This window comes from Ceratotherium simum, chromosome 22 (genome assembly GCF_057802395.1).
Source record: "Ceratotherium simum simum isolate JZ-2026a chromosome 22, ASM5780239v1, whole genome shotgun sequence".
NCBI classification, from domain to species: Eukaryota; Metazoa; Chordata; class Mammalia; order Perissodactyla; family Rhinocerotidae; genus Ceratotherium; species Ceratotherium simum.
The window spans coordinates 38,047,744-38,185,123 of NC_141921.1; the positions used below are offsets into that span (position 1 = coordinate 38,047,744).

The following is a 137,380-nucleotide window of genomic DNA, read 5'->3' on the forward strand; positions in this document are numbered from 1 at the left end:
TTAACACAGGGCTGGGCAGACAAGTAGCAGTGGGTGGCTTTGGGTCCTGGAGTGGGCACTTCCCCTCTCCTGGGCACTTAACGAGAGTCCATCTAGGCCTGCCCCTGCTGTGCCTTGTCCTGTGGGGAGGCTGCACCTGCAGACCCCAGAGAGCAGAGCCTCCGCCCGCCAAAGCCAGTCGCCCACAAGGCACGGTACCACTCTCTTGGACTGGCCTCCAGTGCTCCTGCCAGGCCTAAGGGGGAGCCCTCTCCCTTCCCCCCGCCTGGAGTCTGTCACATTCGGTTCCAGAGTCCAGACCCTGCTTGTCTGAGATGCTTCAGCTAGAGAAGAATTTGAATAATCTGAGTTCACCCACTTCCTACTACAGACAAAGACGTTAGGGATGAGGAAGGGACAGCAAATCAATGTTAGCCTGGTCCCTCCCCCGACAAGTGGGACAGCCTGACCACAGGTGTCCCAGCAGCTCAGCTTTTTATCCTTAGATGTGCCCACCCCGTCTCCAAAACAAGGAAACCGCTGCCAAAATGCATTCAGAACAGCTTGAGCTTTAATGGAAGCCACTTCTCAGCTGAAGACAGCTTTCCACGGGCTTCAGGATGGCAGCGTTTCCACCCCTCGATGTAGAGGTCATAAACAGGTAAGGAAGGGGGGTGTTGGGCCTTGACTCTCCAGCCCCCCAACAAGGCAAGGAACCGGGATGCTGTTGAATGGTAACAGTGGGCCCTTCATGCTGGGGTAGGGCTGGCAGCCCTAGGCCTGGGCCTAAGGCACCATCCTCCACCATTTGAAGGCGAAGGGCACCCGGCGGATGTTGGCACAGGCGCAGAAGTCGCCAATCTCAGTCAGGTAGCAGTCAAAGTCGTCAATGAAGGTGCAGTGGCAGCCCAAGGGCTCCAGCAGCTGGCGGATCTTCTCTTCCAGGCAGCAGGTCCCCTTGACCCGGGGCCCAAAAGGCTTGGGGATGCCCAGGTTCTTGCCCATCACTATTGTTTGCAGCTGTCAGAGACAGGGTGGGCAAGGCAAGGTCAGAGCCATAGAAGAAAGCCCCCCTGCCCCTCCCCTAGGTAAGGAGTGCCACTGGGTTCCTTGTAAGGGAAAACCCAGCTGCCTTTGTGTGATTGGGCTAGACCAGAAATAGCAAGCACAGGGCAACATTCTCCAGGGCTGTGCCCATGCAGGCATCACTAATCAATCTCAGAGCAAACCCAACTCCTGCTTAACCCTCCAATGGTCCCCCAGTGTGTTTCTCAATAACAAAACCAAAATCCTGCCTGGCCAAGGTCTGGCTTTGCCAGCTTCCCTGGTTTCTTTCTCCATTGCATTTCTTATTCTGGCCTGTTAGTCTCGGTTGATCACACTCTTGCCTACCTCTATTGGAATGCTCTCCCCACCTCCAGCTCTGTCAGTTGACTTCTGTCTGTTTTTCATATCAACTTGAGCATCTTAGCCTCAAAGGAACTTCTCCCACCACTACCCACACCTACGGCCAGGGCGGGCTCCTGTTCCATGCCCAGAGGGCCACAGTGGGTCTCGTAAAATTAAAAGATAACCTTGTGTGATGGATGAATGCAGGGCCTGTGTCCCTAGGGCTCAGAACAGGTCTGCACGTGTTCAAGGAACTGAGCTCAAATGTGTCAGAATTCATTCTAAGTGCCTGCAAGATGGGTCACAGTTGTACGTGAGAAAGGTCAGAGGTAGGCCATAGTTGGAACAGGCTTGGCATAGCAGGGGTCTCCTGTAAACACACACACCCAATTTCTCACCTATTCTAAATAGAATAGAATATTACTTTAAGTATTTGAGCACCTCCATCCAGCACCTTCTGGATGCTGCTGCCTTGGACACAGGATGGGTGGACAGGAAGACCCCATCTCAGGGAGCTTGCACACAGTCTCAGCCAGCAGATGGGCCAGCACCCTCAACCGGTGGTAGCACAGTACCCGCTCTGGGAGGTGGGCCTTGTAGCGTCTACCCCTTAAGGTTGGGAATTAGCAAGTGGTTGGCCATTAGCCCAGGGCCTGGCCCACAGTAACTGGTGAGTCACCCAGCCTGCTCACCTGTTCCCTGAAAGGGTCTTCCCTCACTGAGGAGGAAGAGAAGGGCTTCCACTTACTTCCTCTCAGGCACAGTGGTCTGGGGTGTCCCCACCTCCGTGGTCCAGCCCCATGTATGCCAAGGGACCAGCCAGAGTTGGCCGAACGCCCCACCTTGGGGACACCCAGCCTGGCTGGGGCTGCCCTGGCTAACGCCCCTCACCAGGTTGGGGAAGAACGGCCTCGCGAAGAGTTTCCCAGTCTGCTGGTCGGAGGGGGCGTTAGTCAGCTGCTCCAAGCAGAAGAGCTGCGGGATGTCGATAATGTCCCTCTCCACCAGGCCCAGCTCCTTCTTCAGGATGTCCCGGTTCAGGTTAATGCACTTCTGTGGGGCGAGAAGGGACCGCAGAGGAGTGGGTTCATCGGGAATGAGAAGCCCGTCTCCTTCCACGCAGGATGGGGAGTGGCCTGGAGCAGCTACCGTCTTCTCATCACTGTGTGCCAGGAGCCTTTGTGGCATCCCAGCCCTCTGATAAAGCGGGCACAGTTCCCTTTTTCTGAGAAGTTTGGGCTCAGAGCAAAGGCCTGGTCTGAGAGGCCAGGGTCCCACAGCCAGTCAGCCCTAGGGCAGCTACTCGTCCTGGTTCTACTGTAGTGTGTGGGCCTTGGGCCTCAATCCTGGCCCAAGTAGGGGACCTGGGCAAGGGCAGGGGGCTGGAAGGGGCAAGAATAAGTTCTCAGACCAGTCACTCTGCTTCCTTTAGGAAGGGACATGAGCAGTGGCACCTCGGGCACTTCCTTGCTCAGAACAGCTAACGCCCAACACCCAAGCATTTCCCGGGTCTTGACAGGGCTCACGACCACCACACCCAGGACACGTGCCCCCAGGCTCAGAGATGCTGTTTTGGCCCCATACCTGGCCGGTACCCACCCTCCCATACCAGGAGGCCTTCCCTATTTTTGCAAAGGTCAGGGCATCAGTGCACTGTGGTACAGAACACGCCTTGGCTAGGAGTGCTAAGGACCCGGTGGGCAAAGCGGTTTTACAGTGTGTGACCCTGGCCAAGTCATTGCCCTTCTCCAGGCCTCGGCTCCCCCCACCAGAAGTTGTGTAGTCTCTTCTAGGAACACCTCACAGCCAGCGATTCACATTTTAAGAGATATGAGGTAAGAGATTCTGAACACTGAGCTGATGGGCCCCTTTGTCCAGGAAGCATTGAGAAGGCCCTGGTCTGTTTCTAAGTCTGGTGCTCAGAGCTTCTTAGAGAAGTCGGGGGTGAGGATCCTCGGCCAGGAGGATGCTGAGCTATAGCCCTGTGTTCTGACAGCACAGTGAGGCAGGCATGAACTTGGAGTCACTAGGGTTCAACCCCGGCTCCCCAACTCATCAGCTTGGGCTGTGACTTTACTCTCTGCCTCACCATCCTCGCATACAAGACAGGTTTTACTTCACAGGGTTATTTCGAGGGTTATAGTAAGGTGTCTTGCATGAGGCTTGGGCCATAGTAGTTGCTCAATTAGGAACTTGTCTAGATCATCAGTGCCTTTCCTACTTTTTGGAGAAGCTTCCCCACATCCTTGGCCCCTACTTGCACATAGTCGTTCTGCTTTCTCATGTCTTCATCAGCCAGAAGTTGGTGGATGGTCTTGGCCTCCCTCGCTGTGGGAAGAAGGAGAGAGCTGGCAGGTCCGCAGTCCAGGAAGTGGGCAATATTGTCCAGGGCTGGGCAGACTTCCACCCCAGGCACGGCCAACTGGGTGTATTCTTGGGCCAGTGACTACGGTGGGTGGCCTGACTAGTCTCCAAGGACCCACCTGGGTCAAATGTTACTCCTGGGGACTGACCAGAGTCCATGAAAGCCCAGGGAGGACGTTCACTGCCACTGGTCACTCTGTCCCTGGTTGGAGGGGAGGCAGCCTAGAACAGGCTAGTGGGTGACTTCAGCCCCCCTCACCTCTCACCTGGGCACCCCCGTGCATTATATGACCTGTACAACCTGGCTACCTTCTACCTATGATCTGGACCAGGGTGTGTAACTTTGTTCCTCAGTGGCCTCCTCTCTAGGACAGGGATGCCCAGTTCAGTCATCAGCCGAGGTGACACAGAGTCTTTGGCATGTGCTATATGATACGTGGTTCATGCTCAGTAAGTGTCACCTTCCATAAGTGCTTCTAGGACATAAGATGCCTGGGCACCCCCCACCCCCAGGTTGGTTCAGGAGGTCTAGAGTGGGGCCGAAATTCTGCATTATAACAAGCCGCCAGGTGATGCTGCCGCTGCTGGTCCTCAGACCACACAGAGCGTCGAGGGTCTGGAGAACGTCCCAACCCCCCTCCCTTCCGGGGTTCCCACCACGTTTGGAACAGAACTACTGTGGCACCAGCTACACAATTTCTGCTTGTCTACTTATGTCTTCCTTAAGGGTGACCAGGAGACCCCTGAAGTCCCAATTCACAGGTAATTAACCTAACATTTCCCGAATAAATCCAGACTCTGGTGGTGTTAACATCTGGCTCCCCGCCACAGAGGGAGCCATCCATGTGCTCATTCAATCCCCTTTGCACACATTCTAGCAGCCTCTCAGCCATCCCAGAACTTCTGGCTGGTCTGCCTGCACTGCCCCAGCACCACCAGAATAGCCCCGAAATAGAACAAGATGTTCTAATATGGTGCATGTTATGCTTTTATGCTTCCCTGGGCTCCTTTGTACCAGGAAGAATGAAGTAAAAATGACTCTCTAGAAAGAACATCCGGGGAAGGAGCGACTGGCCTCTGCTCTATTGCAGGGGGATCCCTTACCGTTAGAAAGGAGCTGATCCGTTCTAACCTCTTCAAACAGGGGCATGTCTCCATAGCCCTCCTTCTGTTTCTCCTGGAACAGTTGGTAGCAGGAGCTGGGGCTGGCCAGGAGCAGCAGGAAGCCCTGGGAAACAAAGAACTAAGGTCAGATGCTAGCTTCCCTTCCAGAAGCTTCCCAAGTTCTTCACAAGAAGGTGAGAAAGACCCTCTCCAGCCCCCGACACAGACCTTGTCACCCTCACGCTTGTCCTGTGTGGGGATGAAGCACATGAACTCATCTATGTGGCCGATCATCAGCCAGTCTGAGAAGAGTTCCACCGGGGCCTGGACCTGCTGGGCGTAGAGGAAGCCCCGGAGGGCCTTACTCATGTTCCGGCCCTCCTTGCTAAAGAGAGGATGGAAGGAACAGGCCTTGAGCCAGCATGGCCCAGGTTGGCTGCCAACTCGTCAGTGTCAGGCTACCTTCAGGTGACTGGCTGCTCTAATCACTGGGCTCAAGTGGCCGGTCCACTGGGGGGTGGTTGTTGGGAATCCCTTACTCTGGCCCAACTCAGGACTGAGCCAAGTGATTCTAGATAAAGACCGAACCCTGGGACACAAGTATTTCCTGGCTTTAGATTAATGGCTACCAACAAGTCTAGCCACACATCTTGTGGACATGCCATCCTGCTGGGTCAATAGGCCAGCTGAATTGAGCATGCTTCAATTTAAACTGTGGAATCACCACTCAAAGAATGAATAGTGTGTCTGCTTTTTCTACCTTTCTACGTGAATCAAAGACTCAAACATCCTTCCTCGACAGTTTAAGGAATGGTTCAGAGCAGATGACCTGCCGAGTCATATGGGAGTCAGGTGGAGCCAGGGGAACTACCAGAGTCCCTTCTTTAGTTTTAAGACATCTGGCCACCACCTGGCCTCTTGCCTCACCTGGGGTAAAAGCTGCTGCCAATGAGGATCCTGCCTAGGGGGTACTCTTTCCCTCCGACCTTGACAGGTGGGGACACCATCAGGTTCCCAATGGAATCCATGCTGGCCACCCTATGGTCCTTGGTGCACTGGATCACGTAGCCAACCCCAGGGCTCTGGAAGGAGACCCAGCGAGGGCAGAGGTGTTAGGAGGGATGAGCTTTAAGCCTCTGTCTTACTCCTACTCCAGACTCAGGTAGACTCCCTCATCCCCTTCCCCCAGAGGCCACCTGGGCCCTTCTCCCTTGGCGCCCCATCACTTCCAGGCAGGCACCAGGCCTGACAGGTTGGACCGAGTTCCGATCAGCCAAACCGAGTGCCACACCAGTGAGTATTTCATGGGGAAATCTTCGAGCTTGAGGACCCGAGGGGTGTCGAGAACCAAGGAAATAGTCTTGTGGGGAGCCTGGGTGTAGCAGAAGGCCATCTCATCCTGGAGGAGACAGGAAAACAAGTTGTGAAGTCTTCTCGCTCCATCAGCTGCTCTCCTGCCTACATCCGTCTTGCCAGCCATGACGATCCCTGTACATGGGCCACCTCCAGAGAGGGGGTGCAGTAAGAACCCCCTTCTTTCTGCCAACTCCTGCTCAGGCTTCAAAACTTAGCTCACACATCACCCCCTCCTGGCGGCTCTCCCTGACCTGTTCTATTTTTCATGTTTAGAACTTCATTCACCTAGATTCTTGTCTCACCTTCTGCACCCAATCCAGGAACTAGCCTTGTTGGCTTTATGTCCAAAATATGTTCCAAGTGAACCCACCCCTGGTACCATTCAGGGGGGCCATCACAGTCTCTTCCATGAGCTACTGCAACACCCTCCAACCATTTCTCTTCTCTTCCTGCCCCTCCTAAGACCCGTTCTGTATATTTCTCAGCCTGAGGGTCTTCAAAACCTAAATCAGAACACTCACACCCCTGATTCACGCTGTCCCACGTTATCCCCTCTGGCCACGGATTCGTTTCTATTCCCTACCTTGGCTTAAAAGGTCCCTGATACACAACCTGGCTCCCACCTACCTCTGACCCTTGTTCACCCTGATCCAGCCACACCAGCTCTTCTGTTCATGTCCTCCAAGAACAGCCCACATCATGATCTTCCTACTTCTAATCCACCCCCTCAACCCCGTCCTTTGCCCGGCCAGCTCCTTGTTTCCCTAATCTGAAGATTTTCCTGACCACCCAAGCTGCCTAGTTTGCTCTAGTAACTCACTATATCATCTGGCTTTCTTGCTTTCCCAGCACTCAGCGTTCTCTCATTGCCAAAGCAGGACCAGTCTAGGCCCCACTCTCTTTAATCTTGAGTGCTTAGAATGATGCCAGGCACATGGTAATCACTCAGCTATTTGTGGAGCAGAATGGAGCACCAGACCTCCAGGCGAGGCTGGGCTGGAGACTTCCTGCTCTGCTAGGGTCGGGCTGCACCCTGGAGCGGTGCCCTGGCTCTGACAGCCTGTAGCTGTAGGCATCAGACCCTTCAGACACCCGGGGCATAGGGTTAGGTCTTCTGTGGCCTTGAGCACGTGCATCATGTAATGGGAGGAAGTTGGACTCTAAGCTTTACCCCTTAGTGGCCAAGACTTAGGCAAGTCATTTTGCTGATTCTACAACTAAAGTCCTCAAGACAAAGACCCTTCCATCGAGGCTTGGCTTTGCCGGGAAGGTTGAACAGAAGCCTGTGAAGTTCGCTGTATGTGCCACAGGCCGAGTCCCCCTGCCCCTCCCCCACAGGCAGGCTGCCCCAGGTGGGGCATTACCTGGAGCCACCTGCCCAGGCGGTTGGGGTCCTCGTAGACAGACGCCACCTGGCTGTCACTCCTCTCGCTCAGCTCCATCACTGTGTTCACAAAACCCTGGACCTGCAGCTCTCTGCAGGGGGAGAAAAGCCGGCGCTGGGGACGGCTTCAAGGCTCCCGCATGGGTCATGACCTTGCTGTCCAGGGGAGGGGGACACCGCCTTCTGGTCAAAAAAGAGCATGCCCTCGCCCATGAGGCAGGCAGAGCAGCTGTCCCCCCACCTCATGGGGCACAGGCTGGAAGCTCAGAGTGTGTCTTGCCCAGCATCGCCCGGCTTAGCTCACGACAGCATCAGGTCAAGAATTCCCTGCATCAATCTCTGCTCTGTCACTACCCTGCAGTCACACTCCACATGCATCTTCTACCCCCTGCCCCAGGCCATTTGGGAACTACCCCAGGACCTCCCGCCTCGGCCTACCCAAGAGGGCTGACTCTTCTCTCCCAGAGGGGCTGTATTTTTCTCCCAAGAAGCCAACCAGCTGGGCACGCCCTTGAGATGGCCAACAAGGTTGTTATATTCGTGTGGGTGGCAGGGGGTGGGGTCTTGAACCCTGGGATCTTAGAGCCGTCATGCACAGCAGGCTTACGGGGCCACAATGTACATCTGTTCCTTGTTGGAGAGAAACAGTAATGTTTTGAGGCTAATATTAAGACCACCCATTTTACACACAGATCCTTGTGAGTCGAATGCCAGCAAGGTCACACTGATGGGAAATGTCAAAATTGGCATTCTAGTTTAGTTCTAGGTCTAAAACTTGCACTGTTATTCTATGCTACTGTTCCAAAGAACCTATTTCCCAGGTCTACACAGACAAGGCTACAGGGAGTTGACCAGCCCAGCAAGGTCTGGAACAGTCTGAGGCTGTGTGCTGGTGGAAAGGGTGTGTAGCCCGTCTCGTGGGCCATCTGTGACTAAGCTGGGTCAAGCCGTGCCTGAATACTACTCCCATGGGAGAGTCTTAGAAGACCAGGATTTCAGCAGGTGCCTCCTGTGAGTGAACTTGTCTTCAGATACAAAAGACAAAGAAGAAAGATCTGGTGTTTGAGTATCTTATCAGCAAAATTCCTTGAACTCTTTCCTTTCACCTTCTCATTCTGAAACCTGGCATTCCTCTGAGGACCCCACTCCCCAGCAGCCCGCCCACGGAAGAGATGTCGTTCTTCTACAACCCACGGGGCCTGGCGGAGGGGTGGAGGTCCTCCTTGCCACCTGTTGCTGCATCCAGGCCATCATGGTCTCTCTAGATCCTTGACTTGACAAGGTCTTATTCTCTATTCTATCTCAGCCTCCCATCCCAACAGTCACACTGACTCCCAGATCCTGATCTAACATCTGGTCCATCACCTCCATCTCCTGTTCGCCCTGTCTAGTCCCTGGGCCGGCAGCTTGATGTCATTGGGACCTCTGACCCTTGGCTGCTTTTATTCCCATCACCCTGTTTCTTTGCTTTTCTCCTTACCTAGCTTTGAGTCTACAATGCATCATCATAATTATACCCTTGTGCCTCCACCTTGGGCTTATTCGCCTGGCAAGACCTCAACCCTGGTTAGACCCAGTTCTACATTTATTCTTCCCTAGAACTCAAGTCACTGAAAATAGTCGCAGAAAAGCCCAAGGTGACTGGTCTCTCTTGCAGTCAACCTCAATGGGTCCTTAGCATGGGACAGCTAACCCACTAACGTTTCCCCAGTAGATGGGACCTCCAGGTGAGCTGCCCTTGTACCTATCAAGGCCGATTTGACCTGGATCCCCATCATATGCCCATCCTACCAGCTCGGTCACTGCAGTCGCCTTTTTTCTCCTAGCAGATTTTCCCTTCTCTGCTGGATCATTCCATTAGCATTATTCTTTGCTTCCTGTCTTAAAAAACAGCCTTCCCTCGGCCCCATAGCTCCTTCTAGCTTCTCCAGTTCAGACCATCTCTTTGGAGTTTTGCAAAGTACTCCCTTCCTGTTCTCCCTTCAGCTCCACTCCATCCTGCTTTCAAACTCACCATTCGCGACTTCCTTCTGCACAGCGACCTCCATCTTGCCAAGCCCAAGGGGCATCTTATTCTCGTCCTCTCGGGGCTTCGCTCAAGTGGGCCCTTACCAGTATCACTCTCCCTTAACCTCTGGGTCTCCGGCTCCTGGTTTTGATCCTAACTTCCTCCTCCTTCTCAGTCTCCTTTGCTGGATTCTTGTCCAGAGCTCAGGGTGAGGTCACTCCAGGGCTCACTTCTCAGGCCTCTTCCCCGTATATGCTCACTCCTCAGACGAGCTCAGCTAGGCCCATGGCTCTGAACAGCCTCCAAGCGCCAGGGGCACCCAGACTTGCCTCCAGCTCCCAGACTTTCCCCTGGGCTCCAGAAGCCTAGAGCCCCAGTGGAGGTGTTCAGCTTTAAGTCACCAGAACCACAGCACCGGCTCTCCCCGCTCCGCGGTGGCACCACCATTCACCAGGGGCTACCCTTGTTTCTTTGCACCGGATGCATCAGCCAACCTGGTGTGAGGTCCACCTTCTAAGCAATCTGACTCTGACCACTGTGCTCCCACCACCTGCCCGGGCCACTGCTGGGTCTGGCTGCACTGTGGCAACCCGGCTGACCTGGTTCCTGCCTTGTTTGCACCCCTGGTTTTCCATGTGGCTGGGGTCATCGTGCAGACAAAACCTGATGCTTCCCCATAGGTTTTACCCACCAGGGTCCTCTCTCCCCTCCTCCCTAGGGACATGGCCACCTAGTTAAGAGACCATTCACGGCCACCCTGCAGTCAGGTGTGGCCCTGTGCCCCTTTGGGCCATTGGCACGTGAGAGGAAGTAGTTCAGGAGACTTCCAGACCCCAGCAGTGACGAATGGGCAGCTTTGTCTTGACTTTGGCTCTTTCCCTTCGGTGAAGGTACTGCCCTGGGGAAAGCATTGTCACAAGACCGAAAGGAACCAGGGCGCCTAAGTGACAGTAGGAGAACAGTGCCACCTTCCCACCTGTGGGCATCTAGGTCAGAGAAAGTTGACTTTAAACCACTGTATTTGGGGTCTCTTACAACCCCAGAGGCTATGCCCATGAAGCCTTGCTCACCCTGGCCCCACCCTCCCATCCTCCTCCTCGCTCCTGCTCTCTTCCGGCCCCACAGCCTCCTCACTATCCCTGGACATGCTCTTGTCCTTGCCTCTCCTTCCTTTCACCCCGCCTTAGAGCACCTGATGCTCCCTGAAGACATGCTGTTTGTCTGTCTCCCCATGAGAACAGGGGAGGGACCTAGAGTTGTAAATATTCACACACGTATTGGATGACTGGGGACCAGGCAGCTCAGGTAGAAGGATTTCACTTTCCCGGTGAGAAGTCTAGCCAGCTTTACCCACTCACCATGCAGACAGACAGAAGACAGTACCAGCGATGGAGACGACCTGAGAAGCAGCCTGTGGGGTTCTTACCTGCACAGGTAAACCTCTAGAGGCATCTGGGTGCTGGGAATAAAGATGCAAGGAGCCACCCGGAACACTACCGTGTCTTTGTACACCAGGGCCTCTGGAATTGACTGCGATTTAAGACAAGGTCCTGTTGGTGACCTAGTTCTACATCTACCCCCTCACTCCTCCCCTCAGGCCTTCAGCTGCTCAGCCCAGCACACCCCTGGTCCCTCATCTGTCCTCCGCAGCTCTGTCTCCCAGAGGTGGCCTGAAACCCTAGCTCCACCCACCACGCCTCGTATTCCCCTGCCCTCCCAGCTGTGAGACGTTTCCTTCCCACACAGTCTGTGCTCCAAGAGCCTCTTGTCGACTTGGGGACATACTGGGTCTTGAGACTCTTCCACCAGGGAGACAGAGTAGGAGACCAGGCCCGGGAAGCTGGTGGACGGGAACTCTATAGCTTCGACATAGAAGGTTTCCTTCAAGTGGTTCTCGAGGCGGGGAAAGGTGTAGGTGTGCCGGCCAGGCCCCACCACCAACTCGAAGGTGCTGCAGCTGTCTTCTAGAAGGAGAGAAGGAACCGATCAGGTGAAGTAGCCTGGTGCCAGTCACCACACCTGAGGGTCAAGCCACATCTGATGGCTCATCCCAACATCAGAAGCCAGGCTGGGACCTCCAGGAGGACAGGAGCCAAGCTGGCTTTTCTGTCCCTACATTTCAGGTGTTTAGGGTTTAGTGGAACACCAGAAACTTGTTCACCGATGAGGGCCAGTTGTTCATCAACATACTTCAAAGATCTATTACACGTCAGGAGTTGGGACTCGGATAAAAACACTGGCCTTCTAGGGGTTCAATGAAGGCTCGTAGTCAGTGGATCTATGCTTTGGCTAACTTTTGGGAGAATGTCGTAAAAAACCTTAAAGGTAAGAAACTGTGCAAAGGTGGGCTTGGCAGCCTCATCTGAGAAGTCGGACACAAGCCTGGACACTGCTGTGGTTCACTGGCCTCTTGCCCTGGTTGGCGGCACAGTGATGCCCTGAGTGGGGGCTGTGGTTCTCCAGATGGGCTGTAGCTACTGGCGGTTCTGCAGGAAAACCTCCTCACCGGTGCTGGGGCTGCTGGCAGCAGTCCTCTTGCTTCTGCTGCTGGCCGTATGTGTCCCAACTGGACAGCCCCAGCTGGGAATGCATCATTGTAGACTCCTGCTTCGAGTCTGCCTTTGATGGCCCCGAACCAGGCCTCCAGGAGGCAAAACAGGACAAGGTGGGGTCTTCCACCAGCATGCCCGTCCCTGCAGTTCCCCAGCAGAGGGGCATGCACCTCTTGACTCACTGCACAGGTTTGCAGCTGGCATGACTGATGAGCTGTGGGGTTCCCAACTACACGGACCGGTTTGTGGCTGGCCACCACTCAGCCCCTCCAGAGCTGCTACAGGCACAGCACCTTCAACTGTGCCAGGGTTCTGGGCTCCCCATGGCCGCTCCACCTGAAGGTGGTTTCCCACGGGGCGGTGGGGGCAAGCAGGTCCCAAGTCTGCCTGCAGCAAGCCACTCAGCAGCCCTCTCAGTCCTGCGGTTGACCCTTTGGGGGCATTCTCTCTTATCTACTTGCTTGTTTTTAAGCATGGCTAACATTTCAGTGTGGTCTCACTATATCCCAGGAACTGTGATGGAGGCTCATGGACTCATTTGCCTCCTCACCACCCTCTGAGGCAGGTGCTGTAATTATCATCCCCATTATACAGTAAAGGAGGGATAAAGGGGACCAGAAGCTTATGACTCAGGCACAACACAGTTACCTTTATCTAGAAGGCCTTTCCTGCCCTTGTCCTCGCAGGGCTGGCCCTGCTCCCACTAGTTCTCAGCTCAGCCCCCTCTGAACTCTCCCCACCTCCACCCCCCAAGCTCCTGCTTAGTCCTTGGCTGTTGTCTGTCCATCTGTCTGTCCAAGTGCCCTAGGCTTTGAGAGCAGGTAATGTGTTTATCCTCCCAGAGCTGGAGCCCTGGGCACGGGGTGAACACTGATTTGAACTGTCTTCCTTTTTCCTACATACCATGTACCACTGGGCCTGGAGGTGGGGCAGCTGCCCTCGGTCTTCACTGGCACTTCCAGACCATTTCTTCATTCCTCATGAGTCCTAGTCCCTTTGAAGGCTATGCTGTCAGATAATGCCACTGCCCCCTTCCTTGTTGCACCTGACTACCCTCCTCACCGTGGATGGTTCTAGTGCTAGCCTCTCTCCACTCTTGTTGTCATTGCTGTTTACACCCTAGACCAGACTATCTGCTCTCTTCTTTGACCTTATGTCAATGAAGTGGAGTTCTGCACCATCTTAGATGCAGATTTCAATGCTCCTCTCTCTAGATTTCACCAGACTTCACCTCTAGAACAGATTTGACATCTTCCAGTCTTTCAAGCTCATCTCCACTCGCGTCTCAGCGATTCTTCAGCCCAGCCCCAAACGTTTCCCCTGCAGATCCCCACCCTCCCTCGTGCTCTTCTTTTCATTCTCCTCACATCCCAGGACCCATCACTATACCCACTGCCCGCACACGCTGTCAGCTCCCACACCAAGACCTCAGCTCCGGTCAAACTGAGTCCGGAAGACTCTTGCCTCCGAGCCCCAGGCTGAAAGACCTCATTTTAGGATATGACCAAACCTCAGAGCGAGGCCCCAGCACGATTCAGAAACACTACTATTTGGGTCCTTACGTCCCGCACTCTCTTCTGAGTATTATGTACTCATTCCTACAGTTTTCTCCTCCTAGATCCGTCTCCCCACCTCCACTGGATCAGTCCTATCTGCACACAGATGTGCTGTGTCCTACCTTCTTCAGGTACTGTCCCCCGTGACAGCCCCCCCGCCCCATTATTACCTCCACACATTTCCCTTTATGGAAAATTCCTTCCATGGTCAGTGTTCACTGTGCCCGCCCACTTCAGTCTGCCTTTTACCCTCACTGTTCTTATCAGACTCACTAATGACCATTATTTTGAAAACCAAGACTTCACCATTTATTTAGCATCTTAGTCTGTCAACAGCATTGGCCATGGCCACCCACTGCCTTTGTGAAAGGCGTCCTTTCCTCTGTTTCTAGAACCTTAAGCTCTGGCTTTCTATTTCTCTAGAAATTTCTTCTCAGGTTCCTTTGCTCTATCTTTTTGATTAGTGGTTCTCAAACTTGGGCTCACTTCAGAATCATCTAGAGGGCTTGTTAAAATACAGTGTGGCATATATCCCTGCCCTAGAGTCTTGAATACGTTTAAATAACAAACAGGTAGCCTGATACGCGTAATGAAGAGCGGCACTTTTGGCTGGCTACCCGACTCGCTGGCCTCCTGGGTGGGCTCCAAGGACTGCCTGGCCCACCTCAGAGTTGTCTGTACTTGGTGAGCCTCACGGGGCCAGAGCAGCCATCACGGCGTGAACCAGGCCTAGACCCGTGGGTTCTAAGGGTCACTCCTAGCCCATGTATAGAAGGACCACACCCAACCTGCGCTGTCTTTTATGGCTATTTCCAGGTCATTTCCAAGTCCAGCTGTGACCTATGGTCTGCAGAAGAGCTGGAATGGGAGACTGAGCTCAGGTCCCTGAGCACGGGGGAGGAAGCAGCGAGGTGTGCTCTCCAATGCTGAGACAGAAACATTGACCGTTATAAACCACAGGGTTCCCCAACTGCCCAGCGGAAGCTAAACCTGGCTTTTCAAAGAAGGCAGCATACTGGCCTGCACCTCCAGAAACAAAGAGTTAACACTCAATTTGAGGAATTCAGAGGCACTGAATACTGAACCAGTTAAGGGACATCAAAAGACTTGTTTGTTCAAGGATATTTTGCTGGAATTGAACACTTTTTAAACCAATAGCCCTTATGCCTTTATCTATAGAATAGTGATATGCCACCTGCCTGCCAAGTTGATAAGGGCTGAAGATGGGCGGGTGTGGTGCCTGGCAGGGATGTACTAGCATAGCTGCCTCTCTGGCTTCCTGGCCTCTGAATTCTGGAAACTCAATATAGTGGGGTCTTGGTTAAGAAGTGAAGATGGATCCTTTTGGCAGGAGTAATTGGGAGAAGACATTATCTGTACCAGGCAAAGCTGCCATTTCAGCTAATATGTATTTTCTTCTCTTCCAACTATGAAAATCCTGTGGGACAGGCACCATCATCTCCTCTGCTGGGGACAGTGGCTTGGAGGTACAATGACCCACCTACATGCATAGACTTAGCCTACGGTGAGGCAGCCAGAGAATTCCAAGGACACCAGTCCAGCCACAATAGACCCTGACCTGCAGGTCTAGGGCCCCAGCAGGCTTCTGACGGGGACCCTGCCGGGAGCCGGTGTGGCCACACCGCCCTGGCACATTGAGAGAGTAGACAAAGCCGGAGCTGGCACAAGAACACTCACCTTGGGGCCGGTAGACCCTCGCCTTCTCTGCCTCTTCCTTGGAGGTGTGGAGAACCAGCCGGTATTTCTTTAAAATGCAGCTGGGCCCTTGAACGTTCAGTGTCATCTGGGACAGATTCTTTATCTCTGGGCAAAAGACGAGGCAAAGGTCAGGCACTTCCGGAGACCAGTGCTCCGGGGAGGCGGGAGGAGCAGCAGGGGCTGGGGCCGGGGGCTTATATATTGGAGCACCGAGGACCCTCTGTCTCCCGCTCTGGCCCAGGCCTGCATCTTGTCTGTGCCACTTGCTCCCTATGTGGCCACAGGCAACTAGCCAACCCCAGGGTCCACTCTGAGTGAGGCTGGCGTCTACCCCGTACGGTTGTAAGGAATACACGGTCCCCACAAACACCTAGCACAGGGCCTGGCATGGCCAGTTCAGCGAGTGTTCCCCTCCAGCCTTGTGTGGACCGGGACATCCTGTTCTGCTGCTAAGGCCTAGAACCTAGGCCCCAACCACAAGTCAGGACCAGAGCCAAGACTGCTTTTGCCTGACGTAGTCAGGGTTCCTGCCCCCAGCTACGAGAAGATTCTTAGGAAGAGTCTCGCATATGCTTTTTTGTGTCTTTTAATCTTCTCAACCACCTTGTGTGGCCAACTGTATCATCCCCATTTTACAGATGACAAAACAAGACCAGGGAAGTGAACGCGCTCGAGTTCATAGCCAGGAAGTAACAGTTTGTTATCTGACATCAGAGCTCATGCTCTTCCTATGGGGCCACGTGGCCTTTTCTTCCCAGTTATAAGCCATGGCAAGAGACTTGATTGGCCCAGAGCAGGGACATCAGCCTGTTTGCTGTTTTGCTCCGTGTTTGCTGAGGGGTAGGGCAGTGAAGCCCCAGGAGAGGCCAGAGCCCAGGGAGGAAAGGTGGTGACAGTCCCAGATCAGTGGCCAGTTCTCTCCTACCCTCTGAGAAGAACGTCTTCGTGGTCTTCCTGTCCACGAGCTGGCCCATGTCAGCCGGGCTGCAGTTCACAAGCAGGATGGCACCCCAACCGCTGGGGCCCCAGACCCAGTTTTTCTGCAAAGAAGACAGGAATGTTGGTTCCGGAGGAAGCCAGGTAAATCCTGCTTCCCAGATGCTGCCCCACATCAGGGGCAGAGCCACACCGTTCTCCAGGGCCACAGGGACCTCCATCAGAATTTGCCAACCCAAGTGCTTCTGGGACCAGGAAGGTAACATCAGATAAGTGGGCCGAGAGGAAGGGAAAAAAGCTAGATGTGGGTTACTGCCTTTCTACCTCATGTCAGTGTCAGGGGAAGCAGGGACTGAGGCAAACCAGAGGGGACATGTCCCATCTGAAGGGGGCAGCTACCTCTCCACTCTAGTTGACTATAGGATCAGGCTAGGATGTGAGCCTAGTGTCACCAGATATTCCAGTTTTTTGAAAAAGCTAGGAATTGACTTTACCAGTTCTCATTTGTATTGCAGTAATTTGACTTAAGACACACTATGAAGTCCAAATAGAGAATCTGTGGGCAGACCTGCCCCAGGGGACCCTGGCCTGCACCCTTCCCCAGCAGCCTTACCTTAGCCCGTCTGTCACTTGCCATCTCGACTTGCCCACTGCGGTAGATGTCCACGTCCAGGGAGACAGCTGCAACGGGAGGGAAAGGTCTCAGTACCCAGCCCTGCGGATGGAGCCTCGACGCTGTAGGTAAGCCCCTAGGGCTGCCCAGGGCTAGTGTCGGGGCCAGCCAGCCTTTCGAGCACGCTGTTGGCTTAGCAGAAGAAAGTTCCTCAGCGGCAGACTGCTTCTTGTGAGCAAGTCTGGAGCAGTCCAAGTGTTCACTTGTCTCCCCTGACCTCCTGGGAGCTCACGAGACAAGTCCACTGTGATCATGACATCATTCCTGCCTCTTGGCCTCTACCCAGGTGGTACCTACATGGAAAGCCCACTTCCCGAGTCTTCCAGGAAGCTCTTGATGCTCTAAGACATAGGAAGGGCTCAATACACGGCAATTCCAAGCCCCTTTAGAGCTAAAGATCCAGGCTCCGCCAGAGTATCACCATGGAGGCTGCTCCTCCTGTCTCTTCATCCCCCCCCCCCGCCCCCCACCACACAGCTGACCGCTGTGTGGCTTTACCCTGCTTTATTGTTGTTTGCAGCTCTTGTCATCCGACATGCTATATCCCACCTGGAATGTCAGGGGCACGGAACAGACCTTGTTTGCTGCTGTGCACACAGCACCAGGCACAGATGCTCAGGGACCGGATGCCCGCCATGCACCAGGTACTGTTCTAGCTCCTAGGGATGCAGCAGTGTACAGGACAGGCCCTTTCTTCTTGGAACTTAGCAGGGGTATGTGTATGTGCACAGCAGGGGGCGAAGAAATGAGTAACATTCACATTACGCCCGATGGTAGAAGGGCCGTGGGAAACAAGGAAGGGGAGGGAGGGGGGGTATTGGTTTTAGGTGATCAGAGGAACCTCCCAAATTGAAATGTGAATGAAGACCTGAAGGAGGCGAGAAAGGACCTGTGTTCATGTCTGGGGTAAAATCAGAGAACAGGCAGTGCAAGGCGGCAGTTCAAGGGTCAAAGAGGCCGACGTGGCTCGAGCCGAATGAGCGAGAGAAACAGGACACAGGTCAGAGGCAGCATGGGGCCAGCTCAGGCGGCTGAGAGGGGAACAGTGACGCTGGCTTTAATCAAGACTGTGGACGCAGTGGGGGACTTTGACCCGAGGAGACATTATCCGGTGTCAGATGGGCCACACCAGGACAGGACCTTCTGCAGAAGAGCAGGGACAGAGCAGGGAAACCACTGGGGGACCCGTCGGTGACGCAGGCAAGAGATGAGGGTGGCGCAGACCAGGTCGAGAGCATCGAGGGTGGTGAGTGGCTGGATTCCAGCTGAACTTAAGGTAACAGCAACAAGCGTCACGGATTGACACGGGCTGAGGGAAGAGTAGGGAGATCCCTGGGTTTTTGGCCTGACCAGCTAGAAGGAGGGAGGCGGGATGGGACAAAGGACCCAGCAAAGGGATTCCCCTGTCTGGGTAGGGGGAAACTGAGCGCAGGGTCCCTGAAGTTTCTAGTGAAAGGCATCAAGAGAGGATAGCCAGTTGTATTAAACTGTGCTGGCAGGTGAAGGTAGAAAAGATCGAGCTAACCACTTAGGGAGGACTTAGGGAGGTAGAAGTTGTTAGGGTCCCTCGATAAGGGCAGCGTTGGTGGTGGGCGTCCGATTCAAGTAAGTTCAAGAGAAAGGGAGGAGAAATTGAGGACACAGAGATGGCTCCTAAGGAGCAGAGGTGTGGGGAAGTGGAGTTTGAAGATAATATAGAATCAAGTTTAAGAGAATAGGCATTATGGCTTGTTCCTCTTAAGGGAATAGACATTCTAGTTAGTTCTGGAACGCTCCAGAAGAGGAGGGGGAGCCAGGGTAGTGGCTTCCTATATCAGTAAGAATTGAAGGAATGTTCTCGAATGAGCAGGGAAAGGATCTAGCGTGATAAGATTAACTTTGGACCAGACACATCATCATTGTAACAGAACATAGGCTCCAGACGTGGGCGGGTGGGTGGACGACGGAACGTCAAGTCCCGACCGCCTCTGTTCTCTGAGAATTAGGTCAGCGGTGAGTGAGGGCGGCAGAGAAGGCACTGAGGTCTGAGGGGCCGTGTGAGTGGGTGTGTCCAGTGAGTGTCTGGGGCGCATGGAAGGCTTCTCCTTACAGGGATAGCCCCCTCCCCTCCCTCGGTGGAGCAGCACTCACCGATGCCAGTGAGGTAGAGCGTAGCTGTGGCCACGGGGACGTCCTCGTTGGGCTCATAGTATGAGACTGAGACCTGTGGAGACAGCACCAGAACGCACAGGAGGGCAGGGGCAGGAGCAGGGCCCTGGGCCATGTACCCGAGTCCAGCCATTTGACCTTGGTCTCAGGTTACAGCTTCTGAGCTTCTGATGTCTTGCTCTGAGCTGGTACAGGGCCACCACACTGTAATAACCCCTGCTTGTAACATGTCAGGACCCCTCCAAGTCCTTCCACACTGAGGCCTCACAACCACGCATCCAGGGGGGCTCTACCCGCTCAAGGGCGGAGAGATGAAGGGACTTGCCCTGTGTCATTCAGCCAGAAAGGGAGGCACAGGATTTAAGACCCAAGCTGTCCAGCTCTGGAGGTTAAGCTTTCAACTATGCTATACTTCCGCCCCACCACAGCTGCCCTCCTGGGAGCCCGCCTGTCGCCCCAGGAGGTGGGCAGTCAGGCCTTCAATGGGTTAAGCCACTCAATCAAAAGGGAATAGGACACTGTGGGGCAGAGGGGGGGACTGGAGCTCAGCCTTTCCTGTGTCCCGCACCAGCCTCTGCTTCCGGAAGGGCCTTCATACTTGAGACAAAGCCACTGGCCTTGAGCACAGGGCTTCCTCACAAACCGGAGGACCAACCGTTAGCTAGGGCCACGCTTACGTGTGTGTGACCGGCCCCCTGCTCCTAAGTGGAAGCTCTCGTCCTCAAGGTCCAGCGTCTCACTCTGCAGGCCACGCCAGATGGTGCCAGAGGCTGAGCCCTGGGCAGAGATCGCTCCCCAGGTCCTCTGGGCTCCGCTGAGACCCGTCACAGCCTTGATTCTTATGTGAGATGCTCAGTTCTCATCTAAGTGTACTACTTGCCTCCTAGGGAATTGCCTGCCCCAGGCACAGAGTGTAGGACGGGATGTGTGCTGCCCAACTGTCATCGTGGCTTAACCCTCTGCCGTCTACCAGCAGCCACTCCGGCAGGTTCTGCTCACAGGAGTCCCAGTCCTGACGTGCCCCATCAGCGGCTCTCACCCTCAGCTTCACACTCGAGTCACCTGGGGGGCTGTGAACTACACAACCAGGTCCCACCCCCCCGGGGCTGGTTTAATTGGTAGGGAGTGTGGCCTGGGCTGGAGTGTTATCAAGTCCCTGGTGGTTCCAATGGCTAGGCATGAGAGTCCTGCTTCCACCACCAACGCCTAACACAGGAAGAGACTGATGGCCTGCTCCACCAGGTGGAAGTCAACCCCCACCCCCACCCCAGGTGCCCATTAGGGAGACAGCTCGCCCAGGAGAAGGGGCACGGACTTGGGCCAAATCCTGGATCTGCCCCACTCTAGTTAGGCTATTTAGGTTTAGATAGCTCACTCTGTGCCTCAGTTTCCCTGTACATAAAATGAAGGTAAAGCTGACTTCTTGAAAGGTGACTCAAGATACCTAGTACCCAGCATGCATTTAACACATGTTAGCTCTTAAAGTGCATTAAGATCTCCACACCCAGAAGGCCAGCCTTAGCCAAAAAGCCCATTTGAGTTTCGCTGCTAAAGCCTTTTGAGCCAGACTTTAAAAGCAGCTGGTTTGGAAGCTGGCCCAGGGCTGTGGTTAGAAGCACACACGGAGGAGACAGACACGCTTGAGCCTGAGTCCCGGTTCTGCTGATTTCTGGCTTGGGCGGGGCACTTCCTTACTCAGTGCCTCGGTTTCTTTGCCTATAATATGGGGTCAGAGTGCCCCACACACAGGTTTGTTGCAAGCATTAAATCAGATCAGGCATGCAAAACACTTGATACTGCATTTTTCACAGACTCGGGGCCCAGGAAACACCAGCTGACAGGAGGGAGACCCCTCAGGGGTTTTGTCAGCTCCTTCCCCTGGGAGATTCCCCCTCATGTCCCACCGAGGCATACCTTGTCCCCATCGATGGCAGAGCTGGGGGACTGCATCTTCACCAGCACGTCCATGGAATCAGACAGGGGCCACCGGGTCGTGGCCGCCTCCTCCCTGGTCATTACTGGGACCGAGTTGTGGACATCGACTAAGACCCCCAGAGAGCCACTGATGGTGAAGGACTTGCACTTCTGGGGGGCACACCTGGTTTGCCCGACAAGAAGACAGACTTTAGGGCACAAGAGTCTTCTCAGCCTGGGGTGCAGCTGGCACAGTGGGGGACGACCCCCTCATCCTCCCTTTCTCAGGTGTTGAGGGAAAGGCCTGCTGGTCACAGCAGTTTTGGGGTCTTAACACCTTCAGCCTTACTCCTACCATCCCCCGCTCCAAGGACCCCCGTGTCCTCCCTCCAACAAGCTCAAGCCCAGACACCGCCTCCCACTGACTCTCTAGAAGTTACCAAAGCGACATCTTGTGTATAACCTCCCAACTACAATGAGAGAAGAGCTGTCTGAGCCCGGAGGGATTCCTATAGGGAAAAAACACGTCCTGGGACTCGGGAGGTCTGTGCTGTGACCGGGGGAAGACGTGGCCTCTTGGGAGTAAGTCACCTCCCCACCGAGGCGCCACCTTACAGGAGCCTCCCTCGCTTAAGCCTCACGGTGCCTCGAGAACCAATGCCACCCCCATTTCACAGGTGAGGGGACTGAGGGGGCCACTTTCCTAAGGCCCCACAGCCCATATGGGGGAGAGGCAGGAGTTAGGTCAGAATCCTGCAGCATCAGGACCGGAAGACTCTTAGAGACCCAAACCAGGCTCCTTAAGGTAAGGCAGGACGACAAGCTAAGATGCGGAGAAGGGAGGTAACCCCCGACTCCCACATAATCCAGGGGCAGCCCCAGCCTCCCTGCCCAGACCCGCCCCCCAACCAAAGGCTCCAGCTCCTCACCCACTGAGATCCAAGTAGATTTCCATGCCCAGCACACAGAGGGCATGGGCAGGGCTGTCCAGGGACAGGTGGATGATGCTCTGGAAGGACATGGCACGGCCCTCCAAGCTGACCACCCTCAGACCTGCACGGCAACCCCCACTCAGCACAGCGGCCTCAGATGACCCGCAGCCCTCCCCTCTTATGGGCTCCCGGCCTCTCCAGCCTGCCCCCTTGTTAAGGAGGCTTCAGCAGCTGCCCAAGTGTGACTGATTTTCTCCATCGAGGCCTCCTGGGAGGAGGGGAGGTGCAGAGGAGCAGGGGGGTCAGAGCCCCTTCATCACTAATTTACTAAGCAGCTAGTGCCTGCAGATCCGAGGAGTCTGAGCCTGGCTGTTACATCTCTGGTCTTCAGGTGGGAGCAAGAGGGGCTCCGAGAAGCTAGTGTGTGGGACTGGTCGACCTGACCACAGTGCTGGAGGACTGACTCAGCTGGACGCCGTCAGGAGCAATTATCTGCACGGGGTGCCTGGGGCGGCGTCAGGACGGCAGTGTGTGGCGGCTTCTCCAGGCTCTGGGGCCGGGGTTCCAGGGGGTGTGTTTCCTGGAAATTGACGAGGTGAGGCTGCAAAGTGCTGGACCAGTGGTTCTCAAGGCTCTGGGGGTTGCAAAACTGATCCGAGGGCTTGTTAAAGTTGCAGATTCCTGCGCCTGGAGGTCTGGGGTGTGGTCCAGGAACCTGTATCCCATCCCCAGGTGATGGGGGGGAGGGAGCTCCTTGTCCACAGCTGTGTCACCAGCTCCCAGTGGGGGCGGGGCACGTGTTAGTGGAAGGGATGGAAGGAGGAGCCTGTGCTGAGCCGAGGTCACCAGCTGCTCCCCATCTCCACTGAGCTCACTGAGCAAAGAAATGAGAACTCCTGCTCCCGCCCAAGGGACTTACCTGCTAACTTTAAAAGTGTTCATTTTACGTTTTAAGTGAGGGTTACGGTTATTCTTGAATAGGTACCACATTCACATGGTTCCACGTTCAAAAGGAGCTTGCAACAAAGTCTCCCTCCCTGTCTCTCACCCACTCAGTTTCCTTACGTGGAGGCAGCCAGTGGCGTCCGTTTCTTCTGTCTTTCCAAAGAGATGTTATGAGTGACCAAGCAAACATGTATGAATATCTTCCCCTCCTTCTTCTTCTTTTTACATAAACGGCAGTGTTTGTTACATGTATTCCATACCTTGCTTTTTCACTTCATGGTACAACTCAGAGAGCAGTTCTTCACGTCAGTGCATAAAAAGCATCCTTATCCTTTTTCTGGCTGTATAGTATTCCGTGCCGGGCTGTACCATCAAACACTTGAGCATTTGTTTTCAGATGGTGCTCTGAGTACCCTGTGTGTAATAGCATGGGGAAGTAAGTTGGGTACTCAGTGAAGAATGCTCAGTCAGCCAGGCTAGTTAAATTCAGGATTAAAAGTTAAAATAGCCCTTCTTGGAGGTTTTAAGCGTGCAGCATAACTGTCAGGGGTGGCTTTGTTCTGGCGGCTCTTGGAGGCAGGAGTTGGCCAGGAAGACCCTAAAAGCCCCTCTGGTTGGGTTGAAAGCAGCAAAATTCATCAGGCAGGAGGGGTCCGGCCCATGTGTGCTCTCACCACAAAGGGCTTGCCCACACCCACCCACCTGCCCGCCCACTTGCTCACACAGAGCCAGCCAGAGGTGGGCTGCAGGGCGGGGACAGTCTGACTGGGTGTTATGAGAGGTTCAGGGATTCGATCGGAGACGTAAAAGACACTTTCCACTCCAAACAAATGGACTGAAGGTATATTTTATTATATAGAGGATAGTAAAGGCGACAGTCTGCAAACAGATCAAATAGGTCAAATATTAAGAGGAAAAAACATCAGCCCGACTGGAAAGGGAAAACACCCACATCGGCTGAAGAGAAATGACACAAATCAACCAGAAAGAGAAACACCAGGTTAACCGAAAAGAGAACACATCAAATCAATTACTTCATATCAAATCAATTACTTCACATCAAATCAGTTACTCACAACATCCACGCCCCACTGCCGGGAGAGCTCTGTCAATCGACGCGGCTGGGCAAGGATCACACGTCCTGGGCAAGGTGTCCCTTCCACAGGTGGAACTCTCACCGGGTCTCAGTTTCCAGCAGTTTTTATACCACCAGTGATTTTCAGAGTAAGCAATTACAGAGTTTGCAGAGCAAGCATTTAGTGTTTCCATGCACAAAATGGTTATCAGTGGCGTATGTGCACTGAGCCCCCTGGCTAACGTCCCAGCCCAGTAGTTGTGTACGTGCATTGTTCTCTTTGGTTATCGTCCTAGCCCGGCACAGATGGCCAGTCCATCCCGTGCTACGGTGCTCCAAGAGCCTTGAAATGTTACAACTTGCAACTCTCTCTGTGGGGGAAGGGCCAGTTCCCACCACACAGAAAGCAGCTTGGTATTTCTGTTTGTGCTGGTGGCTGTAGGTCAATGGAGCGGCCAAACATGGCTGTACTCATGTCAAGACACTGGGGAGGGGTTGCTGAGGGCTGGGCCCGGAGTCTGGAGCACAACAGCCTGGGAGCTCTGTTCCTTCCCACTCAGGCAGCCCTGCCTTGTGCCCGGGCTCTGCCTGAGTGTATTGGGGAGGGACACCCTCAGCCTGTGGAGGGAGACCCCTCTGGGCATGAGACGGACTTGGAGAGAGCTAGAGCGGGTCCTGCTCTCCCTCCGGGGGGCTTCCTGTTCACCTTTTCTTTCACAAGAGAGTCCTGGACATAGTAGTACTCAGTAAATTCTTGCACAGGAAATGACTAAATGACCCCCCCTCCAAAAGATAACCCAGGGGGCTTCCACAGAGCTCTCCCTCCAAACCGAGGGCTTTGTAACCATAAAGCAACTTTACACGACTCCTCGCACGCTTATTCAGTGTAGAAAGTTCTCCAATCACTCTTTGGTAATCGAGTCCCATGGTCACTTTAGGTCACTGTGGTGAATGCTGTGGTGTGCCAGCTGACCCCCTTCAGGGCGGAGGCACTTCGTCCCCCGGCTGCTGTGAGCGTTGGCTTCTGGCCGCTCACAGCAAGTCCGTCTCCTGGAATTGTCCGCTGCCAACTCCCCAGGTTATGTCCCCTCCTTGGGGGCAGCTACATCCAATGTTGGGGGGCAAAGGGCAGGCTGCTTGTCTTAATTCAGGACAACTCCGAGGGCCCATCCCAGCCCCAGAGCGTCCCATGGGATTACCTGAAAACTTTGTGGGCACTACATCCCAGTTCATCATCTGCTGCTGCTCCCCACACTCCCTCCCAGGTGTGGATCCTGAGAGCACCCCCTAACCCTCACCCCTCCCCCATTAAACCTCCTGCATACAGATCTCCGTCTCAGAATCTGTTTTGGGGAAGCAGACACAAAACAGTTGCCAACGAATCTCAATTCAGATGTTCGAAAGTCGAACCCCACACAAAGGAAAACCCCAAACTTGGTTTTATAAAGTTAAATCTGCCCCCACAAGAAAGAAATGATAATGATGAGACCTGATAGAGGTGTTAGCTACACTACAGTGGTAATGATATTGCAATGTATCAAATCAACACGGTGTACTCTTTACATTTACAGAATGTTATATGTCAGTTAAATCTCAATTTAAAAAGAGGACGTCTCGCCCCTTTCCCGTTAGGGTTTAATGGAGGTTCAAAGTTAGAGCTGTGGAAAGGGGGTGCTAGGCTTCCCTCTCTCCTTTCCGCCTGCACAGCTGGCCACGGGTGGGTCCTGACCTGTAGTGGGTTGGGTAATGGCCCCTGAAAGCTATCAGGTCCTAACCCCTGGAAGCTGTGTTATTTCACACAGGACGAGTCTCTGCAGATGTGACCCAGAGTCTGGGGAGATTGTCCTGAACTATCTGGGTGGGCCCTAAATGCCCTCACAAGCCTCTTTGTAAGAGAAAGGCAGAGGGAGATTTGACCCACACGGAGAAGCAGTGTGACCACCCAGGCAGAGGTGGAGAGACGCAGCCGCCAGCCGAGGGATATGCCTGCAGCCACTGGAAGGGGCAAGAGGCGAGGAACGGATTCTCCCCTGCAGCCCCCAGAGGGAACACGGCCCTGCAGACGCCTTGATTTCGGCCCAGTGACACTGATTTTGGACTTCTGGCCTCCAGAACTGTGAGCGAATAAATTTCTGTTGTTTGAAGCCACCCAGTTTGTGGTAATTTGTTACAGCAGCTGCGGGAATCTACGCTGCGCTCCGGGAAAGGGAAGGGAATGGGTGTCCGGGAGGAAGCAGGAAATTTCTTGCTCCTCGAGCACTGTCACAAGATGGCTCCGTGCTCTTTGGGGCTGGAAGGACTTAGACTGCTGCTTTCTCTCCTGCAGGACCCCCTGGCTCCTTCCCAGATGCCCCCCACCCTCTATGAATGGCTGGGGGGGGGTCACCCGCATTTGCCGTGATGCCAGTCTGCTTATCCATCAGCTTGTCTCTCGATCCTTCTGCAGCCCCAGGAATCTAGTGAAACTTTTAGCCTTTGTCTGCTGAGGCCGCTCGCTGCTACAGGCAGCCCTGTGGGTCAGGTTCTGGGATAACCTCACACCAGCTTCCTCTTGTGCGCGGCCCCCTTCTGGTCCACAAGAAACACTCCTGCATCTTTTGCTCCAGCAAATTCTGGGGGTAGGGCGGGGGACAGCTGATTCTCGTCAGAGAAGCACGTGTCGACCCAGGTTTCATGGATCCCTTTTCCTCAGCGTCAGGGCAGGGGCTTTTGATGTCTGTCTGTCCCACCATCCTACGTCCTCCATGACCCACATGAAAACAGTAGCTCTGGGTGTTTCCTGAGCATCTCAGGCTCTGTGGAGCCAAGATCTGACCTCAGTTGTAAAGATCTCAAGTCATCAAGTTTTATTTTCTACAGAGGAATCGAAGTCCCTATGTCAGGACCACAAAAGAAAATATTCAAAAGGACTGAGAGGGGACTAATGACTTCATTCCACAAAACCCCCGGCTCTATGTGCCCGCCCAGCTCTCGGGAGCCTGTGGCACAGCAGCAAACAGGGGGGACCAGAATTCGCTGGATGGGGCTTTCAAGCTGGTGGGATGGAAATGACAAATGGGAGGGACAAAGAATTCGCTCGTGTCTGGGCGTGTTTGACATCACAGTCAGATCCTTATGTCCCCCTCGGGTTCTTGCATGGCCTGTCTGTTGCCTTTTTCTCAGAGGATGACATGAATGGAGATATAATTCTTTGGCCCCACATTTGCCCTCCAACATTGTAAATGTCACTCGTCTGTGGAGAAGCCTCAGGCTGACATGGGGACGGTCCCTGCTGCACGACCTGCCCTTCTGCCAACGTGCCCCTAGAGTCTGGTCTACTTTTTAGAATTTTATTTTTTATCATGAAATATACATACAAAGGAGTGTATTTTATACACTCACATATTAAAGTGAATAATCCACGAATAATAATCTGTGTATCTTGGGATGTTCTCCTGGCTGGCTGTTCGGGAAGTGACTCCACACAGCTCTGAGGAGGAACGTGCCGCACCCTCAGGGCTAAAGCTGAGAATCAACGAGGCTCAGATCACAGAAGATTTTATAGACCAAATACATGCCCGGGAGCAAAAGACACACATTGGACTTCAACATATCCTGGAAGCACCTTCAAGTTTGTAACGTCCAGTTCCACCACGACAATGAGTGTATGAATGAATGAATGAATGATAGGAATGGTGGCTTGACCTCAAGTATGAAGTGATTATAAAGCTTTATTGCAGCAGAACTGAGTTTGCAAAGCCAGGACTGTCTTGGGATCTTCAGAGCGGGGCCCCAGGGGCCGGGACACAGGGGAAGGAAGCAAGCCACCGCAGGGAGAGTAGCTCCCCCAGGGGAGCCAAAACGTCCCCAGGAGCTCTTGCTGGGCCACAGCGCAGGGGACCCGAGCCTCTGGCCAGGAGCTTCCCGAGGGAGAGGATGTCATGGGGACGGGCTCAGGGAACCATGTTCCACCACTTGAAGGAGAAGGGCTGCCGGCGCACGTTGGTGCCACAGTGCACCTCCCCGTGCCGGACGTGGTAGGTGCCGAAGTCGTCGATGAAGGTGCAGTGGAGGCCCAGCGGCTCCAGCAGGGACCGCACCTTCTCCTCCAGGCAGCAGCGGCCGTTGACGATGGGCCCGAAGGGCTTGGGGATGCCCAGGTTCTTCCCCAGCACCAGCATGTTCACCTGCAAAGAAGTGGGCGCCCAGGTCAGGGGCAGCAGCATGCAGCCCACACCGCTATCCTGGCACCCCCTTCTTCTTCCAACCCTCGGAAATGACAGCCCACCTCATAGATGAGGAAACTGAGGCCCGCACAGGTAAAGAGGCTACCTAAGGCCACCCAGCTGGTCTAGGACTTGCATCCAAGTCTATCGCACTCCGGGCTCTATGCTCTTAACACTATACTCTCCTTCCCCACCTGCCACCTCTGGCAAACCCTACTACTCAAGGCCCAGTTCAAATGCCACCTCCTCTGTGAAGCCGCCCATGAATCCCCAAACTCTGACAACAGTCACTCCTCCTCTGTGCTCCCGTAGCTCCCAGCACAGTGCCTTAATTGATATCTGTTAAATGGAGGAATAAGTGACTACCTCTCGTGTAGCACTTTCTGTACGTTATAACGTATGTAAATGACTCTGTTTCCTCCATGATATTGGGAGGTGGCCTGGTGAGGTGAAGGGACGAGGATGTTGGCTCCAGGCCAACGTGGGTTGGAATCCCAGCTCTACCACTCAATAGCTGTGTGACCTTAGGCAAGTCGCTTCACCTCTCTGAGCCTCATCAGCAAAATGAGCCCAAACACGTTTCTGTTGCTGTGACAATCAGATAGGAACATGTCTGTGGGGCACTGAGCCAGCGGGTAGTAAGCGCAGAGTCAGTCTGCGGGGCTGAGTCACTGAAGGGGCATCGCATTCTCTGTCACCGCTCAGACACAGCCCAAGCTGAGTGCCTTGCACTCTTAATTTCTCTGCTGTTCCATGCCCATGCCCACGCCCCACCTCCCACGGGGGCCCTGAGCAGGGAAGGCACAGAGTCAGCCCTCAGCATCGCCTATTACATCCCCCAGCCACAGGCATCACTTTCTTTCCCGAGCTGGGAAAGCTGGCTGGGCTCAACAGGAGAAGAAACAAAATGCTTGGGGCCAAGGAATTTTATTCAGGGGTGAGAGGAGGGTGGCCCCTCCTGCCTTGTTCTGGCCAAGCAGCCCTTTATTCTCAACAACATCTTTTGCTGCATCTCAGTGCACAAAATGGAAAAAATCCAAACCACTGGATTTGAGGAATGACCTTGAAACCCCAGCGCCCTGGGGAAGCCAGTGTGACAACCTCTGTGCCAGGACTCCTGGCTCCTCCTTGGACTGTAACCCCCAGCCCAGCAGGAGGGGGCGGCTGCCCCAGGAGAACTGGCGAAGTTTCTGCCTGGCCCTTGGGTATCCTTTGAGGAGACAGGGTAACAGGACAGCGGGACAGCAAAAATAGAGTAGATCACTTCGAGATGGTGCTTGCGGGTCACAGTTAAAAGTTCTTAACAAAGGCGGATCCCCCTCAAGTCCGCCATTCAGAGGGGTGCAGCCCACCTAGGCTGGGCAGCACCAGCCTCACCTCCTCAGAGAGGCCCTCCCGGACCACCACGTCTGAAGAGCAGCCCCCACATTTACTCAATTCCAAACACTTGTTGCTTATCTCCCCCGAACCCCACTTCTACCTTGCACCTCGCCCCCGCAGGGAAGCCATAGAGGGCAGTGCAGTGTGGTGGTTAGAACATGGGCTCTGCAGCCAGACCCCCGGCTTTGAGTCCCAGCTCGGAATCCCGCCTCTTCCCGGCTGTGTGTTCTTGTGGCAGAGACCTGACCTCTCCGGGCCTCCTCTGTGAAGTGGGGGTGACGACAGTCTCTGACTCCCAGGGTGGGTGTGAGATGCCTGAAGCTGCTCTGTAAGCTGCACGGGGCCACGCAAACCCCAAGTGGGCGGGCAGACAGCCACGCCTTCTGGACCCGCACCGGGAGCGCAGCGGGCCTCCCGGACCCAAGGCCATTGGCAGCAGTGGGGCGACCCCGAAGGCCCCTCCTCACCATGTTGGGGAAATAGGCTTCAGCCTTGAAGGTCCCGCTGGAGTCCTGCTGGAGCTTGAAGAGCTGGGGGATGTCGATGATGTCCCGCTCCGTCAGGCCCAGCTCCCGCTTCAGCACCTCCCGGTTCCAGTCGATGCAGCTCTGGGGCGGGAGGCGGAGATGGGGATGTCCTGGCCAGCCCGGGGCGGGGCGGGGCGCTGCAGGGGGGCCGCCTGGGGGGGAGGCCCGGGGAAGGACCAGGACAGGGTCCGGAAGGCAGTGATGGGCACCTCCTTCTCCTTCTTCCTTCCCTCGCTGCTCTGCTCTGCTCAGTCTCCCCGCCTCTCGCTTCTGCTCCCGTGTCCCTGCCTTTCTGGTCACTCTGTCACTCTGCCTGGCCTCTCTCCTGCCTCTGTCCCTCTGTTTCTGAGAGTTTCACTGTCTTGCTCTGACCCTGGCTCTCCTATCTTCCTCTCTTTTCCGTGCATCACCTTGTGTAACGGTGACTGAATCTCCCTCCCGCCTCTCACACATTTGCCCAGATCCCAGGGCCATCCACCACGGAGCCACACGCAGCCTGTGGAGGGTTCTGCTTGCGCCCCTGACTGCAGGGAAGGTGGCTGGGGCAGGGGGTCGTCAGGTCTGCCCAGGACGTGGCATCCCCCGGGCACCCAGGCCATACCTCCACGTATGAATTATGTTCTCTCAGTTTCTTGTTTGACAGAATGTCCTTTATTTTCTGCTGTTTTTTTTCTGTCATGGAGAAAAAGAAAAAAAAATGCAGGTGAATTCAGAGGTCAATTTCCCTCTTCCCAGCAGGTGCAGTGGGGACTCAGTTTTCCCTTCTATTAAAATGGGGACAGCAATAATTCCTCACATACGGGTTTGTTTGAGCATCTGAGAGGCAAATGCCTTTAATGAAATATTTTATCAGGGTAAGTTCTCATTAAAAGCGTTGCTCTCACCCCCTTAAATTCTGTTGTCTCCAAAGGGATCTCATTTGCCAAGGGGCAAACAGAGGTCCAACCGTTGCCCCATGCCACACGACATACTACAGATATTAGCTGAAAACTCTCAGCTGTGGAGGCTGCTCGACCTCTGACCCCAGCCCATGTCAGTGGACTTTACTGAAAAAGTAAGATTGCATTCTGTGCTCCAGCCAGACTGAGTTTTTTTCAGAACCTCAAACACATCTTGCTTTCTCCTGCCTCTGAGCCTTCTATTCACTGTTCCCTCTATCTGGAATCTCTCTCTTCCTCTCATCCCACAACCCCATTTGCCTGGCCAACTCCTGCTCATCCCTCATGCTCCTGCTTGGTCTTTGCCTCCTCCAGGAAGCCTTCCTTGAGCTCCTCCCAGACACCCTCCAAAGCCCTCCTGTTGTAGCTGTTCTCTTGACTCCCTTCCCCTGGACTGCGAGCGCTGAGGCAGGGAGCTATTCTGCCCTGTTCACACAGCATCCCCCACGCTTAGCATGGGGCCTGGCGCACAGTAGGTGCTCAGAAGAACAAAGCATGGCCAACTTACTCGTGACGCCTTCGAACAGCAGAGCATCCCCGTGGCCCTCCTTCAGCTGCTCCTGGAACAGTTTGTAGCAGGACCTGGGGCTGGCCAGGAGCAGCCGGAAGCCCTGGAGGCAGAAACACTGGGGTCAGAGGTCAGCTTTGACCCTGGGGCTCCCAAGGAGGAGGGCCGGCCAAGGGTGCAGGGAGTGTGGCTTGGACCCAGGCTGGGCACCTCCTCCCTGCCCCCTCCTGGGGGTGAGGGAAAAACAGAGTCAGGCAGGGCGGCCCCCCAGGCAGAGTGCAGGGCTGTGCCTGGAACCCAGGAAGGAGACGTGGCCTCCTCCAGGCCCCCAGACTGCACCTTCTTGTGCGCGGGAACGAAGCTAAGGAACTCGTCCACGTGGCCCACGAACAGCCAGTCGGAGTAGAGCTTCACGGGGGCCTGCACCTGCTGGGCGATCAGGAAGTCCTGCAGGGCCTGGTGCATCTCCTGGCTCTCCTCGCTGCCAACGCAGGATGGAACACATGTTATGGGGTCGGGGTGTCAACAGGCAGGTCTCTGAGGGCCTGGAGGCTTGGCAAGGGGTCAGGGATCTCCTTCAGGGAAGAGATTCAGGAGCCTGGGATGCCTTTATTATATCCCCTAACATGTGTGGAATTGAGGAATTGTCATCCCAGTTTTATTGGGGGGAAACTGAGGCACAGAGTCACCAAGGTCAATAGGACCAGAGCTTAGCCTCAGAAAGCACTGTGTGTTGACTTAGCCTAGATGCTGGTGCTGTGGGTGAACATGGGGTTGGGAGCTGGTCCTACCTGAGCTCGTGATCCCTTGTTAGTTGTGTGGCCTTGGGGACATTCCTTCATCTTTCTGAGCTTCAGTTTTCTCCTTGCTCTGGTCACCAAGGTCCTCTGTGATCTAGCCCTTTGCCTTTCCTCTTGCTCAACTTGTTTTAGCCTCTCTGGCCTTCTTGAACACGCCAAGCTCATTTCTGTCTCAGGGCCTTTGCACGTGCTCTTTCATCTGCCAGGAACTTTCTACCCCAGATTTCCAAGCAGCCATGTCCTTCTAGTCATCAGGCCTCAGCTCAAAAGCCCCCTCCCCAGAGAGGCCCTCCCTGGTCACTCTGACTAACATAGTTCCCACTCCTCCTCTGCTCCTCTCTTTTTTGTTTTCTTCACTATTTGAAATTATCTTATTTGTTTACTTTTCTATTATGTGTCTCTCTCACTAGAATAGCGGCAGGGACTTGTCTGTCACGTTCGTGGCAGCATTCCTCCCTAGCTCCTAGCATAGTGCCTGGCACACAGTAGGTGCTCAGGAAGTGTTCACTGACTGAGAGTGAACAGCAGAGCTGGAAGGTGAACCTGGGTCTATCGGGCTCCTAAGCCCGCGTACCTTGCCCTGCACTGGGATTCCTCCCACAAGCCCTCAAGTTTGTCGCGCCCTCGTGGGTTGGGAGCAAGTTGGGAAGGCCTCTGCTCTGGCCTCTGCTTTTCCGCAGTGTCCCTGCGTCCGCCCCTCTCCACGCCTCCCTCCTCACCTGGGGTAACTGCAGTTCCCAATGAGAATCCTGCCCAGCGGGTACTCCTTCCCCCCGACTGTGACTGGGGGGCTCACTTCCAGGTTGCCAAAGGAGTCGAGGTCGCTGATCTCCTCTGTCTGGGGCCCTCGAGTCACGTAGCCAAAATCTGGACCCTGAGATGGGAGAAGCACGTGCCAAGTGTTAGAGAACTGAGTCTCGGGGTGAAGAGAGGGTGGGGTCCAAGGTCAAAGGTTAACCTGGTCACAGGAGGGAATTGGGTAACGTGGGCAGCTGGTACCCAGCAGGCGCCGTTAGTGTTTGTGGGATGCTGGAGGCAGCTGGGTCGGGGGGCAGGGGAAGGGACCGGCATTTGTGAACAGTCCCTACTGCCTACAAGCTGCCAGTCCCTAATGCGCGTAAACCTGAACTTGGGCATAATAACAAATCCACAAAATATCATTTTTATCCTCATTTTGCAGAGAAGAAACTAAGCTCAGAGTGGGGTGTGGCTTCTGCAGGTCCCACAGCCAGTTTGTGGAAGGACCAGGATTTGAACTGTCTCTACGGCAGGCCCTCTTGCTCCACACCGTGCGCTGTCCTGATCTCGGGCTGGAATGAGCTTCGCCCAACGGCTGTGATGCCTCCACTGGATCTTTGGGAGAAGAACAGGTGGACGATACATCTCTCACCCCTGTGTTAGTTTCCCACTGTGGCTGTAACAAATCTAGTGGCTTAAAACAACACACGTTTATTCTCTCACAGCTCTGGAGGTCAGAAGTCTGAAGTCAGTTTCCCTGGGCTCAGGTCCAGGTGTGGCAGGGCTGGTTCCTTCTGGAGGCTCTGAGGGGAGAATCCATTTCCTTGCCTTTTTCAGCTCCTGCGGCCATCCGGCTGTTGGCCTCCTCCTCCGTCTTCAGAGCACATCACTCTGTCATCACGCACCTTGTCCCCCTCCGACCCTCCCTCCTCCCTCTTATGAGGAGCGTCATGATTACAGAGAACCCACCCGGAGAATCCAGGAGAATTTCCCATCTCCAGATCCCTAACTTAATCACATCTGCAAAGTCCCTTTTGCATATAAGATAGCATCAGGTTCTGGGGATTAGGACGTGGACATATTGGAGGGGCCATCACTCATTCCACCTTCTACAAATCGATGTTCTTCAATTCACGGGGCCACAGACTTCCTGCAAGGAGATTCCAAATTGTGAGCCTGGGTGCATTTTTCTTGGAAGATGGGTAGTCTCTAGGAGGTCTGTGTCTCCACGAGTTTAAAAACCATCATTTCCAGGGCCGCCCGGTGACATAGCAGTTAAGTTCACGCATTCTGCTTCGGCGGCCCGGGGTTCGCGGGTCCGGATCCCGGGTGCAGACCTATACACCTCTGATCAAGCCATGCTGTGGCGGTGTCCCATATAAAGTAGAGGAAGATGTGCACAGATGTTAGCCCAGGGCCAGTCTTCCTCAGCAAAAAAGAGGAGGATTGACAACAGAGTTAGCTCAGGGCCAATCTTCCTCAAAATAAATGAACGAATGAATGAATGAAAAAATAAATACCATCATTTCCAATTCCCTTTCTCTCTAAACCCATGCGAACCTGAGTTCCACCCCCACTGTGCCATGAAAACTGCTCTCGTCGAGGCCTGCGTGACCCCACAGCTAAACCCAGTGGGCACTGCCCAGGCCTCGTCTTCCTCGCCCACCAGCAGCGACTGAGTCAGCGGGTCACACCCACGGCCTTCCCTCTTTCCACTTGGCCTTTGGGACCCTGAGTGCTCTTGGTCGCCCCTCACCGTGGCCCCCTCACGGTCTCCTGAGCACGGGCCCGGGCCCAGTCCTTGGTCTCCTTTCTCTAGCTCACTCTCCGCTTTGGTGGCCTTGCCCAGGCCCAGGAAATACCATCCACGTGCTGAAAAGCCCACACCATATCCCCAGTCCGCACCTCCTCCCAGACTCCACACGCGCAACCACTGCCCGACTCCCCTCTTGGATGCTGACTCAATATCTCACACCGCCCCAAACGGAACGGCTGACCCTCTTCCCACCCCTCATCCCCTCCCACAGTGCTCCCCATCTCAGGGCATGGCGCCTGCCGCTCACAAAGGTCAGAGCCTGATGTCACCTTTGGCTTGTCACGTCCTCGCAGCCGTCAGGAAATCCTGCAGGCTCTGCCCTCAAACATATCCGGAATCTGGCCACTTCTCACCCCAATCCTGCTCCCTGGGTCTGCGCCCCCATCATCTCTCACCTGGTCACTGCCCCAGCCTCCTCCCCACTCTCCCTGCCCCTGCCCTCGCCCCTGCCGTCCATTCTCGACATGCAGCCAGAGCTTCCCTTTTACAACATCAATCAGATCATAATCCTCCTCTGTTTAAGACCCTCCAATGATTCCCCAGTTTCTCAGATTCTAAACAAATGGCCTTACAATGGCCAACAAGCCCACAGGATCTTCCCCCCTCACACCCCATCCCCCATCACCCCCTCACACTTCTGGCCTCCTCGCTCCTCCCTGAACATGTCAGGCATGCCCTGTCTCAGGGCCTTTGCACTGGCTGTTCCCTCTGCCTAGAACACTCTTCACCCAGAGGTCCATAAGGCCAACTCCTTCACCCCTTTCGAGTTTTTGCTCCAATGTCAGCCTCTCCATGAGGCCTACCCTGACATGCTATTTAAAGTTGCAGTCTAATCCTCCCACCACTCTGGCACCTGGGAGCCCCTTGATTCTGCTCTCCCTTTGCCTAAAGCCCTTGAGTCCACCCTCCAGTGTACGACGGAATTTATTTATTTGTTAGACTTCTTGTTCATTGTCTGTCTCTCTGGACTAGAGCGTCGACTCTGAGAGGGCAGGGGCCTTGGCCTGCTCACTGACGAACTCCAAGTGCCCAGAACAGGGCCGGGCACAGAGTAAGTGCTCAAAGACTGTTTGATGAATGAATGATGAAATCACACAAGTCGCTGCCCTGGCTCTCGCCAGGAGAGGGGATCAGTTCCACAGGCTGCAGGCTTGGATTTCTGCAGGCAAATGAAGGGGTGTCCACAGTCCACAGAAGTGGCTCCCCACGCGTGGGACGCACAGAGGATGCTCACACGCGCTGCTTGACACAACTTCCGGTGCAGGCTTACAAATGTGGTCCTTTCAGTTCTCCTCCGGGCTTTCCAGTTTGTTGAAGACTAAAGCCTCCCAGTGGTGTGAATCCATCCTGAACACCTGCTGACCTCCCATCTTAACCAGAGAGAGAGCACAACCTTGGCTCAGAGTTTTTGCAGCCATTTGTATCGAGCTGGCTTTAATAATTTAATTTTGTTGTAATTCTGTTTAATTTCACAGTTGCCTTCTATGTATGGTAAGCGCTGCTGGTCTCCTGTTACAGAGGTGGAACGGAATTTACTGACACGGGCTTCCAGAAAGAACACCCACGGTGTGTCAAGCTGCGTGCTAAGCGCACAGTGTCCCGTGATGGGCAGCACGGCTTCAGCCCTGCCCTCGTGGTGCTTCCAGTCCGGCAGGGGGGCAGACAATGAAGAATAAGCATCAAGTCAGGGATTTATAACAAAATACTCAGAAGAAACCAACAGGGTGCAGCGGTGGAGAATGCCACGGGCTGGGTGGGGTGTCCTTCAGCGTTAGGACGGCCCCACTGAGGAGGGCGTTGGCGCTGAGACCTTCAGTGCTGGCACCAGCCTTCAAAGTTGGGCACATTTGAAGAACAGGAAAGAGGCCAGCGGGGCTGGAGCCGGTGAGGGACAGGGAAGGTGGCCCACGATCAGGTTGGAGAAACAGGTGGGGCCTTGTTACACTTGGAATATCAAGAAGGAGACACCACCACTGAACAGAGCAGGACTGGCACCAGCGAGAAGGGCCAAAGTCTCCGAGGTAGTTGGCTAAGTTATCCCGTTGCTCCCAAAACAGGATTAACCTGATTCCATGGCAGAGAGACACCTCGAACCCAACAAAATCTTTGCATTGGCACCACTCAGCACGGGAGAGTTAGTGCGCCTCGGACAAGTTGCTGAGTTAACCTCAGGTTTCCTTTCAACGCCTCCATGTGGGCAGGGCCACCTCCCCTCCCTTGGGGCGCAGGGTGCTCCTTAGAAAGCCACTCATCACGGCAAACGTTGCACCCCACACTCTTTCCTCCATTTTCCCTGGCACCCGGAGTCAAGGAGCTGTCAGGGCTTGGAGTGCAGGCCTAGCATCCTCCTGGGAAAGTGGGGAGGCGTGTGGTTAAGAGCATGCTCACCGAGCCAGACCAGCCTGGTTTGAATTCCAACTTCTCCATTCTCTCTCTCTCTTTTTCTTTTTTTTGGTGAGGAAGATTAACCCTGAGCTAACATCTGTGCCATTCTTCCTCTATTTTGTATGTGGGTCACCGCCACAGCATGGCTGATGGTGGTGTAGATCTGTGCCCGGAACACGAACCCGTGAACTCAGGCTGCTGAAGCAGACCATGCCAAACTTAACCACTACACCACAGGGCCGCCCCCAACTTCTCCATTCTCTTTTTGTGTGAGCTTGGGAAAGCTGCTTCACCTCTCTGAGCCTCAGTTCTTCATCTATAAAATGGGCCATGTGATAGCATCTACATTAAAGGTTGTCAGACAAATTAAATGAGTCAGTGCAGGTAGATTTTAGCACTGTGATTGACAGAACACATGTTCAGTAAATGTACCCATTATTATTATTATAATTCTCTGCTGAGTTTGCACGAACCTGCCAGGCAAGTCAAGCGTGAGTCACCAATATGTCACCCAACCCCCCAAACACATATAGAGTCTTTGGCTGATAAAATCCCACCGAGGAAATGATCACTCTGATCCTGAATCCCCCGCCTCAAATCCCAGAAGGCCAGACCCCACCCAAAAGACAGAGCCGCCAGCTGGATGTTGGGGAAGGTTCTGGTCCTGGCGCCACCCCCACCTTGCAGCAAGAGCATCTTCAGTGGAACAAGGATGCCCAAGCCTGACCCGTGTCCTCTGCAGGGTTATCTCGAGGACAAAGTGAGCTCATGGCTGGAAGGGGCTTCGGGAAAGGAAGAGACACATGTCATCGTGGTGATAACAGAAACAGCAACGGCAGGCTCGGCTGTAGGGGCGGGGCTGGGGAGACAGGCGAGGAGGGAGGGTCCTCAAGGAGGGGGCTGTCAGCAGCTGGTGCCCCCCCAGCACGTACGTACCCGCACGCATTTGAGGGGGAACTCCTTCAGGCCTCTGTTCCTCGGGGAGTCAAAGACCACGGGCAGCGTTTTGTGCGGGGCCTGGACGTAGCCCACCTCCATCTCGTCCTGTGCGGAGTGGAAGGGAGGCTGTGACGCCTGCTGCCTGGGTCTTGGCGCCCAGCGCAGGGATGGCAGGCCTGGAACCATCCTCTCTCCCACCCTTGGGGTCAAGAGCAAATTCAGGTGGGCTATTCGACCCCAGAGCAGTGGCTCTGAGACAGCAGAGCCTATCGTCCTGTACTTGCAAAAACGTTGTGAGATCGCTGGGGTGCCCTTCACTCCCTCTCCTGTGAGTGACCCGGGCCGGATGCTGCCAGGGGCTGGGGACCATGGTGAAGGAGCCTCAGGCCCTGTCCTCAGAGTGAGAGATCCAAGGAGCGGGGCACTCACCACCCAGTGTTAGGACGTGATGGGAGGGGGGTGAGGGGTCTGTGAGAACACAGAGGAGGAGTGCCCCCGATGTGGTTGGGATGGGTGAGAGAAACCTTCTTGAAGGGAGCACTGCTAAGCTAAGCCTGGATGGTGAGGATCAGAGGAGCCCTCCCCCAAAGGGGGGCAGGTGAGGCCCCAGCCCAGCCCACGGGGCAGAAGTGCATCTGGTGCAGAGCCTGCCCGGATTCTACTGGACGGGTGTGACAGTGGACATAAAGCACTGTGAGGCTGACCATAGGAGGTCAAAATGGGCGGTACAGCGGCAATTCATATGGTTCAACCCGATTTAACCAGACGGAATGACGAGAAGGAAGAGAGGGTGTTATTTGGGGGTGAGAAGAAAGACGGATGAATTCCCACGGGAGGGACTGGGGAAATGGAGCATTCCAGCTGGGAGTGGATGAGGATGATCTGGACAGCGGGGGTGGGAGTGGGCAGGGCGTCGGAGGAGGAACGGGATGGGCAAAGGTGTGGAGGTGGGAGCAGGGGTAAGGGCGTGGAAGAGTAAGGAGTCCAGAGGCAAAGCAAGGGCGTTCAGCCCACCGTGGCCCAGGCGCCGGGCGCCGGGGTGCTGAGCTGAATGAGGCTGAGTCTCTGCCCTCAGGGAGCTCAGGGCACAGAAACAGAATGGTGACAGTGTGGCCGGTGCGCCGGCAGGCTGGCACTAGGTGAGGGGGGTGGCCAGGTCGGGAGGGCCCTGGGGGCAAGCTGAGAAGGAGGAGGTGGGAGCCATGGAGGGTGCTGGAGCAGGGGTGTGGCCGGTCTGGTGACCCAGCCCAGGAAGGCTGGCTTGGAGGGATGGCCACTCGAGGGACTGTTGAGCTCCGACCTCGTGAGCTTTGCAGCATTGCCAAGGTCGTCTGAGAGCTTCCAAGCGGGAAGCTGACTTCCATCTTGGTGACCATGGCAGACACACAGCAGCCCGCAGGAGACGTCACTTGAATGACTGGCCGGAGCCCCCTGTGCAAGGACCCTCAGAGGCTCCTAACTCCCGGCCCATCTGGGGAAGGGTGGCCAGCAAGGTGCTAGGCTGAGCCCCAGAGCCCGGGTGCTCCAGTGTCCCTTGACCCTCAGGGACGTTCATCCTGTGTGCCCCGGCCCGCCCACCCCACGGGGCCACAGACCTGCATCCACTGGTCATCCATGCTCTCCTCCTCGGAGCAGATGGTCAGCTGGCACCTGGCTTTCTTGGCCAGAGCAGTCACTGACTTCAGGAAGTCCTCATTTTCAAGTATCCTAGAAAGAGCACGAAGGAAGCTCCTAGTGCTCTGGATTCAGTGGCCACGGCCTTGGCCGGGCTCTGAGGGAGCGCACTGGACCCCCGCAGGGTCCCCGGGGGTGGAGCAGGAGCTCAGGCCTGGACGGAGACGCCTGGCTCGTCCTGTCTCTGCTCTTAGCGAGCACCGTCTCACTGAATTCTTGTAACAATCTGTGGGGGGCACTAGTGGGTACCCCCTTCCACCAAAGAGAAGATAGAATGAGGCGGTCAATGCTCAGGGTCACATCATGTGGGGACAGCACTGGGATTTGAACCCAGGCCTTGCTGGCTTCCAGCCCACCCTGACCACCGGGTTACACTCCCACCCCTTCTGCCCCAAAGTGACTGGAAGAGGAGAGGGGAGGGTCCCCTGAGACCCCACCATACGCAACAGGTGCTCTCAGTCTGCAGGATGAGGCTCCCAGAGCAGCTCGTTAAAACGCAGATGGGCCATCTCCAGGGACGAGACCCAGCAGGTCAGAGGTTGGCAGGAAAGTGCATTTTAAAGGAGTCCCCAGGGGTTTTTGGTGCAGAAGGTCCAGGGGCCACACTCTGAGAAGCCCTGGAAGCCTGGCTCATGGATCGAGGGTTCTCACCCTCCAGGTCTAGCAAACTCTATAGGCCCCGGAGCTAACGCAGCCCTCAGCCTGCATCAGGGCAGGACAGTTATAACAAAAACAACAAGAATAATTTTCCCCGCCGTTTTACGGGTCCAGGCAAGCCACAGGCCCTCGGCGAGTTGCAGAGGGATAACAACTGTCTTCCCACCCACACAGCGAGTGCACGGCGGGCCTGCGGCCAGAACCCGGGGCTCCCCCTGGCGTATCTGTGCCCCCCCCCAGCACTCTGGGCCCCTCACCTGCACACGTACACCTCCTTCGGGGGCTGGGTGTTGGGGGTCATGATCCAGGGGGCCACACGGAAGGCCACGCTGTCTTGGAAAACCAGGGCCTTGGGGAGCGCCTGTGGGGGGTGGGGGGCGTCACAGCAGCCAGGGCCCAACACCTACTCCCCAGAGGCTATTTGGAGCCCCCTCCCCAGATGGGCTGTGCACTGTGCCCTCCCCCCCAAACCCACAGCAGGGCCACTGCCTGGAAGCCCAGGTCCCCCGTCTGGGCTGCCATCCTGGCCTACCGGGTTGTTCGTGGCCAGCAGGGAGACAGTGAGGGAAATGAGCCCTGGGAAGTTGGCATCTGGGAAAGCGAGGCCCTCCACGTAGAAGTCCGTGCTGTGCTGGCCGCCCGGGAGCTCCAGGAGGTGGGAGGGCTGCTTAGGCCCCAGGACCACCCTGTACCCGGGGCGCTGTTTGTCCCCTAGGGAGGGCAGGGGAGGCTCAGAGCTGTGTCCCACCTCTGCAGACCCTGTCTTCTCCTCCCTGGTGCTGATGCCATCCCAGGGCCACTGCATGTCACCCCTGAGGGCCCCTCACTGCTAAACCTGGCCAGAGCCTCCATTTAGGAGAAAGAGACTAAAGTCTCAGCTGGGACAACGCCCCCCTGGCTGGGGGTCCAGGAATAGGGGGACTGGGGTGCCTGAGCCATTCCCAACTTTACAGGAAGTCCATTACACATTATGGTTTGTCCAGGCATTCATTCATTCCCGAGCACCTGCTCTCAGCTGACACCTGGGGAGACCAGGGTGACAGTCACTACCAGGGTGACAGTCACTGTCCCGGTCCCCAGGGAGTGCACAGCCTCCTGGGTGAATAGGGAGGAGCAAAGACAGTGAAAATCACAGACAGTAATCAGTGCTGTGATGGAGGGAACCCCGGAGGGCCAGGGAAGGCTTCCTGGAGGAGGTGATGCCTCGGCAGAGGCAAGGAGTTGGCTTGTCGCCAAACCAACGTCAGCCTAATCACTTTGGTCTAGAATGGAAGTGAGTCGGATCAAGTCGTACCTCTGCGCGAGACCCTCTGACGGCTCCCCCTTCTCCTTCGGACTAGAAGCCAGTCATTCCACGTCTCCCTGACCTGGTCCCTTCCCCTCTGCCGTTTCTTCCCCACCCTCATCTGCCGCCTCAACCCTCATGCACTGCACTCCAGCCGCACTGCCCCCCGTATCCCTCAAGTCCACAGGTCCCACCCCACCTCAGGGCCTTGGCACCTGCGGTACCCTCTGCCTAAAATGCCCTTCCCCGGGTGTCCGGTGGCTGTTCCCACAGCTCCTCCTACTCAAATGACACCTGAAGGGGGGGCCCTCCCTGACCGCCTTCTACCCACGCCCTGACTCCGCCCCCACTCGCACCCGCCGCTCCGCTGCCGCCTTCTGCACAGCATTTCACGCCATCTGACGCACTGGGTGTTTTGCTTAATTGTTTGACACATCGTCTCTCAGCCCACTGAGAAGAAAGCGACGTGAGTGCAGGGACTCTTACGTTCTTTGTCCCGTGCCCCGTCCCTAGAACTGAGCCTGGCTCTCAGCAGCAGCAGGTGCCCAGAAGCCGCTGAGAAGTTCTGACGTCTTTGATTTGCAGGATGTTGGAGAACAAATGATTACATAACACATGCAGCCACTTGCTTCCAAAAATCTCTGCAAACAAGAGTCCTGTGTGTGTGTGTGTGTGTGTGTGTGTGTGTGTGAGAGAGACAGAGACAGAGACAGAGAGACAGACACACAGAGAACAATTACAACAGTCCTCGGGAGGGGGGTTATTTCCTTCTCGGTGCTCACCAGCACCAGACAGCATCTCGTTTGTTTGTCTGCATTTTGTCTGTGTGTCCTTTCTAGAAGGTAGTGGGCAGAGATGTTGTGTATCTTGCTCACTGCTGTGTCCTCAGTTCTTAGAACCTGGCACACAGGAGGGGCTCAGGAATTATTAGCGGAAGCGGGTGTGAAGGCACTGGGCCCCGCCGGCGGGGGCAGGAAGGGAACACCCAGACAATGGCCAAGGATGACTCACGATTGGCATGGAACACCCTGACTTTGTCCATCTCCGATCTGGCCACGTGGAGCACCAGCTGATGCGTGGTGAAGAAGTCCCAGGGGGTCTTCGTGCTCAGGGTCACCAGGGACATGTCCTGCAGGTCTGGAACAAGAAGGGCATGGCCTGAGAAGCAGGCCCCTGAGACCCTGCCCCCTCCACTCCTCTCCCATCCCCTCCCCCTCCTCCTCCACCCCTTCCCCACCGCCCTTTACCATCACCTGGTTTTATTTTTTTTATGTTCTTTCTAGTATTTAAATGATGCTTTTCGTTTTGGAATTAAAGCTAAGCAAGTTTCTGGTCATCTCCCACTAGGATGAGCTTAGGATGTAAGCTCGGCAAAGCAGGGACCACATTTATCCTGTTCATGGCTCCACCCCAGCTCCTAGAACCTAGAAAACCTAGAAGCACCTAGAACAATCACTGGCACATGGCAAGTGCTTGATGGCTATTTGTGGAACGAGTGAGTGCAGAGGCTTCTCCCCTGGGCCTGTGTGAGAGGTGACCCAACCTGAACAGTGGCCGACAAAGGCGTGGGGAGAGCGAAGCTGACGACAGCCACGGGGTTGAGGGCACTGGGGTCGGCGAAGCTTGAACCCTGGACCTGGGTGAGCTTGGGGGGGTATTTCAGCTCTCGGTGCCAGTGTCCTCATCAGTGAACAAGGCTGGGAGTAGTGCCCACGCAGGGGGAAGAGTGAGGTCATATGTATGGATAGCTCATCCTAGTGCCCGGCGTCCTGGGAGTGCCCACAAAAGGTGCCGGCTATTTTGATTACCTCCGTGTGCCAGGCACCGGGTAGAAGCTGCCGCCTGGCACCAGGCCAGGCCAACTGCATGCAGCTTCAAACGCCTCCACTTCTGTGCAGTCCTAGCACCTCCCCGGGAAGGCCACAGCGCTGCCGCAGCCGGCCGACCTCACCCCCTCAGCACCCTCCTCCAGTGCAGGTGGGCAATGTGTCTTCCACCCCGGCCACACCTCAGAGGTGTGCCAGCAGAGACCTTGCACGTACAACCACCCTTGTGCCCCTAAACCTGCCCTGGGGTCGGGATGCTGGGTTCAAATCCTGAGCCTGTGACTTACTAGCGGTGCAACCTCGAGCAAATTACTTAACTTCCCCGTGCCTCAGTTTTCCCATCTGCAAAGTGGGGATGAGGACAGTACATATTTCTGAGCCTGTGTTGAAGGGTCAAATGAGTTAGTTCTGAAGTGGTCAGAGCAGGGCCCCACACATGGCAGGGGCTCGGGGCTGCTCCGACATGAGTTTCAGGCAGGAGTCAGGTTTTCATGTTGAATTATGTTGGGCCCCAGGTTTGACCCAAGAACAGAAGTTTGGGATGGGCAGGGGGCTGGGCCACAGAAACTGGGGCCTGAGGAAGTACTGGGAGACTCAGCGTTGGTCCCAGCTCTTCTCTGGCTGCTGTGTGTCCTTGGGTGGGCCACTCACCCTCTCAGGATCCCTGACCACTCCTTCTCCTATACAATGGACGTGTAACAAGAACACGCTTCCCCTGATTTCTGAGGGCTGAGGAGCAAGGGCTTTATAAAACCCAAACTTCTGCTCCCATTAGCTCTGTGGGTCTTTACCTTTGCTGTCAAGCATCTTGTCATCCTCGAAGTCCAAGGTGGAAGACATGGGATCGTCTTGGTCACAGTTCACCAGCAGGATGGCGCCTTGTCCACGAGGGCCCCAGGTCCAGGTCCTCTGCGGACACCCCGCAGGGATGGGGCGCGCTTAGGAACCTGTGTAGGTCCCCAACTCTCGGGGCCATCTCTCCCTAGCATCTCATTAGCCTCCCGTGGTTTACAGGTAACTCTTTGGTCCCAAGAGTGGATTTTTGCCTGCCCCCAAAGTCGTAAAGAAATTTACCAAAAATGCAATTCATCCACTTTAAAAAAGGAGCCCAAGACAGTAAAATTGATTTTAACAGCTTTTAAAAACTGTTGGATTGGCAAACCAAACTGGGCTAAATATTTGTGTCAAGATCCTGATCTTAATAGTTACTCTCATGTGAACTCTTAATTACGCGTTTACCAAAGAGTGCGCACTATTCTTAGCAGCCGGTTCCCCTCTGTCCAAAGATTAAAGCAAATGAAGCAGCCCCTCCCGGGAGGGAGGTAATCTCCATGATGTCTTCCGTTTGTAGCGGAGAGCAGAGTGTTCGCCCCCGGGGAATGACTGAGTTTTGGGTGGGACACTGGGATGGATTCCCCTGTAATTCTTCCCCCCACTTTTGACTGACCCCCTTAATTTGACAGGTTACCCCATTAATTTGACAGGTCACAGCCTCCTAAAGAGCACATCAGCAAAAAATTGTGCAGCTTTGGAGTTTCAGGGACATGCTGAGGCTCATCCACGGACCCCAGTGAAGACTACCCATCACCTGCACGCCTCACCTCTGCACAGCCCGCACCCTATCTTTCCAGAACACACATCCCCTGCCCCCACCTGGGTCCTTCCCTCCTCTATCTCCTGCCATTTCTTCCTTTGTCTATTCTTCACCCCTGGTGACCATGCAATCTCTCCCAGAGGCCGTTAAAGCCTGGGCTAGGGGATTTTTGAGCTAGAGTTGAGACCTGCCTGCAAATTTTCTTTCTGCTCTGTGTTAACTGGGAGACTCTGCAGCTCCCAGTTTGTAGGACAACACATTCTCTGGTGAAATCTAGTTTTGTAAAAGAGATGGGAGATATATAAACCAAAGTGGTAGTGGTGATTTTAATTTTCTTCTTTTTCTTGTTCTTCCTAAATTTTGTCTCTTTTACAGCGAACACGGGAACGGGTGAATAGACAGGCTGCCATTCACCCCCATCACCACAAGGGGGCGCCTGAGGAAAACTCTGGAGTTACAAGCAGCGGCATCCATCAAGATTGAGCCGTACCTTGTTCTCCCCGGCTCTGGTTGGCTTCACGTGGCCCGTGCGGGTAATGTCCGCGCTCAAGGAGATTTCTGAAATCCGGCGAGTAAGAGGAGAGGGTTGGCGAGGGTACAGAGTGGGGCACTCAGCCTGTCCCCAATGGACAATGCTTTCCCCAGGAGACTGTCTGCTCCAAGTCTTCTCTCCCTCCCCTTCAGAGTCGTCACAGGTTCAAAGCCCCACACCCCCACCGTGTCCCCCAAGAATAAGTCTGACTGCAATTCAAACAACAGAGTGGGGGCTTCTGACCACACCCATTCTCCTTTGGGGGGCCACGCCATGACCCTGATGCCAGCCATGCATGTCTGGACACCCCCAAGGGTTTCAGAAGGAATTCCCAGCCACCCCCATGGGATGTTTGGTGTGAAGCCCCTACAAGGACACCTTGCCAGGCTCTCAAAGGCCTCTGGCCCCAACTCCAGGCCCTGTGACCTTGGGTGGGGGACAGAGTGGTTACTCCAACCCCACCCGGGGCCTTCATTATGTGTATTGTGACTGCACCGGGGACAAATCATGGCAATAAACATACTCCGCTCTTTCCAAATGGCATGGCTAAGAAAACATATCTGTTTCTAAGTCCTTCTTCCCTCATCAGAACACGACTACACCATCATTCCAATAACTTAGGTCCCACAGAGTGATACAGCGACCTGTGAGCTCACAGTGTGACACTGACTGGATGACATTTTAACATATCCACATCCACACATCAGTGTCAGGCCAGAGTGGCATAGTGCTTGGTGGCCTGAACTTCTGGGCTCCTTCACTAACCAGATGTGTGATCTTGGCTAAGTCTGTTTACTGCTTGTGCCTCAGTTTTCTCATCTGTAAAATGGGATAATAATTGTACCAATTTCATTGCATTCTTGTAAGGTTTAAATGTCAAATCTTAGCGCAGGGCCTGGCATAGAGTATGTGCTATATTATTATTATTATTATTTAAATGTGTATTAATAAAATGAGTGTGTATTCATGAATGAAATTCATTAATGAAATGAAACCTGGAGGTTTCACATGCTTTTCATATATTTAATGCACACTTAAATAATAATTATATCATGATATTATTGTTCAAGATGAGGTCAAGTTAAAAAATATACTTTATTTGAAGAGGGATATTAAATAAATATGAGTTTAAGTAGATAGTTGATATGGCAAAAATGGTGAAGACTGGATGTAAATAACGGAATTTGGGGAACACTAGTCTATATTATTGTATAAGACTTTTTCTTATAAATATTTGAAGAGTCAAAAAGGTATAGAGACTCATATATTGAAAATCCATGTACTCACTTCCAAGCTGAGAAATAAATATTGAGATGTAAGTGAAGCTCCCTGCAAACACCCTCTCCCCAGTTGTCTTTCTTTGTGGTTCACTTACTGGGGGGGGGGGGGAATATTTGTGAACTACCAGATGTATGACTGCCTAGAAATTGTCCTTTTTCTCTGCTCAGTCTCAAGTAAGCTCCAGGGTGTAGTTTGTCCTGGAAAGATGCCTTGCAGAAGGGTGTGTGTGGAAGGGGTTGCGGGAGGAGCGCTCCAAGATCCAAGATCACTTACCAACCCCGGTGACATAGAGCAGGGCTTGGACCGGGTTAGTCGTGGGTCCGTAGTATGAAATCTGAACCTACAGGAAGCAGCAAACCACCAATGACTTCTCTTACTCATTCAACAAACACTAACTGGACCCCCGCTATGTGCCAGCTCAGGGCAGGATGCTGAGGAGACAACGATGGGCAAGAAGGGGTCCCAGCCTGTAAGGAGCATCCTAACTTGTGGGAGTGGAGGGGTAGCAAAACCTGCAAATGACCGTGATGCACAGAAGAGGGTCCTATGGGAGCCCGAGAATGGGGGGCTTACTCTGCCTGGTTGGTGTCAGGGAGGCACACTTTGAGGCAGATCTCGGGAGGGGAGTAGGAGTTCAGCAGCTGGAGACGTGGTGGAAGAGGCATTAGAGGGGGAGCGCTGGTTACAAGCCCCAGAAACCGGCTCCCACCAGCAGAAGGGATGGAGGAGACCCGAAGAACCAGACCTCGGAAACCTTGGCGCCCGAGCCCTGAGGGCATCTGGGGAGCAGGAGTTTTGAAGGGCCAGTGGTCTCATCAGGGGGCGCTGTTGAGATTCAGAAACCCCAACTCCCTCTGCCCGAGGTTGAAAATCCAGGAGAAAACGTCTGATTGGTCCAGCCTGGCCAGAGGCGGGCGGAGCATCAGGATTGACACTTCCGAGCAAAAAGGCGGAGGGAGTTCCCCAAAGCAAAACCAAAGAGCTGCCACCAGGAGAGGAGCTCTTGGGGGGGCGCACTGAGGTGTCCAGATCTGTCCTGTAGATAGTGGGGCTCCGGGGAGATGTCGCAGCCACCGCACCTCGTGTCTGGACCATCAGCCTCCTGACTGGGCTCCCTGCCCCAGTCTACTGCCCGGATCCAGTCAACCCGCTACACTGCAGCCGGTGGGGTCTTTCTAACACACAAATGTGGTCTTGTTACTCCCTGGGTGAAAGGTTCTCATTGGGTTCCAGTTGCTCTCAGAAAAGGAGGTCCCTGATGCCAAACCCTCTCATGTTGACTCCCTCTCTCCCCTACCTCCTTCTCCAGCCTCCTTTCTTGCCATACAGATCCTCCTCAGTTTCCCCAACATGCGTCTCAACCTCTCCTCATCCAGAGTGTGCGCACAGGCCACATCCCCTACATAGAACTCTCTCCCTCTCTTAGGCAGGTCATTCCTACTATTCTTCAACTTGCCACTTCTCCCAGGAAGTTTTCCCTGATTGCACCCTCCCTGACCTGCTTTGGTGCCCAAGCTCTGTGCTCCTACAGCAGGCAACAGCTCCGCCCCAGGGGAGAGCCTGCTTGGCCTGGCCTGCTGGGAGCAAGTGGTCATTGGCCCAGATCTCTGTGGGAACTCCAGGGGGGTCCTGTTGAGCCCATCTGCAGTCAAAGGGGGTACAGGGTGTTGAATGGTGGTCTCCACAAAGATATGTCTACATTCTAATCCCTGGAGCCTGTGAAGGTGAGTTTATTTGGGGAAGATCTTTGCAGACGTAATTAAGTTAAGGATCTTAAGATGAGATCATCCTGAATGGTCCAGGCAGGCCTTAGATCCAATGACAAGCGTCCTTCTAAGAGTGAGGCAGAGGGAGATTCAACAGATTGTGGAGGAAGCAATGTGACCACAGAGGCAGAGATTGGAGCGATGCGGCCACAAGTCTAGGAATGCCAATAGCCACCAGAAGCTGGAGGAGGCAACAAACTGAATCTCCCCGAGATGCTGCAGAGGGAGTGTAGCCCTGCCGACACCTTGATTTCAGACTTCTGTCCTCCATGACCGCGAGAGAATACATTTCTGTTGTTTTAAGCCAATGGTTTGTGGTAATTTGTTGCAGCAGCCACAGGAAACTAAATACACAGGCATGGACCAAAGTCTCCTGGGGCTGCTGGCAGCGGCCTCCACAGTGCTCACTACCATTTGTAGTTGTTTACCTGTGTATTATCTGATGCTCTCGCCCATAGGTCATAAGCCCCAGGAGGGTTGTAGCCTCACCTGTCTTGTTCATTTCTGTATCTCCAGTGCCTGGCAGTGTCTGGCATGTAGTAGGTGATCATGAAACATTTGCTGAATGAATGCATTTAATCAAAACCCTGACCTCCACGAACCCCTGGCATCGTCTGTGAGGATGCTATGGCTGGAACAAGCCATCGTGAGCTTTTCCAGAGAGAGGGAGGCTCTGTCAGGTCTGGGGCTGTGGGTCAATGTGAGACAGACTGAGTAGCTGACCTGCTAGGACTTGCTGACCTCCTCCCACACATCCCGCCCTACAGCTGCCACACTCACCTTCTGGTCACCTCTGCTACTGCTGGCAGTTGTCATCCTCAGGCGCACCTCCAGCCCCGGGTCCAGGGGCCACTTGGAGGAGCCTGTGGGATTCTTCTTGGCTGGAGGGCTGTGGGCAACATCTACAGCCACTCCTGGGGAGGCACTGATGCTGAAGGATGTGCAGCCCTTGGGGGCAGAGCTGTGGAAGAGACAGATGGGGAGGACAGAGAGACACAGTGAGGTGGGGCCTGGTCCACCACCGCTCTCACCAGCATTCTTGCTTTTCCCAACAAGTGTAAACACCAGATGGCAGCCAGTCTTCCCCTGACCGTGGGAGTAAGTACTGGGAGGTTGTCAGGAGGTAGCGAGAAACAAAAAGAAAATCCCCTGACCTGGAGGGCTTACACTTGCACTAGGAAAATAGCAGAGAGATGTGCACACCAAAGACACACACAGTGATGTGTGCATAGAGTGATGTGCACACCCAGAGGTTCACACTCCACAAATGTGCACACACAGGGTTGTGCGTATACAAAGAATCACACAGACTTCTGCTTCTGGAATTATGGAAGACCAGTACTCTGAGGGACCTTCCTCTTACAAAACAACTGGTTTATGATTAAAATATACTTGTTAAAGCACTGCTGAGATTGTGAGAAGTGAGAGAAATCTCCAAGGACTCCCTTTTCTGCGTGTGCACCCACACACACACCATAGTGGTTAAACTCAAGAACACCAAAGACAAAAAGAAGAGCTCAAAGGTATCCAGAAAGGAAAGTCAGATCACCTATAAAGGAACAACAAGTGGATTGAAAGCAGACTTCTCAACAGCAACAATGAAATCTAGAAAACAGTTGGATAACATCTTCAAAGTATTTTGAAAAAATTACTGTTAACTTAGAATTGTGTACCCAACAAAATTATATTTTGATAAAGACATTTCAAATGAAGAAAAACTGATATTTTAAAACCAACACACTTTCACCAAAGCAACTTCTAAAAACATACTTTAAGCAGAAGATATCTGATGCCAACAGCGTGGTCTGGGATGCAAGAAAGAATAGTGAGCAAATAAAATTGTAAATATTTTGGTAAATCTAAAAAAATATTGTCTGTATTTTTAAAAAGGTTATAAAAATACCAAAGTTGTGGGATTAAAAAAAGAGCAGACTAGGGGCCGGCCTGGTGGCATGGTAGTTAAGTTCACACACTCCACTTTGGGGGCCCGGGGCTCGCAGTTTTGGATCCCGGGCATGGACCAATGCACCGTTTATCAAGCCATGCTGTGGCGGCGTCCCATATAAAGTAGAGGAAGATGGGCACATATGTTAGCTCAGGGCCAAGATTCCTCAGCAAAAAAAGAGGAGAATTGGCAACGAATGTTAGCTCAGGGCTCATCTTCTTCACACAGACACACAGACACACACACACACACACACAAAAGAGCAGAATATAAATTGGGAGGGGTGATGAGAGTTGAAGTATTCTGAGCTCCTTCACGGAAGAGGGAATTAAGATAGTGTTTAATTTTAGATTTTATAGAGTTAAATTTTTATGATTAAAATGTAAAGGTATTCACCAAAAGAATAGAAATGGAGTTCATAAATTTCTACACATGCAGAAAATGCAATAATAAAAAAAGAACAGAAAAATTCCATTTGAAAAGACAAGGAAAGAACAAAAGTCAACATAGAAAAAAATAAAAAATAAAATAAAACTAAATAATAAATGGTAAAAACAAATCCAAATATATAAGTAGTCAAAATAAAAGTAAATGGATTAATGTTACTAGTTAAAGGAGAGTTTTGGATTAGATAAGCAAAGAAAATCCAACTGTGTGCTATTTACAAGAGACACAACTAAAATATGAGGATCCAGGAAAGATGAAGTTAAAAAAAAAGGAAAAACGATACACTAAGCCAGTACTAACCAAAAAGAGAGCTGGGTCGGTATATTAATATCAGACAAAATTAATTTTTATACCAAAAACACACTATTAGCAATAGAGAATTTCACAACCTAATAATATAAGGTTCAACTCATTGAGAAGACATTCTAAACTTGTATGCACCTAATAACATAGCCTCAATATATATATAAAGCAAAAATTGATAAAAATACAGAGAGAAATTGACAAATCCACCATAACAGTTGTAGATTTCAACTCTTCTTTCTCTATTAACAATAAATGAAGCAGATAAAAAATTAGTACCACCATTAACAAGCTTGATTTAGTGGACGTATATAGAATTCTGTGCCCCACGACGAGTGAGTATACATTTTCCCAAGCCGAGTGCACATGGATCACTGAAAAAAATTGACCATGTAATTGGCCATGAAGAAAGTTTCAACAAATGTTAAAGGATAGTAATATACAGTATAGGTAGCATATTCTTTGATCACAATGTAAGTTAGGAGTCACTAACATAAATTCTTAGGAGGCACTAACATAAAGTCCATTTTTAAAAGCTGTATACATTTGGAAATTTCAAAACCAGACTTCTAAATAACTGACAAGTCAAAGGATAATTAATGGAAATTAAATAATAACACTTAGAACTGAGCAATAATTTAAATATTACACTTCAAAACTTTTGGGGAGCTAAAGGTATTACATTGTGCTTTAAATGCCTATATCTTTAAACGGAAGAAGAAAGCTGAAAACTGAGTAAATAGAAAAAGAAAGTAGAAAGATAAAATAGAATGTAAACCCCTAAAATAAAGAAAATAAAGATGGCAGAAATCTGTGAAATAGAAGACAAGTAAATCAACAAAGCCAAAATAGATAAACCTCTGTCAAGATTGATCAAGGAAAAAAATAAGAAGGTAAAAGGAAGCATCACTACAGAAAAAAAGATTTTTTTTTTGTAGATGGTTGGTAAAAAGTAAATAAAGAACCCACAGCAAACATCATATTTAATAGTGAAAAATTTAAAACCATCCCTTTAAGATCAGGAACACGACAGAGATGCCCACTCTCACCACATATTTTCAACATTGTATAGGGGGTTCTAGCCACTGCAGTAAGAGAATAAAAAGTAAAAGGCATAATGACTGAAAAGTAAGAAAAAAACCTGCCAATATTTACAGACAATATGATTATCTACAAACTCCAAAAGAATGTACAGAGAAATTAAAAAGGAAACAGTAAGAGTTTAATAAGGTAGCTAGTCAGGTGGAGAAGCAAAAATCAATTGCATTTCTGTACATCAGCAGTAAATAGTTAGAAAACATAATTTTTAAAAAAAACAGATACAATTTTCATTAGGAAAAAGTATTGTAAAGTACCTAGGATAAATCTAACAAAAGATGCATAGGGCTTCTATGGAGAAAAATGATAAAATCTTATTGAAAGCAATTAGAGAAGACCCAAATTAATAGAAAGAAATACCACAAAAGTGGTTAGGAAGGCTTAATATCATAATGGTATGAATTCTCTCCAAATGGATTTATATGTTCAATGGAATTCCAGGGTTTTTCATGGAACTTGATAAATTGATTCCAAGATTTACATGGAACACCAAGGGGCTAAGGTAGTCAAAATACTCCGTAAGGAAAAGAAGCAAAAGTTGAGGGACTTTTTCTACCAGGTATGACTTACTGTAAAGCCGTGGATGGTGTTGTAATGGCTCAAGCAAAGACAAATGACAGATGCAACTTAAGAGAGATTCTGGTTGATCTATGACAGAAGAGGTCTTGCAGATAACTGGGGAAAGTGAAGAGTATGTAATAAATGATGCTAGGACAATCACACATCCATGTGGAAAATAATTAAGTTGGGAAAATAATTATATTGATCCCATCCTCACACCACATACAAAAATAAACTTCAGGCAGATTAAGGACTTAAATATGAAAGGCAGAACGTTGAATCATTTTTTTTAATAGATCTTATTTTTCAGGTTCACAGCAAAAATGAGAGGAAGGTACAGAGATTTCCCATATGTCTCCTGCCCCCACTCATGCATAGCCTTCCCCATTATCAATATCCTCCGCCAGAGTGATGCATTCATTACAATTGATGAACCTACATTGACACATAATGATCACCAAATGTCCATAGTTTACATTAGGGTTCACTCTTGGTGTTGTATATTTTATGGGTTTGAATAATGTATAATGTCATGTATCCACCATTACAGCACCATACAGAGTAGTTTCACTGCCATAAAAATCCTCTGTACTCCACCTATTCAGCCCTCCCTCCCCTTTAACCCTTGGCAACCACTGATCTTTTTACTGCCTCCATAGTTTTGCCTCTTCCAGAATGTCACGTAGTTGGAATCATACAGTATGTAACCTTTTCAGATTAGTTTCTTTCACCTGGTAATATGCATATAAGTTCCCTCCATGTCTTTTCATGGCTTGGTAGCTCATTTCTTTCTAGTACTGAACAATAGTCCATTATCTGGAGGTACCACAGTTTATTTATCCATTCATCTACTGAAGGACATCTTAGTTGTTTTCAATTTTTGGCAATTATAAATAAAGCTGCTATAAACATCCATGTGCAAGTTCTTGTGTGGGTGTAAGTTTTCAACTCCTTTGGGTAAATACCAAGGAGTATGACTGTGGGATCATACGTAAGAGTATGTTTGGTTTTGTAAGAAGCTGCCAAATTATCCTCCAAAGTGGCTGTACCAGTTTGCATTCCCACCAGCAATGAATGAGACTCCCCGATGTTCCGATGTTCCACATCCTCTCCAGCATTTGGTGGTGTTGGTGTTCTGGATTTTGGCCGTTGTAATATGTACGTAGTGACTTCTCATTGTTTTAATTTGCATTTCCCTGATGACATATGCTGTGGATCATCTTTTCCTAGGCTATTTGCCGTATGTATATCTTCTTTGGTGAGTTGTCTGTTAAGGTCTTTCGCCCATTTTTCAATCGGGTTGTTTGCTTTCTTACTATTGAGTTTTAAGAGTTCTTTGTGTATTTTGGATAACAGTCCTTTATGAGATATGCTTTTTGTAAATAGCTTCTCCCAGTCTGTGGCTTGTCTTTTCATTCTCTTGGCAGTGTCTTTTGCAGAGCAGAAATTTTTAATTTTAGTGAATCCAGCTTATCAATTCTTTCTTTTGTGGATTGTGCCTTTGGCATTTTACCTAAAAAGTTATTGCCAAACCGAAGATCATCTAGATTTTCTCCTATGTTATCTTCTAGGAGATTTTATAGTTTCACATTTTACATTTAGGTTTGTGATCTATTTTGAGGTAATTTTTTGTGAAGAATGTAAAGTCTGTGTCTAGATTCATTTTTTGGATATGGATGTCTTGTTGTTCCAGCACTATTTGTTGAAAACACTAGCTTTCCTCATTATGTTGTCTTTGCTTCTTTTTCAAAAATCAGTTGACTATTTCTGGGCTCTCTATTCTGTTCCTTTGATTTATTTGTCTATTCCTCCACAAATTCCACACTGTCTTGCTTACTATAGCTTTACAGTAAGTCTTGAAGTTGTGTAGTGTCAATCCTCCAACTTTGTTCTTTTCTTTCAATATTGTGTTGGCTATTCTGGTTTTTTTTTTTTTTTTTTGCCTCTCTATATAAACTTTAGAATCAATTTGTCGATATCCACAAAATGACTTGCTGAGATTTTGATCGGGATTGCAGTGAATCTATAGATCAAGTTGAGAAGAACTGACGTCTTTGACAATATTGAGTCTTCCTATCCATGAACATGGAATATCTCTCCATTTATTTACTTCTTCTTTGATATCTTTCATCAGAGTTTTGTAGTTTTTCTCATATAGATCTCACACATATTTTCCTATATTTATATCCAGGTATTTAATTTGGGGGGATGCGAATGTAAATGGTATTGTGTTTTTAGCTTCAAATTCTACCTGTTCATTGCTGGATATGGGAAAGTGATTGACTTTTGTATATTAACTTTGTATCCCGCAACCTTCCAATAATTACTTATTAGTTTCAGAAGTTTTTTTGTCAATTATTTTGGATTTTCTGCATAGATGTCCATGTCGTCTGTGAACAAAGCCAAGTTTCTTTCTTTCTTCCCAATTGGTATTCCTTTTATTTCTTTTTCTAGTCCTAAGCAGTAGCTAGGAATTTCAGTATGATGTTGAAAAGCAGTGGTGAGAGGGGCTATCTTTGCCTTGTTCCTGATCTTAGTGGGAAAGCTTCAAGTTTCTCACCATTAAGTGTGATATTAGCTGTAAGTCCTTTTTAGCTATTCTATCAAGTTGAGGAAGTCCCCCTCTATTCTTAGTTTACTGATTTTTCATCATGAATGGGTATCTGCATCTTTTAAAAGAACACGTCGGAGACATCTTTATGCCCTTTCTTAAACAAGGGACAAAAACAATAAGCAAGAAAGAAAAGATTGATAAATTCAACTAGGTGAAAATGAATAACTTCTGTTCATCAAAAGACTCTATAAAGTGAAAAGACAAACACAACCTAAGGAGAAATTCTTCACAGCATAAAACCAACGAAAGCTTAGCATCCAGAATATTTAAATATTAAATAACTTAGTAGAAAAAATGGGCAAAAGACATAAACAGGCATTCACATATAAAGAGGCAGTCCACCTCACTAATAAGAAAATGAAAATATCAAGGCCATCATGAGACAGGGTTTTACACCCCCATGGTTGGTGAAAATAACACTGTAGACTATATGGTTCAAAGGAAACTGACACACTGCTCATGGGAGTGTGAAGTTAACCATTTTGTAAACAAATTGGTGTTATCTTGTAAAGTCAAACATCAGCCCACCCCAAACCCAGTAATTCCACTCCTGGGCAGACATCCTTGAGAACCTCTTGCATGTGTGCACCAGAAGACGCATTTGAGGATGTTCAGAGCAGCCTTTTCTGTAAGAGTAAAATCTGCACAGACAGAGAAGGGCTAATAAGTTGGAGCAGATTCAGACTGTATGGAGACTCCCAAGAGTGGCAACTCTCACTCCATAAGTTCATGAAGACATGGATTTTATGGTTACATTTTCTATTTTTATTTTTTTCTCTTTTTTTAAATTTATTGAGGTAACATTTGTTTATAACATATAAATTTCAAGTGTACATCATTGTATTTCAATTTCTGTGTAGACTACATCATGTTCACCACCCAAAGACTTAATTGCCATCCATCACCATACACGTGTGCCCTGTCACTCCTTTCACCCTCCTCCCTCCCCCATCCTCACTTCCCCTCCCCCTCTGGTAACTAATCTAATCTCTATATTTATGTGTTTGTTGTTGTTTTTATCTTCTGCTTATGAATGAGATCATGTCTCCGTCTCACTTATTTCACTTAGCATAGTACCCTCAAGGTCCATCCCTGTTGTCGCAAATGGCAGGATTTCGTCTTTTAAATCTGAGTAGTATTCCATTGTGTGTATATACCACATCTTCTTGATCCATTCGTCCCTTGATGGACACTTAGGTTGCTTCCAAGTCTTGGCTATTGTGAATAATGCTGCAATGAACACAGGGGTGTAATAGCTTTTCCAGCCTAGCAGTGGAATGGCTGGATCTATTTTTATTTTTGGAATAAAATTCTTTGTCTCTATATCAAAAGCTCTGTGTATTCACTATAGAGAAATAGGAAAAAGCAGGAAGCGTATGTGGTAGGCAGACCTCTAAGATGTCCCCATCAATCCCGACCTCTGGCATTCCTGCCCTTGTGTGACTCCCTCCCCGAGTGTGGGAAGGACCTAGTGACTTCTTCTAACCAATGGAAAATGGCAAGAGTGGTGGGCTGTCACCTCCGGCATAAGGTTACAGAAGACTTTCCTGTTTCTCTCTCTCTGTCTGTCTCTCTCTCTCTCTCCTTCTTGGCTCGCTCACCTTGATGAAGCAAGCTGCCACATTGTGAGCTGTGGAGAGGCCCACATGGCGAGGAACTGAGGGAGGCTTCCTGCCAACTGCCAGAAGGGAACGGAGGCCCTCAGTCCATCAGCCCATGAGGAGCTGAATTCTGCCGACAACCACGTGAGAGAGCTTGGAGGCGGAACCTGCCCCAGTGGAGCCTTAACATGACTGTAGCTCTGCCGATGCCTGGATCACAGCCTTCGAGACCAAGAGGCCGAGGACCTAAGCCACACTGGATTCCGGCCCACAGAAGCTGCGAGATAACAAACGCCATTGTTTCGAGCCACTAAACTTGAGGGCAATTTGTTACACAGTGATGGACAACTAATACAGGATACAAAAGGCAAAAAGAAAGCAAGAGAGAGCGAGAAAGAAGGAAGAAGAAGAAGGAGGAGGAGGAGAAGGAGAGGGAGGGGGAGGGGAAAAAAGGAAGGAAGAAGGAAGGAAGGAAGGAAGGAAGGATGGAAGGGAAAGAGGGAGGGAGGGAGGGAGGAAGGAAGAAGGAAGGAAGGAAGGAAAGAAGGAAGGAAGGAAGGAGGGAAGGAAGGAGGAAGGAAGGAAGGATGGAAGGAAGGGAAGGAGGGAGGGAGGGAGGAAGGAAGAAGGAAGGAAGGAAGGAAGGAAGGAAGGAAGGAAGAAAGGAAGGAAGGAAGGAAGGAAGGAAGGAAGGAATTGCCTAGAAGAAAATGAAATCTTATCCCTTAGAGACGATCACTAACATTTTGATATTTTTCTTCCAGGAGACGAGTTTTTGAAGTAAGTTTTGAAGAACCAAAGAGATTTGAAGAGGATGAAAAAGAGAAAAACCTTCCCAACACTTTCCTAGCCTCTGTTCCCCTGACTTAATTTCGTCCGTCGTCCACCCCAGGTTGGGCCCTCGTTCCGTCCACGTGGAGTCAATTTCCAGTTCTTAAACTTCAGGGATGGTGAACACACAGAGCATTTCCTCTGCTCCAGGCACCGTTCAGGCTCTTTCCACACATCAACTTGCTCTGCTTTCACCACCAACCTGTAGGGTAGGTACTGCATGATGCCCATTTCAAAGGTGGGGAAACTGAGGCGCAGAGAGATGACGTCACTTTCCCAAGCTCAGCTTTAGGCGTCCTGCTTGTCTGCTTTGTGCCGGGGTTGAGGGGCCCCAGAGCCTCCTTTGTACAGCACCCTCCCCCTACCTTCTGTCCACACTCCAGTCAAACTGAATCCCTCACAGGTCCCCACACCCGCCCCACACGTTCTCATTTTCCGGGTTCTGCTTCTCGTCCGCCCCTCATCTGGAATGCCCCATTCTCTCAGAATCCAGTCCAGCCCCAAAGGCCCATCTCGAGGGGACCTCCACCATCGATTCCTTCCCCCATCTCTCCAACAAGAGGGATTTCTTCCTCAAAAAGAGATTTCCCCTCTGTGGCAGGCAGAAAATGGTCCCCCCAAAAAGACTACATCCTAATCCCTCAAACCTGTACAGATGTTACCTTACACGGAAAAGAGGACTTGCAAATATGATTAAGTTAAGGATCTTGAGATGGGGAGGCTACCCCGGATTATTCCTCTGGTCCCAGTGTAACCACAAGGGTCTTTGTAAGAGGGAGGCGGGAGGGTGAGAGTGAGAGAAGATGTGATGATGGAAGCAGAGGCCAGAGGGAGGCCACTGCTGGAAGGCGCCACGAGCCAAGGAGTGCAGGCAGCCTCTAGAGGATGCAAGAGGCAAGGAACGGATTCTCCCCTAGAGCCGCCAGAAGGAACACAGCCCTGCCGACAGCTTGATTTTAGCTCCATGCGTTTAACCCTGTGAGGCCCATTTTTGAACTTCTGATCTCCAGAACGGTAAGAGATTACATTTGTGTTATTTTAAACAGCTAAGTGTGTGTAATTTGTTCCAGCAACCGTGGGAAACCGATACACCCTTCCTTTCTGTGCCTCTTTCACAGAAGTTCCCTCCTTCTCCCTTAGATAAAACCCTGCCTTCTCGAGTGATGTGATAGCTGGGTTCCAGAAAGGTGGAAGGTAATTAAAAAACAGTGGAACTAAAATCAATTTCCTGATAAGACATAAGATAAAGCAAGTGACAAATTCTAGCAGATTTAAAAAGTCAGCCATGCCAATCTTTGCCTTACCATGAGCATATTTTTCTTGCAGCGACATATATATGAATATATATAAAAATGTTTTTTCGTATCTCAAACAGAAAAAATCACTAGGAAGGCAAGACATTAGCTCACAACCTGTAGCCACATTATTCTCCTCCGTCTCTGTCCAAGTATTCAGCAGAATTCCCTTTGCTGCCCTCTGTGACGTTTCCGGCTTGGCGCCTTCTCCGTCCTGATGGCATTACCCAAATTATCTTGACTTCCACTGAGGGGAAGCCCAGCATGTCCCTCCATTTTCACAGTCATCCTATGGGTGGGGTATTGTTATGACTACTTTACAGATGAGGAAACTGAGGCTCAGAGGGGCAAAGTGTTCAAGTCACAGGGCTGATAATGGCAGGTCCGGGTCCCCTGGCAGCCCAGCTGATGTCATTTCCACCACGTCATGACTGTTTCTTTCTCTGCATTCGCCTCATCCTGCTGTGCCCAGGGTTTACAACGTGTAGACATTTACAAATGTCACGGTGTCCCCATCTGAGAGCCACAGACGAGTGGCTGGGAATGTGTTAGAAATGCAGGTTCTTGGGCCTCCCCCAGACCTACTGAATTGGAAACTCTTGGAGTGGGGCCCAGACCTCTGTGTGTTAACACACCTTCCAGGTGATTCTGATGCACACTTGAGTGTGAGAACCACTGCCACAGAAGGTGCTAGGACAAAATTGTTGAATTACCCTGAATTTGGCTGGAATCTGAGGGAACCATGATATGACGCACAGGGCAGCATAAATAAAGCATTACGTCCAGGGTACACGCTGTTATTGCCATTTTCTTATCAGGAAAAGCCACAGAAGTGGGTGGAATCATTCCGGAGTTAACAGACTTGCTGGGCTGGATGAGAGGAATGCTCAGGTTTGTTGCTTGAGGCACCAAGAGGTGAGGAAGCTGGAAGGTGGTGGGGCAGGGAGCAGGAGCAGAGGATCTGAGTGTTCAGGTCAACAGTTGGGACTCGATACAGTGGACAATGGGGAGCCAGGGTGGGTTCTGGAGGGAGGGAGGGGCAGAATCACACGACATCAGTGGAAGCTCAGAACTGTATGGAAGAAACTTGGACCTGGGGGGGATGGGAGGTGAGGAGATGGTCTTGAAATTCTCTCGAATGATTCACGGCTGATTGAGCAAGGCCCAGGAGGAGGTGGGAAAGGGGAAGCCAGGGTCCTGATTAGAGAGTGGAGGAGACAGAGAAGCAAGAAACAGACAGACTGGCTTCCAACCTCGTTCCCACCACTGACAACCTGCATACCCTTGAGCAATAAAGCGTGGATTCCTCTTCTAACAGACACAGCGATGTATCACGGGTGATATAAGCAACCGTTGCAAGAGCTGCCGTTTATTATTGACTCTGTGCTCGGCACCATGTTAACCACTGTGCACACATCTCCACAGCAACCCTGTGAAGTAGGGACTTTAAGTGTTCCCCTTTTACAGATAAGGAAACTGAGGCTGGGGAGAATGAGCGCTCTGCTATTCATTGAGAGCTGGTATGAGCCTGGTCTTTCACGCATTGTCCCGGTGAGCATTCAGGGCAGCCCTGCGAGGCAGTGTCCCTCTCCCCATCTCACAGACAAGACACGGAGGCTCTGCCCGGGTCACAGCCACACAGCTCAGGAGTGGCGGAGCTGAGATGGCGACCAGAACTCTGCTTCGGCCATAACATCACGCCAAAATGCACCCACGGTCAGGAGCCCGGAGCTGGGCGGGGGCATCACTGTCGTTAGTGGAAACGAGGAGGGCAGGCTGGTCATCAGAACCAGGAAAGAGCAGTGGTCAGGCTGGCTGTGTTTTCAATGAGTCAGCCAGGTGGAGGCAGCGGTGGCTGGGGGCCAAGAGGGGGGGTCAGGGCGGAGCTGCAGTCAGGGAGTCGCCCAGGGCCAGGCGACAGGTGCAGCCCCGAGGGCTCTAGGTCACTGGGGGAGGGGTGTGGGCTGAGGGGAGTGGTGGGGAGGGACTGGGCTGCTGAGGGTCGAGGGAGGGGCCCCCGAATGGGAGCCCAGCTTTGCCCCTACCTCCTTCCACGACCCCAGGGTTCCCTCACCTGAAAATGGGAGGAAGAAGTCCTCCTTCCCAAGGCTACAAGGGAAGGTATCCAAAAAGGATAAGGCCCGCAGCAGGCACCAATTTCTGGAAAGTTCTCTCTCTTTTTCTTTCTCTCTCCCTTCCATTGAATACGCACCACACTCGGGGGCAGCAATGTTTGACCGGAGGAGGCAGTGGGAGGTCCCTCCTGAAGGACTGTGGAAACGAGACGGCCGTGCCCCAGTGGCATGAGGTGTGGGGAGCCCCCTGTCTGGGTGAGGGATGGTAATGGCTGACAACACGATGGTCAAGTGTTTTTGAGTATGTTTTCTCTCTGTCTTGCCTTTGCCCTCTCTCTCTCCCTCCTTCCCTCCTTCTCTCTGCTGTTGCAAAAAGATTTCGAGGTAACTGAGTGCCTACTATGCTCCAGGCACTACAGAGGGCACAAAGATGAATAAGACCCTTCCCAGTGCTCTACTTTCTTTCATTCATTCAACAAACACTTAAAAAGCATGTACTATGGGCCAGGCACAGTCCTCCCTTAAAGAACACCTTCATTCATTCAGTCAATCGGCACACACTCACTCATCCCGCGCTGTGTGCCAGACATCGAGCTGGGGGACCGACGTGGGTAGGACAAGCTTTGTGGTCCCAGAGGCTCCCGGCTAGGAGGACATGATTTCCTCAGCCAGAGGATCCGGGGTCCAGTTCTGGGCTCCCCCAAGTCCTCCTTGACAAGGACACGGTTCCACATCTGCTAAACCCTAGCAATAGGTGTCCCAGCCTGTCCTCCTTGGTGCAGGCACTGGCTTTCCCACCTGCTTCCAGCCTGGTCCCCACACAGCGGGGGCAAGTGAGCAGGATGGCTGGGTTGTCGTTCCCCAGGGGGCACTGACCCAGGCCTCGGCGCACTAACTCCCTGGGTTGGGGAGACAGCCAGGGTCAGCGTGGACAGAGTGTACAAACTATGCCTCCCACCATGTCACACAGCTCAGAGGCCAGTCTGTCTACACCAGCTGGCCAGGCCACAGCATGTGCTTGTGGTTGTGGAGTTTCTAGCCAGTTGGAGCCGTTTTGGATCCTGCCGGGGTTGCAGGGGCTCAGCTGCCCACAGGAAACCCTTGTAGGCCAGCCCGGGAGCAGCAGGCAGCCTCGAAGGGCTGGAGGGTGGCGACGAGCTTGGTGACCTAGGCCTAGCCCCCGACCCTCCCGGGTCTCAGTTTCCTCCTCCGCAAAGTAAGAATGACAGCTACACGCTTCCTAGGTGGTTTGGAGGGCCCACATGCGGTAACCACTCAGCATACGGTACTAGGAAACAACAGAAATGAAGGATGCTCAGCCTGTGCTGGAGGAGAGGTCACGACTGAAGTTTAACCAGGTGCCTTTCTGCTCGATTACACACCTACCTGACCAAACCAAAACTTAAGACAGGCCCTTGTTTCTCTGCCAAAGCCTGGAGGCTCCTTCTCTGCTCCGTGCACAGCTCTTTGCCTTCATGCCCACACAGCCGCCCAGAAAGGCCTCCCCAGCTGCCCAGGGGCTGCGGCCGGAGGCGGGGGACGGGAGAGGGACACACTGCGCGCCTGGTACAACAGGAAAATGAACAAGGGCTCAGAGAACAGTAGAAAGACAGAGATTTGGGGCCAATGGCACCCAGCACTGGCCCGTGGTGCTGTCCGCCTCGGCTTGCTCTGCCCCGTGTGGCTTCCCTGCCAGCAGCGGGGAGAAGGGCGCAGACAGGTGGGTCTGCCACCTGCCGGGGCTTGATAGCCACCATCTCCAGGCCTCACAGCCACCCTCTCTGCCGGATGGGGAAACTGAGGCTCGGAGAGGTGAGGCCCAGCTGGGAAGTGACCCCACTGGGATTTGAATTTAGGACGTGGGTTCTTCCCTTTGGCTGTTTTCCAGACCCTCTCAGATCCCAAACAAGGAACTTTCATAAGCATATGGGAGTTTTCACTGTGTGTGTGTGTGTGTGTGTGTGTGTGTGTGTGTGTGTTTTGTGGGGCACCCAGGTGTGTGTTATTATAAGACAATCCAGAGCTGAATCTTCTTGTAACTTCCGACAGCCTCTGCAGAGGCGGCACTGAGAACCTGAGTCCCAGACAAGTGACATCATTGCCATCCTTCCTCCAACTCCTGCATCCAGTGTTTCTTTACCAGGGACCAGTAGTCGGGCAGTACTCAGTGCCCTCAGCACCCTCCCACCCAGTGGCACATGCAGTCCTACAGGAAAGAGGGACCACTCCCCCAGATCCTCGGCATGCATTTTATAATTTAATCCTTGCCACAACCCAGCAGGGTGGGTGTTAATTCTCCCATTTTACAGGTGGGTAAACTGAGGGTCAGAGACACTAACAGACTTGCCCATGCTCCTTGCTGTCACACTAAGTGGTCCCTGGGAGGAAGAGGAGAAGCCCACTGTTGGCAGCTTCAGAGCGCCCACTGTCTTCTGTGGTTGGCGCCTCCTGGACTCCCCCCCCCACCCCCCATTTCTGGGCCTTTCCCAAGCCGTATGGAGGCTGCATGAGCTCCGCCAACCGGGCAGCAGTGACCAGTGTGGCCAACCCCACAGCACTCAGTGGCAGTGCGTGCTGGGGAGGCGGAGTGGGTTTAGGGTCAGACTCCTTTAATTTGTGTTCAAGTCTCCTTTATTTGCATGACCTTTGGTAAGTGTTTTCATCTCTCCAAGCCTCAGTTTACTCGGCTCTAAAGTGGGCATGATGACAGTGTTTACCCTGCAGGGTTTCTGCGAGGATTAGAAACCATGGACAGAAGGGCCTGGCATATGGTAGCCGGGGTCAGGATACCGCCCTGACCTCAGCCACAGGCCCACAGAGAGCCCTCAGCGGGTTTCAACATGCATCTCAGGTCAGCGGAATTTTGTTTGAATACAATCAATGTATTTCCCATTGAGCACGGAAAGTGCTTTCCAAACTGGGAACGAAAATCACAAGCAGAGTTTGTGAGCGCAGCTCTGGAAAGGCGCCCATGCTCCTGTGGTCTGTTCCCACCTGTACATCCCCATTTCTAACCCCTGGGCGCTCTGAGCCCAGCGGCAGACTGCACGGCTGGCGCAAATGTGTGGAGGCATGCATGTGCTGCCAGGGGGTCAAGGAGGCCGTGCTGGGGGGGGGGGGTGCCCACCCCATCTGTGTTTTCGGGAGAGAATTCAGGCCGCAGTGAGGGTGGTGGCTGTACAGGAGACAGGACAAAGGCGCTGGCCAGGACGGCTGTGAAGGACAGGTAAGGAATGATGGGAAGGGCTGGTCCAGGGACTGGTGGGGAGAGGGGAAGATTTGAATCCTGGCTCCCCCACCTACTAGCTGTGTGGCTTCAGGTGGGTTACTTAACCTCTCAGAGCCTCAGTCTCCCCTTCTGTAAAATGGGGATAACAGCACTGCCTGCCTCATAGGCCGTTGAATGAGTGTGATATAAACCTCAGCCATCATTATGTGAGCCGTTGGGGGGTTGAATGCAGGGCTCAGTGTCTCCCTGAGGCAGGAGCTCGCTCCCAGAGGAGTCGGGGGCCTCAGAGGACGTCAGGCCATCTCTTTTTCCTTTGCTCTTCAACCTCTCATTCTCCTGCCTCCCCTCCATGTCCCGGGAGGCCACCCACACATTTTTTTTTTTTTTAAATAATTTTATTTATTTATTTTTTCCCCCAAAGCCCCAGTAGATAGTTGTATGTCATAGCTGCACATCCTTCTAGTTGCTGTATGTGGGACGCGGCCTCAGCATGGCGGGAGAAGCGGTGCGTCGGTGCGCGCCCGGGATCCGACCCTGGGCCGCCAGCAGCGGAGCGCGTGCACTTAACCGCTAAGCCACGGGGCCGGCCCATCCACCCACACATTTACTGCTGTTCTCCCAGGTTCAAGCAGGGAGTGACACTTTCAAGGAAATGTCTCAGATGCTCCTGTGGGAGCCATTTGAGGACCACAGATGCTCAGCCTGGGATGGAGGAAGCCAGTGACTGCCACTACTGTTACTGACAACAACAATAATGCCAACCATGCACACTCACCGAGTTTTCCTAAACTTTCTTGTTTAACCAGAGCCTGACGCAAGGCTCAGCTCATGATAGGTATTCAATTGGTATTTGTTGAATGGAATGAATGAATGAAAAACTACCAGGGATATGCCCAGCACCATGGAAGGTACTTAATAAACGTTTTCATGGTTATTCACATTTAATTCCTATAATACACAATGAAGTGGATATTATCCCCATTCCACAGATGAGGAAACTGAGGCTCAGTTGCCCAGGGCCACCCAGCTAGCCAACAGCAGGGCCAGGTTTCCCACCTCGGCCTCTCCCACGCCAGAGCCTGTCTTGTTATTACGGACCCCCAGAGGGAGGCTTGGCTGAGAGGTGTGGGCTAACAACTGCACAGTGAGCCAGGTATGGGTTGTGAAGTCCAGGTCTAGCCTTGCTTCCAGGGCACACTTGCTGTGTGACCCCAGGCAAGTCACAGACCCTCTCTGAGCTTCCATTGCTTCAATGGTGAAAGGAGGTGGTCCTGTTAGCCCTTAATAATTCATTTGTGGTGAGGCCCTGGGGAACCCCCACTTGTACATGGCCAAGAATCCACTGCCCTGAGTCCAGGCCTGTCCCAGCGCCACTCGCGTCTTCTCTCTCCAGCTTCTCTCCTGGCAGCGGCTACAGAGGCTGGAGCCAGAAGTCTAAGCCAACCACACATCCTGTGTCAGCAGAACCTGCTCATCCAGCATCACCAGACCTGCGCCACCCCAGAATGTCCCCCACTCACCCATAGACATCCAGCTGAGTCTCGGTGCCCAGCACACACACGGCATAGGTGGGCTGCTCTGGGGCCACATGGATCACTGTCCCCTGGGCCATGGTTCAGCCAGCTCGTCCCTCCGGCTACAGGAAGCCCCTGGGCTGGTTCCTTTATACCACCCAGCGGAAGCCATGAGTCAACCACGGTGGTTTGTGGCTGGAGGCTCAGCCCCTCCCCACTCAGGTCCTGGGGCGCGATGCTCAGCCCCTCCTGAGCCCTGCACCTGCCCCTCGGGCCCGTATGGGTGCTGAATCCAGAATCAGTGGCAGGCTGGCTCTGTCAGTTTACTGGGACGGGCAGCGCTCAGGAAGCCTGGGAGTGGAGGGTGCAGGTCTGAGTCCTCACACCCATAGTGCCATCCATACCTGGGGCCATGAACACCTGGATTGACCCCACCTTGCCTAACGATGCCAAACAAGGGCAGCAGAGAGGAGAAGGTGAGAAAAACAGGGAGGTTGGGAGATTTTAGGCAAGAGGTCACAGCCCGGGCTACACAAAGACTCACCTGGGTTGGGATAAATCTCCCCAGGCTGGGTCACCCATGGGACAGCTCACCCTTCTGGGGTATTTTCTGTGTGCTGGGCACCTGTCTCTGCACTTCACAGGGAATAACTCATGAAGACAAGCCTGTGAAGGAGGAACTATTATAATTCCCTCATCTCATTCTCATAGCATCTCCTGGAGGTCAGTACCATTCTTATTCCCATTTTACAGATGAAGAAACTGAGGCACAGAGAGGTTACACAGCTAGAAAGTGGGAGAGCCAGGATGTGAACCAAAGGTATTCTGCTCCAGAGTACAAGATTTATCAGCTGCCTGTCCAGACTTTATTACATCTACCACTCACTATAATACAGGGATACATGGGTTTATTATCACGACTCATTTTATGGAAGGGAAAATAGAGGCTCCGAGAAGAAAGGCGATTTGCCCAAGGTGCCGTAGCTGGTGTGTGGTGGCGCCGGAAAGGGAAGGCGGCTTCCTGACCTGGGAGCCGGTGCCCCCTGACGCTCCAAGATGCCTGCCTCTTGTGGGGCCTCTGGGTGACAGCACAGGTGGGGCCACACCTGCCGTGGGGACACTCACTCAGCCACAGAGCTGGGGTTGCACCTGGGCTGTGGGTGCCAGGCTCTCCCTGCTAGTGGGGTGATGGGTGAGGGAACACCCAGAGGAGGCACGCATGGGAATCTGGGGTGAGAAGAGTGTGTTTGGAGGGGTCGAGATTGTGTGTGTGTGTGTGTGTGTGTGTGTGTGTGTTTTGTTCGTTCTGGCTGTGAAACAAAGAATTCGCCTCATTAATTAAGAGTCGTGCTGTGGGATTAAACAGGACTGAGGTCCATCCTGCTTCATGCCAACGTTTCCGTGAGGTGGGTCCTATCATGACGCCCACGTGGTAGATGAGGCCGCCGAGGCTCAGAGAAGAGAAATAATACTCCCAAGGCCCCACAACCCGTAAAGTGGGGATCCAGGATGCAACCACCATCTCTAGGCTCAAAGCCCATTTCCTGTGCCAGCAGATGATGCCGCTCTCATGCGTCCACATGACTCCTTGCACCCTGGGTCTTAATAAACCTAATTTCTTGGGCTGGTCATACAATTGGGACAAGTTTGAGCTTCTAGTGGCAGCTGGAGGAGGGAGCTTTCCATTGTCAGAGGAGGACCCTCAAAGAACCCAAATCCAGGGCCGGCCCCGTGGCTTAGGGGTTAAGTGCGTGCGCTCCACTGCTGGCGACCCGGGTTCGGATCCCTGGCGCGCACCGACACACTGCTTCTCTGGCCATGCTGAGGCCGCGTCCCACATACAGCAACTAGAAAGATGTGCAGCTATGACATACAACTATCTACTGGGGCTTTGGGGGAAAAAATAAATAAATAAAATTATTAAAAAAAAAAACAAAAAACCCAAATCCAGTCCTCGTTCTGTGGATGGGAGACTGAGGCACAGAGAGGGGGTGTGACACGCCCACTGTCACACAGCATGTCAGAGGGAAGGCTGGGCTCTACCCCAAGTCTTAGGTCTCCTGGGGTAGTTTTCTTTTTTTCCCTTTTTTCTGCAGCAGTTTGGGGGTTAAATTGGCTATGAATGAGCCACAAAGAGAACAAGCCAAAAGCAGTTTTGTTAATCCAACAGCTATTTACTGAATGCTTGCTGTTTGCCAGGCGCTGTTCTGGGCGCTGAGGATGTGAAATGAACAAACAGACAGAAGTCTTGCCTTCGTGGAGCTTTTTTTCTTATGGAAAGAGACAGCCAATAAGCAACAAATAAGTGGATTATGCAGTATGTTAGCGTTATGGAAAAATGCAACAGTAGAGCAGCGTGAGAACCATCAGGAGTGCAGGCGAGGGGGGGACTGCAGTTTTAAATAGGATGATCAGAGAAGGTGGCATTTGAGCAAAGACTTGAAGGAGGTGACAATGTGGATATTTGGAGGGAGAACGTTCCAGGTTGAGGGAACAGCCAATCCACCAGTGCAAAGGCCCTGAGGAAGGGACATGCCTGGTAGGTTCAAGAAACAGCAAGGACACCAGTCTAGAATGCAGTGAGGGAGGGGGAGAGCAGGAGAGCAGGTCAGAGAGAGGGGGGCCAGATCACATAGGACCTTTCAGGTTTCATGAGGACTTTGGTGTCTACTCCATGTGACACAGGGAGCCATGGGGACGCTTTGGGCAGAGGAGCTCCATGATCTGACTTGTTCAAGCAGATCACTCTGGCTGCTGTGTGAGAATCGACTGTAAGGGACCAGGGAGACACAGGGAGACCAGTGAGGAGGCTGTTGCAGTCTGGCAGGTGAGAGAGGAGGCGGGCTCAGGCCAGGGTTGTGGCAGCAGAGGAGACGAGAAGCCATCAGATTCTGGACATATCCTGACGGTACAGCCAGTAGGATTTGCGGCTGGACTGGACGTGGGGCATAAGGAAAAGAGGCACCAAGGGTGACTCCAAGGTTTGGGGATTGAGCACCTGGAAGGATGGGGCTGGCACCCTCTGAAAGGGAGGGCTGGGGGAAGGCAGGCTGCGGGCGGCGTGGAGTTTGGTCCTGGCTCTGTCACGTGTGAGGCATCTGTTGGAGTCCATGTGGAGATGTCCTACGGGGGAGTGGACACATGATTCTGGAGTTTGAGACAGAGGAGGATCACTAATCTCATCATGAGAGCCCATCCTTATGACCTCATCTGACCCTAATCACCTCCCAAAGGCCCCGTCTCCAAATACCATCACACCGGGGGCTGGGGCTTCACATATGAATTTTAGGGGGACACAATTCAGTCCACAGCAGTTCTGGACTTGAAGGCTCTTTGCAAAGTTTCAGCATCATAAACCACGCGGCGATGCATTCACTGTGCCCCTGCCTGTGGCCGTGTGCAGGGACTTTGTGGATTTCTTTGCCTCTCTTCTTGCAGAGCATTTTGTTCTTTTCCTGAAATTTGCCAGAGCTGGTCATTATGTGTACGTGTTTAAGTGTCTGTCCCCCAACTAGCCATGAGAGCAGGGCCTTTGTCAGTCTCGGCTGCAGCCCCAGAGCCTAAAACACTCCCAACTCATAGTAGGTGCTCACCAAACACATGTGGCTGAGCATCGTGGTGTCTGCAGCACCCAGCCCGGCACTGGACCCATGTGTGGGGCCCCTGAGTATAGCCTCCTGCAAGACACCTGAGAACCAGGCGAGGCCTTGGGGCTTGGAAAGCAAACACCTGCACAGGAGGGCAGCTGGCTCAGAATCCGGGCCAGAAACCCCGGAGGAAGGGGCCCCCTCTTCCTGCTGAAAGGCACGATCACCAGCCCAGCTGCTCACCCGGAGGAAGCAAGGCTGGGCTGAGGATTGCCCAATGCCCTCCGGCCCTTTGGGGCCTAAGTCCCTGGGCGCCTGAGCTGACACCCCAGTGACCGGCCTGGCTATCCTCCTGCAGATGCTGGTGATGACGTCATTCTGGGAGAAGGATTCGGTGTCAGGGACCTCTCCCCGAGACTCTGAGAATGGGTACAGTGCCAAGTTGTGTTTAGAGTAGTGGCCGAGCCATTCCTTCAGTGTGTTCATTCAGAGATGCAGCTCGATTCATTTACTTAGCTGTTCACTCAACAAATACTCCTCGAATGCCTCCTGAGTGCCCGGCACTTAGGCTTTGTTTAAAATAGATTTCAAGGACCCCGGTGCTAACAGAGACCACCATCTATTGAACATCCACCATGTGCCACACTGGTCACCAGGTCCTTGGGCTGTAGTGTTTCTGATTCTCCCATAACCCAGCGGGCAGATTTTACAGCCTCATTTCTACACAGGCGGGAAGCACCGTGCTCAGGGTCACATGACTCCGAAGTGGGTTTGAAACCCAGCTTCATCTAACACGCTCTGCTCTCTGGTGTGGCCCTTACCTGTGCCAGGCCACTGACAGGCGTCATCTCCAATCCTCACAGCAAACTTAACATTGAACTCAACTCTCCCCATTTGCCAGATGAGGCAACTGAGTCTTGGAGGGGTTAGGTAACTTCCCCAAGTTTGCGCAGACAGGAAGTCGTGACACTTGGGTTTAACTTTGCTCCTTGTCCCGTTCTGCCCACCGTGCAGCTGCCCCTGGCCAGGTCCCTTGGCCCATGAGCTCTGAAGTCCCTTCCATCAGAAAGACCCCCAGTATCTCCATAACTTGAAGTAGAAAATTGGGAGTGTCTAGATCATTGAGAAACCAGCAAATCTCCCTCTCCTACCAAGGCGTTTGTCCAAGTGCCCCGGGCCTGCAGCAGTGGGTGGGGTGGGGGCGTGGAGGGGCCTTGCTTCCTCTCTCCGCTCCCACAGCCCTGCCCCGCCCCATGCACCTCTCTCCGCTCTCTCTCACAGACACCTTCCAGACTCTGGAAGGATTCACAGGCACACAAGGGCAACACTGTCACTCTAACACATGCCAGGCCCCACCCTGCACCGTTTAATTGCACTCACTTATGTGACCCCCCACAACAACCCATGAAGGCAGGACACCTGTCGGCGATCTACAGATGAGCATCACGCCAGGGGGAGAGACGGAAAGTGGAATACAGGCCCGTCTGCGTCGAAAGCCGGCGACCTTCCACTATGCCATCTTTGAGAAAAGGAAGGGCATCCAGCTGGGTGGAGGTGAATGCCCCTGCATTCCTCTCCTGGAGCTGGCTCCTACCCTGTCTCTGACCCCAGGTGCCCATATTCCTTCTCCAGCACCCAGGACATCTCCTGGGGACCACGACCATGAGGATGTCAGCACCACAAAAGCAGGGACTTTCTTTCTTCATTGCTGTACCCCAGCGCTTAGAATAGTGTCTGGCGCAGAGTAGGTGCCCAAGAAATACTGTACTTCATCGAACTGAAAACACCATTTATTTTAAGATACATCCTTTGCTCCTGCACCATTTGTTGAAAAGACTCTCCTTCCTCCATTGAATTACCTTTGCAACTTTGTCAAAAAATCTATTGGCCATACTTGTGAAGGCCATTTCTGGGTTCTCTATTCTGTTCCATTGATCTATGTGTCTATCCACCAGCCATGCACAGTCTTGATTACTGTAGCTGCATCTTGAAATTGGGTAGACTAATTCCTCCCACTTTCTTCTTCTTTTTAAAAAGTGTTTTAGCTATTATAGTTCCTTTGCCTTTTCTATTTTAGAATAATCTTGCTTATATCTTCAGCCTTTTGTAGCTTTCAGAATACAAATCTTGTACATGTTTTGTGAGATTTACACTTAAGTATCTCTTTTTGGGGGAGTGATTGAGAATGGTATTATATTTTTAATTTCAGTGCCTGTGTGTTGATGCTAATATATTAAAATACAACTGATTTTTTACGTATTGATCTTGTATCATGTGATGATGCTGAACTCATTTATTAGTTCTAGGATTTTTGTGGATTCTTGGGATTTTCTATATAGATAATCATGTCACCTCAAATAGGGGCAGTTTTATTTCTTCCTTCCTCATCTAGATGTCTTTTATTTCTTTTCTTGCCTTATTGTGCTGGCTAGTATTTCAGTACTAGGTAGAATAACAGTGGTGAGAATGGTCATCCTTGTCATATTTTCAACCTTGTGGGGAAAGCATTCAGTCTTTCACCAATAAGTGTGTTGTTAACTGTAGATTTTTTCTAGATGCCCTCTATCAGGTTGAGGAAGTTCCTCTCTATTCCTAATTTGCAAAGAGTCTTAATCACGAATCACTATTGGATTTTTTTCAAGTGCTCTTTCTGCGTCCGTTGATACGATGATAGGATTTTTCTTCTTTAGCCTGTTAAAATGGCAAATTACACTGGTTATTTCAAGCAGAGCACCGTACACCAGCAACCTATGCTGGGGGAGGATTCCCATTACATAGATAATAGTGAGATCATCATAATGTCAGCTTCCAGGAATAGAAGTCCAAACACTTCTGCCCACCACATCTTGGTGTCAGAGTCACCAAGGAAAACACAATACAGTCAGGCACTGACAGACAAGGCTTTAATCACACCAAGAAGAGACAGAGCAAGATCAGCTCCAGTAGTGTGAGTGGGTCCCTCATGGCTAGCAGGTCTCCCTGGCAGTGGGCACAGGGCAATTGGCCTACATGTACCCTTCTCATGCTATAGCAGAATGATCCTTCTCCCTCCCCTGTGGAGTCTGAAATACTGAAAGATGGAGGTGTGCCTGAGGGCCATTGATGTGCATGTTTAAGCAAAACAAAGGAACACTCATCGAGACTGAAATACGGAAGGATATTCCCGTGGAAGTTGATAAGCTGAGCACAGGCTGTGCCAGCTCTTTAGCTCCAGGTAAGGAAGTGCTCCAAGCCCAAGGCCTATTCTTTTTTTTTTGGTTTTAAATTGAGGTTTAATTGACATGCAACACTATAGTAGTTTCAGATGTACAACATAATAATTTGATATTTGTACATATTGCAAAATGATCACCACAATAAGTCCAGCTAACATCCATCACCATACATAGTTACAGAATTTTTTTTCTTGTGATGAGAATTTTTAAGTTTGACTCTCCCAGCAGCTTTCAAAAATGCAATACAGTATTATCAACCATAGTCTCCATGCTGCACGTTACACCCCCAGGACCCATCAACTTTATAACTGGAATTTTGCACCCCTTGACTCCCTTCACCCCTTTTGGCCACCCCCACCACCTCTGGCAACAACCAATCTGTTCTCTGTATCCGTAGGTTTGGGGTTTTGTTTTTTTAGATTCCCCATATAAGTGAGATCATATAGTATTTGTCTTTCTTTGTCTGACTTACCTCACCCAGCACAATGCCCTCAAGGTCCATCCATGTTGACACAAATGGCAAGATTTCATTCTTTTTTATGGCTGAATAATATTCCACTGTATATATATACCACATTTTCTTTATCCATTCATCCACTGATGAACGCTTAGATTGTTTCCATATCTTGGCTATTGTAAACAATGCTGCAATGAACATGGGGGTGCATATATTTTTATCATTGAAATAAACCTCACTTTGTCATAGGGTATAATTCTTTTTATATATTGCTGAATTCTATTTGGTAATATTTTGTTAAGAATTTGTGTCTATTTAGGAGGGATATTGGTCTGTAGTTTTTCTGGGTTGGTTTTTTTGTTTTTTTTTTTTTTGGTACTCTTTCTTGTCTGGCTTTGGTATCAGGGTAATACCTGCCTCATTAAATGAGTTGGGGAGTGTTCCCACCTCTTCTATTTTTCTGGAAGAAATTGTGTAGAATTGGTGTTAATTCATCTTTAAACGTTTAATAGAATTCTCCGGTGAAACCATTTGGGGCAAGAGATTTCTTTTTTGGGAGTTTTAAAATTATGAATTAAATTTTCTTAATAGATATAGGGATATTCAAATTATATATTTCACATTGGGTGAGTTGTGTTAGTTTGTGCTTTTGGAGGAACTGGTCCATTTCATCTAAGTTGTCAAATGTGTGTGTGTGGAGTTGTTTGTAGTATTCCCTTGTTATACTTTGGCTGTCTGCAGGGTCTGTGTTGATATCCTCTGTTACATTCCTGATATTAGTAATTTGTGTCTTCTCTCTTTTTTTATTTGTCAATCTTGTTAGATGTTTGCCAATTTTATTGATCTTTTCAAATAATCAGATTTTTGTTTCATTGATTTTTCTCTATTATTTTTGTTTTCAATTTTGTTAATTTTTTATCTTATTTCCTTCCTTCTGCTTGTTCGAGTTTCTTTTGCTTTACTTTTTCCAATTCCTTGAGAAAGGAGCTTAGATTATTGATATGAGACTTTTCCTCTTTTCTAGCGTGAACATTTAGTGTTATAAATTTCCTTCTCAACACTACTGAGTATCATCTATTTTCTAGGTTGTCTTTTCATTTTCACTCAGCTCAATGTGTGTTTTAATTTCCCTTGAGACTTCCTCTTCGACTCATTGATTAGAAGTGTACTGTTTAGTTTCCAAGTAATTGAAGATTTTTCTGTCACTAGTTTCTAGTTTGATTCCACTGTGTCAGAGAACACACTCTGTATGATTTCAATTCTTTCAAATTTGTTGAGGTTGCTTTATGACCCAGGATATGGTCTATTTGGTATATGATCTGTGAGTACTTGGAAAGAATGTTTATTCTGCAGTTGTTGGGTAGAGTGTTCTATAAATGTCAATTTGATTCTGTTAGTTGATAGAGTTTTTCAGTTCTTCTACATCCTTGCCATCTGGTTGTTCTCTCAATTGTTGAGAGAGAAGTGTTGAACTCTCCAATTATAGCTGTGGATTTGTTGATTTCTCCTTTCATTCTCTCAGCTCTTCACACATTTTGCAGCTATGTTGTTTGGTGCATGTGTATGTAGGATTAATGCCTTCCTTGGTGGACTGAAAGTTTTATCATTATGTAATGTACTTCTCAGTCCCTGGTAAATTTTTTGCTCTGAAGTCTATATTATCTCATAATAATAAAGCTATTCCTGCTTTCTTTGGGTTAATAGTTGCATGGCATATCTTTTTCTATTCTTTTACTTTCAACCTACCTACTTATTTTATAACGTTTGAAGTAAATTTCTTGCTTACAGCATATAGTTTAGACAGCATATAGTTTTCAAAATCATTCTGCTGGGGTCAGCCTCGTGGCTTAGTGGGTAAGTGCGCGCACTCCGCTACTGGTGGCCCAGGTTCAGATCCTGGGCGTACACCAAGGCATCGCTTGTTCAGCCATGCTGAGGCGGTGTCCCACATACAGCAACTAGAAGGATGTGCAACTATGACATACAACTATCTACCAGGGCTTTGGGGAGAAAAAGGGGGAAAAAAAAAAGGAGGAGGATTGGCAATAGATGTTAGTCAGGGCTGGTCTTCCTCAGCAAAAAGAGGAGGATTGGCATGGATGTTAGCTCAGGGCTGATCTTCTTCACACACACACACACAAAATCATTCTGCTAATCTCTGTCTTTTAATTGGTGTATTTAGACCATTTATATTTAGTGTAGTTATTGATATATTAGGGCTTAAACCTGTCATTTTATTTTTCGTTTTCTGGTTTTTTTTTAATCTGTTTTCTTTTTCCTGCCTTCTTGAGTGTTAGTTGAACATTTTTCAGGATTTCATTTTGATTTATCTATAGCGCTTTTAAGTGTATCTCTTGTTGTGGGGGGTGGTGGTTGGAATTCTGGCCTCAATGATCCCACCCTGGTTGAGAGGGAAATGGGTAGTTTGTTACTCTCCACATGGGCTCCACTGGCACTGTGTGTGTGTGTGTGTGTGTGTGTGTGGGTAGCCTCATTGCCACTGAGTAGTTGTGAAAGTCCTGATTCCCCATTGGCCTCCTGTAAAATAAAGGAGCAGTTTTACTATCTCAAGAAAATTGGGATTACCACCCCAGGGGAATTTGGGCTTCTCATCAACCAGCTGTGTTTTGGGGCAGGGACCTGAGATGTGAAATGATTCTCTCCTTACCATAGAAGAACCACCAAGCCCATGGTTTTCAGTCACTATGACAAGAGAGGACTCCAACTCCATTCCATTGAGAGGGGTGATGGTTTATCTGGGTTCAAGTTATACCTTTAGGTAATTCTTTCTTTTGCTTTGAGTCTGGAGCTCTCCATGGGGCTGAGGCTAACTTCTTTCAACTAATTGCTTTACTGCTGGATTGAATTCTGAATTCTTTCATTCTTTTCCTCTCTGGTTTATAGTTATTTACATTTCATCCAGTTGGATGATGTAGAGCTCAGGCACTTGTCTGGCACTGCCAGGGATTTGAACAGGGATTTGGACCAAGGCAGGCTCGGTGCCAAAGACTTTTCCCTCCGTCACTGGACTGTTTGATAAGGGGCATGCAGCAGACACATGAGAGAGTCTTGCTTGGTGCCGGCAACAACAAAGTGTCTGGCTAGCTGGTGGAGAATAAGGGCCCAGGATCTGCTTCCCTTTGTGTGGGGAGGAGGCTTCCTACTTTGGCAGCAGTTCAGTCAAAGGATAAATTCTTTCCATTTTTGGGAAGAGCAACCAGCTCATTATTTGAGAGTTGAAAAAAGACACTTCCTCCACCCCCATGGTCAAGGTTCTGACCTTACCTGCTGGAAGAAACTCAAAATGCCACAGGATTGGAGCTTTGTATCCTGCTGATGGAAAACCCCCAAGAAGACCTCATATTTCACACAGTGGGATTACTGATTTCCATAGTCTCCTTTTAGAAAAGTTTATGGGACATTTCCCTCTTCTTACTACAAGCAGATGATAATAACAAATTTGGGGGTGTTGGGGGAAGAGGGAGAATCTCTCTCTGCCCTTTTTCTTAAGGTTCTTTTGGCTGGCCAAATAATCAACAAGACAGGTTAGCAGGAGAAAATAATATTAAGTTTAATAACATGTATACATGGGAGAAAGCAGGGACACTGCGTTTTTTCAACACAATAGCAGAAATTTTCGTCTTAAATATCATTTTTAGCCAATGACAAAGGAGGATTTTGGGGGTGGGGGGAGTCAGTTACAGGAGATTATCACTAAAGCACAGTAAACAAGAGTAAGGTTTATTATACAGCCCAAGGCCTCACCTTCTATATTGATAAGTCACTAGAAATGAGCTTATCCCCCTCTCTTTTTCAAACAGAGAGGGAGATACCTTTATAAATGGAGATTTTTTTTATAAATGTAAATGATTGTCTGGCAACTCTTCGCAGGGTCATCCAGAGAATGTGGCCAGAGGGACAGAACTTTTGATAAGAGGGGCTTGTTGGTGTCTTTTTTATTGTAACATTTACCCTACGTTATCTTTACAGCCATCATGATAGACCTGTTCCAGAAAGGAGCCACCATGTCAAACTTTTTAGGCAGTTAGTGGGGGAGGTCAAATGTCCCTAGAGAAAACAACCAAGGTAAAGAGAGAGATTTCAGGGTGGCCAAATCTTGATCTCCCACAGTCCCGCCTTTGAAACTAAAAGTTTCACAGTCTTTTTGAAACTTAAAGAAGTTTCATAGTCCAGAAGCTGAGTTGGTAGATTGTTTTATCTCACTGAACCCATTTTTTAGTCCTGATATAGATCAGTTCAATTAAGTTTATTTTGGAAGGTGGTGATGTAGGTGGGCTCTCGGGTTATGCCTATATTGTGGAAGCAAGCAATCAAGTATTTAATAGAAGCATTTCTATGTAAACAAAAGAAAAACAAGGTTAATGGTTGGAGCAAGTTGTAAAGCAGTTTCTGAGTTAGAGGACAGTCAGTTAAGGTTTTAGATGTCAGCGTCAAAGCATTTTTTGAAGTTTAAATGTCTCTGATAGTGTTGTCAGGTCATCTCTTAAGTTTATATCAAGTCTATCAGCTTCAGTATGTAAGGCTTTAGGAAAAAGGGCAGGTTCAGTTTTTAGTGATTTTAAATGAAAAAGATGGAAAAAATCAAAAATGTTAGCTTGGATATCTGTAGCCAGATGTTTCAGGAGACTAGAAGAAATCAGGATCTAGTCTAGTCAACAGATATAAAACAAAAACCTCAAAAAACAATTAACAAAACTAGGATCTAATATCCGCAAACGTATGCTATAGTTTTTACTGAAATATAATTTTTTTCTCTAAAATCACCCTCATTTTTATTAAGATAGCTAAATTAAAACTTACTAGTTTGCAAAATAAGTCTAGTTCCAGTAGAGTTGGCCCAATTATTTATATAAGTACAGCAAGAATAGCAATTGATCACATAGGCTGTTTTAAATCTGCTTTGTTGGAACTTTTTATAAGGAATCTCAGATTGAACTTCAAAGGCCTCTCGAGGCCAGGAAAGCCAAGCCAAGGATTTTGTCATCAGACTTTGCCTGTAATATCTACAGATTTGGGTGAATTTTTTTTTTTGAGGTTCTCTAAAATATTTTGAGGTTCTGTGTACCTGCCAGATAAGTGACATTTTTTACTTACCCTGGTAAGTGCTGCTTGGAACATAAGGTACCAGGCCAATATTTCCACGTGGCTTTATTTTATAAAGTCTAATCTTCATTTTTCAAAAGCTGTTAAAGCAAATTATCTTTTTACGAGAAATTTCAATTTTGCACCAGCTTATTTTTGCTATTAAAACTCATTTACTTAATTAAATTTATTTTAATCTTAGCCAACTTGACCATGCAAAAACTCCTTTTCCAGAATTCTTCTTCTACAAACCTTCTATAACTTTCTTTTTACATTCAGAATTTGTCTCATGTCTTTTTTTTTCCTTTTAGTGCTTGAGGACAAATTTATCCTTTTTAATCAACCAAACAAAATATTTTTATTTTTTGTTCTTTCTTTATATATCTTACTTTCTTTGTACACAGACATATTTTTTTTAATTTTCAATCACATATACTAATTAGAAATTTTAACCTTTAGAAACCTCAATTTGTAAGTAAAAACTAAACAATTATAAACTTTTTTTTACATTAGTATCTTGTGGCTTGGAAAATTTATGAACACTTCATAACTTCTAGAAACATGTTACTTTATAGTACAATCTTTTAATAAAACACGTTTACCAATAGACCCAAAACACCTTTTAGTTTTCCTGTAATGAAAAGCCAAAAGTAGACAAATGTATATTTAGCAATCAATGTCTAATATCTTATGTTATTTGGAAATGATGATACTCAGTGAATTTTTTTTATATTTCATAAAATTTAGCAAAACTCTAAAAAGTCACCAAAAAGAGTTTGGAAGCTGTAACCACAACACATAGTTATTGTTTAAAGTTTACCCAACATTCATCTTTTTCACAACTATTTAGTTACTTATTTCCAATAATTATTTAGATTGCCTATAAGACTTCATAAGACATTAGATAAAATTAGCCATCATTTAAATTACTATTTTTGTTAACAAGTTCTGTAATAGAAATAACATCAGTTTTTTCTTACAAAATTTCATGTAAATTTCATCACTTCTTATAACCCTAAACATAGTTATCATTAAGATTTTTATCAATAGGTCTTGGTCTTATAATTTTGGACAAGGGAAGCATTCCCAGTCAGACATTTTAAAACATACTTAGGCAAAGTTGATGTAACCTCTTTATATAAAATTAGCTCAAACATTCTAACCTTTATAATCTTATCAACACTTACACTTTTACATGTTTTCAATTCAATTGTAACCTGAGTCAAGGTCTTAAGGCTAGTCAAATTTTTTTCCTTCCTTTTTTTTGGCCTTTTTTTAGGTACCAAATAAATAATTATGTGAGAGCTCTCAAAACATTTTTTTTCCCCCAATTTAGAAGTTTTTCTAATTTAAAGGATCCGTCATCTGGCCATTGACGAGTAGGATCTTTATTTGTATATTTATTCTAATAGTGACTCGAACCAATAAGCCTTTTTAAGGAAAGACCCGGAGGTAAATTTCCACGCTTAGAATAAATCTACCATGGACGCAAGAGGCGTCCCTGGTGAGGGCGCAGATGATGTAGCCCCCATGATCCACAGAATTCACTCCCAAAGATATTCAGAGAAAGTAAAGACCTTCGTTGCACAGGCGGTAAGGATGGTGTAGTGAAAACGGTGTCTCCGGTCTCCCACAATAGTGTGGGACGCCTCCAGTCACAGACCCGCTAATCTGTGACACCGGGCAGGCGATACTGGAATGGGATTTTTCCAGCACTAACAAGCAACAAAGGTAAAGACAACAAAAGCCCTTATGGACTGGGCCTTTTATGACAAACTCCCCTGAGAGCTTGGCACAGCCGGACAAAGAGACAGTTCGGAACCCCAGTCTACTCGACTGGCCACCAAGGTGCACCCCGGTAAATGCACCTTCCGTATGGTGGAGACCAAGGAGAATATTCTCACTGGTCACAAAGCCAAGTTTTCTCAGGACACAGAACAAGACAGAAGGAAAAACCTCATCCGGTTTTTTTTTTTTTTTCTGTGCACAATGACAGCTTTAGCCACGCCTTAGGTCTCTTGGAGCCAGAATAATACCTAGAGGGGGAGGTGCCGCGGGGTCGGGGACTGTGTGCTTTACAGAGTACCTCGTCGTTGCACGGACATTTTCTTGCAGTTGGCGGGGGACCTGTGTCATCTACCCCGTTCCGTGACCCAACTTATCCTGTCACGGGAGTCTTCTGAAAGTGGCGAGCGCCCTAATGGCTCTTAACTGCTCGACCCGCGCCCACCAAATTTGCGGCCTTTTTGGCTTCCAAGATGCCCTTGGCAATGACCTTCACTTCATGTGCATAATAACCCACAGCAAAGTTTGTAGACGCCGGTCTGGTGAGACCCGCAAACTCACCAGTCTGTGGGACCAGCCCGGACAGCAGGCTTATAGGGCCTATGCCTGCGTCCTACCCTATGGTATTTCCTTCTTATGACAAAAGACACAGACAAAAGAGAAAAACAGAGACTACCTTTGGGAGGAAAAGGGATCAAGATCAAAACTAAGAGTACTCTACCAAATTTAAACCAAGAGTCACTAAAAGCACAAGAAACTAGTTTCCCAAATATTTTCTCTTGCCAATCTAAATTTAGAAAGAGAAAAAATTCTCACCACTTCCTTTCACCAGACTCCGCAGATAGAGATTCCGGGAGGCTGACGTGGTAAGAAGTCTTACCTTTTGCCGGCTTTCGTCAGGCGTTCCCGTATCTCATCATCTGCAGTAGTCCAGGGAGAAGGCAGGTCTTCCAGCCAGAGAAGGCAACTTACCAGCCAGTGCTTCTCCTGGCTGGCTCGCCAAAACTGTTGGGGGAAGAGGGAGAATCTCCCTCTGCCCTTTCCCTTAAGGTTCTTTTGGCTGGCCAAATAATCAACAAGACAGGTTAGCAGGAGAAAATAATACCAAGTTTAATAACATGTATACATGGGAGAAAGCAGGGACACTGCGTTTTCTCAACACAATAGCAGAAATTCTCGTCTTAAATATCATTTTCAGCCAATGACAAAGGAGGATTTTGGGGGTGGGGGGAGTCAGTTACAGGAGATTACCACTAAAGCACAGTAAACAAGAGTAAGGTTTATTATACAGCCCAAGGCCTCACCTTCCACATTGATAAGTCACTAGAAATGAGCTCATCCCCCTCTCTTCTCCAAACAGAGAGGGAGATACCTTTACAAATGGAGATTTCCCTTATAAATGTAAATGATTGTCTGGCAACTCTTCGCAGGGTCATCCAGAGAATGTGGCCAGAGAGACAGAACTTCTGATAAGAGGGGCTTGTTGGTGCCTTTCCTATTGTAACATTTACCCTACGTTATCTTTACAGCCATCATGATAGACCTGTTCCAGAAAGGAGCCACCATGTCAAATTTTTTAGGCAGTTAGTGGGGGAGGTCAAATGTCCCTAGAGAAAACAACCAAGGTAAAGAGATAGATTTCAGGGTGGCCAAATCTTGATCTCCCACAGGGGAATAAAAGTCTGGTTGGAGGGGCCGGCCCGGTGGCGCAGGTGGTTAAGTGCGCGCGCTCTGCTGTGGCGGCCCGGGGTTCGCCGGTTGGGATCCCGGGTGTGCACCGACACACTGCTTGGCAAGCCATGCTGTGGCGGTGTCCCATGTAGAGTGGAGGAAGATGGGCACGGATGTTAGCCCAGGGCCAGTCTTCCTCAGCAAAAAAAGAGGAGGATTGGCAGATGTTAGCACAGGGCTGATCTCCTCACAAAAAAAAAAAAAAAAAAAAAAAAAGTCTGGTTGGAGGAAACACAAATAAAAATATTCCCTGATTCCATCAAGTGGATTTCATCTATTTCCTTTCTAGCCAATAATTTTATTTCCTTCCATTTTTTTAATATATAGAATTTTTTATTTTATGTCTTACAGATTCTTTTCTGTTCTTGTATAATTTTTATTTATTTGTTTAAAAAATTTCCAGTTATTATTCCAAAGTAATATTATTTTTCAAGTATAAAGATAAACTCCTCCCCACTGTTGACACAAAATAACCAATAACCATTCGATAGATAAAAGAAATAAGGTGAGTTTTACTTGAGCCAGAGTGAGGATTATAACCCAGGAAGGCCTAAGAAAGCGTTCTGGAAAAGCATGGTTTTCAGTACAGTCATATATCTTTTTAGAACAAAGAATATACATTAAACATGCCCAGGATACGAATTCATCAAAGTTTCAAAGATGTATTCAGTTGCAAATTAGCAGATCAACATGACACTGACCTCGGGAAAGGGACTAATCCAGGCATTACCAATAGGGTGTAGAAGGAGAAGTATGCATTGTTATCTTAAGAGAGTGCATTCTTTACTTTAATGGTTAAGCAGATGTACAATGTATGTTTGATAGGCCATAAGTCAGGCTTCTCTAGTTCAAGCTAAATCAGTTTTGAACCCAAATAGTTACCCGATATACCTCACCATGTGAAAATCTCTTGTCATTTTCCCCTTTTGATCAATAATTTTTTGATACAAAGCATTGCTGATCAAAATATTGTCCCTTGGTGCCAAGATGGTTGCTGCCTGCCCTGGGTCCTCCATGTCTCTTGGTGGTAGGCTTTTATTTCATCGATTTGCCCCAGTTATCCACACTGGGGGGAAATAGTTGAATATAGTGGACAAGCATAGAGGTATCTCTTAACAGGGCAAGTGTTCCATAGGTTACGTAATTTGTCATTATTTTTAGATTATTGCACAAACATTGTACATGTGCTTTTACATAACTTCCTATAGTTACATTGTTTATAACAATTATAGAATAAATAATCCAATACTTGAAATGATTCACTTAAAAATGAATTCTTAGGCATAGTCTTAATCAGAAATGAAATTCATTCAGGATTATGAGATCGATCAACCATCTCAAGGTGCTGAGCAGTTATTGCTCTAGCCTGCATGCCAGTCTTACAACATTGAGTAAAGAAAAAAGTAATTATGACGAATATTAGAATATTATGACTAATACAAGAATTCTAAGGAGTAATAGAAATAGGAATTGCAATGCAGATCGCAAAAGGGAGCCAGTACCGAAAGGGAGCCAACTAAACAAATCAAGACTAGGCATAGGGTTGATTTAGGGCATTCAGCTACCTTTTTATGTGCTTTAGCAGAGATGTCACAGTGGAAGATTCATCTGGTATAAAAACACAGCATTCAGGTTGAATGACTGCACAGGTACCACCTTGGGATGCAGTTAAAATATCTGAGGCCATTCTATTTTGAAGGACGGCCTTTCTCATTAAAGACATTTCAGTATTTAATAAGGCTATTCCTGCCTGACTATCCCTAAGGGCTTGTTGAGTAAATTTAGTCAGGGCTTCTGTATGTAATATGACATCTTGTAGCCCCAAGGAAGGACTGAATATAGCTGCTGGGTGGCCATACCAGTGGAACACTGAATGAGCCCATCTGGCCTTAAAGAAAGGGAGATTGGCAACAGATGTTAGCTCAGTGTGACTTCTTCCCTGCATCCACGGGAAGCTCAGGGTGCAGTGTTTTAGCCATCCAGGCAGTAGCCAAGGCCAGAAACTTGTTCCATGTAACCACTGAGTTCCATTAGGAGCCGCCCAATAATTGCCCAGCCTTCAAGACCAGTCTATTTCAAACTAATCACTTTCTTTAAGTATGATAGTATTCTGAAAACCTTAAATGGAACAATTATAAAGAAAGTATGCAGTTTAAGCATAACAAAGGTTTAAATAAGGATATATAAGGTTGGGAATACAGGCCTGGTTCAGAGTCTTGGGACAGCTGTCTACAACAGATGCCGTCGTCTTCTCATTCTGGTTTGGGGCTATTCGCATTGGTCAGTTGAAGTGGGGTATCACAAATAGGAACCGAAACCCACTCAGGCAGAGAAGCCGTTTTTAAACGAGAAATGTTAATCCATGTGTCTATGCCTTTTTTTTTTTTTTGAGGAAGATTGGCCTTGCACTAACATCTATTGCCAAACTTCCTCTTTTTTCTCCCCAAAGCCCCAGTGGATAGTTGTGTATCATAGTTGTAGAGTTGTAGCTCTTCTCTGTGGGATGCTGCCTCAGCATGGCTTGATGAGCTGCGAGTAGGTCCGCACCTGGGATCCGAACTGGCGAACCCCGTGCTGCCGAAGTGGAGTGTGTGAACTATGCCTTTTGATTCTGCAGTGCATGAATTGGTTAAAAGTACCTGGTATGGTCATTTCCAACAGAGCTGCAAAGAGTCTTTTATTTGATGCCTCTTCCAATAAATAAACTGTCCATGTTGTAGTTCATGATCTTTAAGGTCTTCATCTCCTGGGAGCTCTCTGGGAAAGGAATCAGCTACCAACCTTTCATTTCTTTTAAGCACCTCTGTGAGACCCTGACAACAATGTAATGTATCCCCCTTACGCAAAGTTGGTTCATACTGTCGGGGGAAGAGGGAGAATCTCCCTCTGCCCTTTCCCTTAAGGTTCTTCTGGCTGGCCAAATAATCAACAAGACAGGTTAGCAGGAGAAAATAATACCAAGTTTAATAACATGTATACATGGGAGAAAGCAGGGACACTGCGTTTCTCAACACAATAGCAGAAATTTTCGTCTTAAATATCATTTTCAGCCAATGACAAAGGAGGATTTTGGGGGTGGGGGGAGTCAGTTACAGGAGATTACCACTAAAGCACAGTAAACAAGAGTAAGGTTTATTATGTAGCTCAAGGCCTCACCTTCTATATTGATAAGTCACTAGAAATGAGCTCATCCCCCTCTCTTCTCCAAACAGAGAGGGAGATACCTTTACAAATGGAGATTTCCCTTATAAATGTAAATGATTATCTGGCAACTCTTCGCAGGGTCATCCAGAGAATGTGGCCAGAGAGACAGAACTTCTGATAAGAGGGGCTTGTTGGTGCCTTTCCTATTGTAACATTTACCCTACGTTATCTTCACAGCCATCATGATAGATCTGTTCCAGGAAGGAGCTACCATGTCAAATTCTTTAGGCAGTTAGTGGGGGAGGTCAAATGTCCTCAGAGAAAACAACCAAGGTAAAGAGATAGATTTCAGGGTGGCCAAATCTTGATCTCCCACAATACATTTCCTCATCTATTTGCATAGGCTGTCCTGTTATTATTTCAAAAGGAGACAGTTTGTTTACCAAAAGGTGTAGGTCCAAGATTAAGAAGTACTAGTCCAAGAGCTTTTGGCCATGAGAGATTAAATGCTTCTGAAAGTTTTGCCAACTGAGTTTCGACTGGACCATTAGTCAAATTGTTGCGCTATTGGCCAAACGTCACAAATAGATTTAATTATTTGTCTGGTGAAATGAGTTCCCTGGTCGCTGTGTAACTTGGTAGTTACACATTTCCTAAACAGGAATTATCCTTTCTAATAATTTACCTACTACTAAAGCTGTTGCTCTTCTGCAAGGAAAGGCCTGGACCCAATGTGAGAACACACAGATCATTGTGAAGATATTATGTCCTGGACATGGTGGCATTTGAACAAAGTTCAATTGCTATAACTCAAAGGGTCCCTTAGGAAGCAAAAAGTGACCTTGCGACCCATAGAGTATTTTCCCAGGGTTATGTTTAGGACATATAGTGTAACGAGCATATGCTTTATAAGCCACTGTGGGAGAAAGTTTCCAAAAATATTGGTTTCCCCAGAAAATCATCTTTTCAGGTTCCCAGTGGGCAATTGATATATATGCTGGAGCAGTGGCAATGGTGCACCAATGGACGCTATGGTTGGGTATCAGGCTGGAACCACGTCTGTGTGGTGGTATCAAAAATTCTCCCTTTTTGTTGCCACCTTTGTTTCTCTTCTTCCATGGCAATTTCTTGAGGCTGTAGAAGGAAATCTTTCAGTGGGTTAGCAGGGTTAATAGAAAGTAATGGGCATTCTCAAGGCTGAACAGCATATCTAGCTTGATAACATCCTTGCTTATCGTTTAAGAAAGACCCATCTGTAAACCAAATTAGATAATAGAATGCAGTAGTAGTCTTTTCCTCTGGTGGTGTTAGAATCAAGGTAGCAAGGTTAAAATAGTGTATAATATTTACCTGTGCAATATAACCTAAGAAGGTTTATCATCATTGCTTGACAATGCTTCCCATGCAATTTGGCATACCAAACAAGCCTAATTAATTCAGTATCTCCCTCTTTATAGGGAGAACAAATTTCTTTGAGAAGTCCCAAGGGCCCTCTGAAAATTCTCTAAGAAAAAAATTGTTTTTTTCCCAGTCAAAAGAACGACTTCATTTGGGATCTGACTCTTTGGGGAAGCTTGTCAAAAATATCAAAAGGTTTATTTAAAACACTTAGTCAAACAAGATCAGGTGCTTGCTGATCTTGTGCCACTCTGAAACACTGGTCACTGTGAAACAATGCTTAGTTATCCATTTAACCAAAGTGACAACAGATGTTAAAGACAAACAGTTAAAAAAAAACCTTAGTTCTTTTAATAGAGGGATTTCAATCTTTTAGAACATAGGAAATTATTTTGATAAACCATAGAATTTCTGTCTTTTAGGTAGATTTACTCAAAGGTAAAGAAAAATCTGTTATAATCTCATTACCAAGAGCTGACTAAAAGTCCAGGAAGATTATCCTTTTAAGAAAGGGAAAACCAAATTCTAATTTTGCACCAGCTTACTTTTGATATTAAAACTCATTTACTTAATTAAACTTATTCCAATCTTAGCCAGCTTGACCACGCATAAAACTCTTTTCTCAACGTTCCTTTTTCACAAAACTTCTATAACTTGTTTTTACATTCAGAATTTGTCCTGAGTCTCCTTTTTTTTTTTTTCCTCCTACTTTAGGACAAATTTATCTTTCTTATCAAAACAAACAAAAATATTTACTTTACTTATACCTTCTTTACTGAAAACATACATCTTACTTTCCTTGACTACAAAGATGTTTTCCTTACTAATTTTTAGTAGCTTTAATCACATATATTAATTAGAATTCTTAACCCTTACAGACCTTAATTTTTATTGAAAATTCAGAAGTAAGCAATTATGAACTGTCTTTTATATTAGTGTAGGGGAGGAAGACAATTCCTCTACCCTCTAGGTCCTTCTGGCTGGTCTAAGAACTAAACTGACATGAGACAGATTAACAGGAGAAAATCAAACAAAGTTTAATAGCATGTATATATGGGAGAAACCCAGAAAAGCTGAGTAACTCATCAGAATGGCCGAGGTTGCCACCCTAAAAACCATCTTCAGCTAAAGACAAAGGAAGATGTTGGAGGTGAGGGGGGTCAGTTATTGGAAATTACCAGAAAAACACAGTAAACAAGAGCAAGGGTATTATGCCTATTTAAGTCCTTGCTTTCCACATTGATGAGTTTCTAGAGATAAGGTCATCCCCCTCTTCCTGGTGCAGAGAGGGAGACACCTTTAAGAATGGAGATTTCCCTTACAAATGGAAATCTCTCTTACAGAGGGTAACTTCTACTTGGTTTTCAGAGCTTCTCCCATGTCTGTAGTTTTTTAAAAAATAACCAACCCAAAATAATCCTCATGCCAAAGAGACACATCTAGAGATGGCAAGTTCTGCTTCCCTATAACAGAATCCTAAATAAACATTTGTCTCTGTGTATTATTACTTCCTTGTTTATTTTCCTAGAGGTAGAATTCCTAATATTTGATACTGCTTTTCAAAGGATTATCAAATCGTGTCTATACAAGCAATCCACAAGACTGCTCACTTTGCCCTGGCCTTCCCAGCACCTTTTGTTTTTGTTTTTGTTTCTGCTATTTTGATAGTGGTATTTTGTGCTTATTTGTTCCTAATGAGATTGATAAATGTTCCAGATGTTTGCCATCCAGTTGCTGACGTTGTTGTTGTTTTAGAGTAATTTTGATCAGGAGGGATGTCAGGGAGGGAAAGGGCCAGAGCCAGGAGCTGGGGCCCTGCAGGCAGCTGGTGAGCTCGCAAATTCATCACTCTGCTTTTTCTGGTTAGACTCTGAGTGCATATCTCCAGCAGCAACTTGGAAGTTTGGACCTGGAGCTACGTTAAAATAACATTGTCATACAAACCTGATCCTAGCTTGGGTTTAAAATAACACTGACGCCTCACATTCTCCCCAGCCAGGCTTGGGTGATGATCTTTTCCGGGATTTGTTGGTTCGGGGATTCACACCCAGCCAGGAAGCAGCGAGGCAGGGTTGGGTAAGGCTGTTGCAGAGGTCTTAGCAGAGCACATCGGCTTGGCATCTGGCTCTTCTTCCCAGTGCTCCAGACGTCATTATGCATCCATCGTTACTAGGGAGGGTTTCCCAGGCTTCTTTAGCTGCCACTCAAGGGCCCTGTGGGTTTAGCATGAAGATGATGAGTCATGAGGATGCCCCACATCCTCTCGTTATAGTGTTCTTATCCTGCTTTTCACCAATCGGGGCTCAAATATCTGCAACAAACTATTTGTGCACTATCCTTCCATTCCATTTACTGAGAACTCGTTGTGTGCCAGGCCCTGTTCCCAGGTCTTAAGAATCCAGGCCTCAATTTTTCTAGGATGTTCTGATTTCAAGTGTGCTATCCCAACAGCGCTTCCTTAAGTACCTTTGTAAAGAGAATGTTCCAGTCCTGTTGTCTGTGTTCCCAACCAATAACACTGACTAGGGGATATTGAGCTCTGGGCAGACTCCAGACTGGGCTGTTGACATGACCTCACGTGATCCTCACATCAACCCCACAAGGAAGGGATTATCACTTCGTCTTGTAGGCAAGGAAACTGAGGCTCAGAGAGGCCGAATGACCAGAACAAGATCTCACAACTGGTACTTAAAGAAGTTAGGACTTGAACCCAGGTCGAGCTGACTGCAAAGCCTTAACCGCAGGCTTTACTGGCCAACGGAGGGGGAGATAAAAGACCCCAGACTCTCCTGTCTTCTGATTTAGATTCATTCAACAGACATCTGCTGAGCACCCCTCTGTACCAGGCAGTGTGCCAGGCATTGGGGACACAAAAGATGGAAGGGTCCTTGTCCTCAAGGATCATGAAACAAAAGTCAAAGAAACAGAAGCAATAGGATGTATATCTATCTATTGTGAGATTTTAGGGAATTGGCTCACATGATTGCAGAGGCTGGTGAGTCCCAAATCTGCAGGGCAGGCAGTTGAGAGACCCAGGGAAGAGTTGATGTTGCAGCTTGAGCCCGAAGGCAGTCTGCTGAAGGAATTCCCTCTTCCTTGGAGGAGGTCGGTCTTTTTCTCCTAGGGCCTTCAACTGATTGAATGAGGCCCACCCACAGTATGGAGGGTGATCTGCTTTACTCAAAGTCTACTGATTTAAATGTTAATCTCTTCTAAAAATGCCTTCACAGCAACATCCAGGCTGGTGTTTAGCCAAATATCTTGGCACCATGGCCTAGCCAAGTTGACACATAAAATTAACCATCATAGAACACACAGTTCAGGACAGGTGTTCTTAACTCTTATGGAGTCACTTACCCTTTTGAGCATTTAAAGGAAGCAGTAGAGATGCCTTAGCTTTCCTTTCCTTGCAGATGGGGAAACTGAGGCTCAGGGAGGAGCTGTAACTGGCCTAAGGTTGTGGGCAAGTTGGTGCAGAACCATGACGGGAGCCTCCCTTCCTGACCTCCTGTGAGCGTTCTTCATCTTTTGGGGGTTTCTTAGTTTGGGATCTGCTAGAAGGAGATTCAGAGACAAGGGTTTATAGTGCAAGTAGTTTATTTGAGGGGTGCAGGGTACACTGGGACGGGGGGGGAAGTGAGCAGGGAAGAAGCCAGTGAAGGATGTGTTAGTGAGCCGGTTACCATGGTTACCACTTGTGGATAACTGGAACTTAACACACTGGGGAGCTAAGGAAAGTGATGTGGCACCCGTGCCCCAGCGCTGGCCCACCACAAGAGCAGGGGAGCTGGGCCATCTATACACCCACTCCCATCAGTCGCTGGTTGAGGCTGCTCCTGGGGGCATTCGTTCCCTGGTACTTTGGTCAGCGGGCTCTGGTGGCCAGTGGAAGCCTCGAGCAAAGAGTGCAGGCGCTGGCACTCGGAGGCCGGATCTCTGCGAACTGAAGAGAGAGGGGATGAGGGGGCACTGACAGCATCTGCTACAGGAGGGAAGGGGTGTCCCCACCTCTTCAAGGAGCAGAGGACAGCTGGGGACACATTCCCCCTGAAAAATGCACATGGAACATTTTGCTTACAGTTTAATGGGTTCGTGGGCCCTTGGAGCCTACTTGGGGACCCTGGTTTAAGACCTCTATCTCCCGTGACCCTTCCTCTTTCCCTCAAGCCCACCGCCCCCCACCCCTCCACACCCCCTCTACCCCCCGCCAGCAGGAGATAGTCAAGGCTTTATCGACACAGCTGCCCTCCACCCACATGTGCTCAGGGACTTTTCCAGAGAGACGCAACTCAGTGATGGCATCATGGTCTGGTCACCAGCGTGTGGGCGCCCTCCTCTTCCCTGAGCTTCGGGGCTCTGGAGAGGCTGGCCCCTGGCAGAGCACCCCCAGCGGCCCTCCCTGAAGCTTGGCATATCGTCTGCTACCTGTCTGCTGGAGGCGGGGATCTCCTCTCCTTCTGGCCAGTGTGAGCTGTGTTGATTGATGAGCTTGGTCCACTCACGCATGCATTCTGCTGCTGCGTTTATATCTGTGTGCATTTCTTTAAACTGCAAAATACATCATGCATATGGAGGATTGTGTAAACGTACGATCAATTTAAGGAACAACACCCCCACGTCAAGAAATAGGAAGTCCCAACTCTGAAGCTGTTTGGGGACTCCTCCCTCACTACAACCGCCCCCCTCCCCCCCGAACTAGCAATTACGCAAACTCTTACAATCATGGTTCCTTTGCTTTTCTTTCTTTATGGTTTTTACTTTATTGTTTAGTTTTGCCTGCTTTTGGACTTTATGTAAATGGAAGCACACTTTGTGACTTGCTTCATTCACTCCACATTATGTTTATGAAATTCATCCATGTTGCCGTGTGAGCCATAAATTGTCCATCTTCATTGCTATCTAATATTCCATCATATGAATATACTACATTTTAGTTATCTGACCTACCGCCAATGGGCATTGTTTCCAGTTTTTGGATAATTTGACTAATGCTGCTGTGAATATTTGTGTCTATTGGGGAGCAAGGGCAAGAGTTTCTCTAGTATATACCTAAGAGTCAAATTTCTGACTTTTTCAACTTACGGGGTAGTTACAAACTATTTTTCAGGTGGTTGTACCAATTTATCCCCATCAGCAATTTATGAGGGTTCCAGTTTTTCCATACCCTTGCTAACAGTTCTACTTTATGTGTGTATTTATTTTTGCCTATCTGGTGAGCGTGTAATAGTATACCACTGTGGTTTTCATCTGAATTTCCCTGATTACTAATGAGGTTAAATATCTTTTCTCTGTTTATTAGAAATCTATTTATTTCGTGAAGGGCCTATGCATAGTTTTATCCTATTTTTCTACGAGATTGTTTTTCTTTTTCTTATTTTTATTGAATGGTAGGAGTTGTTTATATTTCCTCGATACTGGTCTACAAAGAACAAAACAATAAAGGAAAGGAATGATAAATCTAGCTATATTAAAATTAAGAACTTCTATTTATTAAAAGACAGATTATGAGAGTGAAAGGATAAACCACAAAATAGGAGAAAACACGTTTGCAATACAAGTAAATGACGACAGACTAGCATCTAGGGTTTTAAACAACTTCTTCCACACAATAATAAAACGTCTGGCCCTCTGTTCTGTGTATATGTGTTGATTAATGATGGGGATACGTTCTGAGAAATGCATCAAATCACAAGGTGATTTTGTCCTCGTGCAAACATCATAGAGAGTATTTACACAAACCTGGATGGTATAGCCTACTACACACCTGGGTCGTATGGTACTAATCTTATGGGACTGCCGTCGTATATGCGGTCCATTGTTGACCAAAACATCGTTATGCGGCGCATGATTGTAACTGGTCTATTCGTCTGTTTCTGCATTGTCTTCATTACTATAGTTTTCTAATAAGTCTTAAAACCTGGTAGAGCAAGTTCTCTCACCTTTTCCTGTTAAAGAGTGACTTAGCTGTTCTTGGCTCTTAACACTTCCGTATAAATTTTAGAATCAGCTTATAAGTTCTATATACATACATACACTCACACAATCTGTAGTGATTTTAATTGCATTTGCATTAATTTACAGATCTTGGGGAGAATTGACATCTTTTCAATATTGAGCTTTCAATCTTTGAACGTGGTATCTCTTTCCATCAGTTTAGATCTTCTCTCACGTTTTTCAGTACCGTTATATAGAATACTCCATAAAGGTTTGCACATATTTTGTTAGATTTGCTCATTGTTGTTGTTTTTTTTACTTTTATTGCTACTCTAAGTGGTGTATTTAAATTTTTCACTTTCTATTTGCTGTTGGTATAGAGAAATATGATTGATTTTTGTGTATTGGTTTTAAGTGATAACCTTGCTAAACCCTCATTAATTCTTATAGCTTGTAGATTCATTTAGATTTTCAACATGCATAATCCTTCCTTTCCAATCCTTAAAGCTATCATTTCTTTGTCTTGCTTTACTGCACTGCATGAACTTTCTGTTCAATGCTGAATAAACGTGATGATAGTGGGCATGCTTGTCTTGTTCTGATCCTAGAGGAATGGTGTTAACATTCCATCATTAAGTACAGTTTTTGATGTGGGTTTCTTGTGGATCAGTAATTGTCACACTCCAGCAGCACCAGGGTTACCTGGAGGGCTTGTTAAAATCCAGCCTGCTGCCCCCACTCCGAGTTTCTCATTCAACAGGTATAGGTGAGGCCAGAGGGTTTTCATTTTGGACAAGTTCCCTGGCACTGCTGATACACTTTGAGAACCATCATTGTAGATTCTCTTGATCAGGTTAAAGTTCCTTTCTATTCTTAGCTTAAGTTCTATTTTAAAATCATAAATGGAAATTTTATCAACTGTTTTTTCTGATTTATTGAGATTTGTGTAATTTTTTCTTCCATCTATTAACCTATTGAAGTGATTTTCTAAGGTGAAACTTGCATTCAGAGATCAATTTAATTTGGTCTGATATTGTATAATCTGATATGGCATGCTTTTTGAATGCAGTTTACTAAGAGTTTTGCTGAGCATGTTTGTATATGGGTTCCTCGCTGCGTCTCTAGGCTCCCTTTCTCATGCTATTCTTGTCGAGCACAGATCCTAGCTCAGATTAGGCACTAAACAGTGGAAGCTAGTGCAGTGATTATTATGCCCTTTTAATTGTACTTATCGTGTCATATTCCATTGTCTGTTTGCCTTGTTTCCCTGCTAATCTGTGAGCTTCCTAAATGCAGGATCCACATCTGCTCATTCACTGCTGTATCCCCAGAATCTACCACTGAGCTGGACACATTGTAGGGATCATTATGCCCAAGTAAAATAGGGCTGAGAGTTAAATAGCTGCCTTGGAGAGGATGAATAAGGCACTAATCCTGTGTGTGTGTTGGGGTGGGTGGGGGAATGGAAAGTAAAGAAATGAACTTCTGCTGGGTGCTCACTCTCTGCCAGGCACCGATCTAGTCCTCAAATAATCTGGGAAGGTAAATATCACTCATATTTTACATGTGAGCAAACAGAGTCACAGGAAATCTCAGCCCCAGGAAATCTCTCATCAAATTTGCTGCTGCAGGTGGTTGAGGACACTGACCCCTCCGTGTCCTTATAAAGGTCCACGTGTGGTGGGAATCCTTTGGCACGCTGCCTTCCTTCTGATAATGAGAATTAGATGGCTGATTCTAGTTCTCTTCTTTGCATGGGCTGCTGGGAAGCTCAGATTCCAATTCTGAGCTTAACCACACTCGCTAATTTGGTCCTCATGGTCATATATCTGTTTGTCCTTTCCTATGGCCTTTATTTCCTAGATTTTTCCTGCTTTAGTGTCTTTATTTTCCTTTACTTAATCATCAGTTTGATGAATGTTTTTTACTATGAGTGGCCTCAAATCCCTTCAGGAATGTGTCAAGGGAATAAAAAAATAGAAAATAAGTCAACATAATGACTGAGCTGTCCAGTGCCCTCTTGGGTAGTGTTACTCACATAAAAACTCATTTCTGAGTGATGCCCTGCCCAGCTCTGCTCAAGTCCCTGCTTGCCGGAGCCTGGAAACTGCCTCCGGCGGCCATAATTTCCGTAATTGAGATGTTTCAGGTTAAGGTAATTAACATGGAGATGCAGTTTCTCAGGATGCTGAGACTCATGTAAAGACCCAAGAGGGGTTCAAAAAAGAAACTACGGAACTAACTTTAATGTTGGCCTTAAACTCTTCGAAGACAGTATTGCTTCAGAGAGTCGGCCTACAGTGGTTTCTTTACACGCGCTGGGCCATGGCACACACATCTGTTGAGTGCTCCCACAGACAACGCTCACCCTGGGTTTTCGAGTGTGCATTCCTTTCTAGGAACTCCAAGGGTGACTCCTGCCCCCTGATGTCCCATCAGGAGCCATCTCAAATCCTCACCACCAACAACATAAGAAAATGTCGGGAACCAGGAGACCCAAGTCTGGTGCCCAGAACTGGGGTGGCTCACTTGGGGGAATAGGGAACCCAGACCCTCTCCCACCCTGGGCCTCGCACAAACTTGCCCACTGCTTGTTTCAGCTTCAAGTCGTAGGGGAGTGGCTGCTGGCACAGTGAGGTGGGCAAACAGGAGACGCCACAGCCAACCTCCCAGGGGGCAGAAGGTGCTGTACCCGCTGTGTCAACCAAGGCTCTACTGTAGCCATATGTCTTATGTGTCCACAGGAAGCTTTAACTTAAAAATATGTTTATCATCATGGAAAAGTGGGTATGGGCCGGCCCTGTGGCTTGGTGGTTAAGTGCGTGCGCTGCAATGCTGGTGGCCCGGGTTCGGATCCCAGGTGCGCATCGAGGCACCACTTCTCCGTCCATCCTGAGGCTGAGTCCCACATACAGCAACTAGAAGGATGTGCAGCTATGACATACAACTATCTACTGGGGCTTTGGGGGGAAAAATAAAATAAATAAAATCTTTAAAAAAAAAAAGGAAAAAGTGGGTAAGAGACCCCTTAGGTCGCAGCACAGAAAAATTGAGTCTTCAGAGCCAAGCGCATCTGTCTTTTTAGCTTACTCGGGTGAGTTGCTTTAAGTTCTGTCCTTCCCTGTCACAGCTGCAGTTTGCTGAGTGCCAGGCACTATGTCAAACACCTGCCTGGACCATCTCTTACACTGCTCCTAACACCGGAGACAGGTACTATTACTATCCCATTTTACCAATGAGGAAAGTAAAGTAAAGTTCAGAGAGGTTAAGTCACCTGTCCAAGGTCACACAGCTGAAAGGGGCAAAGCCAGGAAGCACACCCTGGTGCCTGGCCCCAGAGCCCATGCTCTGAACTGTGCTACAGCCATGGCCACTTATTGCCCGGGTATGTAGTACATGCTCGATAAACATCTAGTGAATTAGATGAAAGTGGGTTTGAGAGTTGGCGCCTGGCTCCTCTCCCCATCTGCAGAGTCTCACTCACAAGCAACGGGCAGGTCCAGGTTGGCAGATAAACCTCAACCTAGTTCTGTGTTGACACACCAGTTGCTTCATCACCACAAGGAGGGAAGCAGGAAAGACAGAAAGAGACACTTCTCCACACACCTCCGTCCGTCTCAAGGCCCTTAACGAGGGCTTCTGTCTGCTCACACTGGAGAAAGCGTTGACCCACTTGTCGCTCTCCGGGAAACTCTACTCACTCTGGCTCGCGATCAGCCGGCGGGACCCAGCACCGCAGCCTGGATGGGCCTGGGAGTGGGGCGAGGGAGCAGACAGAGCGGAAGCTGCAGGGGGCCGGGCACTGTATGGCCACAACGATGAGAAGAAGGCCAACTCTAAATCCTAAGAGTGGGACAGCACGGAGCAGATAGAAGTGCAACGAGCTGAAAACTAAAGGGTGGGCCCTGGGACGCCTCCTCAGTGACAGGTTTTCTCCTGGCGCACTCTCTCTCTCCTCTGGGCTGGAGGTGGCTAGGAACTCCTTCCCCCTCGTCGATAACGTGGATTTGACGCTGGGAGGCAGCTGCCCAGCCGAGAAGCACATTTCCCGGAATCCCTTGCGGATTCTGAGTTCTCACTGTTCGCCTGGAAATGGACGTGATGAGTGTCCCTTCTGGCCCGAGGCGGATCAGAAGCAGGCGTTCTTTCTCCACCCTCTCTCTTCTCTTTTCTGCAGGTTCACGGTCAACGCCCAGGGTGACCTTGGAAATCATACGTGGAAGACGGCAGAGCCTCCGTCAGCTTGGATCCCTGAGTGACTGTGTGTAGCAGAGCTCGCCCACTTCACCAACGCACACATCCACTTACCATTCAGACCCAAACCACCTTAGACTGTTGGTGTGAGCAAGCAATGCACACGTATTGTGTCTGACCCATTATACACTTTAGAGTCTATTTGTTAGAGCCGAGAGCCTACCTGAATGAATGCTTCCTCCCAAGCTGGTCCTTTCCATTTTTCTCCACAGCACTGGCATTCTCCTGGTTAATAAAGCCAGACACCTTCTAGAAATGTGTTCTAAAGAGGCTCATGAATGTACACACCAGGAAACATCTCCAAGAATGGTGATAGCGGCATTGTTTGTTATAGCAAAAAATGGAAACAACTCAAGACCCATTGACAGAAAAATGTATAAATACAGTGTGTATCATAAATTCCATTCATAAAATGGAATATTACATAGCAACGAAAAGGAATGAATTCTGGCCACATGCACCATGAATGAATCTCACCACTGCAGTGTTGAATGAAACAAGCAAGTCACAGAATAACACAATGTACATGGTTCCATGTATATAAATTCTAAAAACAGGGAAAACTAAACGGTAAGTAGTTCAGAGATACTGACATATGTGGTACAATTATAAAGAGGAGCAGAGTAATAATGAACACGAAATTCAGATTCATGAGATCCCTGGGTGTGGGAGAGGAGTGGGAAGGGTCACCGTGGGACTGCAGAGGGGTTTGGAATGTTCTCTTTTTTAAAGAAAATTATGCTGAGCACACAGGTTCTCATTTCCTAATTATCCTTTAAATCATTCAGAAACATTATAAAAATGTTTTTGTACCCATGATCTCCTTCATAATAAATCAATAAGTAAAAGCATTTGGAAGCCTGGCGGTCACCCCTGACTCTGCCTCTCCCCACTCCCATGTCCTGGCCATCAGCCAGCTTGTTCCCTTTGGTTTCCACACGAATGGTGAATTGAACACATTCACTTCTCTCTGGCTGAACTAGCATGCGGCCTTCTGACTTGTGTCTTTGATCCCATCCCCTTCCTCACAGCGAAAACCTAAGCTGTTCCCCACGTAGAGAATTCTTAAAAAATTGTAGACCAAATCACGCGACACTCTGCTTGGAGGGCTTTCCATGGCGTCAAAGTGACAGCCATGCTCATCACTGTGGCTTCCCAGACCCCAGAGACGGGACTTGCCTTCCCTTCCACCATCATCCCATGTCACTCCGCTGGCTCCCTACACTCCCCCCACAGGCCAGGTTCCGGAACACCTCACGCCGGTCCCCACTCAGGGCTTTGCACTAGCTGCTCTCTCCACCCTGACTCCTTCCCATCCTCCCACCCCAGTCTGAGCTGTCACCCCTCAGAGGCCTTCCCGCCCACTAGTCTAAGGCAGGTCCCACATGCCCTGTTTGTTTCCTTCATGATCCAAGTGTTATTTGGGGCTGGGTGACTTTATTGTCTGTTTCATACACCAGCCTGCGGGCTCCGTGGAGGAAGGGGCCTCCATCGTGGTCTCTATTGTGAGAACGGCTATTTTCCCAGTACACTCTCTCCAAAACTTCAACTTGTACCTGCTCTTTGACTTCCAAGTGTGGCCTGTCTGTGCCCCAAAGCACAGCTCATTTTATTTAAAAAAAAAAAAAAAAGCGCTTTTATACATATACATGCTATATGTAATTAAAATAATTAAATCACACATATGGCCAAGTCACACCCTCTTTTTAGGGGCTTTTTAATCCTTTATTTGCCTACTGGGCTCCTTCCTCCACCTGCCACACCCACGTTAACAATCTAGTATGTATCCGTCTGTATTTTTTCCCATGGTCAAATAATCATAAATACGCGCGCGCACGCGCGCACACGTGCGCACACACACGGGGGCGGGGCTTGGAGGTCATGGTGATTGTAGTGACATCCATATTATACACACTATTTTGCATCTTGTCTTTCTCACTCAACAACACCCTGTGGAAATCCCTCCAAGTCAGTTGGGATATTTCCTGCTTATTCTTGTTAAATGACAATGTAATAGTCCAAGGTGTGGAATATACCAGAATGTGTTCAAAGACACCCTCTAGATAAACGTCCACTTTGTGTCCAGATGTTTTCCACAATGAACAGGAAATCATTGGGATTTTTAGCCCAGGTGTGCATCAGACCCACCTGGGCAGCTTTACAACATACGGATGCCCAGGCCCAGGGATTTGGCCTTTGGAGGAGGCCTGGCTGGGGGTGGGGGCAGGAATCTGTATTTTTAATGACTCTTCCAAGAAATCTTGTATCCACCCTGTTTAAGAACCACTGGCCCAGCAAGAAAATTTGAATGTAGCAGGAAGTGTCCGCTTGTTGGAGGTGCCAAGTGGCTACCACAAAACGGAGACCACAGGCCCCTGAAATTGCTGATTTGGCGTGGGGGCGGGGAGAGAGGGGCAGGGATGCTGAGAAGGACAACATGGCATGGGTCACCCACGCTCTACCCTGGCTGCACGTCAGAATCACCGGGCAGCTTTGTGCAACATCCCAAGGTCCAGACAGAATCTCCGAGGGTGGAGACCTTGCTCTGCTAGTTTGCAAAAGCCTTCCAGGCATTTCTAATGAGCACACTGGCATGGCTGGTTAAGAACCCAGGCTGTGGAGGTCACCAGGCTAGTCTCCCCCACTTAATAGCTCTGTGACCCGGGAAAGTTCCTTCATTTCTCTGTGCCTCAGTTTCCTCATCCATAAAGTGAGGGTCATAATAGTAAATACCGGTTAGCTCGTTGTGAACAGCAAATGAGGTGACACGTGTAAACCGTCTGGCACGCGCCCAGCACGTCACTCAGGCTCACCATCATTACGCTGTGGAAGATGTGGGGTGACACGGATTCTGCAGGAAGTGGTGGTTCCCATTGACTCTGTCCAGTCGTCCAGAATTCCCTTCCGGCCCTCCTTCCCTGGAGCCGCAGCTGTCCCAGGCTGACACTCCCGCCCTCCGGGGCTGCCGGCTGGGGTGCAGGAGGCCACAGGGTTGGGTAACCCCCCGCCGAGGCCCTGCAGTCACTTATTCCCCATTCTGAGTACAGCATGAGTCAGGCGGCCCAGCACCGCCCAGAGCCGTGGATCCCACAGGAAAGGCAGGCCCTCGGCTCCTGTCTGGGCCGGAGCCTCCCCTGGGCCAGTCCCACACAGCTGAGCCCAGCAGGACATGATCTGAGAGTTGCCAGACCAGCCCTCCCTTCCCTTCCCCCCGCTTCCAGCCTCTGGGTCTCAGAAGGTCCTGGTCCCCTGTCAGAATGCAGGAGTTAGGAGTGTGGATAGACAGCAGTCCCTTGGGGAGGATCTGGGGGAGGTCACACAACAAAGGCATCATTTACAGAGTGCTTCCTGTGTGCCAGGCCCTCTGCCGCTCAGCCCCTCACTTAACCCCATGCGGGCTCTGTGGGGGCAGGCACAATTATCGTGCCCATTTTGCAGAGGAGGAAACTGAGACTCAGAGAGGTAAGTGCACGGCAGGGAAGCACCAGTGCAGCATCAGATCATCCAACTCTGAGGCACCCAGCCTTTCCATTGTGCCATTGCCCGGGGACGGTGGGTGTGGGCAGGGTGCCTGGGCGTGCTCTACCCTAGCAGGTCAGAGCCTCGGGAGGGGCCAAGGAGAGGCTGACATGCTCTGACGGGCGCATGGTAAGGCTATGGGAAAACAGGCCTCCTCCTCATTCACTCCACGCCGTACCCCAACTATCCTAGTCTTTTCGTCCTGTCTGTGCTGCAAGCACTCTTCTACCTCCGGGCCTTTGCACGGCAGCTCCCAATGCCTGGAAGCTTGTTCCCCTGCTTGACCACAGCTCAGGGTCATCCTTCAGTCTCGGCCCAAGCACCACCTCCTCTGGGAGGTGAAGGTTATGCTGTGAAGCTGGTCCCCGTCCCCTTTATTCTCCAGCCCTTACCTTCTCCACTTCATGGCACTCACCGTAATTTTTGGTTACTCGTGTTTCTTTACTTGCTACCTCCCTAGCTGTAAACTCTTGTGTTAGAGACTTTGCCTGGCAAACAGGAGATTCTCACTGAACATTTTGTGAATGAATGAATGAGGAATCAATAGAGGGGGCTGAAGAAGCCTTTGCTGGAGTGTAAATAGCTGGCCCAGCCTAGCAGCCTTCAGGCTCCCTTGGGCCCCCATCCTGACCTTCCCAGGGTCAAGGCTGACCAATGTGTTAGAGGAACCACAGTATGGGTTGGGGGGAGAGAGAGTTCCCTCAGAAGAGCCTAGGCCTCATCCGTGGGGGGTTCCAGGCCTGAGAAGCAGGCCCTGGAAGGCACTAGGCAGTGTACCACAGGCAGCCATCTGGGAAGGCAGTGGCCAGTGGGGTGACCCTTGACCCCAGGCTTGATGAGGCAGCCCCCAGTGCTATTAGGAGCCACCCAGCCCACACTCACGGGATCACAGGTCTCAGCCCAGTGTCACCGAGGGTCCGGGACTGAGTGCTGGCCCTGGAGGGAGGGCCCATTGATGGCATCTTTCTCCTGCTGGCTCTGTGACACTTGTCAAGAGGCCTGAGCCGGATTTCAGAGAGGGCAGCTGTGGTCCAGCTCACGGAGGCCAGAAAGCCCAGCAGGGGCCTAGCTGGCTGTGGAAGGCAGAATAATGGCCCCCCAAAATGTCCACATCCTCATCCCCAGAACCTGTGAATACATTACTTTATGTGACCCAGGGGAGTCAAGGTTGCAAATCCGCTGACCCAGAGATCGTAGAGTAGCCTGGCTCATCCAGGTGGGCCCAGTGGAATCACAAGGGTCCTTATAAGTGGGAGAAGGAGGCAGAAGAGTCAGAGAAATATTTGAAGATACTATGCGGCTGGCTCTGAAGATGGAGGAATGGGCCACGAGCCAAGGAATGCAGGAGCCCTCTAGAAGCTGGAAAGGGCAAGAGAACAGACTCTCCCCTGGAGCTTCTAGAAGATACACAGCTCTCTGACACCCCGACTTTAGCCCGGTGGAACCCATTTCAGACTTCTGACTTCCCGAACAGTAAGATAATAAGCGTGAGCTGTTTTCAGCCACGAAGCGTGTGGTAATTTGTCACGGCAGCAGTAGGAAATGAACACACTGGCTATAGCCTTTGCAGTGCAGACAGGTGAACGTCCTTTTCAGTGGCCCAAACGAGGATTTATTTTGATTCCTCCGTATTGGGGTTAGGTTACTAGGGCTGCCCAGTTGGCCCACCCATACCCACCCGGAGCACAGGAGGCAAACTTGAGATGCGAGAGGTTTCCAGGGCTTTCTGCTGGGTCCTCCCAGAGCCCCGTGGCCAAGCTGAGAGCATCCCAATTTAGGCACTTGCCTTCTAGAGAGTCACGTTCCCCAACTCAAGTCCTCTCACAAAAATACGATTTCCTCAGCATCCTCATTTGTCTCAGCTTCCCTTGGAGGTGGGCTTATTCCATCAAAATCTGGTCATGTGAGGGCATTGGGGGTCTGTTCCAGAGAATCTAAGTAAACCGTAGTGAGGAGGGGACATTGAGGGAAGGCTGTAGCATCTTCCATAACCACCCAGAAGCCACCCATCCCCAGGGCCAGCTTGAGTTTTTTCTGTGTTTTACACCTCCAGAGAGGATAAGAGGGCTGGAAGGGACGAGCAGAGGCTGTGATTTCCTGGGCTCTGTAGCAAACCTACCTGGCCTTTTATGGGGCACTGTGGCTTCCGCGTGTTAGGAAGGAGGATGCTGCTAAGCGCACACAGCAGGCCTCCCCATGCTCCACACACTCTGGCCTCCCCCATTGCGACACTCACAATGCAACCTTCCGGCCACAGCCCAGACCCTCACCCTGCCGTGCCCGCTTGGTCCTGGCAGCCTGACATTTGACCCCGGGTTTGCATTTATGCATCCATATCATCGCAACTGTCCGTGGCAGCCCTAAGTCATCCTGTGGCCAAGACGGAGCAACCTCACAGTCTTACCAAAATCTGGGCTTGTCAGTCCCAACTTCTGGGGGGGCCAGACAGGCAAATGCTTCAGCTGCAAGAAACTCCTCTGTTCTTGTTGTCGTGTCCTAAGCCCAAAGAAGGGCCAGAATTAGACTCACACTATTTATGTTTCTGTAGATTTATTAGCCAGTGATGGAAACACAGCTGGACCCATAGAGAACACACATGTGACACACATCTGGAGAAAACACCCCCCACCTCCCCTGCACTCAGAGTGGTTCACTCCCAGAGTGGTCTCCTTGTGAGCTGTCTCGGCCCCATCTCCTGAGGCACAGCAGGATGTGGAAACACCCACCAGAGGTCAACAGAAACCTAGGCCTGATTCTCCCAGGGTCTCCCCTCCTGCAGAGAGAGGCCCCAGGGCCAGGGGAGCACCCGATGCATCACGAAGGACAGTTCTCAACCGTGCACCCACAGTCTTTCCAATCTCCAGAATTTCCCCGGATATTTTCATCTCCAAGAAATTCCAGGAGGATTTGGGACAAAGCCGGATTTCTTAACGTTACACGATGGGGGCATTTATAGGGCTCCTTCAACACGCATCTAGAAGCAGCGACTGTGTGAAAGCTCACGCTGGGCACTGGGCGGGGGACAGAGTCCCCCATCCGGTCAGGAGCTTGGCAGGTGGAATGCTGGTCCCACCTTGATCTACACGGACCCCTGCTCCTTCCCTGTGGGGGCGGCTATGGCGGAATCTCTCCTGCCCTGTGTGGAGGGATCTGACTTGAGGGCTGTTCCCCTGCCGAGCGAGAAGCAACCAGACCAAAGCAGAATTGCGGGTCCTTCCTCCATTAGGACACACAGGCCAAGATGGCAGATGAGATTCATGGTTGTTTCCAGGCCCCAAATTGAATTAGGCCCCAAATGGAGGATTTGGGGGTGGGAAGTGGGATGTTTGGAGGAGTCCCTGTGGGTCATGCTGATCCACCGGAAAGGCCACCAGAAATGAGGTCATTCTTCTTGGGAGGCCAAGAGGAATCAAGTCTGACAACCAAGCGGGTTACAGGTGAGGCATGAACACTTCTAGGGAAAGGGCTTCTGAGAGGGATGGTCACCCTGAGTGTTCCATCTGGAACCTTGGGGTCTCCTGACGCTACTGTTCAGGGCCTGTCTCCGTCTCCATCACCTGGGCCGACGTCCCACCCAGGGGGAGAGGAGGCGGGTGGGGACGGGCTCAGGGCACCATGTTCCACCACTTGAAGGAGAAGGGCTGCCGGCGCACGTTGGTGCCGCAGTGCACCTCCCCGTGCAGCATGTGGTACGGGGTGAAGTCGTCGATGAAGGTGCAGCAGAGGCCCAGTGGCTCCAGCAGGGACCGCACCTTCTCCTCCAGGCAGCAGCGGCCGTCCACGACGGGCCCGAAGGGCTTGGGGATGCCCAGGTGTTTCCCCAGCACCAGCATGTTCACCTGCAAAGAAGTGGGCGCCCAGGTCAGGGGCATCATGGCTTCCACCCCAGCACCTCACTACACCTGCCGGGACCTGGGTTTGTCTTTCAGGCAGGCTTGAAAATAGCTACTCGCCCTTTCGTGCAGTGGGAGAGGAACTTGGTCTGGTAAGAACTCTAGCCAGCATTCCCATGGGAGCATCTGCAGAGCTCACAACGACAACCTATTTTTCTGGTGACTGCCCTCCGTACTGATGGATTGTGGTGGCTGCCATGCTTGTGTGACAGAATCCCAACCTCCTAGGCTGTGGCTGATCAGACCAGGGTAGGCATCTGACCCAAGCTGGACCAATCAGATTCTCTCTCTCGGGTATTTGAAGTTGACATGGTGGTGGAGTTGAGTCAATCTCCGCCTGTGTCTATGTGTGGCCACGTTCGTATTCATCCCCAGGGACAGAGAAGCAAAGGAAGCCAAGCTGGGGGAGGGAGGAAGGGGGAGGGGATGAGCGATGTAGACACAGAGACAAGAGATGTTCCAGGCTCTCCTGACGCCCTCACAGCAGCTGCCCCTGCCCTCGGCTTTCACGGTGTCCCTGTATTAAATATCCCGCTCTTACTGAAGCCAGCTTGGGTGGCCCTCTGTTTCCCGCGAACACAAGACCCTGGACCAATGCACAAGCTTTTGGGGGCACACATAACTGCAAGGCCTCCTTAAAGATGCAGGAAGGAAGGGGAATGACGAGAGGCTGTGCAAATGGGGAAATCAAGGAGGGCAAAACATTAGCCAGGAAGGGGAAGGAAAAAAGGGGGGATGAAGCAATGGTGGTGTTGACAGGCTCCTGGCCAGGCTCTGATGATGGGCAAGTTAAGTTCCTCTGGGGGATGGAGGTGGGGAGGGCATGAAGTGGGGAGGGCATGAAGTGGGGAGGGCATGAAGTGGGGGGGGATGGAGGGGATGGAGGGGAAGGAGATGGAAGGGGAGAGGGGATGGAGGGGAGAGGGAATGGGGGGGAGGGGAGCTGGGGGATCTACAGCAGTGCTACTCAAAGTGTGGTCCTCAGATAGCAGCATCAGTGCCACCTGGGTGCTGGCTTCTTAGAAAGGCAGCAGTGTCTCAGGCCCTACCTCAGACCTGCTGGATCAGAAACCATGGGGTGAGGCCCCAGCGGTCCATCAGAGCTCGAGTTTTAGAAGCAACAGAGGCAAAGCCCTCAGGGCTCAATCAAAGGCCACTTCTTCCATGAAGCCTTCTGGCATCTCCAGTCCTACCTCTTAGGCTGTAACTGCTTTGTCCCACCTCTGAACTGCCACATCACTTTATTATACAAAATAGATTGCTGGGACACGCCCTCAGAGAGGTGAAGAGAGTCTCCCCCTCACCAGATTTGACTGGAATGTCCTTGAGGGCAAGGAGCAGCCTTAATCACCTCTGTATCTCCCTAAATACATGGGAGACCACTGAACAGCTGCGGGCTGGGAGAAAGGGGACAGAATGGGCATCTGAGTTCCAGCTGATGCTACACGCTTCACACACACAACCTTGTGCAATCCTAAGTTCACTCTGTAAACATCAAGTGGGTCCCTGGGAGGAGAGAAGGGCCCTTCCCTGATGGCCCCTGAGCAAGAACGTGGCCAGTGAGCATTCTGTAGTGACCATGATGGTCAGCCAACTAGAAACCCTTCTGTTGGGCACCCTGGGACCTCCGACTCTCCCTGCCACCCCCACCAGCCAGCACAATCCCAAATGTGGCGGTGACTGAGCATCTTGCCCCTCTGGGGAATGGAGGCTTGGAGCCTAATTTGATGAAACCTTAAGTCACGGATGGCGGCCTCACCAAGTCAGGGAAGAAGGCCACTGCCTTTCTCCTCTCCCTCTTGAAGAGCTGGGGGATGTCGATGATGTCCCGCTCCGTCAGGCCCAGCTCCCGCTTCAGCACCTCCCGGTTCCAGTCGATGCAGCTCTGGGGTGGGAGGGGGAGACGGGGAGACCTTGCCAGTGTTGGGGGGACCCAAGAGGTCATGTCTGGCTAAGGAGAGGCAGGAGGCCCAAGTGCCCACCGATCAACTCTCCACACAAACCTTCTCTTTGTGCCCCTTCATCAACATGTACCTGCCCTGGGTCCCACCCCTCATGGTCCTATCCCACTAGCTGGGCTCAAATGAGAGTGTTCCAGAATGTTCCATCCTTGACCCTCTTCCCTTCTCTAGATCCTCCACTCCTTAGAGGATCTCCTTCAGTCTCATGGTTTAAAACACCACCTAGACACTGACAAGTCTGAAATTTCTATCTCCCAACCGCTTCGTAAAGCACAACCTCTTTCCTGAGCTCAGACTTGTAAGTACAACCACCACTTTGATCTTTACGTGGATGTCTAACAGGCTCATCAGATGCGACAGGTCCAAAGACACAGTCTTCATTTCTACCCCCACCTGCCACCCACTCCTCCCCCAACATCCTTGAGCTCTGGACATGTAACGGCTGTGTGGGCCAAAAGCCTTGCTGTTGTTCTCGATGCCCCTCCCCTCTCACGCCACATCCATCATCAGCAAGGCCAGCGGGCTCTAAAGTACGTGCTCAGCCTGGCCCCTTCCCCCGCCTCCACTGCTCCCTCCTGGTGCGCAGCAGTGGCTTCCTAACTGGTCTCTGCCTCTTCTGCTCTAGCTCCACACGGTGGCCGTGAAAATGCTCCTCGCAGACCTCCTACTAGGGGAGTGGGATTGACCGAGGGCCCTTGCTGCCGGGCTCCAGCTCCGAAACCCTTCCTGTGTTTGTGCCCCAGGCCACACCTCCCACCAGCTGCTGACAGCCCATGGCGGAGTGTGACAGGATGCTAAGGCAGACCCATTTCCGGGAGACGGGAGTCCTCTGGATCCCCCACAGCTTTGCTGAACATGCCTTAGACCGCACGGCAGCACGGGTCCTCCTTCCCTCTCGGTCACCCAGGGCAGCTCTCCCAGTCTCCTCCAGCCTCTCCGCTCCCTGCCTCTTTCCCTCACACAGACATTGTTGCGAATAGAATCCTCGCACGTTGAACCCCATCTTGGCATCTGCTTCTTGTAGGACCCTGTGCTGCATATTCCGCTTGCCCCTCCAGACCCCCCGTACACCCTTCTCTGCTCTGTGCCCCAGGAGGCTGATCCTTGGGCATCAGGGGCCCCCGTGCCCTCTGGCTTCCGGTTGGGTTCAGCCAATGGCAGCACTGGCAGGAGATGGCGGGCTGGCAGGAGAGTGCAGTTGGGGTATTTGTTCCCCCAGCTCCCTCCCTGCCAGGTCACTGTGGGCTGGCTGTGAAGGTCACAGCTCCGTCTCACAGCTGTCTTTCCATAGTGACAATCTCCAGGTTCCAAGAACAGCTCCCTTCCCTAGTTCCCTAAGGCCTAGGGGTGGGGACCACTCCCCTCTTCCTAGCCTGAGGATGTGGCATGGTCCCTTGTTGATTGCCTCAAATCCTTCCTGTTTCTTTGTAAAGACTCCCCTTACTAAACTCTTCTACAGTTGTCCAGCTTGAGGTGCCATGTGTTCCTGATGGACCAGCCCCTGCCCCCACCATGACCTACTGATATGTTCTCCACACAGAAGCAGAGACATCATTTCAAAGCATCAGTCAGATCAGGTCCCTCCTCGGCTCAAATCCCCCAAGGGCCTCACAGCTCACTCAGAGCCACAGCCCAAGACCTAGCGATGCTCTACAAAGCCTGGTGTAACCCGGCTCCCCTCACCCCACGTCGGCCTCCTGGCTCGTCCTCATACACTCCATGCCCCTTCGTTCCACCTCAGGGCCATCGTCGATGCTGTTCCTCTGCCTGGAATGCTTGTCCTCCTCAATCCACATGGCCTACCCCCTCATTTCTCTCGGGTCAAGGGAGGGGGTTTGAGCTTTCCAGCCTGAACTTTCACGACCTGTGAGCATCAGACTTCCGCTCCCATCCCTTCCCCAGCCGTGCCCCCCGCCCTGCCCCACTCACAGCCTGTGGCCCTTGTACCTGCACAAACTTATTGTAGCTGATGAGGCTTTCATTGGAGAGGACCTGGTTGATGGAGATGGTGGTGACCGGCTTAGCGCCTGTGAAGGAGAGAGAGACATGAAGGGAGAGGCAGGAACAACACCCTCAGGCTCTGGAAAGCAGCCAGGCAGAGCCAAGTTCACAGCTACTGGTCTTACTGAGTCAGCAGCGCTGGGCCCCCTCTGGGCACCGGGAAGCACCGCCTGCAGAGCTCAACTTGGCTGCCGTGCAAGTCTAGGGGTGTGAGGAGCAGGCGGGGACCTTCAGACCTTTATTTGAGTGTACTGGAAGTGGTCACACCTTTTATTGGAAATTTACAACCCCCCAGGGCACTGGGTGATGACTCCTCTTCTTTTGGCTAATGGTGGGGTGGGGGGCTGGGTCACCCACCTGCCCACCAGCGCCGGCTCTGATGGACACCATTGGACCCCGTCCCTCCAAGAGGTGACTGCATGGCAAAGGGGCTCCCCCGAGGCCCAGTTTTCCTGCCTGCTTGATGTGGGGCCCGTGGAGACAGGGCAGGACAGGGGAGATTAGAGCCGAATGCTACAATCCTTACAGCTGCCATTTATTAAGCTCTTACCACGCACAAGCCCTGAATTCAGGGCTCTGCATTCAGCACCTCGTTTAGCTCTCACCACAACCCCACAAGTTATGATTATCCCCACTTTACAGACGGGGACATTGAGTCAGAGAGGTAAAAAGACTTGCCTAAGGTCGTACAGCTAAGAAATGGGGGTCTTGTGATTCAAGCCCAGTGCTCACATAAGGCCTGAAGCCTTGACCAAGGGAAAGGAGAAGGCGCCCTGACCCACCGGCCCGTGTGCAGACTGCCCACAGCTCCACTGCATTCCTGCTGAGGCCTTGGGGCCAGAGACCAGCCCTCTCTGAGCCTCACATTCTTGGGTATGAAGCAGGGTGACAGTAATCCTCACAGGCTCTCCTGAGGTCAAATGGGATCACGTGCAGGGAGCACACAGCCTGGGGCCTGGCACGCAGTAGGCGACTGCTGAGCTGTGCTGGGCCTCCACGGTCAGTGGCTGTGTGTCAGCTCTCCAGGGCAGCATGGTGGCTATGTGTGGCCTGACGGCTGTGAAGCCCCTCACTGTCCCTCCCAGCTGGAAAAACTGCTCAGCCTATCCCTGAGTCTTGGTCACTGTAAACCTGATATGTCCAGGAAAGAAAGACGAACAGGGCTTTGCCATTGCCGGGTACATAAAATTGGATTTGAGGATTTTTCAGGCTTAGTCTGGGCAATGGGGCTGGGGAAAATTGTGTTTATTCCACTTTACAGCTGGGGCTCCAGGGTTGTGTGGGGAAGGGGGTAAGGGAGTGAATGGAGATTAAGAGGACGTCGGCAGTCATACTTGGCAGCTTCTAAGTTCTACAGAAGCTTCTCTCGGAGGAAGGTTTGGTCCAGGGCATTATCTAATCCCACGAGGCCATGCGGCCAAGAAAATCTACGATCCCACCAGCCAAAGGATCTTTGCCCTGAGACCCCGCCCCCCCCCCCCCCCCCCCGAAGTCCCAGTCAGAGAGGAAGGATCCTGTAGGATTCACGCGGTCTCGGTGGGGATGAGAAAGGGAGAGTATTTGAGAGCCATTCCAGAAGCTTACCCGCCCACTCCAGCCCCAGCCAGCGATCCCTCTCGAAATTCCTCCCTCATAAAATGAAAATGTGGGACCCCTTGTTCAAAGTGCAAGAAAAAGATTAGAGATACTAAAGACACCATTAAAGATACTAAAATATAAAGCTTTTTCTTTTTTCACGGTTTCTCTCTTGTCCTGTCACGCTGTTTTTCACCTGCTAGTTGATGTCCGGCTTCCACGGGCATGGGGACCCCCACCGGGAAAGCGTAGACCCTCGCAGGATCGCGGACCCCCTGCCCGGGACTTGGCGCATGCGCACAGCCCACCAGCTGCCACGCATCTCGGCCCGCGAGCGGTGGGACCCACCTGCTGTGCCAGTCGTGGGGGCCAAGTGGAGCCAGACATCGCCTCTTCCCACAGACCCACCCCAAACCTTGGCGAACGGGCGATCTCCAGGGGTACTGAAGCCTCCGCACCTGGATGTGCTCAGTACCTGGATCAGGGCTGGGCGAGAGGCTCACCCCTACCCCATTGTCCACCACGTGCCCTGGGGGGCTGCCAGTCCAGGACAAGGACGACTGATGCCAGGCCCCACTCTGAGATGCTGAGGGGCATGTGCATCCAACCCTCCCCAGGCTCCCGCTGGGATGGAGGGCTGCAGGGAGGGGCGGCCTGGCAAGGGGCTGGGGCTGTAGCAGGGAGGCAGTGGGCGGAGGGGCCTCATCCCAGGGAGGCAGGGAGGCCAGGAGGCTGCAGGAGGCGGGACTGTTCATGAGCCCAGCCTCCAAGCCCCCATAGATGCTCCACTGAACAGTCAGGTTTCACTCACAAAACACAAATTATTAAGATTTTCAAGACAGTGCTGGCAGAGCATTAAACTCCAAGCACTGGGCCCCTCTGAGCAGAGAGTCCTGTGCCACTGCACTGGTCACATGTCCAGGAAGCGGACAGTGGCAGCTGGTGGAGCAAGGGATCCCCAATTTGGGGGGGGTGGGGCAGCCTTCCTTTAACATTTGCCATCCCTCCCTCAAGCCACAGCGTGTCTTGATTTAGGTGACAGGGGAGGGGAAGCTGTGAGGAGGGACACAGCCCTGATACCCACCAACAACCCCTTGGAACAGGAGGGCCCTGCCATGGCCCCACTTCTGCTTTTCCTGGAAGAGCTTGCAGCAGGCACCAGGGCTGGCCAGGAGCATCCGGAAGCCCTGTGTGGAGAGAGCAGACACGCTCAGCTCCCTGGCCTCAGCAGGGCCCCTGGAGCTCGTCCCCTGACCCAGACACCAGGGACAGGCGTGTCACCCAGGTCCTTACCTTCCCATCGGGGGCAGGGACAAAACTCAGAAACTCGTCCACGTGGCCCACGGCCAGCCAGTCCACAAAGAGCTCCACGGGGGGCTGCACCTTCTGTGCGTGGAGGAAGTCCCGTACCACCTGGGTGACCCTGCGGCCACGTGACCTGGGGCCAAGGGGTTAAAGAAAGTTGCTGAACTAAAACAAAAATCTATGCAGAAATGGAATGATGAGAGTTCAAAATTTCTGCAATATCTGCAAAAAAATATGCATTGCTTTTGTAAGCAGGAAAGATAATAAATATACATATTTTTAAATTCCACTCAAGGTGAGTTCTCAACGAGGCAGATGTGGGGCGGGTCAATTACACCAGGTCAGTGACCCACCCAGGTCTCGTCATCGAGGCAAATCCTCAGAACGACCCTCAGGCCCCATCCTCACATTCTCGCAGAGACCAATTTCTCCCCCATCTTCAATCCCCCACGGCCAGGCGGTTCTCCCTTGAGTTTACCTTACATCTCTCTCGCTGCAGCCTCACCGTCCTGGTCATCAGTGGGGAGAGAGGTGGAAAGGTTCACCCCGAGGGCTCTCACAGCCCCAGCATTTTATGTTCATGAATTTAAACCCCATTCTTCTTTTGCCTTCTGAAAAAGTCCCTAATGGCGTGGCCCAAACTTCCTCCCTCTGTGGGCTTTTGTGTTTGAGGGCAGACTGCCCCTCTAAAGCTTGTTAGTTCACCTGGTATTTGATCGCAAGTCTGTTCTAAGTGCGTTGCTGAATTTGGGTGGCCCTATGTCTTGGTCTATTCCATAGCAAATAACCATGACCGTATAATTCCTTTTCTTTTCCACCAGTCCCCGTGTGTCACATGTTGAATAAGACACAATCTTTTACTCTCTCTCTCTCTGTGTTACTGCCATCTCGCTTTTCATGTCCTATATCTCCCTTTTCCTGCTCTCAGGAAAAGATCTGATATTAGTCATTTACATCGTAGTATAAACAAGCTTTGACTTAAATGCAATTTCTCCCAGGACTGTTGAGACTTAAAGCTCTTTCTTCTATAACTATTAATTGATAGCAACATCTATTTATTTTCTGAATCAGAAGACCTAAGTCTAGTCGTAACTTTGCATTCTGTGTGACCTTTACCAGGTCACTCACCTTCTCTGGGCCCACTTGTAAAATGAAAGGGTTGGACTGAACGATCTCTTAGGGCCCTGCTCGCTCTGGCCTTCTCACACTCCCCGAGAAGTGTGGACAGTGTCTGGTGAACAGCCCACTGTTCCACCACCGCCACATCTAGGACTACAACTCCATCACTCCTTTCTGGTTCTCTTCGAGGAGTAGAATGGCCCCTCATCCCCCCAACCCCAGCCACCATCACCACCCCCCACTCTCAGCCTCCACTCCAGGAACACTCTCCCTGCTCCTCTCACCCAGGCAGGTTGCCCCCGATGAGGATCCTCCCCAGCGGGTACTCTTTCCCATTGGCCACCACTGGGGGGCTGACCTCCAGGTTTCCAAAGGAGTCCAGGCCACTCACAGAACTGTCTCTTGGTTCCCGAGTCACATAGCCAAAATCTGGACCCTGGTAGGGGAAACTGAGTCAGGATGGGGTAAGGGGACTCACCAGGAAGAGCTTGAACCAACTTGCTGGACTCTGAGCAACTTAAAGATGGGGTGGGAGTGGCCACCCATTCTTCAGATGGAAATACTGAGTCAAAGATGGGGATCTGACCTATTCAGTATTTCATGCAGGCACAGGGGCCAAAGTTGGGAAACACACAGGCCCTCTGGCCCTGCTGCCATATTAGAGCATGGTACTCCCCGTGGTCACAGGGAGACAGCAGAGAGGGCCCTGGTTACTCCTGTACTCCCCATTCAACATGGGGCCCGAGGCCATGGGCACCCCCTTACCCTCTGCACAGCCTTCCTGCCAAGTCTGGCCCAAGAGCAGGTATCTGGCTGCTCTAGAGAGGCCTGTCCCTGGCGACCAAGAGGCTGGTGACAGCCCTCTGAGCCTCAGTCTTTCAACTCTGGAAAAGGGGAGAATTCCCAGGGCCATCTCTTAGAAGGAGCTAGACAACATGAGGGCCAGGGGAGAGCTCGTCCCACCTGGGGGACCCAGTGGGGGCTAGAGAGGCCTTCCATCTCCTATGGCACAAAGGGGGTCTCCCCTCCTTCCTCAAAGGGGTCCATTGAGACACCCTCTTTATTTTATTACCAATAATAATACCAGCTAACTGTGTTGTGTGCTCCCTCCATGTGTGCATCGAGAAGACTCACAAACGTCTGTGAGGCCAGGGCTAAAATATCATTTTTACTGATAAGGAAACTGAGGCTCAGAGAGGGGAAGTGACTCACGCAAGGTCGCACAGCATGTGAGTGAGAGTCAGGTTGTTCTGACCCTGAAGCTTATGTTCTCAACATCTGTGCTATCCTGCCTCCCCCATCTGGGGCTGCCAGATTTAGTAATAAAAATATAGGATGGCCAGTTAAATTTGAATTTCAGGTAAATGACAAATGTATGTTGAGTATAACTATGTCCCAGGCAATGTTTGGGACATACTTATACAAAAAAGTTACTCATTGCTTAGCGGAAATCCAAATCTAACCGGGCACCTCCTGCTTCTCACGTAGCAACTCTACTCCTGTCCCTAAGGAGCGCGGTTCCTGGTGTGGCCCTCAGGGTGATGTCCCTCGGCCCTCAGGGCTGTGCTGCGCCCTGGACCACTCACCAGGATCCTTTTGTAGGGGAAGTCCTGCAGTTCCCCATTCCTGGGGGAGTCAAAGACCACGGGGAAGGTCTTGTGCGGCGCCTGGACGTAGCCCAGCTCCATCTCGTCCTGCGAACAAGAGAGACACCCAGCTGTGGACAGTCAGCAGCTCCCTGCTGGCTTGGCCCTGAGCGCTTGGGGATGACTGTTCACGGGAGTCCCCTGCCTCGGGCCTTGTGGGGGGTGAGGAAGGCAAGGGTCATGATGCCTGCTGGCTGGAGGAGGGGCTGGAGGCTCAGAGAGGGAGTCCACTTGCCTAGGGTCACACAGCAAGACAGGTTAGGAATGAACGAGAACTGGGACGTGACCTTAGGGGTGTCCCCATGCTGGACCAGGGCAGAGAGGACACAGCAAGGAGCTCAGGGTGGCCTGAGTTGGACAAACAGGCCACTGGGCATCAGCCAGCACCTCCAGCCTCCGCGTGTGGTCATGAGGGGTTGATGGCTGGACAGGGCTGAGGGGACCTGAGCAGGTACAGATCTGCCTTGCCCTTAGACCTGTTAACACGCCCAGCTCCGTCCCGCCCTCTCTGGGTCTGGAGGCAAAGACGGCCCAGCAGTGATGAACTATACATCCAATGAGAAGCTCACTCTGATGTGTCTGGCCCTAAGCACTTTACAAATATTAGCTCCATTAATCCTCATGACACGCCTATGTGGAGGCACTATTATCACCCCATGTTACAGATGAGGAAAGTGAGGAACAGAGAGGCCTAGTTATTTGTCCAAGGGCACACAGCTAGTCAGCGGCACAGCCAGGATCCAAACCCAGCCAGTCTCGCTCCAGAGTCCTGCCCTGAACCTCCTCATTGGACAAACCTCCAGCTGAAATGAAAGCTCCTTAGCTTAGCATCCAAGATCTCCCACCTCAACTCTCGCTCTTCACAGAACCTTGGCCCTGGCCAAAGAGAACAGGCAACATTCTTTCTAATGCCTCCCACCTCTGGGCCTTTGCTCATGCTGATGCTCTGCCAGAACCACCATCCACTGAGTCCCAGCATGGCCCTTCCCAGCTCTGTGGCCCTAGGCATTTGCCCCCCTGAGAGCTCCTTCATTATGGGGTATCGACAGGGAGTTGTCAGAGGATGAAATGATGCTATGCACGGCCTGCAGTGAGCACTCAGTGCTCATCTATCTGTTTGCCGAGTCTGGTCCAGCTCAGATGCCCTTCCTCCAGGCAGTCTACACAGATCCTCCAGACGGAGGTGACGCCACCCTTCTCCTTGCTTTGTCTTAGATCGTCAGAGTGGGGATTTTTGTCTCAATCAGTCACCACCTCAGGGCAATTCATCCTCGGCACTATTGACATCTGGGGCCAGATAATTCTTTGCTGGGGGGCTGTCCTGTGCACTGTAGGATGTTTAGCAGCGTCCCTGGCCTCTCCCTACTAGAAGCCAGTAGCACCACCACCCTGAGTGTGACAACCAAAAATGTCTCCAGAGACTGCCAAGTGTCCCTTGGGCGACAAAATCGCTTCCGTTGAGAACCGCTGGTCCAGGCCATCGAGGGCAGGGAGCATGTGCCTCGTACCTCTGCCATCCCCCTCCGGGCCAGCCTAGCGCCTTGCCCAGATCCCGTGGGTGAATGAGTGTTGAGTCCAGTGTCAGTGTGTGCCTGGGTTTCCAGAAAGTTCTGGAACTAGAGAGAACAGTGCCGTGGGGAGGAGGATCGCAGCACCCGCTCTCCTGGATGTTCCCCAGCAGCACCCCGCTGGGACAGGCCAGCCTCTCCGCCAGGACAGTGCCCAGCGGGGCGCTGCCGGTGGCCGCGGTACCTGGATCCAGCGGTCGTTACGGTTCTCGGTCTGCGGGCAGATGGTCAGCTTGCAGCCGGCCCCCCTGGCCAGCTCCGCCACTGCGTCCACAAAGCACGTGTTGTTCCTCACACTGTGGACAAGCCCAGGAGAGTGGCTCAGGACAGAGCCAGGCCTGGGGCAGACGGGCCAGCGGCTCGGAAGGACACCCAGCGCCCCTAGACTCACCGGCACACGTACACCTCCAGGGGCGCCAGGGTGCTGGGCATCATGATCCAGGGCGCCACGCGGAACACCACGGTGTCAGTGAAGATGGGGGATTCGGAGAAATCCTGCAGGGAGGGCCAGAGGAGAAAGAGCACTGACCTCGGAGTCCAGAGGCCTGGGTGACTCAAGGGCCACCGAGGCCCTTGAGCAAGCCACTTGCTTCCTAGTTTCTAGAGAGGCACCAGCAGGGCGGTCCAGAGGTCTGGGCCTTTCAGGCCAGCGGTGCCCTCTCTGCCCTGGCTGCCCCCTACCTCGTTGGAGTCGTCCAGCAGGGTGACGTGGAAGGAGATGAGACCCGTGAAGCCGGCGTCGGGGAAGCAGAGCCCCTCCACGAAGAAGCGCTCCTCGTCCCCATGGAAGCGGGCCACCTCGTATGACACCTTGTCCTGGCCCAGCACGTGCCTGTAGGCCTCACAGGAGTCCTCGGGACCTGGGAGGGGATGGAAGGGGCAGCTGTGACTCCCCGGTGGGCCTGGAGAGCGTGAGGGATGCAAGAAAGCTGTGCATCCTCACCAAAAATATCTAAGCCAGACAACGGCTCCTGCCTCTCACCTCCCGCTAGCAAAGGAGGGAAAGGTGCTTAATACCCAGTGTGGGCAAGGCGGGGGGAGGGCTTTCCTTTCCGAGGTTGGTGTTCAGATCCTTTGGAGGACAATTTGGTGGCATCTAACAAAGTAATGTTTACCCCTAACCAGCAATTCCACTTCTAGGTATCTTTCCTGCAAAATACACATACAAGGCTGTCCACTGGCTGTTCCTTCATTCACTGAACAAATACTTCCTGAGCACCTACTATGCACCCACGAGGCATGGTTCCAGACTCAGGATACAGCCGTGAGTAAGGTCCCTGCGCTCAAGCTATATTGTTTGTAAAATCGTAACACTGCAAACAACTGCATATTCAGGGGACCAGAGAAGTTACAGCACCTCCATGCTTTGGAGTACTATGCAGCTGTGGAAAAGGAGGAAGAGCTACCTAAACACACAGACAGATGTGTAGGCCATATAATTCAATGAAAGAAACAGTTTGGAAAGCAGAACGTGTACACACCACCACACACGTGCACACTGAGTGCATACAGAATAAAGTTAGGAAGAACACGCACCAAATGGTTAACAGTGAGCACGTTGTAAGTTTAGGAGTAAGGACAGAGAATTCTCATTTTTCACTTTATATCCTTCTATATTATTTTATCTTTTAAAAAATGAGCATTTATTACTTGTATACATTTGTATTTTTAAAAGGTATTTTAGATCCTTGCTTGTAGTTGCCATAACGGCAGTGCGGCTATGTAAAACAGTAGTCGGATTTTTTTTTCTGGAGAGGCACACTGAATTACGTTGGAGCACATAGCCACAGTGTCTGGGACTGGCTGCAAAACACTTCAGCAAACAGGGGCGAGCCCCACGGCGTAGTGGTTAAGTTCGGTGCGCTCTGCTTTGGTGGCCTGGGTTCATGGATTCAGATCCCAGGTGTGGACCTACACCCCTCGTCAGCCATGCTGTGGCAGCGTCCCATACACAAAATAGAGGAAGACTGGCACAGATGTTAGCTCAGGCCTAATCTTCCTCAGCAAAAAAAAAAAAAAAAAAAAAAAAACTTCAGCCAACAGAAAGGGAGAAATGAAGCCAGAGAGGTGAAGTAGTGATAATCGTTGAGTCTGAGTGGTTGACATATGGGGGTTCGTTACACTGTTCTCTCTAGTTTTGTGTATGTTTGAAAGTTTTGATACTAAAAATTTCTAAACGTGCTTAAAATATATTTTTCAAATTCGTTCATCTAATAAAATAACCTCAGGCCACGGCTGTGCCAGATGACCAGTTCCAGAGCTCTCACATCTGACTGTTCTTCCTCTGACCCCCAAGACAGCCCAGGAGCCCTGGCAGAGCCTGCCCTCCTGCCCAAGGTGGGGAAACTGAGGCCCCCCGGGCAGCGAAGGGGTGGGAGGGCAGGGCATGAACTCACCGCAGGCATGGAAGACCCGTGCCCGCTTGGCGTCATAGCTCGAGGTGTGGAGGACAAGTTTGTGGTCATTGAAGAGGGCAGTGGGGCCTTGGGTGCGCAGGACCATGACGGACATGTCTTCCAGGTCTGTGGAGCCAGACAGAGGGCAGCAACTCAGGGGGCCTACGACATGACGAATGTGTGGCGTCCCCGAAATGCTGGCCAGAGGTGCCTGGGAGGAGGCCAGATTTGGGGTTGGAATAGGAAGGCTTGGATCTGCCACAGACAGGAGACATCGGGGGTCTCCTGACCTCTGAGCCTCAACATTCTCGTCTGTAAATTGAGGTGATGCTCCCCTCCCCCTTGGATGATTAAATGAGAATTTTGGGAAAGGACCAGGCACACAGTAGGTGCTCAAATAATGTTAGCATCCTCCGTTCCCCCGGAGGGAGAAGAAGGTGAGTTAGCTCATTTCCAGAGTTCTGCCCTGGCATGGAGTGCCTGCTGGCACTGGGGCAGCTGCCAGCCTGAGGCAGGTTTTGAGGAACATCAAGGTGTGTCTGGGAGCCGGAAGTTTGGCCCTGAGCCGCCCCGTGGGTTGGAATCCTTGAGGGGTAGCTGAGCAGTGACACCAAGGGACACGGGCTGCCCTGGCCCCCCCTCACCTTGCAGGCAGTGCACGTGCTGGTCACAGTTGTCCTGGTCATCACAGTTCAGATTGTCCCTGTCACAGTTCACCAGCAGGATGGCTCCATACCCACCAGGCCCCCAGACCCACTGCCGCTGCCAAGGGCAAAGCATAGCTGGTGATGGGCTCTCGGACCAGACCTGTGCCTCCCTCTGCAGCAACCTCCTGGCCAGACCCCCGACCCCGTCTCTTCCTCTTCGCCCCACCCTAGAGGACAGGTCCACTCTCATTGAAGCACCTCCTGTGTGAGAGTTGGCAATGGCTCCCTATTGCCCACCCCATCAAGTCCAAACTACGCAGCTGTCTTTCTTAGCCGTCTGTGATGTGTCTCCAGCCAGCGTCCTCCTTCTCAACAGGCAACTGCCTGATTCTAAGATCCGTTCCTCCCTCTAGGCCTTGGCTCCTGCTGTTCCCTCCGCCTGGAATGCCCTCCCTCTTGCATTGCTTTAGAGCCCAGCTCAAGTGGACTTCACGGGAAGTCTTCCTCGCTCATGCAGCCCACCTTCTCTGAACTCCCAATGCATTAAGCGCCACCACAATTCAGCCCAAAGTTCTTTGACAGGTTCATACTTGGTAGATTTCCCGTTTCACCTAGATCAGGAGGTTGGCACACTACGGCCCGCAGGCCAAAGCCGGCCCACTGCCTGTTTTGTAAATAAAGTTTTACAGGAACACAGTCACATCCGTTTGTTTCTGTATCGACTACAGCTCTTTCACGGGACAACAGCAGAATCAAGTAGTTGCAACGGAGACAGTATGGCTCGCAAAGCCTAAAATATTTACTATCTTGAGTTTACAGAAAAAGTTTGCTGATGCCCGACCTAGCTTCAAAGTCCAGAAGGACTTTTCCCACAAAGCAAGAGCTAGCCCAGAGCTGGGCACGTGTGTGCTCAATAATTCTTGGTGAAGATTTTTCTCCCTGTGGAAGAAGATTCCCAGCCATGCCTGGGTCCCGTTTGGCTCCCCTGACCTCGCCATCAGCCGGGAGGCAGGGGATACCTGTCATGGCCTCGCCCCTCTTAACCCAGCCTAGAGCACCTCCCAACTACCCACCCCTTTCCGGGCCCAGGCAGAGAGGCCCTACCTTGTCAACGAAGCTCCTGTTCTGCCTGCCTTCACAGTTCAGGTCGCAATCCAGAGCAATGTCTGCAAGAGGCGGGGACAGGGTACGCAACTACAGGGTGCCCAGGAGCCCAGCACAGGCCCCTGGCCCCCACATTTTAGCTTAGCTCTCAGGGCCCATCTGGGGCTGGGCAGATGGAAGTCATTTCCAAGAAGACACTGCCCAGAGGTGGGGGCACCTGGAGCCTCCCTCCTTGGGCTGGGGAAAGAGGCCTGGGGGAGAAGCAGGGTCAGACCAAAGGCCCAGGTCAAATGCTGCCCCCTCCAGGAAGCCTTCCCTGACCTCTCCTTCTTCTGCATCCATATAGCCCTCACCGGCTGGGGCACGTCCCGGGCTGAGCCCAGGTCGCCCTGGACATTCTTGCTCTGGACGAAGCTGCCTCATCTCCTCGGGATGGGCAGAGAGCCTGGACTTTGGCGTCAGACAGACGTGGATATGAATCTGGATTCTGGTACCTACTGCCTGTGTGGCCTCTCTGAGCCCCAGCTTCATCTCACACTCCCCCAATCCCAGCCCCCATCCCACCTTCTTAACATTTCTCCCTAGAAAGTGGGGGAGATTTTACAACACAAATGGAACATTCAAGGGGGAGAGAGAAAGGAAGAATTTGAAATGATTTTTAAACATGCAAAAAGAATCCCAACCACCGTGCAACAAGGGGATGAATCTCACAAACATAAGGCGGATCAAAAGAGCCCAACCCTAAAGAATCTACGTACAATATGATCCCATCCAGAGAAAATTCAAGAGTGGGCAAAAATAGACTATATTATTTCGGTATGTGTATTCAGGTGATAAAAGCATTTTAAAAAGCAAGGAAATACTATCACAAGATAGTGGTTACCTCTATCTAGGGGAAAAAGAGCGTCATGATCAGAAAGGGGCATGGTGGGGGGGACTCGGAGGTGCTAGTCATGTTCTATTTCTTGACCTGGGTGATGGCTGCTCAAATGTGTGGTTTGTAGCTATTCATTAATGTGTGTGTGTACACACATATATTTATATATAAAATAAAGCTTTATGCACTTTTCTGTATGTGTATTTTCCCGTGAACAAGAGTGTGTGTGTTCAGTGAAGGGGAGGTGGGGAGATCTCCAACCTCAGTCTTAACTAAAGGAAGGCAAAATAAAGCAACAAAGAGATGCCAACCTCTCAGATTGGCACAGATGGAAAAGGCTGATAAGGCACATTGGTGGCAGGTGTATAAAGTGGTATGGTCTCTTTGGAGAGCTATTTGGCAGTATCTATCAAAATTTAAAACATACATTCTCCATAACCCAGCAGTTCTGCTTCTAAAAATGCCTCCTGCAGAGACAGCATATTCGACTTTCTTGCTAATCGTTCTCCAAGGGCTTGTACCAATGCAAACTCCCACCCAGGATGCAAAGAGCTCCCCGGTTCCGCATCCTTGGCCACACCAAGTTAGTGAAGCATCTTTTCATTGGGTTCTGATCATTGGGGCTTTCTCTTCTACAAATTGCTCGTTCATATTTTCTGTCCATTTCTGCTCATTTTTTTAAATTGATTGTAGTTCTCCACAGTCTACATGTACCAAGTCAGCCAGGGGCCGGCCCCGTGGCTTAGCGGTTAAATGCGCGCGCTCCGCTACTGGCGGCCCAGGTTCGGATCCCGGGCGCGCACTGACGCACTGCTTGTCCGGCCATGCTGAGGCCACGTCCCACATACAGCAACTAGAAGGATGTGCAACTATGACACAACTATCTACTGGGGCTTTGGGGGGAAAAAAAAATGGAGGAGGATTGGCAATAGATGTTAACTCAGAGCCGGTCTTCCTCAGCAAATAGAGGAGGATTAGCATGGATGTTAGCTCAGGGCTGATCTTCCTCAAAAAAAAAAAAAAAAAAAAGTCAGCCATGTGTATTGCAAATTTCTTCTCCCAGTTCAGAGTGTGACTTTTTACTTGTCCTCTGTCATAGAGAAGTTTTAAATTTTAATTCAGTCTCATTTATCAATCTTTCCCTCTATGGTCTGTGCTTTTGTTTTGCCTGGTTAAAGAAAACCTTGACTACTTTGAGGTTGCAAAGATATTCTCTTCTAAAAGCTTTAAAATCTTGATATTCACTTTAAGATTTTTAACCCATCTGAAGTATATTTTTGAGTGTGGTAGGAGCTAGGGCTCCAAGTTCTTTGATTCTCACATGATAACAACATGAGCGTGGGTCTATGTCTGGGTTCTCTATTTGTTCCATTAGTCTATACTTAATCCTGTGCCAATTTCTCACTGCCTCAGGTATTGCTTGAAAAAAGTCTTGATATCTGGTACCATGAGTCCCTCCACCTTGTTCTTCCTCAACAGTGTCTTGGCCATTGGCCTTTGTTCTTCCATAGAAGTTTTAGGATCAGCTCTATAAAGTTCTATTAAGAAGCCATGTTGGGATTTTGATAGGAACATAGTTGAGTTTAGACTGATACTGTCCAGAGTTCTTGGATCTCTGTTCTGGCTTTGTGTTTCTTTCACTCTTTTTTCCTCTTTGTGTTTCAGTTTGGGTAACTTCTGTTGCCCTATCTTCAAGTTCACTGATTCTTTCTTCAGCTGTATCAAGACTATCTATAAACCCATCAAAAGCCGTTTTCATCTCTGTTACCATTTTTATTTCTAGCATTTCCAATTGACTCTTTCCTATAGTTTTCATCTCTCTGTGAAATTCCCCATCTGTTCATACACGTTATCCACCTTTTCCTCTAGAGCCTTTAATGTATTAGTCACGGTTACTTTACATTTCCTGTCTAATGGTTCCAACATCTGAGTCATCTTGCATGGACGTTATATATCAATTTGTGGAGAATTGGCAGAAAAAATTTAAGTTGGAAAAAGCAAGGTTCAATTCCAAGTCTGTACATGCTTCAATTTGCTTATAAAAAGGGAGAATATACAGGTGTACATGTGTCTACTTATATAAGCACAGCATGTCTCCGGGCTAGAAGGATGCTGGGCATGGGGAACTGGAAGTCTTGGGTTGGAGGGAATGAAGTTTACCTTTCAACGTATACTCTTGGTACTGTTTAAATTTTTAAAATGTGCACTTCTTACTTTAATTTCAAACATAAAACTAGTTGATTTTTATGAAAAGACCCCCATTCAGTGTCATTCCCAACCACTCCCGACCTGGCCCTTGGCCAAGGCCCCTTGGCCACAGCCTCAGCATGGCCCCAACTTACCCACACAGGTGAGGTAGAGCACGGCGTAGGCCAGGGGCAAGGGCTCACGGCTGGAGTGGTATGAAATCTGAACCTGTAGAGAGACGGGCCCAGGGTCATGCCGGCTGAAGCCAAAGGCCCCCCACCCCAAAAGACAGGTCTTGGGAGACCTGGCAAGGAGGGGAGGAGATCTCAGGAACCTCTGTGCACTAGAGTTGAGTTTATCAACTCAGCTCTTCCTTGAGCCTTCTCTGTGCCATTTATTTTTCCATGCCTCAGTTGGCCCATCTGTAAAATGGGAACCATCTGTGAGGGATTCCATGGAGAGCTGGGTCCCAGTGCTGCCAGTGACTACTGTGTGATTTTGATAAGTCCCTGCTCCCCTTTGGGTCTTGGTTTTGCCATTTGTAAAATGAGGAGTTCGGACTGGGCAGGGTTTAGGGACACTGTCTCATCTGTGGGATTCAGACAGGCCTGGACTTGAGCCCAGCAGCTCTGGGTTCTGTGACCTTGGCCAAGACCCTTCACCTTTCTGATCTGCCTCAGTTTCCTCATCTGCAAAACAGGGACCAGACAAGTCCCTACCTCAGAGGATTGTGTGCAGCTTAGAAATAATATATGTAAAAGACTGACCCCATAGGATGTGCCCATGAAATACCAGCTACTGTGACTGGTGGGCAGGTGGCATCGTATAAGGGCACAGATTGTGGATCCACCACGTGTGAATATCCTGGGAAAAGTTACTATCCTCTTTAGGCCTCAATTTCCTCAGCTGTAAAGTGGGGATAATAATAGTTCCTACCCCGTGGGATTGATTATGGACTGTGAGAATTCATCAAGGAACACACGTGACATGCTCAGTATGTTACCTGGCCCACAGCAAGCACCCAATAACTGTCAAAGGTGAGGCTAAAGATGGGTGATGACAAAGCAGTTTGAGGCAGACACATCAAAGCCCCCTTCAACCCTCGGCTCTCTGCTTGGACATTCCCTCCTGACGTGGGTCCCTCAGCTCTCCGGCTCTGATGTCCTCATCTCAGCCAGAAGGTTCAGGACTTTACAGACGCCACTCACCCTTCAGTCCCGGGAGCCCCTAAATTCTACAGTTACTGACCCCCATGTGTCAGGCCCCAGCAATGATGCTCACCTCAGACACAATTACCTGGATCCTGGCCAAAGGTGAGGGGAGGGAAGGGGGGGGACACTTGGACCCTCCTCAATCCTCGCCATCCTTAGGGCCAAGGAAGTCAGGGCGGAGAGGCACCCACACTCCAGCTCAGCAGGGAACCGAGGAGGGTTCCAGGAGGGGCCCCTCGCAGGCTGGCTGGTCCTCTTGCCCTGACCTGGGGCCTCCGCCCTCGCCCTCACCAACTCTGCTGCTCACTAGATCATGTGACTTCAGGTAAGCCACGCCCCTTCTCGGTCTCAGTGTCCCCATCTGTAAAATGGGTTCACTGAGTCCTGCCCCACTTGCCTCGCAGAGCTCAGCGGAGGCTCAATTCAGATACATGGATGGGAACAGAGGTGGGCGTGATGGAGGGAACCTGCCCCCAGCGTCAGGCAGGTCTGTGTTGAATTCTAGCTCTCCTACCAATTAGCTGTGTGGCCCCAGGACAGTTACTCTGAACCTTGGTGGCCCACTGGTGAAATGGGGATCAGACCCTGGCTCTCAGGACTGTCGTGAGGGCTGGCTGAAGGCATGGCTGCTCAGTGCCTGGCACGTGGTCAGCACTCCTTATAGGGCCAGTTTCCCGAAACATCGCTCCTGACGTGGAGTGGGAACCTGCCAAGTCCTGGTTCCCATCAGCCCTTTAAGAGGGCATCAACTGCGCCAAGCTCAAAGGCCACCCCGTTTCTCCCACTTTTTAAATGTCCCCTGCCCTGGGGCCAGAACACTGCCTGCAGCTGGGGCTTGTGCAACTCACCCTTGCTAGCTGAATGGGCAGAGAGAGGAGAGGAGGGGAGTCGTCGAGCCTCTGAGAAGCAAATGAGGACAGGAGGAGAGTGGATTAGGGGAAGGCGAGGCACCTTGGGGAAGGGGGTCTCCCCAGGCAGCGGTGTCCCTCCCCCGTCCCTGCTTTCTCTCCTACATTCAGAGTGGCAGAGATCACCTAATTAACCCTCAGCCTACAGATGGGGAAACTGAGGCCCAACAGAAGAACTGGGACAACTCCTCCCTTCACAAGGGGTCTTGGGAAGTAAGAGAAGAAGCAAACGCTGGCTCATGTTCCCCTCACACCAACACTAGGAGGAAGATGCTATGATATCCCCATTTTACAGATGGGGAAACTGAGGCCCAGGGGTGATGTGAGGTGGCAGAGGACGTGCAGTTTGAGTTTGTAAGTTGCAGAGCTGGCTGGCTCCAGGGCCAGGCACTTACCCACCGTGCCACCCTGTACTCTGGGGAAAGAGAGGGCGCTGGGGCTGCTTCCCCACCCGCCCCCAGACCAGGGGACTCGCTCACATGACTGTCGTTGAGGTCATTGCTGGGAGAGTTCATGACCACGATGATCTCCAACCCTGCATCAAAGCGCCACCGCCTGGTGTCAGCACGCTCCCGGCCCCTCTCCACACTGGGAGAGATGTAGACGTCCACACCGGGGGTCCCGTACACCTCGAACATCTCTGTGCCCTCAGGTAGTGACCTGGGAAGAACAGGGAGCCGTGGAAGGTGCTACAGGGGGCAGCCCTTGTTCAGATGCTCGAGCTTTGGCTCAAACTCTTGCTTCCTCCAGGAAGCCTTCCCTGACCACCCAGGCCTCTCCGATCCTCACAGTAAGCTCCTGGGAGTCAAATCTGGACCCCACACAAATGTATACACATTCTCATATTCCAAGGCTCTGTGTTCATTGACATTTCCCTTGTGAGTTTCTTTACCTCCCAACAGAACTGCAAGCTCCTTGGAAGTCAGGACCAGGGTGTGTTTTATTCCCCCCTCCACACACACACTGTGCAGAGCTGGGCACAAAGAGTTCAGTCAACACCAGCCAGTAGCAAGCGAGTGGACCCCCGTGCAGTTGTGAGACTCTGGCTCACCCAGTTCTCACCCCACAAGTCCCACTGCATCCCTCCTCAGCAGGTGATAAGATGTCCTTGGGGTCTTCCCGAGGGAAGGGTATTAAATTTTGTTGAGTGACCACTATGTGGCACCTTAACGTTTACGAGCTCCTTTTATTCTTACAAGTCTGCAAAGTGAGCGCTATCATCTCCATCTGACAGGTGAGAAACTGAGGCTCAGAGGGGTCAAGTAACTAGCCTGAGGTCACCCAGCAACAAATGGCACAGCCAGGTTTGCACTTGGGTCTCTGACACGGAGCCCGTGCTTTCCACAGCGCAGCGTCACCTGGGAAACTCAGCCAGAGTCAGCCAAACAACCAGGCGGTCTTAAAGGGTTCAAGAGTCTGCGATGTCCACTAATTATTAGTGAAATGCAAGTCAAAACTACAATGAGATATCACCTCACACCCGTCAGAATGGCTATAATTAACAAGACAAAAAATAACAAATGTTGGAGAGGATGTGGAGAGAAGGGAACTGTCATACACTGCTGGTTGGGAGGGCAAACTGGTGCAGCCTCTACGGAAAATAGTATGGAGATTCCTCAAAAAATTAAGAATAGAAATATCATAAGATCCAGCTATCCCACTGCTGGGTATTTATCCAAAGAACATGAAATCAAGAATACTAAGAGACTCGTGCACCCCTATGTTCACCGCAGCATTATTCACAATAGCCAAGCTGTGGAAGCAACCCAAGTGCCCATCGACTGATGACTGGATAAAGAAGATGTGGTACAGGCAGTGACAGGACTGGGATCCAAACCCAGGCCTTCTGGCTCCTGAGTCCACGTTCTTACCCACCACTTTCCCAAGAGAAATAACAACAATAATCACAGCCCCTGAGGCCCCCATCCCCTGCACACTTACCCTGGCAGGCCTGGCTAAGCCTTTCTGAACATCGGCTCATCTAATCCTCACTGCAGCCCCAGGAGGAGGGGATTATTACTCCCGTTTACATGTGGGGAAACTGAGGCTCAGGAGGGCAAGAGACTTCCCCAAGGTTGCACAGCTGGCCATCCCACCCAGGCCCGTTCCATTCCCGCCTCCGCATGGAGGAGAGCAGACTGCCCCCCAAACACCCTCTTCAGTCCTCCCCCAGCGTGATTCTGACACTTCGCAAAGTGGCTTTTTTATAAAAAGAGAAATAAACCCAGCCCCAGCTCCCCTCCCTCAGGCAGGTCCCACTCAGTGCACAGCTCTCCAGGCGTCCTCACCAGGGAGGGGCCGACACACCTGTTTCTCCGCCCAAGCAGGGCTGCCCGATGTAGCAAATAAAAATGAAGAACACCCAGTTGGACTCGAATTTCAGATAAGCAACAAATAATTATTTTAGTCTAAGTATGCCCTATACAATATTTGGGATATACTTACACGAAAAATTATTGTTTATCTAGATTCACATTTAACTAGGCATCCTGGATTTTATCTGGCAGCCCTACTCCCGAAGCTGTAATTTCCAGGGCTGGTGGTGCCCTCTGTCCTATTGTCCCTGGGTGTGTGGGCCAGCCCATCAGGGACATGGGGAACCTGGATAGAGAGGCATGGGGACACACAAAGAGACCTGGAGAGACCCAGAGAGATGGAGAGCCAGGAGGACAGAGACATATGGAGACAGACCCGTATGAAGGGCCCCCCTCATACCCAGGAGCGCCCTCAGCTCCACTCCCCGAGGCACCAGGCCTCCAGCTCCCCAGGAAGCCTGTAAACTTTCTGTGAAACCCACCCCCCACCCCTAAGCTGCCCCTTGGGCCCCAGGCGTCCACCAGCTAGAGCTGAGCACCCTGCGGTCCTTCTGGTATGAAAGCCCCACCCAGCCCCCAGGCCCCAGCCCCTCCCTGTACCTCCCTGGGCTGGGGCCTGTGTGAGGCACTAGGGGAAGCGCCCCTGCCCAGGACGGCCCGCAGAAGCCCACAGCTCCAGTGGCACCAGCACCAGAGTCAGGCATCAGGTTCCAGACCCGGCTGGGTGGCACGTCAGCCAGGTGACCTTGAAAAAAGCATCCAGTCTCCTAGGCTCAGTAACCTCGCCTGTAAAGTGGGATAATGACACCAGCTTGGCCACCCTCCCGGGCATCGTGAGGCTCAAATGCAATAATAGATAGGAAAGCCTTGGAAAACCGGCCGCCCAGGACGGGGGGGAAGGGTTATTAAGGTAAATTAGGGCGCAGGAAATGGGTGGATGGAAGCAGGTTGAGAGGGTGGCCTGGGGTGTCCAGGGAAGGCTTCCCGGAGGAAGGCAGGTGAACCCAGGACAAGGAGGAGACACATCTGAGGGGGAGGCGTTTCTACCGTGGAGCCTTACAAGGTCAAGTGTAAACTCATTTCACCCCTGTGTAATGGGGAGCCAGCGATGGTTCTTGATCAGGAGAGGCAACATGATGGAGCTGTGGCGAGGTGGTTAGCCTGTGGACACTGGGCCCAGGCAGCCTGGGTTCAGATCCCAGCCCCGGCACTCACTAGATGTGTGACCTTGAGGGAGAGACTTGGCCTCCCTCTGCCTCAGTGTCTGTGTCTATAAAGTGGGGATGATGGAAGATGAAAGGAGTGGGTGTGTGTAAACGCTCAGGGTGGGCGAAAGTCAGAGGCACCTGAACCCCTGCCCTCATTTCACTGCTGGGGAAACTGAGGCCCGGAAGAGAAGGGACTAGACTCCCAGTCTGGTGCACATGCCCTGTCATGGAAGCTGTGTGTTCGGAAGAGCAAAGGGGTGGCTTCTGGGAGGAGAGCCTGCGTCAGGTACAGGAGGATCTGGATTTCCCATTTCCTGGAGGACAGAGGAAGTGGCCGGCACCTCACCTGGATGAAGTTCTTCCTCCGGCCAGGCAGCCTCCAGCTGCCAGCCTGCTGCTCTGGATACTGCAGCCCAGCCCTGGGCAGGGGCGCATGTGCCTTGGGGCCTCGGGCTCTCCCCAGCTGAGGCTGTCCACATGCAGGCCAGTCCAAGACCCTCCTCAGCACCGAGACCTCCCGACCAGCCGAGGGCCCAACTGCTCCAGTGGCCGGGCCAGCCTAGGAGGTGGCGAATGGCGGTCATACGTAGTAGGGTGACCAACAGTTCTGGTTTACAGGGCCTGAGGGGTTACCTGGGTGCAGGACTTGCAGTGCTAAATCCTGGAAGGTCTTGGGCAAACCAGGACAGCTGGCCACCTCACAGTGGCCAGCCTCAGACCCACCTGTTGAAAATGCAGATTCCAGAACCAGAGGTGCCGCAGGCAGGGCCCTGGAACCCGCATTTTAAACTACACTGAAGCCCAGTGACGTCTGAGAACCACAGGGTGGACTGTCTCAGAAATGCGGGACCGTGTCCCCTCAGGCAGCGTGGGGATGACAGCGCAAGCCCACCCTCTCCTAGGGACCAAGACAAGTCAGGTCTTCTCTGGTCAGGAGGAGGATGGTCCAACGGTGATGAAGGCAACTCCCAAAGCCATTTGATGTGGGCGCTATTATCCCCAGATGTGGAAACAAAGGCTCAGAGATGACAGGTGACTTGCCCAAAGTCACACAGCTGGTAAGTGACAGAGGTGCCAGGGCTCACAGCCAGCTCTGTCCCCACTCCCTTGCAAACCCAAACCCATCCTCTCCCTTCCTGAGCTCAGGGCCTCAGTCTCTGAGAGAACAAAACCACACATTTCAGAGCCAAGAAACTGATGGGAAAGCTCCCTGTGGCTGAAAACAGAAAGGCTGACAAGATGACTGTCAAGGTCCCTGCCAAGCTGACCCACGGGTCAGAGGAGACCAGGGCCCAGACCGCCCCAGCTCTGGGTGGCAGTACCAGCTGCCCCGACCCACTCAGCAAGGCTCCCAGATCCCGCCTCTGTCAGCTTCACCAACAGAACCAGCGTCAGGAAATCACTGCTCCTCCTTGAGCCCACGTTCTTCCCGCCTCTGGAAAACGGCAGCCACACAACCCTTTCTCCAAAGCCCAAGCAGTCACGAGAGGTGGAGATGCATCAGCCTCCCAGGGCCCAGCTCCCTGCAGGGCAGGGCAGGGCGCTTACATCAAATAAGGGGTCGCTGGAGACCGAAGGGCAGCTGCCTTATGAAATCAGGGAGGGGCTCAGAGGCCTCCATGAGCAGAGCTTCAAACCCACTGTTCTCTGCCCACCTCTTCAGGGTACATGTGGGGAAACTGAGGCCCAGGAAGGAGCAGAAATTTGCTCAAGATGACACAGTGAACAGTGACAGAGCTCAGACCAAAACTCAGGGTTCCTGGCCCCAGGTGCCCTGGGCCTTTTCACTCCACTGGACCACCTCTGCTGAGATGGGGTGATGTGAGCTGTTCCCCCTTCCAACCAGGGCAGCGGTTCTCAACCCTGGCTGCACGTTCATCCCCAGCAGATCCTGAACAAACTGCGACGAAGGAGCCACTCAGCAGATCACCGGAGTCAGACTCAGGAGGCGGGGCCCAGGCCTCAATATTTTTTTAAAGACCCCCAGGTGATTCAAATGTGCAGCCAGGGTTGAGAACCTCTGAACTGGGGAAAAGAGGAGGTGACGGCTCATCGCCAGGCACAGCCCCTTAAGAGACATCTGCTAATGGAAGGAGGGACCCTCATCAAAGGAAGCCGGGTGGCAGTCACCCCCTCAAGACCTGCCCAACGTACCTTAAGGGTGGGACGCCCTGCCTTCTCTCTTTTCCAAGTGCTGCGACTTGGCATCATTCTGCAGTGGGTGAGACGTGCACCCCTAACATCAGGGTGGCCACTTTCGGAGGCATCTGGGCTGCCATCAGGAAGAGGATCAGGAAGATTCAGCTGCCCTCTGTGTACAAATCAGAGCCCGACACTTTTGGGGCCTCCTGAATGTGGGGGCTACACAGCTGTGCATCCGGGAACACCTGGAACATGGGGGCCCTTAGAGCCAACTCTTCTAGTACAAGGACTCCACAAGCCCCAGCAGGACGCCCGATCCAGATGAGTCTTAGCGCCTCTGTGACTCAGTTTCCCCTTTACCCATAGTGAAATGAAGAGGCAGGTAAGACTTAGTGTTATTATTTGAGACGCCACAGATGTGTCCACTCGACCAGCTGGGGGACCGCTCACCAAGCCCATCTTGAGACAAATCCCAAAGGTGACTGGCTTCGAGGGCCCCCTTAGCTACATGAGCAGCCACAAGCAGACAGACTCCAAGAAGTACTTCCACGCGCTATGGGGACGTCCGCTGGGAGTGGTTCCCGTCCAGTTACCATTCTTACCACCTGGCCAGTGACTGTGCTCCGGGGATGCCCCCCACCAGAGGCCATCCTGAGATTTTGACTTTGCCCAAAAAGGAAAGGAGGGAAGGAAGAGCCAAACCAGCTTTCCTTCCCCTCTGAGACTTCGTGCTGAAGTCAATGCTGAGGGTCGAACATCGACAAGGCAACGTGGAACAGAGGGAGCCACTCAGGCTTAGGAACTATGAGAGCTGGCTTCACGTCCCAGCTGTGCCTCACGGGACAGGACTTGTCAGACCACACCCCTCTGAGCCTCCGCTCTTGCATCTGTGAAGTGGAGACTGTGGTCTCTGCCTCGGTTGCAGTGAGGAGTAGGTGGGACCCCAGACGCCCAGTGCGTGGCTCAGCACACCGTGTGTTACCCTTCCTTCCCTTTGCCCCTAAGAATCCCTTAGGAAAGCAAGGCCCCCTACCAGTTCTGGGCCATCTCCAACTCAACGGAAGGCAGGAAGACAGGGTTCAATCCACTGCCACGGACAGAGAGGCTCAATGGACTTGCCTGTGCTCATCCTTCAAGGCTCTGTTGGTGCTCTTCCTCCAGGAAGTCTGCCCTGCCTGCTCAGCTCACCCTAATTTCTCTTCTCTCATCTCCTCCTTCTCCCAGTATGGTTCAGAGGTTGTTCTCCAGTCATCTTGTGTATGGCAGGTTTGGGGACACTTGAGGTTGTTCACAGAATGAGGACAGAGCCTTAAGATGATGACGATGGTGATAATAATGGTGACAGTTACCATAATTGAATGTTCATCACGTGCCAGGCACCACCCACGTGCTCTGCACACACTATCTCATTCAATCCTCCCAATAGCTCTTTGGCGTAAAGGCCAAACTGTTTGGGTTGCATCCTGGCTCTGCCACTCACTGGCTGTGTGACATGGAACAAGTTACTTAACGTCTGTGCCTCAGTTTCCTCATCTATAAAATGGGGATGATGATAGCACTCGCCTTATAGAATGGTTGTAAGAATCAGTTAACATATGTGAAGTGCTTAGGGCAGTGGCTGGTACGGAGCAGGCTCTAAGTACCATGGCTGATATTGTTATTATTATTATCTCCATTCTACAGATGAAGAAACAGAGACGTAGAGAGGTTAAACGACTTTCCGCGTTTAACCTCTGCGTTTAACCTCTGCGTTTAACCTATGCGGCTAAGTCGCAGAGCCAGGACTGCTCAACCACACCCACTTCCCTTTCTCTGTTGGCCCCCAGTCTAAGCACCCAGAATTGCTAAATTATGGCATCTCCCAGCCGGAAGAGACCTTAGAGCTACCAGTCCCTCGCCCCTCGCAAGGCAGGAGTCCTTCCCGCAGCCCCTCTGCTAGGACTGCAGGACAGGGGTCTCAGAGGGCAGGGACCAGGCCTGCGTGTTCACCTTTGTGTCCCCATGCCCGGCATACACTAGACCCCAAAGCAATACTTGATGAATGTGTGAATGAACGAACTAGGCGCTCTCCCCCAGTCCCATGGTGGTCTGGTCATCCGAGCCTAAGAACCCCTTGTTTGAAGGTGTGAGAGGCTCTACGTCCCACCCTGTGTCCCACCCACAGCCTCCTCTGTGAACCCCAACGTGGCTCATCCACTCACATTACCCCACGATGCCGCTGCCTTTGCCTCTCATGGTCCCAACCCGTCCTTCATCCCTCAAGGAAGCTCTGCAGGGCAGGAGCCAGCCCCAGCCTTCCTGGGACAGGTCAAACTGCAGACACATCTGCCCAACGGTCACAAGGCAGCCAGGGCGGGTGAGTCACCCCCATGGGCACACAGCACTGGAGGAGGCGGTGGCACCAGACAGCATGGTACCCCTCCTCCCTCATCACCCCTCCTGGCACAGCCTCTGTGGCTACCCGCTCCTTCAGGAGCCACTGAATCCCCTTCCTACTCCTCACTGCCCACCCACCATCAACCAGGCTTTAGCTCCTGGTACCTAGCTGGGCTGGGCTTCTCCAGACTTGGTTCTCTCCCATGACCAGCTCCTCACCCCCTCATACCTAATGCCCTGGGATTGACCCCATCTCTGCTTCTAAGTTCACTCCAATTTTTAAAGGTTTAGTCTGGGACACTGCTTCTCAGCTGGGAGTGATCTTTGCCCTCCAGGGCACATCTGGCAATGTCTGGAGACAGTTTTGGTTGTGACAAGTAGGGGGTGTGCTATTGGCATCTAGCGAGTAGAAGCCAAGGCCGCTGCTCGGCATCTCACAGTGCACAGGACAGCCCAGCGACAAGGGATTACCGTGTCAGTAGTGCTGAGGTTGAGAAACCTGGTCTGTGGAGAGGGTGGGAGACCTGTGAGATGGGGACAGTGACACGGTTCTGCCTTCTTCTCTCCCAGTCCCCTGACTACCTGGGTCCCCAGCACAGCCTTGGAGCTGGGACACCTGGAGACTCCTCACAAGGCTAACGCAGCCAGCTCCTTGGTGGTCCCAGAGCCCAGCTCCTGAAACCCTGCCCAAACTCTCCTTTCTTTCCTGGGAGAGAGAGACGGTGGGCCTCGCCTCCAGCCGCCAGCCTTAAGGACACGGCCATGGCACACAGTAGGGGCATAATGCACGGGCGTTGAGTGGCTGGAGGAAACCAGATCCTCGTCAAGGTGGCACGCAGCTAGAAGCATAAGACTCTTGACTGTGGATGGGTTTAAATCCTGGCTTTGCCACTTAGTAACTGCGCAACTTGAGCAAGTGGCTTGCCCTCTCTGTGTCTTAGTTTCCTCATTTGCCGAACGAAATGAAGCCAATAATAAACTTAGCTCATAGGGTTGTTGTGAAAACTAAATTTGAGAGTTAAAGTTCAAGTGTTAAATTCAAGCTCTTAGAACAGTGCCTGGCTCATAGCAAGTGCTATGTAATAAGCGATTTTTTAAAAAATGATTGATGCTCCATTTTCAGAGCTCATAGGCTGGGGCCAGGGCTGGATAGGCAGGTGTACCTCTTCCTATTCTGATGTGCCCCACCAGACCCTCAGCCCAGCCTGCAGGATCCTCCGGACAGAGAAGAGTGCCCAACCCACCGTGGCGCCAGCCCCTCCAAGCCCCCGCTGGGGCTCAACCACTGCAAACCTCTCTACCCCTTTCAGTCCCCCACACTTCAAGGCCCCGGGCTGGGGTCCTCAAGAAACCGGCCGAGACAGGCGAGGACACAAGCTTCCGTGATTGGCTGCTGTTCCAAGGCCAAGGCTGGGGAGAGGGCAGCCAAGCCAGGCCTGAGCCCTGAGGAAACACTGCACAGTTTGCAGGGAGGGCCCAGGAGGATCAGCACCATGGGCCTGCAAACCCCCAGGCCTCTGGCTCTTACCCATAAATGTCCACGAGGGTCTCCACGCCAGCCACGCATACAGCGCTGGTGGGATGCTCTAGGGACACACGCACGATCCTCTGCAGCGACATGCTGGCCTCAGACCAGGCTTGGGCCACCAAAGCGGACACTCCTCCTCAGGCCCCTGGCATGTGGTTTAAAAGACCCTGGCCCCGCCCCTCCAGCCTGGACTGCTAGCTCATTGGCTCCAGTCCTGGAAGCCCAGCCCCCTCCCAGAGCCAGGAGCTCAGGATTGGCTGGAAGGAACCCAATATTTGCATACGAACCTGTTGCTCCTGGGGTTCATACGCAAGAGTTAATTTCTCACTCTAAGAGGAACAAGTCCGCACAGGTACCTGGCCAGGGCACCACGGCCTTGAGCGGGTGTGGAGATGTGGGGTACTGATCTGGGCCCCTTCCTCGCTTTCCACAGTCATCTTTCTCACCCCCTTTTCTGCATCTTCACGGACGATGTGGTTTAGTGGGGAGCTTCTCTACCCTGCTGGGGAAGCTGGTGAAAATGCAGATTCCCAGGCCCACCCTCCAGTCTGATACAGCGGGTTAGCGGTGCTGCCTGGCATCTGGATTCTTTGCAAGCACCCCAAAGCATTTTGATGCACTTTGAGAAACAGCAGCATTTTTCTTAAGAGCATGGATTTTAGAGGCAGAACTGGGTTTCAGCCCTGCCTCAGCCACGTCCTGGCTGGGTGACTGTGGGCAAGGCACTTAATTGCTCTGTGCCTCACTTTTCTCATCTGAAAAGTGGTTGTTGTGAGGCTTAAATGGGACAACGTGGGTAGAGCTCTAGTACAGAGCTTGGCACTATTCTATTATGGGTGTTTTTCTTGTTACTATTATTAGATGCCAAAAGCCTCTGGAAGGCGTAAGTGAGGGAGGTGAGAAGCTCTCCGGTAGGGGGAGCTTAGAGTGTCGGAATAGGAAGGCTCACATGTCAGGTGGGGAAACTGAGGCCAGAGAGGGCATTCAGGCAGCTGGAACAGCAGGAGTGAGGGCTCTGGGGAAGGAGTGCTGGGTTCAGATCCAGGTTTAGCCATGCACCCGCCGTGTGGCCTTGGGGGGTTACGTCCCCTCTCTGGGAGCCTTGGTTTCCTCATCTGTAGAAAATGTGCCTAATCACCAGCCCCTGCAGAGATAATGGTGGGGACGCACCCTGCCCAGCGAGGCTCAGAAGGTGCTGAATAGAGGTTTCCTCCCTTCCCCCTGTTGATGCTGACAGTCCGAGGCAGGGCAGGAACCAGGACCGGCTCCCCAGAGGCCCCAACTGGTGCACTTGCAGTTCAGGGATCTCAACAGGACTCTAAGACTGTGCTCCTCCATCCCAGCTTCCAGAAAGGAAGTTCTTCTCAAGGAGAGCCGCTGGGCTGCCGGGTGCAAGGAGAGCTTCACTGTTTTGGTTGTAAAATGGCTTGGAGGCTCACTCAGCTCTGGGCAGGAGTTAGGGCTCAGGAGGAAGCCCCAGACCATTTCTCTAGCCTGCACGGGTGTGAGCACAGGTGGGAAATAGATGCACAACGAGGGGCGCATCCCCCTGGGTGCTGGCCCGCTGTGCTGGGGACAGGACCAGCCTCCCACTCAGAGCCCTGTATCTCCCTTTAGAAGGAGATCTATGCCTTCTCCCCAGTTAATACTAGCTTTTAGAAGCAGGTCTGTGGTTCATTCAGACTAAAGTGTCAATGATTGATGGGCAGCAACTTTTTGCCTCTTAGTCTACAACAAATAAAGCAAAAGAGTGAGTGAGTGAGTGTCAAAGGGTGCAACACGAGGCAGCGGCAAGTGTGCAGGATGAGAGTGGTGATGTTTTCAGGCCTCTGAAGTCAGACCACTGAGGCTGGGAGACTAAGCAGCTTTAGAGGCAGGAATGAAAGTGAATCGTGGCCTGTGGCCCTGGGCACCAGCCCTGACTGGGGAATCTCCCGCCTCCGCCAATAGCACCCAGCCCGCCTCCCTCCAAGAGATGGAGGAGATAGTCCAGGGAAGGAGAAGAGATGAAGAGAAGGACCCACCCCTCCCCTGATACCACCTCAGCAGGGCAGCCGGCTTCAGGGCAGTGGGCATGTGCCAACCATCCTGCTGAATCAGCCTGCTGCCCGGCCCTGGGGGCTCTCCCAGCCAGGTGGGGGCTGCCCATGGCCGGGTTGAGCCAAGGAGCTGGCGGCATGGTGCGTGGAACCCCCCTCACTTTCCACCCCTCCTGCCCACAGCCCAACAAAGAGAAGCTAAGGGGGCAGCCACTTGAAGAAATGCTTGTTGACATTTTTTTAATCAGAAAGGAGGTGACCAGTCACCCGGAACATTCTCACGGGGCACATCAGGGCCCCCAACAGCCTCAGCAGCAATTCCTCATCTTCCCACACTCAGTGCCATCCTCCCCCTCTCTCTGCAGCGTGCCCTCCGCTCCACGCACAGCCCTTTCCCTGGGGAGTCCCGGCACATCCTCGGCCCCCGAAGAGCTTTCTTCTCTCCCTTGGCTCAGTCCAGGCTTCCTCATGACTATGAGCAGAAAGTGTGCAGGGTAGACCAGGGGCTTGCGAATGGGGTTCCACAGAGCCTTCTGGAAGGGGAGGATCCAGGTACACTGCCCCCACCGCCTTAAACCAGAGCAGTTCCGTTTTTACCGGTTTCATGTGTTGGGTTTCCAGGTAAGCCTCCGTTAGCTAAGTGTTCTGTGTTTGAGTTCCACAGCAGCTGGCTCAGGCTAGGTGTCACCAGGGGCCACCAGAAACTCAGATGGTGGAGGCCCGGGGGCTGACAGCCCCTGAGATGGTCCCACGGGCAGTGGGGGGAGGAGGGCAGGCTGGCTCCCTCCTGCCCATGCTCGCCCTGCACTGGCCGAGCCGGCCTGCCTGTGCACGTCTCGGTGACCTCAC

General features: G+C 50.9%; 3 protein-coding genes and 2 long non-coding RNA genes across 9 annotated transcripts; all 5 read right to left on the bottom strand.

Moving 5' to 3' along the window:
• Nucleotides 1–765: 765 nt before the first annotated feature.
• On the bottom strand, nucleotides 766–22,121 carry PADI6 (peptidyl arginine deiminase 6). Its single transcript, XM_087446724.1, has 16 exons — nucleotides 22,012–22,121; nucleotides 21,083–21,266; nucleotides 19,151–19,223; nucleotides 16,961–17,028; nucleotides 16,337–16,451; nucleotides 15,391–15,516; nucleotides 11,370–11,548; nucleotides 11,011–11,114; nucleotides 7,557–7,668; nucleotides 6,128–6,235; nucleotides 5,764–5,918; nucleotides 5,065–5,221; nucleotides 4,837–4,960; nucleotides 3,626–3,696; nucleotides 2,260–2,421; nucleotides 766–999 (listed from the first exon to the last, which is right to left on the bottom strand). Exons 1-16 carry the CDS (start codon nucleotides 22,101–22,103, stop codon nucleotides 766–768), a joined length of 2,064 nt encoding a protein of 687 aa, XP_087302850.1. The 5' UTR covers nucleotides 22,104–22,121.
• Nucleotides 22,122–27,479: 5,358 nt separating this feature from the next.
• Nucleotides 27,480–66,547, bottom strand: PADI4 (peptidyl arginine deiminase 4). Its single transcript, XM_004425635.3, has 16 exons — nucleotides 66,405–66,547; nucleotides 49,666–49,846; nucleotides 47,393–47,459; nucleotides 45,797–45,864; nucleotides 44,504–44,621; nucleotides 42,898–43,023; nucleotides 41,134–41,312; nucleotides 40,859–40,962; nucleotides 39,866–39,977; nucleotides 38,268–38,375; nucleotides 33,112–33,266; nucleotides 31,932–32,073; nucleotides 31,593–31,695; nucleotides 30,748–30,818; nucleotides 30,087–30,227; nucleotides 27,480–28,200 (listed from the first exon to the last, which is right to left on the bottom strand). Exons 1-16 carry the CDS (start codon nucleotides 66,494–66,496, stop codon nucleotides 27,967–27,969), a joined length of 2,001 nt encoding a protein of 666 aa, XP_004425692.2. The 5' UTR covers nucleotides 66,497–66,547; the 3' UTR covers nucleotides 27,480–27,966.
• A 5,210-nt stretch (nucleotides 66,548–71,757) lies between these two features.
• LOC147914137 (uncharacterized) lies at nucleotides 71,758–83,718 on the bottom strand. 2 transcript variants are annotated; one of them, XR_015555846.1, is made up of 3 exons: nucleotides 78,773–83,431; nucleotides 73,673–73,845; nucleotides 71,758–72,676 (listed from the first exon to the last, which is right to left on the bottom strand). It is a non-coding gene; the product is annotated as an uncharacterized LOC147914137 (long non-coding RNA). The 2 variants fall into 2 exon arrangements; XR_015555845.1 differs by having other exon boundaries at nucleotides 73,673–83,718.
• A 2,573-nt stretch (nucleotides 83,719–86,291) lies between these two features.
• LOC147914138 (uncharacterized) lies at nucleotides 86,292–96,898 on the bottom strand. Of its 4 annotated transcripts, none has more exons than XR_015555844.1 (4): nucleotides 96,359–96,898; nucleotides 91,244–91,366; nucleotides 89,798–90,761; nucleotides 86,292–89,031 (listed from the first exon to the last, which is right to left on the bottom strand). It is a non-coding gene; the product is annotated as an uncharacterized LOC147914138 (long non-coding RNA). The 4 variants fall into 4 exon arrangements; XR_015555843.1 differs by lacking the exon at nucleotides 96,359–96,898 and having other exon boundaries at nucleotides 86,292–86,554; nucleotides 88,763–89,031; nucleotides 91,244–91,430; XR_015555842.1 differs by lacking the exon at nucleotides 96,359–96,898 and having other exon boundaries at nucleotides 90,176–90,761; nucleotides 91,244–91,430.
• Nucleotides 96,899–103,066: 6,168 nt separating this feature from the next.
• Nucleotides 103,067–134,584, bottom strand: PADI3 (peptidyl arginine deiminase 3). Its single transcript, XM_004425634.3, has 16 exons — nucleotides 134,493–134,584; nucleotides 125,403–125,583; nucleotides 122,960–123,032; nucleotides 119,741–119,802; nucleotides 118,634–118,751; nucleotides 117,990–118,115; nucleotides 116,275–116,453; nucleotides 115,985–116,088; nucleotides 115,778–115,889; nucleotides 113,966–114,073; nucleotides 112,664–112,815; nucleotides 111,249–111,393; nucleotides 111,040–111,142; nucleotides 108,327–108,406; nucleotides 106,178–106,303; nucleotides 103,067–104,364 (listed from the first exon to the last, which is right to left on the bottom strand). The coding sequence occupies exons 1-16, from the start codon at nucleotides 134,582–134,584 to the stop codon at nucleotides 104,131–104,133; spliced, it is 1,995 nt and encodes a 664-aa protein (XP_004425691.2). The 3' UTR covers nucleotides 103,067–104,130.
• Between the last annotated feature and the right edge of the window lie 2,796 nt (nucleotides 134,585–137,380).

What these genes read in the sequence shown, in the direction of transcription:
- PADI6 (XM_087446724.1), bottom strand. Translation starts at nt 22,103, where the DNA reads ATGTCCTTCCAGAGCATCATCCACCTGTCCCTGGACAGCCCTGCCCAT. An exon ending in GCCTGGGCAGGTGGCTCCAG is followed by an intron (nt 6,236 to 7,556) that starts GTAATGCCCCAC and finishes TGTCTCCTCCAG; the next exon opens with GATGAGATGGCCTTCTGCTA. An exon ending in TCCCCATGAAATACTCACTG is followed by an intron (nt 5,919 to 6,127) that starts GTGTGGCACTCG and finishes GTCTCCTTCCAG; the next exon opens with AGCCCTGGGGTTGGCTACGT.
- PADI4 (XM_004425635.3), bottom strand. Translation starts at nt 66,496, where the DNA reads ATGGCCCAGGGGACAGTGATCCATGTGGCCCCAGAGCAGCCCACCTAT. An exon ending in CCAGAGCCGGGGAGAACAAG is followed by an intron (nt 44,622 to 45,796) that starts GTACGGCTCAAT and finishes GGGTGTCCGCAG; the next exon opens with AGGACCTGGACCTGGGGCCC. An exon ending in GCTGTTCGAAGGCGTCACGA is followed by an intron (nt 30,819 to 31,592) that starts GTAAGTTGGCCA and finishes TCTCCATGACAG; the next exon opens with AAAAAAAACAGCAGAAAATA.
- PADI3 (XM_004425634.3), bottom strand. Translation starts at nt 134,584, where the DNA reads ATGTCGCTGCAGAGGATCGTGCGTGTGTCCCTAGAGCATCCCACCAGC. An exon ending in GTAACGACCGCTGGATCCAG is followed by an intron (nt 114,074 to 115,777) that starts GTACCGCGGCCA and finishes TCTTGTTCGCAG; the next exon opens with GACGAGATGGAGCTGGGCTA. An exon ending in GCTACAATAAGTTTGTGCAG is followed by an intron (nt 106,304 to 108,326) that starts GTACAAGGGCCA and finishes CTCCCACCCCAG; the next exon opens with AGCTGCATCGACTGGAACCG.